Source organism: Magnolia sinica, chromosome 8 (genome assembly GCF_029962835.1).
Source record: "Magnolia sinica isolate HGM2019 chromosome 8, MsV1, whole genome shotgun sequence".
NCBI lineage: Eukaryota > Viridiplantae > Streptophyta > Magnoliopsida > Magnoliales > Magnoliaceae > Magnolia > Magnolia sinica.
Genome location: NC_080580.1, coordinates 91936227 through 92080405, shown reverse-complemented (window position 1 = coordinate 92080405; position 144179 = coordinate 91936227). Strand labels below are relative to the sequence as shown.

The window sequence follows — 144179 nt, the reverse complement described above, 5'->3', positions numbered from 1 at the left end:
AATGTGAAGAAAAGAGGAAAAGATTGAGAGAGAATGAGGAGAGTTTGAGAAAGATGTTGTGTTAGGTTTGCTTGCCCTAACACATAATATTTTATTATAATAGAGCATATTGTACACCGCAGGAGAAGAGGGAGGTGTTCAGATGCACTTACACTAAAAGGGCCACCAACCACATACACAATACACTAGCATTCTCTATAGTTCCCACTCCTATTGTTAGTAAAATTGCACTGCATAAGCTTTGTTTTAGCTCAACTAATTTTAAATATTTTAGATTCCAAAGCACCTCATAAATCTAGCTTTGAGTTTACACTCTCCCTCATCTGTCAATCAAAACTATGTCATCTGCAAACAACATCATCATGGGATCTCTTGCTACAAATGCCTCGTTAACTCGCCCATGACCAATGTGAAAAGGTACGGGCTCAATGTAGACTCTCGTGCAAGCCTACAATAATTGGGAACTCACCTTTCTCTCCACTAGTGGTCCTCTCTCATTTTATAGGTAATCTAAGATGTTAGGAGGAAACCTGCATGATGCCACCTGGCAACATGGGCAGCCACTAGAGGGGAACAAATATAGGTTAGAGTGTAACAATTGTGTGCATGTATTGAGGAGTGGAATGTCTTGATTGAAAGAACATTTGACAAGGCATAATGGAATGTTAACTATTGTCTTAATGATTTGATTGAGACATAGATGAAGGAAGTGTGGTGTTTTGGGGTTGGGAGTAGAGAGGAGTGGGCTAAATTTGAAAAGGAGATTAGGGAGGAATTGTTGCGTCTTATATAGAGACTTGGTCCAAGTTGAATAAGGAGGATGATGATGCTGAGTACGATGATGTTGCATGCCTCGAGGATTGTGTGGTGGAATAAGACAAATTAGCATTCAGAAGTGTTGTTGGCAACTATAGGCAGGCAACATGCCACAAGTAGCAAATGCATTGGGTTGAGGAGTTTGCATAGCTTTGTGGGTCTGGACGAGAGCTTGGTGGCATGAGTAGGGGGTGGGAATAGTAGTAGGTGTTGTGCTAGGACAACTAGGGGTGAGATTTGGAAATTTCTTTGGAAATTTTCAATCTTCCCTATAACACTAGATAGAAATTGAAAAAGAGACAGTTAAAAGTCATATTGGAGAGCATCGCCCGCTTTGATCAATGTTGTGTAACCTCCCAAAGGTAAGGCCTTCCTTTTCCACCTCCAGAGTATGTTGAATTCTTTTTGAAACTGCATTCCATAAGTGCTTTGCTGGTTTCTGAATACACTATGGAAGGCCGAGGTATTGTTTGGAAGTTTCCTTTCTTGCACCCAAAAGAATTGGGATACCCCTTTGCATCCTCTTCATTGAGATTAAAACCAAGATTTCACTTTTATGAAAATAGACTTTTTTACCAGATATTGCCTCGAATCAATGGACTATCTTTTGTAAATTATCCACTTAAGCTTGATTTGCCCCACAAAAAAGGAGTGTCATCGGCAAATTGAAGGTTAGAGATTCGAAAGTTAGTGTTTTCCACGATAACACCTTCAATGAGACCCATCTCCTTGGACTTTTCAAGTATCCTATTAAGAGCCTTTACCACCACAATGACTAGGAACGGGGATAGGGGTTTGTCCTGCCTATGTTTGTGAGAATTTTTGAAGAACCCTTTTTGTGAACCATTTTGGTGCAGCTGGCTAGTGAGGAGGATCTGCCCAAGTGCAAGCACCTTCAATCTAAGCACAAGAACTCAAACAAAAAGAAGAGAACAATTCCAGAAATTTAATTCAATTCAAAGGTGCCTTCATACTACTCATCATAGGCCCTTATATAAGCTTTTGAAAAGTATATAAGGAAACACAATGTCATTGTTGATAACAATGACTCGTTACAAATATGAAAAAGAGATAAAAAGAGATAGAATGCATTAAAAATATTTGACTAATGGATTATACACAACTAGCTAATATTTTTGTCGACTAATTACCTAAATAGGAAGCTCGGGCCTCCTTACTGATAGGCCGACTGTTGGGCTTGGGCTTAATGGGCATGTGCCTGGCCCATGGGTCGTGGGCCTAGATCAGCCTGCATAAATCCTTCCTTGCTTGAAAGAACTTGACTCTGGTGAGTTAATTGCCTGATATTGCTCATAGAGGTTAGCATTCAGACGCTGGAAGGCTGTGGTTGTGATCCATGTAGCAGCAGAGAGAGGTCCTTGTCAACAAACGAGAAACTTCTGGTAACCACCTTGGCGCATGGAAATGATTAGGTCATCAAGAACGTCAACGATCATGTCTGTAAGTGGCAAAACGGTCGGAAGTGTGATAACTTGTTCTTCGATACCATCGTCAGCATGGTGCCCGTGATAGATTAAAAGATCTTCCACATTGAAACTAGGACTGATGGGTAAATTTGGTGGAAGATTTGAAACGTAAGCATTGACACTAATCTTCTTTATGATTTTGAACGGTCCCACATTCTGAGGATGGAGCTTCTTCGAGGTGTCAGAAGGCAACCATTCAGGATGAATACGAGCCAAAAGTATGTTGGCCTATATATCCCATGATATATTTTGTTTCCCACCTGTGCGATACGAAATGCACAGGTAGTGACAATATATCCCACATGCTCGATCCGGTGAGCATTTTCAATTTTTGATCTTTTTTTTTTTGGAAATTATGTTAAATCAGTGTCAAATGGTTATAAATCCATTGGTTCTTCATGTTTTGCATGAAAAATCATGGAGTTAGAGCTTTGATTTCGATATCCATTGGTTATTCATGTTCTTCATGTTTTTTTTTCAAAATATTCCTTCAGCTAGCTGTCAATTGAGACTAATTTCAAAGTATTTAGGAGTATTTGATGAACTGATCATCACATCAACTCTAATTTCGAAATTTGAGTGTTGTTGGTCCGAATTGAGGAAAATTCAAAATTTCCCCAATTTCTCCCAAATTGTTTGCAATGTCGCACTCCAAACATGAAATTAAGTATGTATGAGGACTGATCTACTGATTTGTTAAGTCCTTGTCAATTTTCAGAAAATAAAAATCATTTTTAATTAAAAATTAATAAAACATATTAAATTTTTTTTTTCCAAAATTTCCATTCAACCAGCTATCAATTAAGACTAATTTCGAAGTATTTAGGAGTTGTTTGATGAAATGATCATCACATACACTCTAAATGTTATGCATTCAATTTGAATAAAGTTGCATTAGTTCAATCAAATAGCTCATAACTTAGAACCCTATACAAAGGAAACCTATTATGTGCACTTCTTTTTTGAGATGTTATGATTTAAAAGTGTATTAAGGTCTTTTTTCACAATCCCTGAAGTTGCGATAAATTACCCGATACAAATGATATATCCTGTGCGATAATCGATACATATCTATATCCAAAGGATGCAACACGTAACGCGATACTGATATTTTGAACACTGGCCATAACAATGTCACCTTCTGCAAATTCAACAAAGCAATGTCTTGTTTTTGCATGTTGCTTACAACTTTCATTAATTGCGGCAATATCGCGTCAAACTTCGTCATGCACTTGCTGCGTATGGCAATGAAGTCAGCACTTTTGCACTTGATCTCGACTCTACGGGTAGGGGAACCAAATCGACTGGAAGAGGTAGTCATATACTAGTTACTGCTTGAAAAGGTGACATCCCTGTGGACCCGTTGACTGAGTTATTATAAGCAAATTCAGCTATGGGTATTACTTGGTCCCGTGTAGCTATATGATCGCAAACAAGTCACCATAGTAACTTGCCCAAGCAACAATTGACCACTTTCGTTTAACCATCATTCTGAGGGTGGTAGGCACTATAGAACTGAAGCTTGGTTTTCATTGCTGCCCAAATAGTTTTTTTAGAAATAAATCATGAACTTGGTATCACGATTAGACACAATTGTCTTTGGAAGCCCATGAAGATGAACAATCTTTCGAAAGAATGACTGAACAATCTCAAGAGCGCTCGCTGTATTTGAGCATGGTGTGAAATAAGCTATCTTTGAAAATCAGTCAACCACCACAAATACTGAATTAATTTTTCAAGCGGTCTTTGGCAAATCTAGGATGAAGTCCATGCTGAGATCTTCCTGCAGAGCATGTGGGATCGGCAATGGTTGATACAATCTAATGTTTTTCTTTTGATCCTTAATAAGCTTGCAAACCCTGCATAACTAGTAAATCTTTGTGACATTTGATTGTAGACGAGGCCAGAAGTATCTATCTTCAACGAGGTCTAGGGTCGTATCACGGCCCAAGTGGCCACTTCACCCAACAGGGTGTGACTCCCTCAGAACATACTCGCCAATGGATGTATTGGGTAGCTCCACCAAGTGCTTGGCCCCTTCTTCTGTCTTATCTACTGCCTTGCTCCTTGGCTCCCTACTGCTCCAACCACTCGCTGTAATAGCTTGCTTCTCGGGTGGCTCAAACCTCGGGTGGTGCAGCTGACAAAGTTGTGTTCTCCGAAACAAGTGGCCATCATGAATGCTGAAATGTGGATGTCTCACAAGCTCTCCACTAAGAACGCCCGTATAAATACATCTAAAATCCTTGTCATTAGCCGACTCTGATATCAAACTGGCGCAACCAACTGATGGGAGGGATCTCCGGAACAAGTGGCCATCATGGATGCTGAAATGCTGGTGTCTTAAAAGCTCTCCACTAAGAACGCCTATATAAATACGACCAAAATCCTTGTCATCAGCCGGTTCTAATACCAAACTAGCACAACCGACTAATGGGAAGGATCTGCCCAAGCGTAGGCACCTTCAATCTATGCACAAGAATACAAACAAATAGAAGAAAACAATTCCAAAAATTTGACTCAATTTAAATGTGCCTTTATACTACTCCTCACAGGTCCTTATATAAGCTTTTGAAACGTACATATAAGGAAATCATTTAATGCCATTGACAATCAATGACTAATTACAAATATGGAAAAGAGATTAAAAGAGAAAAGGATGCATTAAAAATGTTTGACTAATGGATTATTCAATATTCATAGTTAGCTAATTGACTTTTCTTTTCCAGCTAATTACCTAAATAAGCTAGCTACCTAAATAGGAGGCTTAGGCCTCCTTATTGATGGGTCGGTTGTTAGGCTTGGGCTCAATAGGCCTGGCCCATTGGTCGTGGACCTAGATCAACCTACATCACATTAACTATCACTAAGAAGCATTGTTCAAAGTATCCCTGATATTATTGAAATATCCCCGATATTATCCCTATCTCTACCTTGGCGATATCGATAACACTGGTAGTCTTAGAAATTCCATATATTGGCGATGTATCGTTAAGTATCACGAATGTATTGATATCACTAATGTATCACCGATATTTTTGATTGTGTAAATTCCAGGTATCGCTTGTATCACCATTGTATCGATGATATGTCGACAATATTGCCAATGTATCGATATCGCTAAAATCTGTTTATTAAAAAACTTTTTTTTTTAATGAGCACATGGTTATATGCAGTGTTCAAATTGTTGACGATAATATTGATCATATCACAATATTATTGTAATCGCAACATGGGCAATATCGAGACCACAATCTTTCGCTTCCTTTCCAATTATCAGTGATTTCTCAGCAAAATATCGTTTGTTGTTGATATTGTGAAATATCAATAGATATTTGGACGGATGGATGGTTGGATGGATGGATGGGATGGAAGGGATGGTTGTACTGGTTTCTTACGACAACACATGCTTTTAGGCCTCCATTAAATGAAAAGTTATTATGTATGCCTTCCTTTTGCAAGTTTTTGTTCCTAAATATGCAAATATGTGTATTTTTAGCATCTCTTAAAGTTTCACTAAAAAAATCCATTGTTTTCCCCATGTTACCCCAAATTTCCAGTTATTGATGATATTATTGGTGATATCGATGTTGTTTCTGTATACCCTACCAATGAAACTTGTAGCGGTACTGATACTTCGAATACTACTGAGAAGTGGGTTGATCCCATGCATTTCAACATCCACCTTTGCTATTTAGTACCAAACCCCATTTTGTCTAGCACATAACAAATAAATTTCCAATCCAAAATCAAATGCCTTCTCCATATCTGGCTTGTAAAGTATATTTGGACCATCTTCCATAGGTTAGTCCAAGTAGTCTCGGGGATGAAGATTTATGTTGATAAAAGCGAGATGTTGGGGGTATAGCTAAGCAGTGAGGAGGTGTCGAGGTTGGCCTCTGTGTTTGGATGTAGATCCGGTTCATTCCCTTCGAGATATTTGGGTCTACAATTGTGTATTGGGAAATCGGCTAAACACTTATGGGAAAAGTTGTTGAGAGAGTTGAGAGAGCTTTCGAGCTACAAGTGACAACATTTGTCTTTGGATGGTTGTCTTACCCTTATCTAAGCAGCCTTCTCTAATACGCAGTTGTACTGTTCCTTTTCAAATGTCCGAAGTCGGTCCTGGGCAAGCTGTATAAGTTAAGAAGAGATTTTTTGTAGAGGGGAGCTGAGAATAAGAACAAAGTCCATCTCCTCAAGTGGGATGAGGTGTGCAAGCCAATAGCAAAAGGTAGAGTGGGCATCAAGGATTTGGAAACTATGAGTTTGGCGTTATTGGGTAAGTAGTTAGGGAGGTTTGGAACCAAAGAGGGAAGGTTGTGGAGAGCTAGTCATGTGTAAGTATGGCACCCATCTTGGTGGTTGGAAGGTTAAGAGTTCCTCATGGAAATTGAGGAATTGGTGTATTTGTTGGACCATATAAGACTTCTCACTCTTTGTCGGGGAAAAGTTTCCATGGTGTGCCATGTGCAAAGCTCGGGTTGCTTCTCTATTCGATCCTTCTACAGGATAATTTGAGATCCACCTTGAGAGTTGCGTCCTTTATGTGATTGGTGGGAGGAAAATGGTGCTAACAATTGATAGCCTTCAAAAGAGACCTATGATCCTCCCTAATATTTGTATCTTGTGTATGGGTAATGCGAAATCGATAGATCATCTCTTTATTCACTGCTCCTTCACTTGTAAGGTATGGGATTGCTTTCTAGGTATCTTCAACATTGCATAGGTGATGCCGAAGTCGATGAATGATCTTTTGTGGGCCTGATGTAGGGGAGGGCTTGGAAAAGATGTAAGGCGATATAACGGCTAGTCATAATGGCAGTGATGTGGGTAATCTAGGGGGAGAGGAATGGTTGCCGTTTCGGGAAATGGAGCCTCTCCGTGGAAAGGTTACTAGGAAGCTTAAATTTGATGTTGAGGGTTGGGCCTCTAATGTAGTGGTGGTGAATTCCGCTTATCTGTTTTGCCTTTTTTCTTTTTAGCTTTGGATTGTATTCTTTCCTCACATTGCTTTTTTAGCTTTGGAGAGTTGTATTCTTTCCTCACATTCTGATATCAGTTCTTGACAGACTTGAGAAGCCTCGATGTGATTTCCTTTGGAGCGGTAAAGAGAAGAGAAAGAAATTCACCTCTTGAAATGGGAATTCACCTCTTGAAATGGGTCGGTCCTCAGGTCTTAAGATCATATGAACCAAGTGTTTTCGGGTAAATGGTTGTGACAGTTTGCAATGAAGGAACAGTCTTTCGAGGCTGGCGACCGCTTCTAAGTATGACACTAGGGGGGGGTTGATGATGAAAGCCTCGTCTAGCTACAAAGCTTTGGCTTTTTGGAAAGTTGTTCTTTCAATTGCCCCGAAGTGTAACCATGGCATCTCTTTAGTTGTGGGGGATGGATCTCAAGTTCAGTTTTGGGAAGACTTGTAGTTGAATGATTGCATTCTTAACGAAGCATTCCCTAAAGCTAATCTAGCCCCAAATAGGAATGTATCAGTTGCTTCTTGTTTCTCTAGATTGGGTGATGAGATAATATAGGCGCCAGATTGCAGAAGAGGCCTCAATGACGACAAGGTAAAGGCACTCTTGAGACTCCTTGATATATTGAAATCCACTTCAATTGGAGAATCTGAGGAGGATGCAATAAGATGGACCGAGCACAACTCAGGGAGGTTCTCTGTCAAGTCCTTTTACAAGCTCCTCACTTCTTCCACCCATACGTGATGCAAGACCGATGCATGAACTAAGTAACATGTGAGATCAAATAACCGAATTAAGATATTTAATAAAAAAAAAATACACAAACATTGCTATAATCATCACAAATATCATGAAAATCAAAAGAAAACTATGCATAATCCTAGCCTAAGCTACCAACATCGTAACTCAAGATCATTAAATAAAAAGAAACTAGGATCTAATGGATGTAGGGACATCCAATTAGCATAGGGTATAGTCTATTTTGAAATAAGAAACCTAATACAACCTAGGGTGAAAATTAAGGTTTGAGTAATTTGAGAAAGTAGGAAAATTGGGAATTTTAGGTTTAGGGTTAGGGTTTAGATTGCAGATGGGTATGGGTATGGGAAAGTTGGGTTTGGGAGAAGACGAAGATTTGGAATGATAGAATTAAGAATCTGAAGGAAATACTTGGATGGGGAGGAAAAAAGAAGAGGGTGTGGGGATAGATGGAGACGTCACACCTCCGTTGATGAAGATTAGCCTCACACCAATCTTCCTTCCAAATTGCATGAAAGTATCTTCAAATCGCATGAAGATGGGAAAAGAAAGCAAGAGCTTTTCTCTCTCTCTTTTTTTAATCACGAAATTCAATGAGGGAGAGATCACACGCCCTCCTCTTTTTATAGATCCAAGAAGTTTTAAAAATTACAAAAATCCCCATCTTATGAACTTTAACAAAAATAGCCTTAGTCTAAATAAAATTAACTAAAATACTTATAATGTGTCCAAATATAAAATAATAAAAAACTAAATCCTAAAATATAATAAAGTCTAAAATTGATGTGGACGATCAACAATCAATGGCCCGATCATGTGATCCATGCGATCCAATGGCCCGATCGGAAGGACACGGTCTGGATCACTCCATAAAGCAGTCTATGTGCATCTTCTCAGTGTGGGGTCTTCCAGATGCTCACACATGCACATGAGGTCTTCAGCACGATCACGGGTACTCACCTAGCCACAGAGAAATCGGCACGACCTGCTTCCTCCTCTGATACGTACGTAAGGGTGTACGTGACGTGATGTCCTCATCAATACGCCACTTCAAAACTTCAACTTTTGGAAGTATGGCGTTCCCACGAAGGTTGCGGCATTCGTTTGGTTGGCTTCTGACGGTGGATAATCTCAAAAAGAGACGGTTGGTTCTCCCCAACATATGCATCATGTGCATTAGCGAAGCGGAGTCAGTTGACCACTTGTTTCTCCATTGCACCATTGTGAGAAGACTTTGGGATTATTTCCTTCTCAAACTGAATGTCTCTTGGGTAACGCTAGCTTCTCTCCCTTTCTTTTTTACCTCATGGCACGGTGGTGGGATTGGGAAAGACGGCAAAATTATTTGGCAATTGGTTGGGATGGCTACTCATTGGACCATTTGGAGGGAGAGGAATAGTCGCTGTTTCGAGAACAAGATGGCATCGGTGGATCAGATAATCTGGAAGATGGTAACCATGGTGGTAGACTAGGCATCGAGATTTAAGGATTTGGATGCTTGCGTCCTCATTGCCCTTTTGGGTTTGTAGTTTTCTTCTCTTCATTTTTGGTCTTTGTATTCTTTTCGCCTTTGGGCGCTTTTTTAATAAAAGTGGTAACCTTTCTATAAATATATATATTCATCCATGCACCCACACAGCCATGCACATGCACACGCACGCGCACACACATTGTTCACAAAACCCACCTCGCGGAACCCACGGAAACTCCAACATCTTTGATTGCCACTTTTCCACCATTTTTTCCGCCCATCCTGACGGCTTCTCGCACGGCTGTGTAGCCCTTAAGCAGCACCACTTTTCCCGTCGAATTGCAGCTGCATCCAGCTGGCTTCCAATACCGTCTGTAGCCATTGCCAACCGGATATCAAAACCCACCACTCACTCCAACATCCTGTTCTTCTCCAACAACCTCGACCGTGAACCCATATTCGCCGCCGACCGGATATCAAAACCCACCACTTGCTCCTTCAACATCGTGTTTTTCTCTGGCAACCTCGACCGCGAACCCATATTTGTGGCCGACCAGAATCACAGCCACCATCAGCCAGTAGCCAGTGGTCGCTCCTCTCCATCAGTGGGTGTCGAACCCATCTCTATCGACTCCTCTGCCAGATCCGACAGCCTGGCTTTGCTGCCCCTCCATTATTTCCAGCAATACCAATCCACCGTTTCCCCAAGCACGCTGCCCGTCATGTTGCCGCACTGCGACACCAACTTGATCTGATCTTCTTCTCAAGCAATAACCTTGGTGCCACCATCTCGATCAGCAGTTCGGCATTCCAGCCCTGACCAACCCCATCAGATCAGCAGTTAGGGTGTGAGAGATTATTCCATTCTCCACACAACCTTTCCCCATTCCATTCTATTTGGAATGTCATATTGTTTTGATTCATGTTGGAAGTCATGGCATAAGTTTGATGCCAGCAACCAACCTGATGCAACCCTCCTTTATCCGAGCTGGGGACCAGCATTGAGAGCATAAAATTCCCACAGACAGAATGAAATGGACAGTTATGTAGGTTGGTTACAATGAAGCTCTACTAATAGTTTATTACATAGGTTGATTACAGTCAACAAGTTGATCACAATCAAGGAATTTCTACACAACCCTTTCTTCTCCCAAAATCTTCTCTTCTTCTCCTTGTGAAAACTAACAATTTCTGTAAATTCGAGCTTCTTTACTCCTGTTGGATTTAGCAGTGGGCCCAATCATTAAAATAATTTGCTTCCATGACACCGTTAAGAAGGCTAATGATCTCTCTAAACCTGCAAATCAATTTTGGGTAATGATTGGTGATAAATCAAAAACTTTGAAAAGAATAGACATTATTGAATAAAGTTGGGTAAATATTCATTAACTGCCCAAATCATGCCTTTATTTTATTTTATTTTTTTAAAAGGAAAAAATCTAATTGGAAAATTGATCCCTGACCCTAATCACTGTTGAAACATTGGTAGTCAAAATTAACGGTGGTATAACTGCAATACCAATTCCCGTGGCTGAGAAATTTAGAGAAATGCCTTCTTAAATGCATAAATGAAGTAAAACAATCAAAATTCATTTTGGACATAGTTGATAAAGAAAGCCAAGAGAACAGTCAGAAAAGAAGGGCTAAGATTCGTGTAAAGTCACAAAACTGCTTGTATGTTGCAAGTATAATATCCGCAATGCACATAAAAGCTGTTCATACATTTTCAATGATCTTAATGTCCACCACTTTGTAATGGCTGACTAGGAACAAATCGTATGAAAGAAAATATACATCACCATCTTTAGTTGTATATTATATAGATACTTCGAGTTGTTTTTTTTTTTTTGAAGGATAGATAGGTTGAGTTGTTGACTGACTCCAATATTCTCCAATCTGATTTTTAACAGGTTTGATCTTTAGTGAATATCTGTTGACTGGCCAGATTCCTCTCATAAAAGAGGTCAACAGTGAGGAACCACTCTTTCCAAGCTTGCCTCTTATCAGTGTCAAGTCCATGAGTATAGTGAGTACAACGGCTTCTTTACTTTATATATGTTTTCTGTTAGAGCGATTCTTTTCAAACTGAGGGAATGAATGAATGCCATGAGAACTGTTTTTATTAATTTGTTCTGGAGTGTCTCAATATGTGTGTGTGGGTGTGTGTGCATGAGATGTAACTACACACACACATAGAAAAATATGTAACGATTAATTTATTAAAAAAACATTAAACAAGGGGAAACATGTTCCCAATAAAAAGCAATGGACAGCTGACGCTCTTCTTTGCCTGCTCATCAGCAAGGGAGTTAGCCTTTCCCAATATGGGTAAATGAAATGTTTATCCTAGAAGTAAGATAACTAATTTTGTTGAAAAAGAAGCTCACTCCAAAGTCTCCAAGGACTCTTTTCGCCTAACAAATAGATTTGTCGAGTGTCCTTCAATTATCACTTCCCCAATGAAAGAAATAATGACTGACTTTCGAAGATAGGCTAGAACTAGGGATGATTCCTCCACAACATAAAAAAGGAAAGATTTTTATTTTTATTTTCTTTCTTTTTTGCAAGAAGCATTCCATTCTAAATTTTGGTACCCTCCCCTCCCTAAACAGGATGTCTCCCCCATCCCGAAGGTTCCTCTCCTAGTGGATGCCTCTTCCACAATTATCATGGATGTCTCCCTCGTTTAGGTTGTGGACTCCACTTTGGAAGGGTCCATTTCTCCCCCTCAAATTGTCGTCTCCTCCTCCCCAACTTGCAAAATTCCATTCCTGTCGCAATCTAAGGACCCTCAATGGATCAAGGACACCTTTATCCAGTTTGGGAAGCTTGTTGGCATGTCCTTTGGAGAACGGGATGATGATTATGTAGCCCTCTTTCAATTTGTCAAAGTGATAACTGCAATGAACGTTCCTGAGCCCCAAAAAAAATCTCAGAAATCCCCCAAAGGCTGAAGAGAGATAGTTGGCCTCGAATCCTCGATCAACTATGATGCAGGTTTCAGCTCCAGGAGTTTGAAGAAAGGTTGAATGGTTGCGCAGGTTTTCCAATGAAGGACATCTCCTGGAATGTTTGAGACCATGGTTGTGGGCAAAAGAGAGCCAAGTGAAGGACATGTTGTTGGTTCAAAGCCTAGTTTATCGCCCTTCAGGCTATTAATTGGTCTCTAATGCACTCAATCTGATGAGTCCCTTTCAAAGACTAGGTGGCACTCGATGCGGTTGGATCTATTGGTGGCATTCTGGTGGCCTAGGATACCAGGGTGTGGGTTAAAGAGGGAAACTTGGATAGGGGGCTTTCTCTGTCTTTGTGTTCCTAAAAAGCCCTTCCTCTGGTTTTAGGTGGATTTTCTCGGCGGTCTATGGCCCTCGTAAAGCGTCTCTAAGGTAGCTCCTCTGGGAATACCTTGATGCCATTAGGACCAGATGGTTGCTACCTTAGTGCCTTAGAGGAGACTTCAATGTTACCCAATTTACCTTTGGGAAGCTGAACAATGGCGGTCTCTCAAAAAGCATGAAGCTCTTCTCCTTTTGGGTTAACAAGGATGAGTTCCTATCTTGGATGTGAAATATACGTGGTTGAATGGCTAAAATCCCCCTATTCTCTCTCGCCTCGACATATTCCTTGTTTACCTTGACTGGTTGGAATCCTTCTCAATTGTTTCGAAACAAGGCCTTCCTCACCTCATCTCCAATCATTGCTTAAGGTTGTTGGACTCTGTTGAGGAGAGCTAGAGTCCTAAGCCATTCAAATTCAAGCTATCATGGCTTGAAGTAAATGGTTTCTCTTCCTTGATCAATAATTGGTGGCCCTCCTTTCTTATTTCGAGTCTCCTAGTGTTCTTCCTTAACTAGAAGCTCAAGTTGCTTAAAAAAAAACTTGGTGTCATAGAGAAAGACTTTCGAGAGTAAGTATTTCGATGTTAATGGAATTCTTTCATCCATCGAATCTTTAGATGCTATGAAGGCAACCTACTTTTTGAAGAAAATGTCTCGAGATCCATTCTCTCTCCTGAATACATGAGCAAAGTCAAGCAAGAAGAGATAAAATGTAGGCAATATTTGTCGTAGTTTGGCTCAAGGAGGGAAACAAGAACACTTGTTTCTTCCATTGCATTGCTAGTGTGAGGGCTTAATGAAATATGATAAGCAATGTTTCAATCGAAGGTAACAAAGTGGAGGACAAGTGTCTGGTTTGTGATTATATTGTTTCCTTCTATAGTAATTTATATCATTTGAGGAGGAAATCAAAGTCATTATGTTCTCCCTCGTTAGAGACAAAGCCTCCGGTCTCAATGGGTTTTCCCTAGCTTTCTTCCAAGTCCTTTTGGGTCTTGATGGGTTCTCCTTGGCTTTCTTCCAAGTCTTTTTGGGATGTGATCAAATTTGACTTAATAAGTTTCTTCTCTAATTCTTCTCCAAAGGTTGGCTGCCACAGGAAATGGTGGACTCTTTTTTAGCCATCATTCCCAAAATCGATGGCGCAGTCCAACTCAAGGATTTTTGGCCCATCAGCCTCTTATGGGCTCTTAATAAAATTTTGGTTAGGCTCCTTGCTTCCAAGCTTCATCCTATTCTCTCAAGCATTGATCTTGAAGCCCAAGGAGCTTTTGTAGCTAATCGGCAAATCCTTGGCTATGCCCTCATTGCACACGAATGTATTGACTTTTGTCACTGTGAAGCGAGGCGTGTAGTTTGTAAGCTTGACATTGAGAAAGCCTTTGATTATGTTGATTGGGACTACCTCGGCTACTTACTAAATCAGTTAGGCTTTGGTTCGAAATGGCATAGATGGATCTAAGTTTGCATTTCCTTCACGAAATTTTTTATTCTAATTATGGCTCCTCCAAAGGTTTCTTTCAATATTCCAGAGGTTTGAGGTATGCTAACCCTCTATCCCCCTTCTTTTTGTCATTGCTATTAAAGGCCTCAGTAGAATGTTCTAAAAAGGAGTGTATGTTGACTTCTTCAATGGTTTCAAGGTGGCAAATGCAAGTCCCCTTATCACCCACATTTAGTTTCCCGATGATACTCTTCTCTTCTATGACATTGAAGAAGTGTCCATTGAAAATGTCTGGAAAATTGTGCGATGTTTTGTGTCGATCTCTAACCTTAAGGTTAATTTTTTCAAAACTGAGATGCTTAGTGTCAATCTCTATGCCCTTGCTCTTTTCCATTTGGCAGATGCCTTTAGATGTAGGGCTGGCTCTTTCCCTTCCTCGTATCTTGGCCTCCTGTTGTGCAGTGGCAAGCCTACTAAGCATCTGCGGGATGTGATCATTTGACAAGTTGAGCAGAAGCTATCTCGCTAGAAAAGTCACTCCTTGTCCCTTAGGAGGCATTTGACTCTGATTAAAGCTACCATTTCCAACCTTCCTCTTCTCTCTTTTGTTGCCCAAATTTTGTTTTGGACAGGTTAGAGTGGCTCATGCAAGACTTCTTGTGGAGTGGGAGTTTTGATAGCCACAAATTTCATCTCCTAAGGTGGTCAAGGGCTTGCAAGCCGACCTCAGATGGTAGCACGGTCATCAGGGACCTTGCCTTGATGAACTCAACACTTCTTGGTAAATGGATTTAGCGCTTTGGTACCGAAGGAGGCAGCTGGTGGAGAGAGATTATTGCGAGTAAATATGGGATATGCAGAGGGTGGCAATCCACATCTTCCTCTAGAGCTTCTGGTATTTGGAAGGTCATTGCCAAGATGGGCCCTCAAATGCAAGAAGGCTTCTCCTTCTCTCTTGAAAATAGGTCTCACATCTAATTCTGGGTAGATCGTTGGATTTCTGATAGGCCCCTCTAAGCTCTCTTCCCCAATCTGGCTCGTGTTGCCTTGGACAAGTTTGTTTTTGTAGCAAGCTACTTCTCTAATGGTTGGACTGGGATTTGGTCTACCCCCTGTGGGAGAAATCTTTTGGACTCAAAGGTGGAAGATTTTCTTCGACTTTTCGAGCTCTCGAGAGGCACACACCCTTGGCATTTGAAGGCTTGCTATTGTGGTCCTTTGAGCAATTCGAGTAGGTTTTCAATCAACTCCCTATCCTTGCTGCTCAATGGCTCCTCCTTAGGCAGCCTGCATTGTTTTCCTTCCTTCACTTGGTACTACAGAATTCCTTCAGAAGTCATTGCCTTCGTTCTATTGATTATCTTTTCATTCATTGCCCATTTGCCAAGGGAATTTGGGATAACTTCCTCAATCTATTTGTGGGTAAGTTCATCAAGGCAATATGCAGATTGTGATGTTGGCTGGAATTTAGTCCTTATGGGGGGGGGGGGGCGCGGGGGAGGAATTAATCATTAATTTAGGAAATTAATTTAGGAACCATTGCAAGCGGATACCAGAGGTGTTTAATACGGCTAAATTAAATGTAATGGATTGGGTTACAGCTGCAAATGTGATAGGCTAGAGTTATTTGTTTCCTATTTTATGATCTGATTTTAATTTTTTAGGCATTGACCTCTTCTTAGTAAAATTGTCAATTATCAAAAGAAAAAAACATTGACAACTCTATTTGGTTGGGGAAATATTGTGTGTTTATTATTTAATGCTCATATGAGAACTTATCCAGTAGTCCAAGAAATGATAGGGATTTTTGAGGTAACAACAAACATACTGATCTGGAGACTAGGGAGTATCTTTTGTACTCCCACACTGATCATGTTCATGAAACAAAAGGTTGTAATCCAGGAGGGAGACACTGATCATGTTCTTGAAACAAAAGGCTATAATCCAGGAGTTGAGGGACCATGATCTTGTTTGGACTTTGGAGGACTGCATGATTGCGTTGTTAAGGTGGTTCATTACGGACAGTCTTACAGAAGTTGATGCACTAGGAGATGTGTTTTCAGTTGGCTTATTTGGTGAAGTGTTGATTATGGAGTTCCCCTCTCTCTCTCTCTCATTTTTTTATTTTTTTTTTTGTTTCTTGAAAAGTGGTTCATAGAGTTTGTGGTTCCCTATAGGCATGCTAGTGTCCTTTTATTTCATATCCAGCTGGCAAGGAAAATAGTCATGTCATAAAATCTGAAAACTATTTTCATTTACGAAGTCTGAAATTTTACCTTGTCAGTGTTCCTTTATTTTTATTTTTGAAAGGTGATACTTTATTAATCAAAGACACAAAACAAAAAACAAAAAAACAAAAAAAAAAAAAAGAAAAAAGAAAAAAAAAACTAGGAAAACCTATAAAAACCCTAAGCTAAAAATATAACAACACACCGGCCCCTCACTAGGACCCCAAAACTGACAGCTCATTCATAGTGCCCAATCCCAAAACAATAGAATGACTCAATTGAAAGCCCCCGCACTCATGATTCTTTTTATTGCAAAAACATTGATCGTTTCTTTCTCCCCAAACCGACCACAATAAAGCTAAGAGAGCAATTCTCCATCTTTTCCTTCCTAGCTTCCCTCCATCCTCCGAATGCCAAGCAAGGAACATGTCTTCTATGGATCGAGGCATGGCCTAAGAGATTGACGCCATACCAAGGATCCCCGCCCAAAAGTCAATCGTGTAAGGACAAAGAAGGAAAATGTGGTCGATCGACTCTGCGTGGCGATAACATAGAAGGTGGATATTGGGAAGGATCATTCCATGTTTACAAAGGTTATCAATCGTTGACACACTCTTTTATTGCCCACCATGTTGCTCCAACTCCAAAAACGATCGCACTGAGAAGAACCTTGATGCTGACTTCTTCCAACTGATGGAATGATGATGGGAGGGCGGCTCCGTAAGACCAGACTTCGCTACTCGAGCTACGGATGATAATAGGACCATGTTGCTCCACCTCCATGTGAAAAGATCGCATTGAGAAGAACCTCGTCGCTGACTTCTTCCAGCAGGGTGGAATCATGATGGGATAGGGGAATGGGATGTTCCTGCAAAATAGACAACAACGAGGCTTAGACTTCGATTTCGTTATCTCTCAAGTTTCTTCTAAAAGGGGGCAACCAGATCGTATCTTCCCCCCGGATAGAAAAGCAATCAGCCACTGGAATATTAATATCCATACAAAGAGAAGCCAACTCCGAAAAGGAAGGAGACAAAGGTTGATCTTCAATCCAGGAATCAGCCCAGAATCTATTTCTTTTCCCATCTCTCATTGAGAATTTCATCCTATTAAAGACCGAATTAGCATTTTTGTTTATACCTTTCCATACAAATGACAAACGATAGAAATAGGATTTTTTAATCCACCAACTAATTGAAGTGTGATAGCGGACAATCGACCAGCGCACCAAAAGCTCCAGAGCTAATGGGGAAAGACTAATTTACCCTTATATGCAAGCCCTTCCAGGCAAATCCAGGTGAGACCTCCCCGTGGGCAACCCCTGTGTTGCACGAGTTCTCAAATCACACGGTCCCACAATGGGCCTCACCTCATGGCCATTTTGCATCTCACAGACCCCATCTCGTGGGCCACCCCACCCTAGTATGGAGATACAATGCATCCTTTGCGTCACACCAAGATGCCCCCACATCACAGTGCTGCCATATTTTTCTGCGACCACCATTTTCCATAAACTATTCTCCTTGGTGGCGAATCTCCAAGCCCATTTCCCAAGGAGAGCTCCATTAACTAAATCAAGGTGTTTAATACCCACCCCCACCACCCCTCCTTGAGAAAATAGAGTACAAACCTCTTTCCAGTTCAAGAGGTGAAATTTCTTCTCATTAGATCCACCCTACCAAAGGAAGTCCCTCCTAAGCTTGTCTATTCTATCCAATACCGATTTAGGACATTGAAAAAGAGACAAAGTATACCGGCATATTTGACAAGCAAGCTTGATCGAAGTTAATCTTCCTCTAAGGGACATGAGTTTGCCTCTCCAGGAAGAAAGTCTATTTTCCAACCTTTCTATAATTCTCTCCTATAGGAATAACAGGGGCTGACCAACGCATAACGGACGACCAAGATATAAGGTTTGGGAGGTAACCTACCTTGCAGCCAAAGATATCGGCCAGACATGATTTTTACACTATGCCATTTGCATACTTCATGGTAATACATGTATCCACACTACACATTTTCTAGGTATTTGTATGGGTAAGTCTTCTCAATACTCTTCGAGTTCTATATTCTCATGGCTTTGAATTACCCACACCATTGCTAAGTCCCAAGCTGTGTGGGCTTTTGTTTTATACCCTTTACGTAGGAAAAGTTCTTACATACTATGAAAATCTTCCATGCTGCGTCAGGGTTCATTCCATTATGGACTGCTGAAAATCCATACACTTATACACAAACACAAATAACATCAACCGCTTGAAGATGCTACGGCATGATTTGCCCAAAAAAACAAGGGAAAAAAAGTAGCTTTGATGGAACACCAACAGCACACAACCAAGGTAATATATTCATTAAACTATCTATTTATTAGAACAGAAGAAAAGGCACAACACCTCTCTCTACAAAAGTGATGAGGACACCACTTCACGTACACCTTTACGTACGTATCAGAGGAGGAGGCGAGCTGCACCAATTTCCCCAAGTCGAGACGACTACCCGTAATCGTGTTGAAGACCCCATGTGCATGTGCAAACATCTGGAAGACCCCACACTAGGAAGATGCACATGAGATGCTATATGGAATAATATAGACCATTGGATTGGAGGGACGTGACGATCAGACCGTTGGATCGCATGGATCACATGATTGGGCCCTTGATCGTGGATCATCCACATCATTTTTTAAAAAGATTTTATCATCTTTTAGGATTTAGTTTTGATTATTTTATGTTTGGACACATTTATGAGTGATTGAGTAGATTCTCTTTACACTAGGGCCATATTAAAATTTCATAAGACGGTGTTTTTTGTAATTAGTGAAACTTGTTGGAATTATAAAAAGAGGGTAGGCATGTGACTCTCTCCCTCATTAGGTTTTGTGAAAAAAAGAAGGAAAGAGGCTTCTGCTTTTTTTTTTTTCCTTCTTCTTCTATCTTCATGAGATTTGAAGATACTTCCATATGATTTGGAAGGGAGATTGGTGTAAGGCTAATCTTTATCAATGGAGGTGCAAGGTCTATCCCCACAACATCACCCTTTCATTATCCATCAAGGTATTTTCTTCAAGTCTTCAATTCTCCCATCCTAGATCTTCATCTTCTTCTAAACCTCACTTTCCTACACCCATGAACAATGCAAACCCCAAAAGACCTAAACCCATTCATCCCAAGCCACACTTGTGACTGTACGACCACACATGTGAACCCCTTGGGTTGGCCGTACGGCCACACCTTGTCCTCCTTGGTTTCCCATTGAACTTAAACCAAAACCCCTTTTTCTCTCTTTTCCAAAACCCTAACCCTAAACCTAAAGTCCCTAACTTTTCTTATATTTCCCCAATTCCCTTAACCCTAATTTTACCCTAGGTTGTGTTAGGTTATTTAATTTGAAATAGGCTATACCCTATGCTAATTGGATGTCCCTACATCCATTGGATCCTAGTTTCCTTTTATTTAACGATCTTGTGTTACGATGTTGGTAACTTAGGCTAGGATCATGCATGATGTTCTTTTGGTTTTCTTCATGATATTTGTGGTGTTTATGGCAATGTTTACATTTTTGTGAAATATCTTAATTTTGCTACTTGATCTCACATATTATTTGGTTCATGCATCGGTCCTGCATCAAAAAGCTCTCATACTCACCCTACGTATGCTTCTTTTTGAGATGGAGGCTTTCAGTTTTTGGTGAAACACCCTTCCTCACTAAAACCAACTAGAATTTCTATTCTAGAGATTCCAAGAAACATCCAATCTGCTTTAGAGTTTCCTGAAGTCTAAGAGAAGTTATCCAATTAGCATTGAAACTATGTAGGAGTATCATTGCTTGAAACTAACTATAAGTGTAAGTTCTCAAAATCTTTTTTTTTTTACATTCAGTTTAAAACCGTTATTCTCAACACCCATCTTTTCACTGCAATTTCTGAACACTTTGATGGACATTGTCTCAGTCAGTTGCTCATCTTCTCTACACCTCGTGTGCCATTTCATCAGGTTCAATCACAAGTACTCTCTGCAGAAGCAAAAGATGCTGCAGCTGAAGTTGGGCGCCGGCTGCTGTTGGGATCCAAGCTGAGTGATGTCGTCAACAGCAAGGAGGATGCATTAGCCTTATTTGATCTCTTCAGAAATGAAGGCTACATGTTGACAGAGCACAGAAGAAATTTCTGTGTAAGTAGTTAACAATTGAGAGCAACTAAAGATTTTTTCTGTTATCATGTTACTCCTGAGACCTTGTAATTTCATGTCTGTTTTCTCATGATTGAATTCTTACCCAGATCAGGTAATTCTCAAAGAGGGTTGTGCACCACAAGACATGCTCAAGTCATTGTTCCATGTCAACTATCTGTACTGGCTCGAGAGAAATGTGGGGATTGAACCTAGGGCTATTGTTGATGACTGCAGGCCAGGTGGAAGGTTGCAAATATCACTGGATTATGTGCAAAGGGAATTTGACCATGTCAAACACGATGGGCAGTTAGTGGGTTGGGTTACTGATGGGCTTATAGCAAGGCCATTATCTAACAGGATTCGTCTAGGCTACACAGCTCCTGCACAGTGAAGGTTGATATACAAAAGGAGAGGATTGCAAATAATTAATACGCATCTTCAAACAAGAGAAAGCAGAATCTGGCCAGACTGCCCTAACCAGAACTAAAATCTTCTGAAAGGCAGTGTCATTGTTGGTGTGCTTGTAATTTTGCAGGCTCAAAGGACGCATTACTGAAACTTCTTGATTATCTTCTTCCTTGAAGAAGAGAATGCTAGTAGATATGATTCATTACTTGATCTGAAAAACAATGTCATTTTCGAAAGCAGCAGAAGAATTTCCCCATATCATTTTACCACTGCAAGGATGGAAGGACCAGCCTAAGGAGGATTTGCATCTCCGACCCATCAGGCGAGTTTACAAATGCCACTTGCTTTATCTTTGTTATTTTGTTGTGACAGTGATGAGAGCGAGTCTTGACACATTTTGGAGAATTAGAGGGGGGGGGGGGGAGGGGGGGGGGAGAACTATCTGGGAAATGTGAATTTTATCATTTTCCCACAAATATCCTAAATAAAATCCTCATAAAATCTCAGTACTTGTGAATAATGAATGTCAATTTAGTGGGGTGGTAATTGCACTTGGTGTTCACTTGAAAACCACGACTCTCAAAATGATGTTGAGCAGCTCTGAGAAATATTGGAAACACCATTTAAAAACGAATCCAGATCATCTGCTTGCCACAAACAGAAAATTCTTGTTTGCTACAGTCTGATTGGCTACATCTTCACACTGCATTTAATGCAGCAGTGCTAACAGCATCAGTGATGAGGTGGCCCAATCAGAAGGGAGGAAAACACGAATTTCCTGTTTGTGGCAAGCAAAGGATTTGGATTCTTTAAAAATAATGGTTTAGGGTTTAGGAAAGAAACAAAACGATATCTACTGAGAACAAAAGATTCCACAACTAATAAAAGAATTGTGCACCGAATGGCTAAAGGGATTTTGTTGTTAAAGGCGAGGAATTTGGTTTGACAGCCCTCATGAGAGTGGAAAGATTGAGAAGGATGATACTCATACAATTCAAGTAGGGTGGAAAAAGTGGAGATGTGCCTCTGGAGTTTTATGTCATTGCCATGTACCAATCAAACTTGGGGGCATTTGGATCATGAGTTACTTAAGATTGCTACTTATGCCTTAAGTAGCTTATCTTGGTTTCTACTTATTAAGTTGAAGTAATTAATTAACTTGTAAAAAAATTACTTATAATTAATCTTAAGCTAAACTTATCTCAAATAAGTTACTTATCTACGGTTGTAAGTAGAAAAAGTAATATATTTGGTGATATAGGGGTATGTGAAGGAAAAAAAAAAACAACAACAACAACAAAGAAAGAAAAGAAAAGAAAAACCATGCTTTATGGGCAAAAATGTTGGGCAATTAAAAGACAACATGTTAATATAATGTGTAGATGAAATGAGGATGTTGAGATGGTTAAATAGTAAGATGAGGAAGGATAGAACTAGAAATGAATGCACTGAGGAAATTTAGTTGTAGAACCAATAGTTAATAACATGAAAGATAGTAGACTTGAATGGTTTGGCCATGTACAACACAGGCCAAGAACAGCGGTGGTCGTCACGAGTGAGTTGATTCAAACTGAAGGCTATGAAAGGGCAAGGGGAAGGCCAAGGGAGACATAGGTAGGGGTGTACATCGAGTTGAACTCAGCTCAACTCGGCTCGGCCACTAGCTGAGCTCGGCTCGGCTCGAGCCTGACTGGCCGGCTCGGTTCGGTTAGCAACTCGGGCCAATTCGTGCCGAGTTCCCCTGTGCAGCATTTCCACAAACACCTAGACTGCATCTTCAAAATCTCACTGTATGTAAAACAAAAGCAATGGTTTTATAGGTATTTTATCAAATGCCTTCTAAAGAACATAAAAACCAAGAAAAAAAGGATATTTGTTTCATGTACTTACCTTCCTTGCAACCAGCCACACTTCATTGAGTCATTTCATCAAACACTTGGTGAGAAACATCAATAGCAAAGTAATCGAGTCACTGAACTAGCTCGATCCGAGTTTGATTTGAGCTGGATTCAATCCGAGTCGAGTCGAGCTGGGGCCAGCTCGAACTCGACTCGAACTCAAAAAATCAGCTCGACTCAGCTTGAACTTAGCTTTGATCCAAGTCGAATCGAGCTTTTTCAAGTCGAGTCGAGCAAGCTAACCGAGCTAGCTCAGTTCATGTACACCTCTAGACATAGGTACAAGAAATATGACTTCTTGACCTATGGTTTAGGTGAGGATCCTTGATGGGTTAGAATAGTAGAACAATGGCTTAGATGATGATAACAATGATTATGTAAATAATTTGGTTCATTGTTCTTGCTTTGTTTCTTTTTCATCATATTGCAATGATGCTTCATTGTCAAGTGCATGATTGTTATGGTCACGCTACGTTGTGGGTTTCATTCCTGGTTTCTAAGTTGGCTTTTACCGATTATGAATATTTCCATGATATCTTTATTTAATACTGGGTATGGCAGGAGGGAGGGGCACATGAGTAAGCCAGATGACCAGCCATCCAAGTTTTCTTACCGTGTAGCCCACTGGTGAATGCATTGGCCTGACTTTAGAGGCAGCTGATCTTCATGGTGGGAGGCCCACCTTTTGGATGGCTCGAATGTCGTACTCATGCAACGTTGGTGATAGCTTGATATCCAGCCCATTAGAATTGTCAACATGTCTACGACATCCAAACCATGAAAAAGCTGGGCCACTATGAAGGTCACTGGATGTAATAATCAGGCAAGCCAAAAGTGATATATATATATATATATATATATATATATATATATATATATATATGCGGTTTGGATTGTTCATTCAATAGGTCCTGTGGTTAATGGGCCATAGACACAAATTACCATGATTTGATGATCCTGACCTTTTAATCCGTGATATACAAATGGAAGCTAGGAGACTAAAGCTAGCATGTGTTATGGACTGCCATTTGCAGGAGGCTAATAAGGGACTCGGCCAATTTTTGTTCTACGTCTGCATGAAGGCTTGAACATAGTAGAAAGTGTAGAATAAAGTCTAGAGAATGGCTGAAGCATGTAGTTTAGAGATCTTTGGAACTTTCACTAAAGAGGTATTGTAGAAAGGGTTTTTGGTTCCTGGCAGTATTAACTAGACACATGGCACGGGTGCCAAGTGTCAAAGTGAGCATGCAAAACTCCCAAAATATAGGCACGGGAGAATTCACAAATAAAAAATAATTTACTTAAATAAATAAAGTTAATAAAACAATGAAAATATTGAAGATGAAGGGTATTAGAAAGAAGATTAAACATGATTCCCAATAAAAACAAATTACTACTAGTTTAACAAATGATTGATTAAAATAACAATGCTAGTTTAAACTAGCAAGAGTATGGAAAATGAACTGGAATCTTGAGATAAACAAGTCCTTGCAGCTAGTTTCTTCAAGATCAAGGGAATGGAGGCAAGCTCGAGGGTTAAGGGTGAGAGATCTTTGACTTCAACTATGAGAAATTTACATAACAAAAAGCAGAAAAAAATGTTTAGCTAACTCACTTCCAAGTGTCCAACATGTGGCACTTTTATATGGCATCATTAGGACACTTCAAATTGTTGAAGGGACTTGTTGTGTCCAGGAATGCCCAAGCATCCCTGAGTGTCAAAAAAAATAAGAACCCTAGAAAGTAGAAATGTTGTCAAACAGAACCATCTGGAAGGTTCCTAGCCATGTATCAGGGGTCGTCATATGTAACTAACCTGGTAAACCTCAAAAGTTGTAAGCTCGTGAGTTCTGTAAGTGCGCAATAATAATAATAATAAAAGTTTTGCTTGCCTAAGAATCTCTCTTGATTACTCTCTTTTCTTCAAGTACATTGGCTTCTTGTCCACAAAAGCAATCTGTACAAGTATTGCAGAAAACACTTGGGTATGACAATTTGTATTAGAGAGTGATTAGTTAGGGTTTTGTAACACTTGTGCTTTAAGAGGAGCACAATGGTGTCGGAGGTTACAAACAACGATCATGTGTGTGGCAATGAGGGTACTGCCTCACGGCCAAGAAGGAAGACTTGTCATGACAATGATAGCCTTGAGATAGAGGTGGAGCCGATCTTTGGGGGATGGACAGGAATATTTCCAAGGGACTGACAACAAATTGAGGGCTCGTGAATTTGCTTAAGGGAGATATGTTATGTGGCCTAAACAGCTTTGACCAACACTCGATTGTTCGGGAGATGGATGCTTTCTAGGTGCTAGAGACCCAATTCAAAAAAGATGAGGAGGGGTGATCGGGCCTCATGGAAGAGGGCCATGGCTAATGGGAGTGTTACCACAAGGGAAACACCAAGGATGTGAACACCTATAAAGTCCTTTAACAAGTTGAGGGACGCTAGGGAGTTGGATAATTTGTTATGTCAATTGGAGATATTTTATATATATATATCCATCTCATTCGAAGATGAGAAAGCAAAGCTACAAGATACTGGCATGACAGCCTTATGGTAGCATGATGGGTGTCATGCAAACATCGAATGAATGATGTACATGCACCTTTTACACTTGGGAGGATTTCAAGAGGGAGATAACAAAATAGTTGTTGCTCAAGAATGCGAAACGTGCAGCAGTTGAAGCATATGATTTGATTCGTGAGCATGTCTTATGCTTAGAGATTTCCATCATGTTTGAGAAGGAACTGCTCTTCAACTTCATTGATGGAGTACAATATTGGGTCCATCATGAACTGCAATGACAGGACATGCATGACCTCACTTGGGCAATGGTAGCAACAGAATAACTGATCAAGTTTACGAGGAGTGATAAATTCAAACCAAAATCTCCCAGGGATGGTCATGGAAAAGGTGGGGGAGAAAGGAGGACATTACCGACCACAAGGGATCCAACAAGCCATAGGGAGAAGATGGCAAGAATTAATGAGTGGTAAAGATAAACGGGTTCATTTCCAAACCATGAGACATGAAGGGCTTTATTTGCAATGGCCTTCTTCTGAATAGGGTAGTGCCCAAGAAGACAGGCACTCATGGCTCTTACAGTGAAGCTTGATTGAAGAAGAGGATGGAGCTAATGGTGAGTTATACATTGGGTCAATGAAGCTTCTCAATAGTATGGATGGCAAGCCCAATAGCTAAAAAGAAATCATTTGGGATGGTGATCATAGGGTAAGGGAGTGCTCATAGAATTAGGTTGTTGAAAATTTTGTAGGACCAAGTGACAGCAGAGGGCAAACCAGTTGATGAGAGTTTTATTGACATGGATATACATAACAATGGAAAGACCACATAAGCTATGGTGGACACGAGCAACTCACAACTTAAATCTCATGTGAGAGGCGAAATGAATGGGTCTAACATCAATGAAGGTCTTTAGGTAGAATCAAGGTGATCAACTCAAAAGTCAAAACCAGTCAAGGCATGGCCAAGGATCTAGAGCTATCCATTGGCAGGCAGGTCATCAACACAGGTCTCCATGCTATTCCAATGGACAACTTAAAAGGTCGCCTTGGGCATGACCCCCTTGAGCGAAAAGAAGGCAATTCCAATGCCCTTGCTTGGGATGTAGTCTCATATATAGATGAGCAACTTCCACACATGGTGCATGTGATGCGGAAGGAGAAGACCGAGATTGGGGCAGTTGATCGAAGGTGAAAAGGAGAAGAAGACCATGCATGTCACAGCGGCAGATGATAGAAGCATGCCCCACTGTAATAGAGAGGGTTAGTGTATGACTTAAAAAAGGGAAAGATCCTGATGGGATTGGCTCATGAAGGCAGAACAAACGAAGAGAGGATTTTTATTTATTTATTTATTAATGTAATAGGTGAGGGAACTGTCATTGACTGGACATTTGCGGGACACTGAATCACAGACTTAACAATTTTGGCGCTACTCATACAATAGGAAAGCTTGTACGTAGTAGAACAGGGTAAACAATTCTAGTGAATGGTAGATGCATTTACTAGTGTAGCTATCTTTAAAAGTTTCTAGAGTTCTTTAGTCGGTTGATGCAGAAAGGGTTGTTTAGAATCATCTAGTGAGGTTCAAAAGTATTCTTGCCATTAGATGATTGCCATATGGCACCATCCTACCCATTCATGTAAACTACTTAGAAGGTTCCTAACTCTATATCAAGGAGTCTTCATTTGCAACTAACCTCATAAATTACAGAAGTTGTATGCTCTTGATCTCTCATAATTGTTATATTAGTTCTCTTGCCAGTCTCGTGTGCCATCTCCTCTTCAAGTAGCTTGACTACACGGGTGGTTGGTTGACTTGTTCACAAAGGGAGTGCATATGAGGGCCACAAAGTCTATGCTTGGAAAAGCACCTAGGCTGCTGTGCCAGATGGCTAAATTTCAACCAGAAGTTCAGTCGTTGAATGATTAGTGGTCTAATCAAAACACATGCAGTCTTAACCCTATAGTGTCGACATTATGGAAAGGTTCCCCTAGTGTCGAGCAAAGTGGGCCCCACCCTGGTGTGTCAAACATCCACTCAATCCATCGAATACACATCATCCCATCCACTCCCAATTCCCCCACCCTGCATTGTTTGTCTTTTTTCTTTTTTTGGTTGGAATTTCCAACAGATGCTGCTTTCATAATCTGGGCCTGATCTTTTATGTGATTTTAATGCAGAAGGCCACGCTGAACTGGGACCCAAAAGTTCAGAACATACCACCCTTCAGAGAAGGGATATTATAGAGAATCTGTAGCTCATTTATAAAACAAGAAAGCACAACTGTTAGCATAATAAAAATTAGTTTTGGTACAACATGCTTTAACAATGATGCAGACCCGGGCCAAGGTCAAGGCATCTACATGAAAATGGATCAAAATTACAGCTGGGGTCGTAAAGCTGCAAAATATTGAATCCAAAATGGCTATGTACAAACAATTCAAGGAACTGCTAGATGGCTAGTTTGTTGTGACGACTTCCAAGAAGATTCAAGCCGTAACAAATGCAATTTCTCAACAAACGGCTCCAAAACCTCTGCCTCCTCCACTGGGGCAAAGGCCATGCAAATGCTCAGCTCTTGGACAGCTTCTCCATACTTTCTGAACAATTCAACCAGACACCAATCAGAATCACCGGCAATAAAAGAGCAAAAGGACCAAAGACAAGTACCTGCTATAGTATAAAAGCATGCCATGGTCTCTTCTCAGAGCCCAATTATGAGGCTGCAAAATCAGAAGTCGTTCCGATGCCATGATAGCCAACCTATATTGTAAATCAAACTATTTAGGAAACACGGGAGTTATCTGATACTCTGGCATAGTATCACTCTTGATACGTAGGCACTCAAAGATTGTATAGACTGTACATTAACTCAAATTAAACTGACTAAATTGTGGAATCCACTGTCACTTCTCAGAGCCCCAAAATCAGATTGGTTGAACAATCCTAAACTCTATTAGCAGACACTTGTTCGTTGAAATAGGGCCATTGGATATTTTACATTTTTAAACATTCAACAAATGTCCACCAATCGAATAGTTAGTCACATAACCATAATTTTTTTGTTCATGATACATCAAAACTGGGACCCATAATTTGGACAGTTTAATTTGATTACTTGTACATAACTTCTAAGTAATTTCCAAGTGCCAGTAAATTATCCAACTGCCAGAATATCAAAGTTTTTCTCTTTAGAAACAAACATGGGAACATTAGTTTTACAGAATTACATATTGCCCAATTTCTGTTATTTCGTATCAAATTTAGACACAACAGCCCAAAGTAAAACAAGCCATTGTCAATTAAACCAATTCATATTATGCTTTTAAAAAAAAAAAAAAAAACTGTTTCAACCTCCAACACAGGACGCTGATAAGTTGGCTAATCATATGTCGGGAAAAGCATGTCGAAATTGCGAAGTGTATGAAAGTATGCATATTCAGCTATAAAAAAGTTGGATGCCAGTTCGAAATTATATGTAGCCATCTGATTGATAGACTATAAAATGAACTAACAACATCATTTATGGAAAAATGTATAATCACCATCTATTTGCTGGGGACATTATGGATTGCTCATTGTTCTAAATAATCAATTTTACCAGAAAATCCTATTGTAACTTGTAGTGCTCTGAGAGAACTGGATCATGTTGCTCCCCAATAGACAGCCCAGATCGATCAAATAAATTATCTGAGAACTTACAACTGCTAGTGCCTTCCCTCCCTCTCCAAGCAGGTTTGTCACTTGGCATTATCAGCATTGTAACACCTGACAGACATGGCGATATCTTCCATGATAAACATAGAACTAAAACTACATCTCAACTGGAAGCTCTATAAGATAGCTTTACCCCCAGTTGCTTCAAGACATGATAGGGACCCACGTTGCATGAATGCAACTTACTATAAGACCCATTAGGAGATCACTCAGGCTTGAGACCTATTATTACGTCGTCTGCCTCTTTAATATGTGCCAAAGACCCTTGTAATTCTCATTAGTAAGGGCAATCTCCCACCTCGTATCCTCATATACTCCCTCTAGATGCTGTGTAAAACCTTACTACATCTTGGCAGTCTGAAAGCAATAGGAGATGGTACCAAATTGACAGGCTGTCAAACAAAAGTGATCAAAGAAGGCGAAAATCCCATGATACTGTTTATCAAGCAGTTTTACCACATAGTATACTGTATATCCCATAGTGTATATACTAAGAGTGACCCACATGATCCTAACCCTTAACATACCACCCATTAGAGGAAGCAGCTTACCGTGTATGTACTGGAGCAACCCACAATCCAGGCAACCTTGATGCAACCATGGCCATGGATGTGGATCCGAACTTGTACGTTTCTGATTAGGGCATAAAAATCCTAAAGGACAGAACACGAGAAGAACGATGATATGAAGATTGTCAGATGGCTCCCAGCAGTCTACTAGCCCATACGCTAGTGATCACATGCACAATTCCCCTCTCTTCTTCTACACTAGGTAGAGAGCAATTCTCCCAATTTTGTTATTATTCATTAATCAAAGCATTCAGCTGACTACACGCATGAATCAGGTCGTTTATAGACCTTGTACAGGAGAATCCCCTTGGATCGAGAATCATGCAACTTTTAGCTCCTAAATATATCTTGAATGATAGACAGTTTGACACCAAACTCATGACCCAGAAGGGAAATAAATAACTACTAAAAAACTCAAGGAAGGTATTTCCCAATAACCTTTGCATAGGCTCATTATACAAGCAGCTCAGGCGTAGGGGTATTTTGGTCATTTTCAGTAATGCATAGGGGTATTTCTGGCCTTCATTCAGCAACATGTTGATGTATATCCAGATCTACACACGTACAGGGGAATTTTGGACATTTTCATGCAACCAGTTGGCTTTTATTTGACTCACCTCAAATATGGCCCAGTCAGAACCACTCTAGCTCTTCCTTGATACACATGCATGGGATGAAGCTTGGTATCGTGAGGCCCAAAAATCAGCACATCAGGACTTCAAGTGGGCCCATGTGTACAAGGACTGAACAATTGGAGGAAATTAACTAATTATCTACATTCAATGTAAATATGGGGCCCATTACAAAAAAAAAAAAAAAAACTACACACATTAACATATGATAATACAATCACATATGAGCAGTAATTTATAACACATTCAAAATGCAACTATACATCAGTAAACTAACATTTTATAAATGTGGACTAGTGGTGTCAGCATAAATACAGTCAGTAATCTAGAAGCATCTAAGACTCAAGTGCATGCATGCCAGGTGTTCCTTAAAAGATAATGACTACACAATCAGGAATGCATACGTGGAAGCCACATTTGTCCCCCTTGGCATGCCTACTGGCATGAACTTGCATAAAATATCATTCACTATGTTCATCTGGTGTAAACTCTTGAGGCTTTGGTCTGTTCAAGCATCATTCCACATGCTTCATGAAATGGTACTGGGCCAAAGTGGACACTTAAATAGACAGAGGAACAAAAGACAATACCTAAGATCTTGAGGCCGCAACAAAGGAACCTTCGAACCATCCAGGTTGCAAGATTTTTCATTCACATTATAAACTGGTCTTAGTGGCGAAGTCAACATCAAACCATGGCTCATCCTTGAAGCACGTTTCCAGTGAAGCCTCTGCAAATGGAAAAGGAGAAGTGAGATTAATTGCAAATAATAGAATAGCAATCAAAAGAATATCAATATCATATATACAGGAAATTTAGAACACACTGATTGTACTTATAACTTATTGAACTTACAATCAAATTAGCTAAGGCAATGCCAATGATATCCCTATTAGTTGCAATATCAAGTCCTAAAAGTGACTTGCTGTTCAAGTCAGAGGCTTTTGATCTAGGATCCTCCACGCATCTTCCATTAACTATGGAAAACAAGCTCCGGCCAGATGAAACTCTGAAAAGCTCCTGCAAAATAGACAACATAACCAATTGATAGATTTATTGGAAAAAGAAAAATCAAGGCAAGGAAAGTGATTGCCCATTACAAATATAAGTCCTAGAAATCCCTCAGGCAAGATTATCTATCAAATGGTTAACCCCACAGCATCTCTAACTAATCCCAAATAATATTGTTGCAAGTCCACATGGATAGGACAAAACTTGTCCCCCTCTATGATAAGCTATTCTTACATTGATGATCTGAAAAATGCTTAGCTTCCAATTTGTTTGAAACTTTTCTATTGCAGTCTGTTACCTAAATTGTCCTTCGACTAATCTACAAGTCCATGTCACATATTGGAATGGACCACCCTAGAACTCCTTTTAGTCAACAGCCAATTTATGATGGCCACTTCAATATCTTTTGCTATCTGGGAAAAATCTGATTCTCCTCTCTAGCATTTTTATTTTTATTTCCGGTGCAGCAGTCTAACTCAACTAAAAACCTTAAGAAAAAGCCACCAAAAATGACTACCCATCTCGCAAATGATGAAGAGATGTTGACTGTTTCCTCATCTGTTCTGAACAAAACACAACAAAGCTGGATTTTCACTCCCCACACCACATCTTCACAAACCTAATCCTATCCACACCCTTATTACAAACCTTCGCCTTCCTAAAACTCATAGGCTTCAAGGGTGACTACCATCAATCATCCCCTATCACTTAAAAGTAGATAAGGAGCTCCAGCTCACTTCATGTAGTCCTTTTGTTGGACTGCAGCGGCAAACAAGCCATTCACGGTAGCAAGTTGAGAAACCAAAACAACACCTGCACAAAACTTATTTCACATGCAAGAAATGGAAGAAACCACAGGCATATTTTCGTTTATTGCTAAAGAGTGGGCGTCTTTTTCTCAGAATTCATTTCACAAGTCTTCCGATTGGGTTATATCTAAGTCCATCACTGATATATATATATATATATATATATATATATATATATATATATATATATCGAACAGCTCTTCCTATTGTTCAAAGTATCCCCAATATTATCTGTATCTCCAGCTCGGTGATACCGATAACATTGGTAGGCTCGGAAATTCCAGATATCAGCGATGTATTGCTAAGAATAAAAACTGCATTGACATCACCAATATTTTCAACTGTATAAATTCCAAGTGTCACTTGTATCGCCAATAATTTTGGTTATGTAAATTCTAGGCGTCGCTTGTATTGCCAGTGTATCTATGATATTCACGCTTGTATTGCCAGTGTATCTATGATATTCAATAACTAATATTGCCAATAATCTATTTATTAAAAAAAATCCATTTCAATTTTTTTTTACAGGCACATGGTTGTATGCAGTGTTCAAATTGTCAACGATAATGTTGATCGTATCACGATATTATCATTATCACAACATGGGTGAAATTGAGACCACAATCTTTCGTTTCCTTTTCAATTGTCGATGATATCTCCGCGAAATATCATGTGTTGTTGATATTCTGAAATATCAATGAATTTTGGATGGAAGGTTGGATGGTTTGATGGATAGATGGAATGGTTGGACTGGTTTCTTATGACAACACATACTTTTAGGTCCTTATTAAATGGAAACTTTTTTTCTTTTTTTCTTTTTAAAAGGATAACTTCATTAAAAAGAGAAAAGAAACAAACAGAGAAAAAGAGCAGCAAAAGAGAAAGGGCAAGGGAAGGTGCTGAGATAGCAGCAAAGCCTAGCCCCTAAGAAAAGCAAATCTACATCCTTATTATGTACGCATACTTTTTGCAATTTTTAAATTCCTTAATACACAAATATGTGTGTATTTTAGCAACTCCTGAAGTTTCACAGAAAAAATCCACCATTTCCCCCATGTTTCCCCGCATTTCCAGTTATCGGCGATATTGATATTGTTTATGTATCCCCAGCCAGCGTAACTTGTAGCAATACCGATACTTCGAACATTGGTTCTTCCTACATGATGTTTATCCCGAAGGATTTTTAAAAAAATGGGAAATGCATTTCAATGATAGAAATGCATTTCATTTCTGTGGCGTGTGTTTCCATCTTTTTCATTTCCAAGTGTCCCCAAACAAGCTCCTACCATAAGGGCAAGGTAGACCAGGGCAAATGAGTCCACCTCACACACCAAGATATATGTAGATGCCCTTAATCTAATCTAACATTCTCCACCTCGTGTGATGCAACTAAATTCTAAAGAAAAGAAACTAGTTGCAATTTGAGAAGCTATATATCAGATTTTATATCAAATAATTGCCTAGAAAGGCTTCTAATGGCATCACACTGCCGCACTAAAAAAAGAAGAACTCCCATCACACAAAGCCCAAAGAAAACAATTTCTTATTTCATAATTTCATAAAATCAATCTGTACTTTATGGCCTGCATGTACTTTTATAGATCTATTACATAGGAATCCGTTTAGGGATCAAGAACTTACTAATTTGCGTAAGCATATCTAACAGAACTCTTAATCATGCATAAACTAGAATCTGTTGGAAAGTAGGAACAGAAATAAAACTAATCACGTACTTCAAATATAATTAGCATCACTTTAATACACTAGCATAAGATTAGAATTATTGTGGCACACTCCTATAGCATTATCATAGTATGTTACTGTAGCATGTTGTTAAAGAGATGCAAGGATGGGAGCTGATTGCATCAACACTCTTAAGAGAAACCCACTTTTCAAGGCATGAAAACCATTCTAAAGTAATAAAGAACACCCTTTACAATCTTAGCTTGCTCCATTGAAGATGACCCAAAGGCCTGACTAACTCAGTCATACACCTTCCCCATCTCAGTCTTACTAAACATCTGAATGTTTCTCCCTCTTCTTGGATTACATCGACTTCCCTCAATTGGCTCCCGAGGTGGCAAGCTTTCTCAAATCTCTATTTTGGAAGCTGAAGTTCAGGCGGCTTTGGAGACTACATGTGGGGACAAGGCTTCAGGAACATACAGGTTTCCTATGGTTTTCTTCAAATTCTATTGGTAGGTGGTTAAGAAAGATGTAATGGATTTTGTTAAGGAGTTCTCTGAAAGGGATCGCCACTCCAATGAGCTAGATGCAACCTTCATTGTCCTCATTCCCAAGTTCTCTGTCTGGTCCACTTAGATTCCCAACACCTTGCATTTAGGGACATTAACACTTAGCCCAAACACAGTCTCAAAACATACAATGATCTTCCGGGGATTATCAATCACCACTGTATTGGCGTTACAGAATACGATAGTATCATCCGCATATTGGAGATGGCAGATCTGAACCCCACAGTTTTTTTTTTTTTTTAACGATGTCAGGGTGTCCTCACCCCATTTTGAGGCTGGACTATTCACAGCAGATGCATGCAATCACCGCAAATCACATGCATCGGGTAATCCCGAGGATGGGAATCGAAGTGGCGTCTATGGGGAGCACACCCACAACGCATGCCGTTCGCCCAAACCCCACACTTGCAACCTTGAAACCCTTGATTAGGCCATTTATCTCTGCTTTCTGAAGCATCATACTGAGTGCTTCTCCCACCAAAGACTCAACGTTGTGAGATATATTTAGAATTGGTATCAATAGGACATCAAAGGATAAAAAGTGAGTGTAAAAAATACATTGCAACATGAAAATTCAACCAAACCAACTGAGAAGAGACATGTGGATTACCAGAAGTAAACATGTGAAGACGAGTTCATTTGTAGGCATATTGTCATGTTTTTTTTTTTTTATGTAATAGATATTCTTGAAGACCAAAGTATGAGAAAAGTAAGAAGAAGATAATTTTGAGTGAGAAAGAGATCAAGATGATCTTCAATTGTTTCTATTCACATATGTGAAAAAAATATGCACCCATCCAACTTATAAGGCATCAATTTTTTGTTCTTTTTTACCTTCTTTTTTTTTTTGGGGGGGGGGGGTATGACAATGGAATAATTTTATGAGCAACAAAAGATAAACAAAAGTACAAATGAGAGGGATGAGAAATGATGAGAAGTCATCCCAATTCTTCTTTTACATCAAATTCATGCTCCCAAATATACCCAAGATATCTTCTCGGTTGCAACCATTGAAGGGCATTAATTCCTTTCACAGTAATATATAGAATTAGAACCAGAAGATCCTTGTACGTGATAAATTTAAGTAAAGACCCTCGTACATAAGAAACATGACAGAATACACCAAGAGATGAATGTGTCTTAACTAGGGGTGTACAGGAACCGAGCTAGTTCAGTTAGCTCGCTCGACTCGACTCGAAAAGCTCGATTCGACTCGGTTCGAAGTTGAGTTTGAGCCGAGTCGAGCTGATTTTTTGAGCTCGAAAATGAGTTTGAGCCGAGTTCGAGCTGGCCCCAACTCGACTTGACTCAGATCGAATCCAGCTCGAATCGAACCAGTTCAGTGACTCGGTTACTTTGTTGTTGATGTTGCTCCCCAGGTGTTTGATGAAATGACTCAACCAAGTGTAGTTGATACCTGAAAGTGTGTAGGTTCTCAGTTCTCTTTCCTATCTATTTATATGCTAATATTGTGTATGAATGAGCCTATGCATTTGAGTTCTTTAGTAATCATTGACATGGTTGCATGCATTCTGGTAGCTCATGATCCATCTTCCAGAACTGATTCAAATGGTAAGTGTGCAAACTCTTCTTGGGTCGTCATAATGAATGGTGCTAGTCTCTACAGGCACAGCATTTCAAGGATTTTGAAATTTATTTATTTTGTTCTCATTTTGTGCACAAAATTCCGTTCCTTTTTTTTTTTAAACACACGCACACACCCCCACACACTCACACCGTAGTGGGCTTTCACCACCTATGGATACTCGAACCCTTGACCGGGTGTTAAAACTCCTGAGAGTCTACCACCCAAGCAAGAGCAAGGATCCACAAAAATTTGTTCCTTGATAGTAAAGTTTGCAGTGTTTCTTGTCTCAATTTCCAAGGAAGGTATGTACATGAAACAAATACCCTTTTTTATTTTCTTGGTTTTTATGTTGCTTAGAAGGTGTTTGATAAAATACCTGTAAAACCATTACTTCTGTTTCACAAACAATGGGATTTTGAAAGTGCAGTCCAAGTGTTGGTGGAAATGCTGCAATGGCGAACTTGGCTCGAACTGGCCCGAGCTGCTGACCGAACCGAGCCAAGCTGGCCAGCTAGGCTCGAGGACCGAACCGAGCCGAGTTCGAGCTGAGGTCAGCTAGTGGACGAGCCGAGTCGAGCTGAGGCCAGCTCGACTCGGTTCAACTCAATGTACACCCCTAGTCTTAACAATACCATTATGCAAAAGTTAAGACTCCTAAAATAGTGAGGCCTGAATAAGCTATAATGAGGTCCAACTTGGCCCAATCAAATTAAGACTTGGAACTTAAAAGGTGTTATAGGTTAAAGCCTAGAATATTTTCTTCATCATCATCATCATCAAAACCTTATCCAAACTAATTGGGGTCAGCTACACGAATCATGCTCCACCAGTCCACTCTACCAAGGACCATATCCTTGGTCAACAACTTCTAACTCGGCCTAATCAATCTAAGACATGGAACTCAAAAGGTGTTATAGGATAAAGCCTAGAACTTTTTCTTCTTCATCATCATCTAAACCTTATCCCAACTAATTGGGGTCAACTACACGAATTGTGTCCCGCCACTCCACTCTATCAAGGACCATATCCTCAATTAAACCATAGTCATCAAGTCTTTTCTTACTACCTCCACCCACGTACTTTTAGGCCTTCCCCTTGCCCTTTCATAGCATTCAACTTGAACCAACTCACACTTCTAACTTGTGCAATTCTTGTTCTCCATTGCACATGGTCAAACCATATGTCTACTTTCCCTCATCTTATTACCTATCGGTCCTACTCCTAAGTTTCATTAATGCGTTCATTTCCAATTCTACCCTTCCTTGACTTGCCACTCATCCGCCCAACATCCTCATTTAAGCTATGCTCATCCCATGAACATGTTGTTCCTTGATTGCCCAACATTCTATCTATAAGGCATGGCTCGTCTTATAGTTATCTTATAAAATTCCCCTTTAGTTTCATTCACATGCAACATCACATAGAACTCCAGAGGCATATCTCCATTTCATCCACCCAACTCAAATTCTATGAACAACGTCCTTCTCAATCTCTTTGCATCCTGAATTATCGACCCAAGATACTAAAAATGTTCATTTTGGGGTACTTGGTTAGCAATCTTAACCACTGTTGTCATGTGCAGTCGCATATGCGAATATGCGATCGCATATGCGCATATATTTGGCCCGATCGCATATGCGGCAGTGGCATATGCGATCCCTGCACATATGCGATCGCATATGCCACATGTGCCAGCATATGCGATGTATGCGATCGCATACTGGCCAACGGTCAGATTTCTGACCGTTTTTTTACCCTTTTTTTTTAATCCGGATTTTTACTCTATATATATGTGCATTCTAAGCATTCCTACTTACAAAAAAAGCTCAAACTCTCTCTCTATTCTCTATTTCTCTTACTACATCCTCTCTTACTAAGCACTTTACATTTTACAATCTACATTCTACATTCCATCCACTCCTCTCCATCCATATTCCATTTCCATATTTCTTTTCTTTTCTTTCAACTTTCAAGAATCAAGAAGGTACAACAAGAATCAAGATTCAAGATTCAAGAATCCAAGATACATGATACATGATACATCATTCATACCATATTACCATCCAAATTCAAGATTCAAGATTCAAGATCAAGACTCAAGACAAGAGTCGAGAGACTCCTCACTCCTCTAGTCCTCTCCAATCTCCATCCACTAAGTTTTCTAAGTTCTAACTTCTAATTTCTAAGCTTCTAATTCTAAGTTTCTAACAACTTCTTTCTATCATTTATATATATATATATATATATATGATTTGTTAGTTGTTATTTACTTTGTTAATTGTTAGTTGTTACAACTACAAGTTTGAAGTTACAACTTACAACTTACAAGTGACAAGTTACAACTTACATTACAAGACTACAAGTTACATCTTACAAGTTACAACTTACAACTTACAACTTACAAGTACAAGTTACAACTTACAACAAGTTACAACAAGATTTCAAGATTACAAGTATAAGACTACAAGTTACAACAAGATTTGAAGTTGGGAACCTCTTTTAGATTTGTTAGTCGTTACATTTGTAATTTTACTTTTATTTGTGTAATCTCTCTCTCTCTCTCTCTCTCTCTCTCTCTCTCTCTCTCTACAAGTGTAAGTGTGTAACTCAACTCTCTCTCTTTTTCTCATTTTCTTTTCCCTCTTTTTCTCCCTTTCTACAAGTGTAAGTGTGTAAGTGTAACTCAACTCTCTCTCTCTCCCTCTTCTTCTCCCTTTCTAGTTTCTACAAGTGTAAGTGTGTGTGTGTGTGTAAGTGTGTAACTCTCTCTCTCTCTCTCTCTCTCTCTCTCTCTCCCCCAAGTCTCAACTCTTTAGGCTCTTTAGTCTTTACTCTTACTTACTCTCTTAGTCTCTTAGATCTACTTCTTTCTTACTTCTTAGTTCTTCTTCTTATACTTCTTAGTCTCTTACTTTACTTTTCTTTTTATTTGTAGTTTACTTTCTAGTTTCTAGTTAATAGCTAGCTAGTTACTTTTTAGTGCTAATAATACACACACACTACCACTATCCACCATTATAATGTCTTCTTTCCAATCTTCCTCCTTGAAGCTCAGGTCGAATGACCCAGGTTGGAAGTATGGGCACTACCATAGTGCTACCGAAAAGACTCACATAGTATGTGAGTTATGTGGGTTTGTGAGTTTCGGTGGCATTGCAAGGCACAAGCAACACCTTGCACATTTACCGGGGTCAAATGCAAAAGCATGCGACAAAATTACTCCAGAAATCCGAAGGGAGATCGTTGAGTATATGGAAAAACAATCAAGAAATAAATGCGATAGTGCCCTACTTCAGGAGGAATATATGGAACAAGATGCATATGAAGATATAAATGTAGTTAATGTAGATGAAGCTAGTCTCACTCCCCCTACTTCAACAGGCCGGTCTAGACCACAAGTACAACCATCGAAAAGAACCCGAGGGCATGGACCCATAGATAGATGGTGTAGACCACGCCCAAAGGATGTGGTCGACAAAATTATCATGTACATGTAGTGTTGAATGTTGAATATGGATATTTCATATTTCATATTTGTTATTGTCATTTGTTAAATGTAAGTATGTAACTACTAGTACTAACTAAAATGTTAATTGTTAATGTTAAGATCATTTAAGAAGTTACCTATATTGTAATTTGTAAATTACTAAATTGTAAATGTATGATGCATGTATCATGTATGGAGTATGGTTTTATTTTTTTTGTACTTAAATTAAATGTATATCATGTCCCAATGACATATAATAATTTATTTTGATTTTTCTGATTTTTTTTTGAATTTTTTCTGATTTTTCTGATTTTTTTTTAATTTTTTGAAAAAATGCATATATATATATATATATATATATATATATATATGCGACCGCATATGCGATTGTGCGATCGCATATGCGCACACGCATATGCAATCGCACAGGATCGCATATGTTATTTGACAACATTGATCTTAATTAATTCCTCGTTTCCAACCCTATTGTTACTAAAATTCAATGCATACACTTTATTATTATTGTTGTTGTTGTTGTTGTTATTATTATTATTATTATTATTTTGAGAGATAATGAATTTAGTAAGAAACCGCAACAAAAGGCGACGAAGAACAAAAAGAAAAAGAAACAAAATTACAAACCCAAAAGGCTTAATAGGACACAACGATCCAATTCCTTAAACCTTGAAGCCCATTGAATAACCCAAGACATAACTTTGCAAAAAATCCAGTCATTCGGTTTCAACTTGTTCTCAAAACAATGCATATTTCTCTCCCCACATAGCCCACAAAGAAGGCATAGCCGCCAGGCACCAACCACCTTACCGTCTTTGCCAACTCCACCTTCATGCCATGGCCCATGAAGCCAAAAAGGAGGGTATGGAGCGCGGCATGACCTAATTGAAATTTAGAGTCGAAAGGAAAGGTTCCCAAATTTTCCTTGCGAATGATCAATGAAGAAATAAATGATGAATTTTTTTCCTAGGCTCTTTGCCACTTCACAAAAAATTGTGCCTTCTTTTCGAGCTTGTCCAGAACCGACTTGAGGCATTTGAACAAAGACATAATAAATAGGCGTATTGGAGAAAGCTACTTTAATCAGGGTTAAATAACCTCCCAAGGATAAATGCCAACTCTTCCAAGAAGAACGCTTCCTTTCAATCACAAGGTCCCATAAATGCCCAGCCGGCTTTCCTATGCACAAGGGTAGCTCGAGATACAAAGATGGAAAAGATCCCACTCCACACTCGAACAAGTCCACAAACTGACCCACCTCCTCCCCTGACATACGCACTCCAAGCATTTTGCATTTAAAATCATTCACCTTAAAGCCCAACACTACTTCAAAGCATGAGATGATTTTTCACAAATCGTCAACCATAACATCCTCTGCTTCGCGAAAAAGGATGTATCATCCGCAAACTAGAGATGAGTAACACATGGGCCTCAGTCCGCCAGTTTGAACCCCCAGATTAAGCGCACTTCCCAACCTTTCAGCAATATCTTACCAAAAGCTTCAATAACCACCACGAACAAAAAAGGAGATATATGTACCCTGTTGTAATCCTCTGAAAGCCTTGAAAAAGCCTTTGGGAGATCCATTAACCAGAACAAAAAAGAAGGCGGAGCCTTTATTTTTGTCCAACTAATTTTAAAACCTTCAGATTCTAAAGCATCCCTTTAATATTTCTAGCTTTCAATTCACCCCCTCCCTCATGTCTTCAATCAAAACTATATCATTTACAAACAAGATACACCATAGGACCTCTTCTTCTAAAGCTTGGAAATATTTCATTGCAAAAAAAAAAAAAAAAAAAATCATCATCATCATGTAAGCCTTATATCCCAACTAATTGGGGTCAGCTACATGAATCCTTTTCCACCATTTCACTATATGACGGCATTCTCCTGAACTGGCTTCTTTACCTGCATGTATCCAAAATGGCAAGAGAACCTTGCCTACTTCTCACAGCAATCAGGCATTGTTGAAGCGCATCGCTTCCATGGAACACCCTAGCCAACCCTTGTCCATTTCTCATTGCACCCGGGTTCCGATGCAACACATCGCTTACAAGGAACACCCCGGCATAAGTTTGGAATGCCATATTGTTCAGATTCATGTTGGAAGCTATGGCATAAGTTTGACCCCGACTACCAACCTAACCCAACCCTCCTTTATCTGGGCTAGGGACCAACAAGATAGCATAAAACTCCAATAGGCGCAATGTAATAGGCTATTGGATAGGTTGATTTCAACCAACGAGTTACTTCATTGCAGATGATGATGATGACAACGTTAAGGTCAACACCACCATTTCCTGCGGATGATAAGAGGACCTAAAATCCTTCTAGAATGCGTATTGTGGGTAGATGAAGATAGGAAGTCAAAACCAGCATTCAAAGTATCGTTATCATTACATTATTGATGACCAGAATACGAAACATGTATTAGTAATGCCAATACTCAGAAAAATATTGGTCTGAGGGAAACATTGGGAAAAAGGTGGAATTTCACATAATATTACCGATATCAATGATATTGCCAATATTATCGAAAATGTCGGCAATATTTGAAATTTTTTTACTCCCAGCAGTTTCGATATCATTGACCTGGCAATACTGATAATACTTGTGGATACTAACACTGATATTTAGAACACTGGTCAAAACTAATTCCATGATAAGCTTTATAATTAATATGTGAAACCTTAAGCATCTACACCCAAATGAAAGTAGTAGAAAAGAAGCATAACAATGAAAACACCTCCCAGTATTTGCCATCAATGTATACACATGAATGGATGAAAGTATGCAATCAAAACATAGAATTAGCATACCTCTGGGTTCCCAGTTTGGGGCCAAATCAAGAAATCCTCCCCGACTCGAGATCCCACAATGGTAATACCAAGTCTTCGACAAACTTCAATATAAACAATATTGAGCATAATAGCTGGCAACAAGATAGTTTAATCTGTTAGACAACTCCAGCATCATCAAAGATATAACAAAATACAAAAGATCCAAACTCCCAACCATTGGTTCAACACGGTATAGATAAGTAACTGAGCAGCCAGATGCATATAAAAGGGATGCCGCATTACCACTAGCACATCCAGAGCTGAGTACAGTGTGCAAGTATGAATACTTTGAATCTACAAGTACAGGATATCTTTTGAAGCTTCTAGAATCAAAGAGAACTACATTCACTGCCTCTAAAACTTCCACCAAATGGCAACCAATATCTCTTGAAACTAACTCTGCTTCCACTTCTTTCGCTATCATATCCAACACATTCAACCACCCAGAAATGCTCTTGCCAGCCAAAGGAATAGCTTCCAAACAATCCCATTCGGAATGAGACTGAAAAGAAAATGGAGCGTCTCCGGTTTCAATTAGAAGTGACTGAGCATCCTTATGTCTGTTGAAAGCCATAAAAGCTTCATCTTCAGCTGCAACAAATAGCAAAGCCTGCCACATGTTTGCCAATGATATAAAAATTTGGTATTGTGCCTCACCATTCATAACATATTGTTGCACAAGGATAAAAAGAAAATCCATAAAACACATCTCAAATGCATGCAAAGTCGAAACGGCACTGCACTGGAATTACTAAATCAGGCAGCAGCATCTTTGATGCTACACCAGAAAAATATTGACAGCATACATCTAGAGGTTATAAACCACATTTCACTTCGTCATACCAAACAAGGAAACAGGAAACTAGAATCTGAGTAAGTTCCTTAGAATAAGCAGATCCAAAAGACATCAACTGCAAGCATTTAGAAGCATCTGAGTCAAATAACAATCACCGGAAGGGGGATTCCATGAGTCCCAGTTGATTATTAACTACGAGGAAAACAGCCACATAAATGACTTGGTAATAGAGAAGAGTACCAGAAACTTCTGGCCAGGCACTTTATTTAGCAATACACATGATAAATAGTAACTAAGCTCCAAGTCAAACTAATCACCAGATATGGAAGAGCAAGGTTATTCCATAATTCAAAGGCAAACACTCCAATGAGACCAATAATAGAAGCTGGTGCACGTGAACAGGAAACATCCATCTCTTTAATTTATTTTGTCATGTTTGCCTGCATGTGGAGAATGCAGCAGTTTTCCTCTCACCAAGAGTGCATCATGGCCAGCATGTGCACTTCAGCCTCACAACAAACAGCAAAAATCCAAAAAATAAAAATAAAAAACAAAGCAGATAATCAATATGAAAAGACAATTAATCCACCTTGAGTGCCTACAAAGTGGACTACATAATTTCCTCCCCATCTCTCTAGAATTTCTACCATCATAATGAATGAATTTGTTAATTCCTGTTCTTTTACATTGCAAATTTGTTATTCCTTTAGTACATGGCAATTTATAGTTTTGTTTCTTTTGTTTTGTTGTGTTTTGTTTTGGGTCTTTTCAGCCTCTTTGACTGTTGTTGGGTGTGTTGTATAGTTTTTTCTTTTTTGGTTTTGCCTTTAGGCTGCTTCGGCTCCCTCAATAATATTTTCAATCTTCATAATAATAATAATAAATTATCATTATTATTACTATTTTTTGTATGGTTGGTATAAGACATTCTATGACTGCATGTAACAGTTCTGACCTACTATCACTGACGTGGAAATAAGTTGGTCCATTACTCCTACACTCCATCTTGGCAAGAAGCATGATAGCAGTATCAAAGGATGTTCCTTCTTTTGACACAAACCATTGCCAACTTGTGACATTTTGCATACCACTGCAGGTGCAACAACTGCACAAGAACTGAGAGAGAGAGAGAGAGAGAGAGAGAGAGAGATCAAACTGCGTATGCCTGTTCCACCACTATGAAAACATATATCACATAGATTGTTCCTAACTTCCTATTAAACATATACAGTCACTAAGCCCTTGATGCAAGAATCGTGCTGTTGGAAATTGTATCTGAGCAACAATGATTTTATTACAGAGCTTCTTCCACCTTTAAAATGCAGTGATAAAAGAAATTAACAATCATAGGAAATATTGTCCGTACAATAGTTACTGAAATGTGGTGCCAAACTAGGTCCGTCCAGCATTGGTAGGGTGTTGAAGAATCAAAGAGGTGAAGTATGGACGGTTTCTTTGGTCCCTGTGAAGTAGTGGATCTAATAACCAGAAATCGTGGCCCTTTGGGAGGGTTTGCACATCTACATGAATTTTTTAGGGATAATAAATTTTATTACAAAGCCTGCCAGACACAGGAACAGGAAAAGAATACACATATATATGAATTCCTTCTAGCTTAATCATCAAAGGGGATTCTCATAATGCTATTAAGTGGCCAAAGCCTCAATCCAGGCCCCTAGATATTAAATTTTTCTATTTCAGAAATTAAGCTCTGAAATGAGGTAATCGATTCCCCGGCTAAGAAAGGAGTGACAAGAGGGTCAGTCATGATCAGCTTACTGTAGCTTGTTTTGCAGTTTTCCAAATTTAGTAACTTTTGAAGAGGGTCATGAGAAACCAAAAAGTGAAAAAACATATGATGAATCAATAAACAGATTAAGAAACAAATCAAGACGCATAAGGGAAACACTCGAGAAACAAATTGTAAATAAAAACAGATAAGAGATGTGTGAGATTCATTAGAAGCATGTTAAACTAATACTGAATGTCTTTAATTGTATTCAAACACTCTATAGAAAATTCCATAAAAAATCATAGGAAACTATGAAAAGCTGAAAATCTCCTACTTTAAAGCTCTTCACTAACTTTTCACAGGAATTTCAAACATTCTGCAATTGTTTCACCCATGTTTATGTTTTAGAAACATCTCAAAAGTGTCTCACTTCAGTTCCACAGACATTTCTTCTTCTTCTTCTTCTTTTGAGAGAGAACAAAATTTATTAAGAGACCTGCCGGAAGACATGAAAAGAATACAACGCCAAAAGCAAAAGAACACAAGGAAAAGCAGCCGAAGCTGCTACATTGAAAGAGCCATCACCTAACAAGATCTAGAATTACAGAAACCACCCCACAGACAGAGGAGCTGTCATTACGGAAGCACTGCGTATTCCTCTCTTTCCAAATTGCCCAAAAAACTGCCATAGTAATGAGCCTCCACATGGCTTTGCCCGCCTTACCACTTCCTCCTCCATGCCAAGCCCATAGACATTTCTTAATGGAGCGTCAGGCACTTTACTTCTATTTAGGCAATGCTTCCAGAGAATAGTTGTCAAAATCGTATGATTTACAATTTGAGTTGAATCTTAAGCAAAATGATTTGAATCCCTTTTTATATGAATCCTACAATTCTATGATTTGAATCCTACAATTTACAATTCAAAACCCAATTGATAATTCAAATTATACTTGTTCTCTTCTCTTTTAAGTTTTAGTTGGCTTTTGTTTTATGTTTTTAAATTGATGGGGGCTATTCAATTTCATAGCGCACAGAAATGCAACCTAATATGGGCAAAAAGGATCAGTGACCCAATTCAGAAAATCACCAAGGCACTCTCCAGTAGGCTTACATAGGAGTTCGCACATGCACACGCATGAACGCACACGCACAGTGAGAGAGAGAGAGAGAGAGAGAGAGAGAGAGAGAGAGAGAGAATAGGCTGTCAATTAAGCGGATAGGCATTAGTAAAGATGTTGTGAACTGCAATAACAGTGTAACAATTCAAATGGTGAGTACCTTCGCAAGAGAAATGTCTTTATCCTTGGAGCGGAAGGAGATCTCATGGGTAAATTTTTCCCTGGCAATCTTAAGAACCTGCAGAATGCATAAAATGTTTGTCCAGAGACAAAAAGGAGTATCAACACCGATGAGCTGAAGAGGAATACGTCTGGAGATGGACGGATTGAATGGATAAAGGAAGAAGGAAAAGAGGAAAGGGAAGGGTCCACAAAGGGCATATCCGGAAGAGAATCAAAATCACTGAAAGGTGTATATGCATGATAAGTGAGAAACAGACCTCGAGATCATCAAGATTGTTCCGGCATTCCATCGTCTGACTGCTAAGTGTAGTGGCAGAGAGCGGGGGAAAGCTCCTGTGCATCTTCTTCCCATTCCAATGACGATCAGACCTGATGATAAGAAGAAAGGAAGGTAGCAGAACCACTCTGAGATATATATATATATATATATATATATATATATATATATATATATATATATATATATATATATATATATATATATATATATAAGGCAACAAATGATGGAGAGAGAGAGAGAGAGAGGTGTGATTTTATTTTATTTTTTCTTACCTGAAGGAGGGGTAGCAGCAAATGCTGCTTTGGGCGGTGAGGGTCATCATGGGACGATGACGATGATGATGATTAATTTAAAAAGAAAAAAGAAAGAAGACAGAGGAGTGAAAGCAGGGAGAGTTGGAGGAGGAACAAAGAATGGAAGAGAAGGGTGGAAAAGGATCATGCGTCTTTTTCTCTCAAAAAAGAAGAGGAGAAAGTAATTGCATCGGCTTTCAGAGCCATGAAATTGGGTGACGGACACAAAAAGAAGAAGGACTCTAAGGAGGGACGATCGAGGATAGAGTCATCAATGCCATCATCCGTGCCCAACAATAGACACCGACTCCACACCATTAGACCTCTGCCCTTCCTCATTTCCGCTCGAAAGAGCCAGCAGCCCACTGTCATACCAGATGATAAGAGGACGTTAGGAAGATTTTTTTTATCTATTGATTGGATTCCTCCTCTGCTCTTCTCTCCTCTCCTCTTCGCTACTCTCCCCTCCCGTCTCTTTCAAAAGTTCCGATAATGGATGCTGACAATGGGAGGGAGAGAGTGAATGACAGACGGAAAGACAAGAAGATAGCCTTTAATATCTTTTTTATTATTTTTTAATTAAAGTGTGGGTTAGGCCCTACGTGATGCGTGCATCGAACCAGTCCCTAGTTATGAACGGACAGGAGCTCTGATGGGCCATCGCAATGTATGGATTTTATCCACACGGTCCATCCATTTTTCCATATCATTTTAAAGTACAAGACAGAAAAATAATTCAGTTTCAAAGATTAAGTGAACCACAGTGGGGATTAAAATACTTACCGTTGAAAACATTTTACAAGCCACGGAAGTTTTGGATCCTATTGCATCCTGCTGTATCTGAATGTTGTGTGGAATATGGTTGGTACCCAGTAAAGTACTACTGGAATGCCTATCCTTATCTTATGTATATGCCAAAAGAATGCATTAGGGTCCACTCCTCATTATCCTCCCATTGCACTTTTCTTTCTCTTCATTTATCAATTATTTTCTAATTTGGATACCTTCTTATCTTTTGACATGGCAATAATTATCTTTGTCCCTGCCTTATATATATATTGTTCATTAACAAGAGCAATATGTAGAACCTCCACATTAAACTTAATTAAGCACTTCGACGTTTTGCCGAATCTTTTTGCAGTATATTCCACCAAAATAGTGACTTAGCACACCAATGATTTGGAATACCAACGCATATGCATAAGCTGTTGGAGTTTTTAAAATCTAGTAAAATTTGAACTTTAAAAAAAAAAAATTTAATTAATTTAAAATTCTCATGTAAAATACAGTCAAAACCTTAAGAAAAACACACAAATCTTGTGTCTTCAAGAGTCCATCACAATGTGTAAAGTATTCTTCCCCTTCTATTTCATATAGACCAGAAGAATGAGAAACAACACACTTTGATCCATAGCACTTGTGAATGTTTTTATGTGAGATAATTTCTCTCATTTATTTGGATGCCTATAAAATTTTAAGTTGTAAATGCCTTACACTTAAAAAAAGTTATACTTGTAAACTATTTACATACTATCATATTTGGCTTTAAAGTAATAATCTACTTGCAAGTAAATAAATTTTAATGGCTTGATTTTATTTTATTTTTTGGCCTTAAAAGAGCATCAAATCATGTACGCGCTTAGACTGACTGGATGTTGTCCACCCATCACAATGCGCTCCGAATACAATTTCAAAGCTTTTAATGGTGGACATCCCATCATTTCCTCTCATGTGGTCAATTTGATGACCAATTAAGCTAGGTTTTTTTTTTTTTTTTCTCCAAAAGAGCATAAGAGGAAGCACATGATAGATAAATTAATTTTTTTTACAAGAGAGCATCAAGTGAACCACATGATGGACTAATTGGATAAATTGTACACATTATGGTGGGCCCCACACATTATAAGTGTGTATCAACCTTTATGTTGCATTATGTATAATGCATTCTTAACTATAAAGACTTTAATCAATAATCTAAAACATAACTTTTTGCCTAGTTTCATATTACAACTAAGAGTTGCATATAAAGCCTTTTCAGGCAAATCAAATATAGGTATCCAAATAACCCCTGCAATCCCATTAATTGTAATACCATTACAACTTAAGGATTTTACTGGCTCCAAACCACTCCTTATGGTGAAGTCTAATGAGGTTTGGACATCCAAGGGCACAATCTCTTTTTCCTCTTTAGTATAAACTCTATTTATAGAGGAAGACTTAAATTTTCAAGGAAAACACAATTGCTATAATACTTCACCCCCCTATAAGCCTTGGAATGCCCTATTATATTTAAAAGTTTAGGATCACGCCTATTCATGTATCGATATTGATCAAATTTATCCAATAACCATGGTCATCAACTGTTGATCCAACAACTATACAAATCAAGATGTGGACTACAAGATCTCAAACATTGAATTATCTATAAGTGTGATGAAAATCTTTTTAACAATTAAAACTAAATATCAATAATTGAAAACATATTTAGAATCATTTGAGTGGTCCAACTAAAGTGGAACATGAAATGGGATTGATGTAGCCAACCCAACTTAATTGAGATGGGGCTTAAATGCCAACAATGATGATGATGATGATGATGATTTAAAACCATTTACTTGACAGACCTAGCTAGAAAACAACTTGATAGATGGTCTGACCAACAAGATCTCAACCATATGAGTGTTCCTATGTAGCAAGTGGATTCCTTGTTGGATCTTATAGGCTTCAACCACATCCCAATGCAAGGGCCAAAACATATTATACTAGGAACTAATAAACTTCCCATATGTCTAATAAACTTCTCATATGTCATCAGGTCTAAGGATTAGTCCAACCCGTACATACATAAATTGATCCAGGCCTAACATGATTGGTCTCCTATTCCAAAATCTTGAAGTCATCCCCTAACAAAGACTTTCCATCTATACTCTTCATTGGTTCCCTCACACAAGATGACCACGTGCAAAAAATAGCCATGAGTTTCATTGAATTTTTTAATGGAAACACGGCAAAACTGAAGGTATTTTTCAAAAAATAAATAAATATTTAATTTAAACCCAAGGATCCCTTTTTTATGCAACCAATGTTCCGGGAAAAGAAATAAAAAATGCAACACACACAATTATACTTCTGCAGAAACTTTTTGTTTTGCCATTATTGATCTCACAAGGTAGGGAGCCTCTTCTTAATCCTGTGTGAAGGAGAGCAGACAATTACCATCAGATCCTGCAGACAACTATCATCGGACCCTCTAGTAGGGACCAAGGGCCAACCTGAACTGTCCACACGGTGGACCAACGCACAGGAGCATGCACACGTGTGGAGATGTTGGTGCATCCCACTCTCACACTTGGCTTACTATTCATCTTCTTGGGCACTGATCTCATCATGGGATGAGCGGCGGCACTGAGAGTTACCATCACTCAAAATTAGGGTACCCAATTAATGGACGGTCTATAACACTTTCTCGTAATAATTTATTTGATCATCTATCTTCCTAGCCACTTATCAGATAGTTAGATCCATTGAATGTAAAAAAATTAGAATCAACCAGATGTGGGGCCTATGAGATGGATTTCTTATATCAATGATTAGCCAACCATTTGACCCTTTTATTTATTTATTTTTTTTTAACTTTTTTGTTTTGGCACCGCTACTATACTAGGCATTGTTAGGTCAAACTGATTTTTAACAGTTAAAATTATTAAAAGTGAGGCCCATATGATGGATGATCCAGATCTATGTTCAGACCTTTTCTGGAAAGCCGAATTTGATCATCTATTATCTTGGGAAATGGGATGTTACGGATCATATGGTCATTGTTGAGAGCCACTTTCAGTCCAAGGTGTGGCCTACTGATAGACAACAATCTTCTAATATAACATGAACAAACGACTAAGAGCATCCAATCAAAGTTATTCTTGAAAGTTATTGTCATCAAGCAAGTGTGATATCCCAAATGAATGATAAGAATGTTTTTTAGTATAATTGATTTGGACTATTATCAATTTTCTTGGCCATTGATCAGGTTTTTAAGATCAGTAGCTCAAATTGAACCAGCAGACTCTTACATTGTGCGCCCAAGGTTGGTTTGAATACATCCCCAGGTATTGTAAGCCTTTTCAATGACTAACATCATCAAATCATAGCTTCAACTCACAACCAGCATGAAATCCTTATTTGGAGACACATTCCATTTGATTATTTTAACTGAATTCGAGAATAAATTGGAATGTCAAAATTTTTGCTACTGTCTTACAAAAGCATGTGAAGGGGTTTCCACCCCAAGTATGCAATGCATTCGTCCCTATGTCTAGCTTTTTCGGCCTATAGAAGAAAGAAATGCCTCAGGGGTTGCATGACATTGATTCTCTCAGGCATCATCTTCTCCATGCAATTTTAACAAATAGCCAGGGATCATGCATCTACCATGGTGGATGGTCATCCTCTTGTGTTGCTGGTGGAACTGGTTTCCAACCAGGTTTCTCATCCCAGTACATATCATAATATATGTGACCACGAGCACGGTTCTCCACACAACACCATATCCCGACATACCGCTTCAAACGATTCTTGAACTTGGCCTCTCTCACCTATTTACAATTGCATCATCCCACAAAGGTAATAGAATCATTTCAGTTCAGCTACTGAGATATACAAAAGAACAAACAGAGAGAACCTGAACAACTTGCCTTGTCAGTAAAACCTTGAAAGGTGTCCTCCATGGATGAGAACTGTATGACTTTGATATCCTTGTAAGCGGAGAATACTGTTGTGAACTGCGAGGTAAAATGCAAAGGTCAGCTAGGCCGTCAGTGAAATGAACATAACCTTAAGGGCGTGTTTGATTTTTCAGAGCCTGTGTAAATACCCTTGAAATGGGTAATTATTACCATTTCACCCATTTGAAAATCATTTGAAAATCCATCGTACTTGCTACATTGGAAACCAGTTCAAAAGAGCTCTTTTATATTTGTGGACCCCAAGGTGATGTATATAATATATTCACTCCGTCCAGCTGTTTAAACACTATTTTAAGGCATGAGTTGAAAAATGAGGCACATCGAACACTCAAATGGCCCACACCACAAGAAACAGTGGCCCTAAGAGGTTTTTAATGGTAAGTATTCAATTCCCTTTTTTCCCATGGCATGGTCCACTTGAGCTTTGGATATGCCTCATTTTCTGGCTCATGCCATAAATGCATTAGGCATAATAGATGAACGGTGTGGATAAGCGATATACATCGCGGTGGAACCCACAAATATGTTGTAGTGTTCTCGATTTTTGAGTCAAAAAAGCATGTGGTTAAATCAAACGTTGGAAAGAGTGAAGTAAATACAGGGGAAATAATCATTAGATATTTACACGGTATTTTCCGGTGAATTGAAAAATCAAACACGCCCTAAAAGATTTAAGGTAATTCGAGTAAGACACTCATTTGTGAAGGGAAAAAAAGCACTCGATACACTTATTAAAGCGATTTTGACCGCAAGATTCTGCATCGGTTCTGATTTTGTAAACAACACCTTGAATTTTTTAAGTCCCAAAACATGGTTATTGGGGGTGAAAAGGCCTAATTTTCCTCGTCTCGTTTCTTTTCTAAAAGGTAGAGTCGAGCATTGTAGGGCCTATGTGGTAAGTGCATCACATCCAATCCATCCAACAGGTGCGCCCCATCATGATGATCAGACTAACTGAACATCAGGCTGATCCAATCATCATATGGGCCACGTGAATTCGAAGGTTTATGGGTGGTGTGCAATGATTTTTATGGTTTCGCCCACCTTATGATCAGATTGCTTGATTTTTTTAATCATCCGATAATCATGTTGGGCTGTGCCTGTTGGGAGGTTCAGATGTCATACACACACCATATAGGCCCCACAATGCTTGGCTCTGCTACTTTTTAGCAATAAATAAATAAATAAATAATAATAAGGATACTTTGGTCATTTTAACCCCTGAGGCTGAGAAGCACATTTTGCTACTATCAAAAGGTCAAGGCATTGTTTGTTAAAATCAAAGTTCTCGAGGAATTTTGAAAAACCACTTTATTAGAAAGAGCACCCACGTACAAAAATACCTCTTTAAAAAAAATCCCTGAAATACTGTAGACTAAGAGTACTGACCACCTAAAGCTGGATGTAATATGCAAAATCATCATGCAGGCTCATCTTTCGGGCCTACATGCCACTTCTGTAGAAAATCCATACCATCCAAATAACATAGGCCCTGCCATGAAGATCATCTGGCACAAAAAATCAGACCGTGTGCTCATCACTTGGCCGCACTCGTTGAACCAATGGACAACTGTGGCCCAAATCAGCATACAAGTGTGGTCCACCTAACACGTGGATCAGCCTGATTTTTGAGATGGGCGATCTTCATGATGGGGCCTATTCTTTGCATAGTAATGTTGACAAGAATGGACTGGAGCTGCATGAGAAGTTAGCATGCAGCCGGTTGTAGTTGATCGGTTCTGTTGAACTAATTGTTTCAAGATTCTGAAAAAGGCAGAACCTTTTGCCTTAGTAGGTGTTAACCAAGCATCTCTACTTAATCAGGAACTGTACCCCATTTAGTAGTTTTCTTAGCAGAATGGTCTAAAAAATGACATTTCATTTCATAAATTCAAGTTGGATATTTTTCTGTAAAACAATGTGAATATCTAAACAACAAATAAATGAGTAATAGAAAACCAGTTTAGTTTCATGAAACCCAATAATGACTATCGTCGTCGTCATCATCTAAGCCTTACGCCAATTAATTGGGGTCGGCAAACCCGATAATGACTAAAATGATAAAATCAATGCCAAAAACCAGGAAGAATCAGCCACAATCTAATGAGAAGTGAGTTTACATTGGTTTGCAATTTTTTTACCATTTCCTCACTGCTATGCTTAGGAAATCTGAGTATCTTCGATTGACTTGTTTCGTTGGCAATATGACAATCTGGGGATTGCTCTTCACAAATTTGAACCTCAAGCCATGATTCCTTTACCTGAAACCATCAAGAGGAAAAACAAATGGTCCAGGGAAAGACACAAAAATATTAAAATAATAATAATAATAAGCTACTACTGAAGACATCTATAAATCAGAATATGATTTCTACCCGTTTGGGCAGTAATGGATTCTCAAGGAAAGAGTATTCTCTAAAGTCAATTCCAGGGCCAAATTCCTCTGCTGGTAGCTCTTTCAACATAACATTCACCTGCATTTAAAGCATGGCTTCCTGTCACTTTCTTGAGTTTGGGAGAAATTTGTGGTTAGGATCAGAAACCTCAAAAGGACCATTTAAAAATGATGGGGAAAATGAGAGTTAAAAATTAGCATATATCCTTAAATGGAAGGAAATCTTGGGCAGTTGGACACCATCCTACTAGATTTTGAATAATAGATTCACTAGCAGGCCTTTTTCTAGCCTGGTTAGGCCAAAGGTAACTAGCAATGGTTCTAGGTGATCGCATTACCTTTCACTTTCTTGCACAATTTGAGTTAACCATGTATTAAATCAACAGTCATCGACCAATGCAAGAAACCAAACAGAATCACAACAATCAGCATGAAAAGGCAGATGGCATATGCAAAAACTACAACAGATATCAAACATGAGCTCCTAAAATTTTGTAGCTAGAGAAAACAAAGATATTTTGTCTTTAGATAATTGAAAACCAAGATGTTTGCCAGCCCCACATAAACCTCTACACAAAGTAAGATGTGCCGGTTGTGCAGGACATCTGAACCATGCATCAGGTATCTAGGTCATTTGGCCAAAGCCCCTGGCTGTCTAACCATTAGGTAACCATTAAACAACATGTTTTTCGAGGCCATCCACTTCTATACATGTGTGTCCTACTGCCTACCTGATGGGCCTTAATTTTTGGGCATATCATCTACACAGTGGGCCATGTGCAACAGATACCAAGAACTGCACTAGTTAGGAGTGAGGGGTTCAAGTTGAAGGCTCTAAAATGGCAAGGCAAAGACCCAAAAGGACATGGGTCAAGATAGTAAGAAGAGACCTCCAGACCCCAATTAGTTGGGATAAGGCTTAGATGATGATGATGATCCATACAGTGGGTCCTACCTGATGCATGGTTCAAACACCTAGCAGATGTGGCCGGTTGGCATGCCGCTACATGTAGAGGTGCATGAGGAGGGGTGTCTGTGGGGTTAGCAAACCCTGGAAATGGGCATTAAGAAAACAAAGAAACAAAAAACAGGCTGGTTGATCATCTGTTTGCTCCTTGGGTGATCAACTATGAGCACCTTGTCCTTTCCAACTAGCCAGCCAAAAGCAATCACCTTTGGAGCACCCTTGCATGACCCATTTTATCACCTGAAAAAGAGGAATAGAATGACTTCATGGAGAAGCATCCCAATCTCTTAGGCTTCCAATTCCATCATTCCCTTTGTCCAAGCACAGGCTTCCAGTTATGCCATTGCTCCATGAGTCTTGCAATTCTCTACATTAGTCTTCACTGAGGTCCCCTAGAGAATTTTCAGGTTCGTACTACCTAATCCACAAAAAGTTATGGCATTGAGATACCATAACTTCTTTCTCAAATGACACCTGTTACAATCGAGTATAGACAAGGTTTTAGAGGTCTATCAAGACTCACCACACATGCTTCAAAGATTGTGTACACGACCCATCCCAAATACCATAAGCAAGCTCCTTGTTGAAATTCTTTCCCACCCTATGATGCAAGACAATCAACCACTTGCTCTAAAAGCTCGAACTGTTAGAGTATGGCGAATTAATCTCTTTATCTCATAGCCCAAGCCCCATATCTCATGGGTTAAGACCTCGGCCGAACTCCCTTCATGGGCCCCAAATCGCATGGGTCACCCACCCCGAGTGTACTCCTGCATCCCACAGGCGACCCCACTCGAGCCCAATGTGAAAATGCCCCTGCATTAATCACCCCCGGTGAGGAGTCTCAAACACAAGACCTCCCGCTCTGATACCAATTTGATGTAGGACAATCAACCACTTGCTCTAAAAACTCGAACTGTTAGAGTATGGCGAATTAATCTCTTTATCTCATAGCCCAGGCCCCATATCTCATGGGTTAAGACCTCGGCCGAACCCCCTTCATGGGCCCCAAATCACATGGGCTGCCCACCCCGAGTGTATCCCCGCATCCCACAGCTACCCCACTTGAGCCCGGTGTGAAATGCGCATTACTCACCCCTGGTAAGGAGTCTCGAACACGAGACCTCCCCCGTGGGCCCCAAATCGCATTAGTCACTCACCCCGAGTGTGCCCCTGCATCCCACAAGCGACCCCACTCGAGCCCAATGTGAAAATGCCCCTGCATTACCCTATATAGCACTTTCAATAGAACAGACACATATTGAGATGAGGCTTTAATGAACCATTGACACTTGCCATTTTTTCACAAGATGACTTCCTACCAAAGGATTCCATCCTCCAAATCTCTATAGCCATTTTCCCACAAACAGGATGTTCATATTTTTCAGCACATTATCCCTAGCCTCCATGCTCTTTCAACCTTCACATTTCTCCCCTTTCCGCAGAGGAAATTTATGCCAATCTCCCACCTCTCTTAAGATCCCTTTGAATTCTCTCCAACTTGTTCCAAGCACTAGCAAGCATTGACACACGGACAAATAGGCATATTTACCAACGCCAATCTTACCATAGTAATTCAACTCCCAAGGGACAGATATGCACTCTTCCATCCTAAAAGCTTCCTTTCAACTCTTTTCACAAATATATTTATTTTACTGGTTTGCCAACGCATGGAAGAAGACCAAATAAGATGACGGAAGATTGCATAGTTGCTTGCAAAATTGTTGGCTTATTCTACCCTCAGTCTTAAACCCAATTCTTCACCCTTTTTTTTGTTATTAGGGCTCGTTTGGCATCTCTACTCTAATTTAATAAGAGCTTTTTAAATAAGAGCTACTCTAATAAGCTCTTTTTATTCTAGCTCTTGTTTTAAATAAGCTCGTTTCGTAAAATTAATTTTCAAAACCAAAAAAAACTCTTATATGAAATAAGCACATTTGGTAAAACATTTAAATAAGAGTTTTTTCTAGGGATAATTGATGTCATTTTTAAAGATTAGAACAATTCCATTACATCAATGTCCACTACCCACCATGTGGAATCCACATTTGATGTGTCCATCGTGTGGGCCCCACCTTCGAAGTGGGTTGTCCATCATGTGGGGGCCACTTTTGATGTCCACCATCCATCGTGTGGGTGCAACTTCTATGTGGATCATCCATTATGTTAGGCCTCTTTGGATATGAGTTGTCTATCACGCAAGACCTTGGATGCGGACCGTCCATTAGGTGGAACCCACTTAAAGTGGGTTGTCCATCATGATGGGCCACACTTTGATGTGGGCCATCCATCATGTGTGGCCCACTCCGTCCATTATGTGGGCCACATTGATGTGGACCATTCATGTGGGGCCCCCTTCAATACAGATCGCTCATCATGTGGCCCCACCTTTGATGTCAACCGTCCATCATGTGGGCCCACCTTTAATGTCAACCATCCATTATGTGGGTCCCACCTTAGATGTGGACCGTCCATCAAGTGAGGCCCACTTAAAGTGGATTGTCCATCATGATGGGCCACACTTTGATGTGGGCCATCCATCATGTGTGGCCCACTCCGTCCATTATGTGGGCCACATTGATGTGGACCATTCATGTGGGCCCCCCTTCAATACAGATCGCTCATCATGTGGCCCCACCTTTGATGTCAACCGTCCATCATGTGGGCCCACCTTTAATGTCAACCATCCATTATGTGGGTCCCACCTTTGATGTGGACCGTCCATCAAGTGAGGCCCACTTAATGTGGATGGTCCATCATGCTAGGCCACACATTGATGTGGGTCATCTATCATGTGGGGCCCACCTTTGATGTGAACCGTACATTATGTGGCCCCACCTTGATGTGGACCATTCATCATGTGGGGGGCACCTTCAATATTGGTTGTTCATCATGCGGGCCCACCTTTGATGTCCACCATCCATCATGTGGTTCCCACCTTTGCTATGGACCATCCATCATGTGGGGCCCACTTGATGTAGACAGTCTACATGTGAGGCCACATTTTGATGTGGGTCATCCATCGTGTGGGATCCACCTTTGATGTTCACCATCCATCATGTGGGTCCCACCCTTGTTGTGGACCGTCCATCATGTGGGACCCAACCTTCAATATGGGTCGTTCATCATGTGGGCCCACCTTTGATGTCAACCTTCTATCATGTGGTCCCACCTTCAATGTCCACCATTCACATGGGTCCCACTTTTGATGCAAGTCATCATCATGTGGGGCCACGCTTTGATGTAAGGCCTACCTTTGATGTGAGTATGCATTATGTGAGCCCACCTTGATGTGGACCATTTATCATGTGCAGCCCCACCTTCAATATGGGTTGCTCATCATGTGGGTCCACCTTAAAGAAATTGTAAAGAGAAGAGAGGAGGGTAAGATGGGAATTTCTTAAAAAGTTTAAGGACAAACTTGTCCAAAAATATCTACTTGCTCAAGCCAAATAAGCTCTAAAAGAAAAAGTTACCTCCCCATCACTTTTTTAAAAATCTTTTTGGCTAGATTCTAAAAGAATAAGTTCTAAAATTAAAGCTTTACCAAACAGTCTATTTCGAAGATCAGAGCTTATTTTTTAAGAATAAGCAAATAAGTTCTTCTTAGTAGAGATGCCAAACGGCCCTAATCTTTTTCCCTACTACCAATAAAATTTCCACATGATCATAAAAAAGAAAAGAAAAGAAAGAAAAAAAAAAAAACTCAGGCAAAGAGGTAACCTAACTTTCAACATATTCTAACTAGAGCTGGGCAAAAAGGACCCGATCCGGTGGATCCGACCCGACCAGACCCGATCCGACCCGACCAGAACCGAACCGACGGTCTGGATCGGTGCTGATCGGGTAGCCCCATTTAGATCTGAAATATTTCGGGTCGAGTTCGGATTTGGCCTGATCCGACCAGACCCGACCCGAAAACCCGACCCGAATGGACCCGGACAGATCCGATCCTACCCGATCCGGGGTAGTTCTTATTGATCTTTCTATTTTTTCCTGTGGTATGGTCCGCTTGAGCTTTGGATATGCATCAATTTTGGGTTCAACCACTAAAATGATATGCAAAAATGAATGGACGGCGTGGATAAATCATATGCATTTAAGGTGGGCCCCAATAGAATTTAGGGTGTACAATAACAAGTTGGTTTACTGGTGTACCACACACAGGCGTTAGCTGTAGCCTGTAGGTACGTGTCGTGCCAAGATGAGCACGGACGCTCCTCGAGCTCCGAGTTGTACGAACGGTTCAAAGGTTATCAAAGTTACATGGGCCCCACAGTGATGTATTTATTATATCTACACCATTCATATATTTTTAGAGACCATTACAGACCATTTTTCCAAAAAATGAATAATATCCAAAGATCATCTGGACCACACCACAAATAGCATCAGAGAATGATTTTCACCGTTAAACAATTTGTGTGGTCCACATGGTAGTTAGATCTGTCTTATTTTTAGTCTCAAGCCTTAAGACGAGCTCGCAAAATGAATGGACGGTTTGGATATAACACATACCCCACCGTCAGACTCACAGGACTTGCTAACCAGTAACCTCAATACAGTCAGTCACGTCCACAACGTGTGTGAAAAGAAAGTAAGTGCCGTGCAGTGCACATCAACATGATAACGTCCAAATGAAGCTTCATGCACTTTTCTCATAGTTATGTGGGGCCCACCTTGATGTATATGTTTGATCTAAGCCGTTCATTCATTTTGAGGTATGATTTTAAGCGTTGAACACAAAAATATGATTAAGGATTGGTTTGAAGATCCAATTTAGTTTTATCACCGAGTCGGAATCGGACTCGGATCAGCCCATTCAAATTTCGAATCTGTCCGAGTCAGGTGACCCGGACTCGATCCCGGATCGGAACGAGTTCAAGTCAAGCTATTGAGATTTCGGATCTGATCGGGTGGGACCCAATCCGTTCCGACTCGGACTGATGCCCAGCTCTAATTCTAACCATTGTTCTAATTCTAAACAATATCAAAATGACCCAAAATTGGTACAATTGGGAACGCTATCTTTCCAATAAGCCCAAGATCAGGCAACAAATCAGAGTGTTGTAGCAGTCCTAGTGGAAGCATGATGGGCCCATAACCCACAGGTCCCAAGATTGAAACCTACTCTAATAGATTCTTCAATAGAAGCTACACACTAGTCAATATGTTCTTTCATCATAGTATGCAGTTATATATCCAACAACTTTTCTATTATTAGAATTTCCAAAAGTTACAAAACGGGCTCTTTTGTATTGTGTTGGATAGAAAGAACTATCTCACATCCAAAGTTGTGAATTGTGAATTATTTTTCTCACATCCAAAGCTAGAGAGAGAGAGATTGAGGGAGAGGGAAAGAGGGAGAGAGAGAGAACCCCAGCCCTACTTAGAACTATATGCCAACTGACATTTTATACTTTATGTGGAAATTTCCATGTCATGTTCTTCTTAATCAGGTGACGAAATGACGATCTCATAAATGTGAAGTCCTATAAGAAAGGAAGTTCAGGAAACTCGGTGTTCGTGTGAAAATTTCCAAGTCATATTCATTAATCGGTTCAGCTCAATTTGCTGGAATGAGGCTTAGAAGATGATGGTGATTCTTATCAATCCATTCGCAAAATGATAATACCTCAAAAACATGATCCAAAGGGCAGAGAAAAGGTTGTCTTGTCATTGTTCCTTGCAAAACTCCAGGATGTCCAAACCATAGTCTATCCAACCTGCACCACAACGGAGGCATCACCTAAAATAAGCAAAGAAAGTCAGGTCAAGGAATTCAATCTTCAAAGCAGTCACAGTACAACAATGCCATGAATAACTTGATTAATTGAATCATGTATTTAATACTGTATCAATGATTTATAACCAATTTATTCAATCTCACTGAAAGCATTATATTTGTTGTACTTTTTATTTTGTAAATACTAAACACACCACAAGCTCACATGCCATGCAAATTTTACATCATCTCAACGCTCACACAGAAAGCTGAAGCCCAAACTTGCCTAAACTTGTATGTCCCAACTTAGCCATGCTCCTAGTCTTTTTCAACTTATTTTTAACTTCTCTAACATATTTGTCCAATTAGCTCATCCTATCCCAAGATGACTTTATTCAACCATGGGCATGTCACGTACTGAGTAGTGTTTTGCTATATCTTTATGGCAAGACATATGAATGTCATTAAGGGCAATTCAGTCTCTTCATTCCAAGTGAGAGAATGCCACACTGAGACATAGACCTAAGTTGTTAATTAATTCTGCCTAGTTCAACATTTAGATTTGCTTTCTTCCAAAGTTTTTAGCTTGTACCATATGATTGGCTTCCTGCTTAGCATTTTCAAACTCGAGGAAGATGATTGATGGTCCTTAGGACACTCAAGGTCCATTCACCAAGTTATTAACTTCTTGCCGTCGTAAAAACCAATTCCATATCATTTTAACTTATGAAGCAAACACTACAACTTAAAATTCACATTTAGTCTATAGCAAATTAAATGGCAGTCTTGCAGCAAACAGGGATTCAAGATGCCATATTATTAAAATCTTAATTGTAAGTTGCTTAGCGAAAACAATGTGCAGAATTTGTTATCTGGAGAAAGTTCTCAAACATGGTAACAAATCCCTCTCCATTGAGAGTTTGATGCCAGCTACTGCAGGTGGTTCTTACAATCCATAAGTTAATGTGTTTGTTTGGATAGGAAAGATTTGACAATTGTAAGCTTCTGTCATCGGAAATTTCTCTTCTTTATTTTTCAACGTTTTGTTTTCAGAATAATTTGTTGGTTTGGCCTGCCTACCTTAAATCCAGATCTTATATAGTTCCCATTGTGGTATCTGTTTGGTACTTGCTACAAATTGCAGTTTAGCAGTGACGAGGCATGCAAATTGCACGACTCAAATAAGTGACATGAGTATACATGAGATACTTCACATGTACGTACATGTACCATATATGGGCCTTTCATCTAGGGGACCCTATAATGAGCAGGATAAGGTAGAAATTTTAGATTGACCAAGTAATATGAACCAATCCGTTAGTAGGCTGTAGTATGGACAAACTGTGTCCAAAATTAGCAAATATTGGCCTCTCCTAGTAGCAAAACTCATATCAAGCATATCCCCACAATTAGCACCACAAGCATATATTGCCCTATATGCAGAAGGTGAGCCCTACTATCAAAAGAACCTTGTGCAAAATGATTGCTTGCTTTGACAGTTGATCATCTGTTATTGTTAGATCTGACTATTGATCATCCATCGTCACCAGATCAAATTGTTCACCATCTGTTATTGTTAGATCTGAATGTTGGTCGTCCATCATTGTTAGATCCAACCATTGAATGACCCCTTTTTTTCTTTTTTCTTTTTTCTTTTTTGTTTGAAGAGTAATGAATATAATTTATTAGCAAACTGTATGAAAACAGTCAAACAGCAAAAAAAAAAAAAATATCCCCACCTAATCACTTTGTACATCAAAGTTTGTAAAGAGAAGAAATCCCCCTTTAAAAAAAAAAAAAAAATGCAACTGAAACTTCATTAGGAAGAGGGAAGAAACAACAAAGGGAAAGAGACAAAGGGAAAACAGAAGAAGAGAAAGGAAAGGGAAGAAGGGCAACGCTGCTGAGATAGCAGACAGCCCCTAACAACCTAGAAAAGTAAAATCACAAAATCTCAAGTCTTTAACATTAGAAGCCCATTCTATCACCAGCTTCTTAGCCCTAGATCTGACTACCGAACCCGACGAGGATACGTCATTAAAACAGAGATTGTTCCTTTCCTCCCAAACAGCCCACCAGATTGCAATAATGGCCATGCGCCAAATGATAGACTTGACCTTCCCAAGATTGAGCCCATTCCAAGAAGAGAGTAATGAAGCGGCCGATCCAGGGTCACACTAGGACACCGAAAACCTCTGACAGAAGTCGGCCCGAACCTTAGACATAAAAGGGTAGTGAACCAGTAGATGGTTGACCGATTCAGCCTCCCGCATACAGCACAGACAAATGTTTAATATCTGCATGCCACGCTTGATCAGATTATCAACTGTAAGTATTCTGTTGCGACCTGTTAGCCAAGGGAAGCAGATAAACTTAGGAGGGATGGAATATTTACAGATGAACGGAGAGGCCTATTGCACGTGAGGAATCACAGGGCGCAAGACTGAATAGAGAGACTTAATAGAGAAAAGGCCTGACTTCTCTAACTGCCAAATAAGCCCATCGGGTTGATTACTGTGGGGAGCAGATCTAAGGATGCACTCCATGAGGGCTTCAAACTCCATGGCTTCGCTGTCGTCGAGATGTCTAGAGGTTCTGATGTCCCAGACAATGTGGGCAGACGAGGAGTAGCAGTCGATGATGGAAATATCTTTGTTAGGGGACAGGCGATAGATCTGCGGGAATTGAAACTTGAGGGGCCTCTCTCCAATCCACAAGTCTTCCCAAAATCGAATTGAAGCACCATTGCCCAACTCGAAGCAACTATTCTGAATGACTGGATCTTTCACTTCAAGGATCCCTTTCCATATATGGGAAGCCTTGTAGTATGACAAGACTTTAGGCCACCAATCCCCATTAGAAGAGCCATACTTTCCTCTGATGATTAAAGTCCATAGGGCCTCCTTTTCCATAGCCGGTCTCCAGACCCATTTTGCTAACAACGCAGAGTTCATCAATTTCAGGTTCTTCACATTAGCCCCTCCTTCCTTGAAAATCTTACAAACTTCGGACCAGTCTAGTAAGTGAAATTTCTTCTGGTTTTCGGTGCCGAACCATAGAAAATCTCTTCTAATTTTATCGATACCCTCGAGCACCTGGCCGGGACACCTGAAAAGGGACATTACCCTCGACTCCAAATTACAGTCCCAACATTGACCTCAGCTCTTCTTTGTTTACATTTTCCTTCCCTAATGCCCAATCCATAACATGCCTCTTGGAGAGCCATGCCGTTTCTTCCCATGGTCCTTGTTTGTTTAGGAAGTAACACCGATTTCGCTCCGTCCAAATGTTCCAAAAAACTGCTAGATGCACTAGTTGCCACATCTCTCGCTTTTCCATTGGAAGATGAATGCAATGCTAAGCCCAAAGCATATCAGCGATCGACTGAGGTATCACCCATGTCACGCCGTAGGATGCTAGAAAGGTGTTCTAGAGTCGTCACACGAAGGGGCAATGGATGAAGAGATGATCATGCACATGCTTGAGAGAATCATGGACCTTTTCTTAAGATTGTCTATTGTAGAAATACATTTGCACCCAGCCAACCAAACAAAGGACACAACCTTCGAAGGTGCCCCATAGAATCAATACGCATGGAAAAATTCTGAGCCCCTAGACCTTTCAAGGCCTCAAATCATCTTGTAAAAGGACTTGACTGAAAATTTGCCTGATGGAGAAGCATTCTAAGCCATTGAGTCTTGCAAGGCTAGTCTAGTGAGGGTTGAATTTATGAAGTCGCCCCAAGAGCTGTGCAAAGTCTTCTACCTCTTCATCTGGTAAAGCTCTTCTACACTGGGGACACCGTACTCCACTTCCTCCAGCATAGGAAAAACATGTGGATACTAGTACATTCTTGGAAGGGGTCAACCTTGCCAAAGATGGTAATTCTGATTCCAAGGGTTTATCATCACACCATGTATCTTCCCAAAAACGGATTTGATTCCCATTTCCTAGGGAGAAGGTCAATCCACGCTTAAATGAGGATCCTACTAAATTGACGGCCCTCCATATTCCAGATGCACCATAATGCAATGAACTATTCACCTCCCAACCCCCCCTCTTGGACCCCATACTTGTGTGCTATAACTTCTCTCCAAAGTCTGCCTGCTTCGAATCCAAATCGTCATTGCCATTTTCCCAATGGAGCGACATTATAGAATCTAGGACTCTTATGCCTGCACACCCCTCTGATAAGGGCTTGCAAAACTCCTCCAAGCAAGTGGAATTTTTGTCTTTCCTCCACTCCTAACCATAAGAAATCACATCTCAACTTCTCCAATTTGTCCAAAACTGACTTCGGGAACTTGTGGAGAGAGTAAATAGGAAGGTTCGATAAAGTTGCTTTGATGGAAGTGATCCTACCTGCTAGGGAGAGATGTGAACTCTTCCATCTTGATAGCTTCCTTTGAAACCTCTCTATTACCTTGTTCCGTAAGTTTTCAGTAGTTTTCTTATGCACAATGGTATGCCTAAATAGGATGAGGGGAAGGATCCGATTCCACATCGGAACATTCTTGCAAAAGTTGATAGTTCCTCATTGGAGATTTCAATACCCAACATCTTGCTTTTCTTCTCATTCACCTTTAATCCCGATACTAACTCAAAGCATCCCAAAAATTTTCTTAGATTATCCACCACTGGTATGTTTGCATCACATAATAGAATGGTATCGTTTGCAATTGAACGTCTCTTATAACAAGATCTTATTGTTGATTGTCCATTACCACTAGATCCAACCATTGAACATCGATTATCACTAGATAAGATCATTGATCTTTCACTATCACTCAGTGTTCGAAATATCGGTATCGCACAATGTATCGCACCCTTGAGATACAGATACATATCGGTTATCGCACGGGATATATCGTTTGTATCGCATAGTTTATCGCACTTTTTGGGAAACATGGGGAAACATTGGGAAAATGGTTGAATTTTTTAATGGAACTTTGGGGATTGTTAAAAAGGCCCTTAATACACACTTTTAAATCATAACATCTCAAAAAAAAGATGCACATAATAAATTTCCTTTGTATAGGGTCCTAAGTTATGCGGTGTTTAACTGAACTAATGCAACTATATTTAAATTGAATGAATGATATTTATAAATATATCATAGTCATGTATGAAAACACAACCAATTCATTGACAAGCAAAAGAAGAAGTAAAAATTGATAAATATACATATCAATGGTGGGGACTGGTTGTGGCCTAGACCCACAGAGTTGCGTGGTGGCTCATAATCTTCACCATCTTGACGGGGCTGGGAATAGTAATGCTGCTCTACAAATCGACAATACTGTGCCCAGGTCATAGTAGAGTGATACCAATTAAGATACTCCCTTACATAACGCTGGTACTCATCCTCTCCAAACTGAATCAATACGCCCATTCGTGGGTACTGTGTAATCGTCACAGTCTGTAACTGATATGGATCTGGGAAGGGCACATATGAAGCTCCTTGGTATCCATATTGTTGGCCATATCCATACTGCTGCTCATATCCTTGCCCATATGTAGAAGTGAACTCCTGACCAGGGTTGAAAAATGATGTGTCGTAACTGCTGGAGTCACTCGTCGCATATCCACTAGGTCCATATCCAAGCCCATACTGTGGCACAGAACTCGAGCTACTCTCCAGTGTTTATGATCTAGATTCATGTTGTGGCCCGTAACTCGAGCTCCCCTCCCTCGTCCGTGATCCAAATCTAGAGCCACCTCGCTTGCCACGAACGCTTGTGTCCCTCATGCATTTTGCTAGCAGTTCCTCCTCAAAATCTGAAAGTTTATGAGTCTTCTTTTTCTGCAGTAGCTTTTGACGCAGTAGCTTTTGACGCGTGTATGTTTTATTGTAAACAAGACGAGGTCGTGGTTCTCCTGGACGAGAACCGTGGTCAGGGTCCTGCGTGGAATGATCGAAATTCTCCTCCCCGGTAAAAGGGCTAAGAGGCCTCTTATCCTGACTCCCACCCTTGTCGCCACCATCCCCGTTGCCACCACCATCATCATCATCATCATCCTTACTGTCATCAGAGTCATCGTCACCCTTATTGCCGCCATCATCATCACCGGACTCATTTCCTGCATCACTCTCTGACTCAGTCTCGGTGTCAGATAATGTTTCCCCGCCACGTGTCCCGCGTGATGGTGAATGCCTCGGGCTGCCCTCCGGACTCCTCGTTAATGGGTCGAATGCTTCATCAGGAGACCTCTGCTGCTCCACATGTTTGTCAACATTAATCCCTTGTGTCTCTGCTTCTGCCGCAATATGTGGCTCTGGTCGCCCATCCGAGGTATCTAAGTCATCCGACCTAACCCACTGGTAAACTAGGTCATCCTCCGCATCCTCAACATATGCATGCTGTCCGACCGTCATCAGGTCCAGTGGGTCTTCCTGTGCTTTTCTTCTTCTTTCCGAGCGGAGCAACCTCTCTCGTAACTTCATATTGTAGTGACAATACACTAGCTTCTGAAGCCTCTCATACCCTATTCTATTACGTTTATTTGTATGTATGAGGGAGAATGTACTCCAATTCCTTTCACAGGGTGACGAGGACGCCGTCTGTGCAAGCACACGGACGGCCAGTCGTTGTAAAACCTCACAGTCAGTCCCATACATGGACCACCATTCGCCTGCATATCATAAGATTCTTTCATTATCCTAGATTTTTCAAAATAATATAAAAGTTAAGTTTACTACAGTGACTCACATGGCATCATGGCGTTCCTTGACTTCACTGCAGGGTGACATCCAAACATCCCAACTGCATCGCGGAATTTAACAATCTGTTGATGGTGTATAGCAATTAGAATAAGTGTTTAATGATTGAGATGAAGATAAGGAGAATGTAAGTGCGGAACATATTTACCTCACTACCAAATGTGCCTTTCCCTGGACAGTCGGGGAATAAGTGATCGTACACCTCATGCACAGCCCTTTTTAATGAATTATCATCGAAGAGGTTCCGGCTGTAGTGGTATTTGGGATTTAGGAAATATGCTGAAAACCAACATATACACATCAATACAACCCTCATTTATTATTGCATATGGAAAAAAAAATCCATATAGGTACTTACCGGCCTGATGTAGTGGGTGAGAAAGCGTTCTTTCCCAACGATCGTCTATTATTGCATGCACCCACTTATATGCATTGGGAGCTTTAACCATGATAGCCTCTTTCATCAGCTGTATAGACGGATACAACGACCCCATCGACGGATTTGTCTCATTATCCACCATCCTCAACACCACATAAATAGGCTCTATAATACCCACAACACCACGCACTTTATCCCAAAATGAATTTCCCAGCACCAACTCTTCAATTCTATAGGTTACTTTTGTCAACCTCTTTTTCCATTCTACATAATCATGAGAGGCGAAAAGCTCTCGTAACCCTTGTTTGTGTTTGAGAAGGCTACTTAAGGCAATATAATTTGTGGCGAACCGCGTCGCTCCGGGGCGCACTATATCCCCACCACACCTCTCGCGCATTGCGGCTAATAACCAGCTGTGGTTGTATACAAAGTTTGTGATAAGCCGTGCATCAGTAATTACAGTCTTCACCGATGGCCTATCCCCGATCGCCTCCAGCATGAGATCGATGCAATGGGCTGCGCAGGGGGTCCAATACATATGATACTTGCTCTGAATATCCTTCCCCGCCTTAACAAATGCACTCCCATTATCCGTAACAAACTGCACAATATTTCTCCTCCCAACATCTTGCATGACGTTGTGCATTAGTTTGTAAATGTAGTTAAAATCCTTGATCTTACTACTCGCATCTATACTCTTTAGGAACACCGCCCGTCCCCTGGAATATACCATAAAATTTATAATCGACATCTTCGTCGGTCCGGTCCAACCGTCACACATGACGGTGCAGCCATACATCTCCCATGACTGCCGATACGAATCAACGTATGTCTTCATTTCTGCATGTTCATCATCCAAGTATTTTCCCATGATCTGGGCGGGTGTGGGAGGCTGCACACCCTCACCCCCACGCTGCACTTCACTTATCATATTTTTAAAGTGCGGGCTTGCTGCGGCATTTGCGGGGATTTGATCATATATAAAAAATTTTGCTATAAATTTTCCAACTTTTTTCCTCACATCCCCTCCACTAAACATCTCTTTTATTTTCTTTTGTGTCCCTCCTGCCTCTTTGTACATCCTCGGATCTGAAGGTAGATCCGGTACCCGCATGCTGCTACTCCTGCCCATGCCCCATATTCCTCCCCGCCTACTACCCTCCCCTGATCCACCCTTAACACTCTCCCTTGCTCCACTCCCTCCTGCTCCACTCCCCCCACCACGCTCATGGATAGACCCCTCAAATCTAGGCCTACTTGTGTCCCATCTCCTATCCTGATCCCTCTCCCACTGATCCCGTATGGACTCTTGAATTGCACGTCTGTATTCGGGATCATCATCATTATCGAGATCCACTACATCATCCTCACCTGCATATGGTGGCCGCCCCAACTCCTCCCTAATCTCTCTCTCCCGTGCATGTCGTTCATCTTTTGTCTTCACATTTTTTTTCAATATGGTCCTCATCTGTTCTCGCACATCCTGTGGGCACTTCTGGCAATCCACAACATTGCGATACCCTCCCGCTAAATACTCCTTTAAGCGGGTTACCCCACCACTCCTCGATACATGACCACACAAATTACATATACTCCCGAATCGATTATCGGGAATGGGCCGACCGTACGTCCACCCTATATCAGGTTGCCTACCTCCTCTTCCTCCCGACATATTTTATCTGTAAAATAATATTATATTAGTACTTGTTAGGGCCCATCTTGGGGCATGTGCTGTATATCCATGACACTCATCCATTTTGTTAGATTATTTTAAGGAATAGTCCATAGAGCACCATCCACATGTACATGGCATTGGACGCTTAGATTTGCCCGATTGGTGTGATTTTTACATGGTTCTCCATGACATGTATTGTGCATCTAATGGACGGTACAGATCAATAGATTGGACTATTCAAGTATCATGGTGCAACTAGAAGTACTATAACTTACAGTACCCCGAAGGCGCTGGAGCATTTTTTTCAAAATAGATGGGAAAAACTTGTTTTCTTTTTTTATCTTGGCCATGCGTTCACGTTACCTTTTTATTACTGTGTTTAGAAATGCTGCGCTGGGCTCATAGCAACATAACCTAGTGTGCCTCTAGTTGAAGTGGGGCATTTTGACAATTCCATCAATCAATCTGAACTGTCCATCAAGTCTAGAACATATTTGCTAGACTACCCAGTGAAAATCATACCAAACCGATGATCTAATTCATTTTTTATTTGGTCTTATATCTTGTGGACGTAGATTGGGTACTACCCCACGTATCTCAAAAGCTCAGCACAAGCAGGGCCTCTGTGGGGCCACCTTGATGTATGGATTTTATCCACACTGTCCATCCATTTTTCCATATCATTTTCAGCGTATAAGCCCAAAACAAGGCAGATCCCACGATGAAGTGGACCACACCGTGGTGTTTGAACGCACACCGTTAAAAGCTTATTGGGAGCCTTAGAGCTTTTTTTTTTGCTTTTTTCTTTTTTTTAACACACGCACAGACACAACCCCACACACTCACGCTATTGGAATTTCACCACCTATGGATGCTCGAAATCTAATATGGTTTTCCTTAATCTGGTTTCCACTGCTTGCTTCATCATCACCGTTTCTTCCATTAGTGTAGTCCACTTGAGCCTTGGATCTGCCTATTTTGATACGACAAAATGGATGAACGGTGTGGATAAAACCCATACATCATGGTGGGGCCCTCAGAGCCCCTGCCTATCCCGAGCGTCAATCAGGCAAGATGGTACCCATCCCCATCACTTTTTGGTAGCCATCCTTTGACTAAGCCATACATGCAATGGTTAGGATTGCCTAACCAAAGCAATCCACAGTGGGCCCTGATAAATAAATGAATGTAACTTTGATCTCCTTTGAACCGTTCGTACAGCTGGAGCTCGAGGAGCATCAGTGCTCCCCTTTTACAGCAGGAAGCGGATTGCGTACTGCGTAACTCAGTACGCTTAGCGCACTGAGTAAAATCTGTGGGGTCCACTTTGATTTATGTATTTTATCCACTCCGTCCATCCATTTTACCTGATAATGTTAGGGCTTTAGCCAAAAAATTAAGTATATCCAAACCTCAATTGGACCACACCACCAGAAACAGTGTTGAATGAATTTTGACCATTAAAAACCTTTTGGGGCATTAAAAGTATTGGATCAAGCTGATCTTTGTTTTTTCCCTTCATCTGGGTCTTTATGACCTAATCAACAGATTGGATTTCAGATAAACAGTACATTAGGCCTTAGGAGGATTTAAATGTTGGATATCCAATCACTATTGTTTTCATGTGGTGTGGTCCACTAAGATTTATATCACTCTTATTTTTAGTATGAAGGGCTAAAATGATCTTTTAAAATGTATGAACGGAATGGATGAAACACATGCATCATGGTGGGGCCCACATACCACCGAACACCAGCCACGGGGCTGGTGTCAAGGGGAGTAGTCAATCCGTTCCCGTCCTGCGCGGAACCGGATGGACGCGAAAGCCTCTAGAAACCTGGGTGGGGCCCAACGTGATGTTTTTGAGAAATCCACCCCGGCCATCCATTTTCCGAGATATTTTTAGGATGATAGGCCAAAAATGAACCGTATCAAATACTCAAGTGGACCTAAAATGTGATTATTGAAGGTACACAGTTGAAATATTTGTGGGCCACAGAAGTTTTGAATCAGGCTAATATTTGTGTTTTAAGTTCATCCAAGTAGTATTGACGTTTTTAACGGTCTACATAATCATTTAAACATCACTTTCTACTCCAGAAAGTTTTCAACGGTAGGAATTTTCCTACCCACCTTTTACTCTAGTGCGGCCCACTTGAGTTTTGGATCCTTCTCATTTTTGGTATTAAGTACTAAAATGAGCTCAGAAAACTGATGTACGGGGTGGATTTGTTAAAAACATCACGTTGGGCCCCACGCAGTTTTCCAGCGCCCTTTCGCAGGAAATCCGCGTCCGAAGCGGATTGCGTACTGAGTAACGCAATACCCTTAGCGTACTGAGTAAACTGTGTGGGGTCTACTGTTATTTATTTAATTTATCCACTCCGTTAATTCATATTAGCAGATAATTTTAGAGCTAGAGCACAAAAATGAAGCAAATTAAAATCTCAAGTGGACCACATTACAGGAAACAGTTTGATTGAACCTCTACCATTGGAAATTTTTTGGAGGCCAAAGAAGTTTTGGATGAAGCTGATGTTTGTGTTTTCTCTTCATCCATGTCTTTGAGATCTAATGAACAGGTTGTATGACAAATGAAAATTAATTTGGACCCTAGGAAGATTTCAACGGTGGAAATCATTATTCCACACTGTTTCCCTTGTAATGGTCCCCTTGAGCTTTGGATTCACTTCAATTTTGGTATTAACCCCTAAAATTATCAGTAAAAATGGATGGACGGTGTGGATAAACCATATACATTAACAGTGGGCCCAACTGAGTTTACTCCGTACGATAAAAGCGTACTGAGTAACTCAGTACGCAATCCGATTTCAAGTGACGCCACCAAGTTACGTGGGTCCCACCATGATGTATTTTTGCTATCCACACCGTCCATCCATTTCAACAGATCATTTTAGGGCGTGAGCCAAAAAATAAGTCAGATCCAGCGCTCGAGTGGACCCCACCACAGAAAACAGTGGAGAGAGTGACGTTCACCATTAAAAATTTCTTGAGGTCCACCACGATTTATGTATATTATCGGATCCGTCCATTCATTTTACTAGATAATTTCAGGGCTTTATCCCAAAAATAAACCATATATAATGTTTGAATGGGCCACAAATTACAAAACAGTTGAATTGAACATCCACCGTTAAAACACCTCCACTGTTTCATGTGGTATGATCCACTGCACCTCTAAGTTTTGGGATAAACCCCTAAATTTAAATGGGAAAACAGATGGACGGCGTGGATAGACCACATACTTTACAGGTGGGCCCAACTGAGTTTACTGAGTACGATAAGAACGTGCTCAGTAAACCACGGGATGCACCGATCCCTGTTTCAACCCGTCCCGCACGTCTCCTTCATTTTCCCCGTCCGTCGCGAGAGCCTTCCCTCTCCTTCACGCGGCGAGGGTTCCGGAGAGGATTTCTCTTCCGTTTCCTCAAATCCGGCCTGATTTCTCGCCGAATCGCCGAGAAATCCGCACAGGCATGCTCCAATCAGCGAAGGAACCGAGAAATTGAAGAAAATATCAAGAAAAATTCGAAGAAAGAGGAAGAAGGCTACTTACCTGTCGAATGGCCCACCTCCGATCACTGCTACAACCTCCGGCTACAGGTATGTCTCCGATTTCTCTCTCCCTCTTTTTTTTTTTTTATTCTCCACCACCTACGGCATCGGCTTTTTATCGTCGGGGGTTGTTGGCTACAGTGGGACTTGTGAGTCCCCTGCAAACGCACCCGTGACTGTCCGTGACTCTATTTGTCGATTTCCGACAATAATGGAGGCGGAAATACCGCGATATCTAAATCGGGGTGGGTTGTATCGGCGATGTCGACAATGTATCGTACGATATCGACGATATATCGCACGATATCGACGATAATATCGTACGATATCTTAAGTTTTGGATTTTTTGTATCTTCCGGGTGTTATCGGGGGTGTTTCGTCTCGCCGTGGTGCGATACCGATAATATCGGCCGATATATCGGCCGATAGTATCGATATTTCGAACACTGTATACAACAACCCATTAGGGCGCCCAATCTGAAATATACAAAGAAACACAATTAAACACTCCAAGGCTAGAACCACCAAGGTTGTGAAGACATCTGGCATCTCATGCCCCAGATGGCCCCCAACACAACGAGGAGGATCACACGACCCTCGGGACTACTATGCCAAGAGGTAAAGAGATATAAAACAAAGCTTGACATAACCCAAGAGACTTCAATCGAAGACAGAATCCAAGACAACCTCCATGGAGAAGGGACAATGAATAAAGAGATGGTCCATTGATTCTTTGTTCTTCAGGCAGATGAGGCAGATATTTGTTAAGATCATTGCTCCTCTTCGAAGATTGACCACTGTAAGGATTCGGCTTCTGCCCTCGATCTAAACAATTGCCACAACTTTAGTAAGAGCTTCATACAACAGACATGGCCCGTGTGCCTACTGCAACCATAAGGGAACCCAAACTGAGCCAAGACATAATAGAATGAACGGACAAAAAAATTCTCGATTTTCTACAAGCAGAGGGAGGAATCCCCACACCATACATCATCCCTAGACCTAATCCTAGAACTATCCCCAATGGTAAAATTAATGTTGTCAAAAACCTGAGGGGCCGCCTGAGCCACCGCTTTCCAAAAAGCAAAGGCATGATAAAGAGAAGAACCATCAGTCCACTAGCCCAAAGAAGAAAAACAATACTTAGCTACAATAACCAATTTCCAAAGACTAGAATCCTCAGACCCAAACCACCACACCCACTTGCCCAATAAAACAGTATTGTCGAGATCGAGTCTCTTAATCCGAACACCCCCTTCAACATAGGGGCAGCAAACTTCTTTCTAGTTGAGCAAATGTACCTTTTTCTCAGAGGCCCCGCCTTACCAAGGGAAGTCCCTTCGGAGCTTATCGATGCGTGAAAGAATAGATCTAGGACAACGAAAAAGGGACAAAGTAGATTGGGAGGTTAGAGAAAGACACTTTGATGAGCATCAATCTGACACTTAAAGACTAACTTTCCCAAGGGGATAGCTTTCTCTCCAACCTCTCAATGACCTTATCCCAAAGGTGAAGTGTTGGCTTCCCATGCACAACGAGAGACCCAAATATGATGAAGGAAACAAGCTCGCCCGACAGCAAAAAAGATTAGCCATCCGGGAGATTTTATTTTTTTATAACATAGCCATCTGAGAGATTTCCTCCACATCAAGACGAATCCCCAGAAGCTTGCTTTTAGCCCAATTAACCTTGAGCCCCAAAACTACTTTGAAACAACACACAATCATCCAGAGATGAATCACCATAGATTCTTCAACCTTACAGAAGAGCAAAGTGTTATGAGAGAAGTGAAGGCAGTTGATGGGATTTAGAAAGTTAGAAACCTCGAATCCACTGAAAAGACCCACCAATTGATCCCTGGAAATCATGTTGCTCAGGGCTTTCAAAACCACTACAACAATAAGGGAGAGGGGATCCCCCTAACAATGCCCCTTAGTGGCTCGAAAAAGCCTGAAAGGGAACCTATTAATAAGAACGAAGAATCTAGTGGAGGACAAACTTTCATCCAGTGTCTCCACTTAACCCTGAACCCAAGTCGAGCAGCATGTAGTCCAGGAATGACCAATCAACATAGTCATACACTTTTAAGATCTAGCTTACAAAGAATACCCTTCATGCCTCCTTTATGACAAGAGTGGATGCACTCGTGTGCTACTTGAGCACTATCGAGAATTTGCCTCTCGAAAATGAAGGCAATCTGAGAAGGAGAAATAAAACTAGGAAGCACGTTCCTGAATCTCTAACTTCAAATTTTAGCCAGGAGTTTATAAGGGATGCCAATCAAACTAATGGGACGAAAATCTTTCAGACTCTCAACACCCTCCAGCTTTGGAACAAGGGCCAAAAACAAAAGCAAACAACCCATCTCAACAAGGATCTACCTCGGCTAGACAAAATCCTCAATAAAACCCAAGATGTCCAATTTAACCAAGTCCCCAAAAACCTAGAAAAAGGCCAAAGGGAATCCATCTGAACTTGGGGCTTTATCCCTCCCAAGTTCAAACACAACAACTTTAATTTCCTCCTCCATAATAGGCCTCTTGAGAGAGACAACCTCTTCCGACATCACAAAATAAAACCCTATCTGGTAATGATTGGAGAGTATTGTAATTCTTTGGTGTTGTGGCCTTCTCTTTAATAAAATATAATCTTTATCCTTCAAATAAAAAAAAAGGGGGCCTCGTGTTGATCAATCCATGAAGGACTAACATTGATTGTTAATCCATGCCATATGCTCTGCTTGGTAAACATGATTGTCTCTACACGGGTTGATGTTCTCTTAATCAATTTGGGAAGAGGATGTCACTATGAGAGTTTGGATGTTGATATGAACAATGTGGACAATTGGAACATAGTTTGAGCAGTAGGATGTTGCCTTAATGGATTTGGGCCCAAAATTTGGACAATTTAATTTGAGTACCATGCATGTCATTGTCATCATTTTTAGTGCATGAACGAAGTGTCTTTTTTTTTAAGGGAATGTCTCAAGAGAGGGGTTGGTTGGACAAGAGAGAGAATCATTATTTCATTATTTATTTTTTTGAGATGTAACATCAACTTTATTAAGAAGCATGCAAAAAGGCGAGAAAAGAATATAGCCCGATGCACATTAGCACAACCCAAAAGAATTAGCTCCCTCCAAAGTTTCCCCGCCTCGAATCCAAATCTCCAGATCCATTTATTAAGCAAAGCTAGATTCATATCCTCCAACCTTTTAATACCAGCACCCCCCGATTCAACAGACTTGCAAACCTCCTCCCATTTAAGAAAATGAAGCTTCCTGCTATCCCCGGTGCCTCTCCAAAAGAAATCTCTTCTCAGTATTTCTTGTCTATCCAAAACATATTTCAGGCATTTGAAGAAAGACATAAAATAGACCAGCATATTGCGGCAAGCCGCCTTAAGGTCAGGCAACCTCCTAAGGAAAGGTATCAACACTCCAAGCTTGTAAGCTTCCTCTCAATTCTTTCAATAACCTTATTCCAAAGATGCTTGGCTGGCTTCCCAATACGCAGAGGCAACCCTAAATAAGTTGAAGGAAACTCCTCCGTCTTACACACAAAACAGGTCGCGAAAATATGGAGATCAACCGGAGCAACATGAACCCCAAGCAATTCAGACTTTGTCATATTTATCTTCAAACCCGAAACTATCTCAAAGCACACGATCAATTTCTGAAGATTATTCACCGAAGACACATCCGCATAACAAAAGATGAGGATATTATCCGCGTAGTAGAGATGAGAGGGACACACTGCCATTTGTGACCTTGAACCCTCTACTCATACCATTTTCCTTCCCCTTACTAAGCATCTTGCTAAGCACCTCACCAATGACAACAAAAAGTTATGGAGATAAAAGGGTCCCCTTGCCTGAGACCCCTAGACGCCTTGAAGAATCATTATTTCATTATTTTTCAAAATCAGGAAATAATGAGTTTTTAATTTTTCTGTAGTTTCCAATTTTATTCAGTTGGGAATTCCAATTTTTCAAAATTCTGCGCAGGGTGTCCAAATCTCTTCCAAATCCCAAATTTGAAAATTACAATTAAAAACTGAAAATTTGCTGCTCCAAACAGACCAGAACTAATCAAATAGAGAAAGGTAAAACTGTATTATTATCTTCTCTTATTGAGTAACAGGCATTTACATTAAGAAACAAAAGGAAAGGAACAAACAGAACACATACAAGCCTAAGATGAAAGCATCAAACCAGATACATGCTCATGCCTGTTGACCAGACGAAAATAAAAAAAACAATAACATCTTCCCTATCTACTATCGGTAATACACAAGAAATCATCTTTCGAAAAAAAAAAAGGTAATACCCAGGGACACTCTGGTCATTCTTTAAGGGTGGTTAGTAGTTAGCAAAAATATCCAGCATGTCGATATGTCCTTATCTTTTATTATAGTCTAATTTAATGTCACTTTGAATTACTTTATTCTATTTAAAATTAAAAAAAAAAAAAAACCAAAAAAGCAATAAAAGCAATAAAAACAAAATCTTGTGCAGAAGATGTCAGCAAGGATTATTGCTTTTTATCCTGATGAAGAAAGGATGTCCAAATTTCTCCCCCTTATTTGCACCTATTCTCAAGAAACTGAATTATAGTTGCATGTGTGAAGCCAAGCAACAATAGATTCAGGTGAGAGATCAGGGAAGCATGGGTTTCAAATGTTAGCAACTTAGTAAGTATAAACAGCTAGGAAGTGGGAGTGGGGGCAGGAGCCCCTCCCTCCCAACCTGTTTTTTTTTTTTTTTGAATGATAAAACAATGGTTTTTTTCAAACTAAGCATAAATGAATGAGAGAAGGGAAATACTGTCAGAGTTCAGGTGCACTCACCAGTGTCCTTTTTAACAATGAAGCAATTGCAAGTGCTGCTCTTATCTGCTTCAACTGGAAAAACCAAAAAAAGTTTCAAGATGAGCTGCATCCAAGGTTCGCTAGTCACAATGCACATCTTCATGCGCAGCGCGCATGCCAAACTGGTACATGTGTTGAGTGTCTGACCCAGGTGGGTCTCATTGGAAATATAACTTGGCACAGAATGAGGCCACAAAGGATGTTGAATGTGAACTGTTGGCAAATTTGTTTCTTAACCCTCATCTGTTGGTTTCCTACAGAGACGTCCCATCTAATGAGCAGACTGAGCTGATTTCCAGTACAGATCATCTTCACGTTGGGGCCAATTATGCACTGCTCAGATGTCCCAAACATAGAGCACGTATAGTTGTATGCCTAGAGTGCATCTGTGGTATAATGATATGTGATGGATAAAATACTTGCAGAATCAGTATAATACAAGTGAGGTAAGGTTGATGGACAGCTGATGCATACTTGGTAATTTATGAGGGAGAAGTGTGATTCAATGTTATGCTCCCCATCTAACAACAGGCTCTTGGGAATCGATGGCTTAAATGACAAGAAACCACCTGGAAAATTTTCCTAAACAAGTTAGGACAGAGATGCCATTTAGGCACAAATAGATTATAGTTTCTAATAAAAGCTGAAAGCAGGATGCAATCACGGGGTAATTGCATTACTTGCATATGAAATGAGGAAGAAGAAATGAGGTTGGAAAATGAATAAGCTATTGTGTCTACTAGCAGGTACTTAGCAATGAACCACAATGTGGAAACATGGTAATTGCTTTGGTAGTGTATTAGAAATACGCAGTTGCTCATTCTAGTGGTCAAATGATTATAAAACAGAGGATTTTTACTTAATTTAGCATTTTATTATCATCTAGAAAGTAACTTGTTTAAAAAAATGGATGTAACCATTATTCTTGTTGGCGACTTTACAAGCTCAATAAAACTGACAAAAGGGATTCCCATTTCTTGAGGCTGAATCCAATCTGATGCAAGACCAACTGATCATCAGTGAGAGACATACTGGTCCAACTGGGTTCTGTTAGTGTTGGGCCTCGAAAAACCAATACCTGTATTATGGACCTCAGTTTTAAGCATAATATGATTCGTTCATTTGCCTTATTAGTGTGTGTGTGTGTGTAGAACTTTATCAAAAGCGATATCTATATGGGTTAAAGAGAGGGATTCCTCTGGTTGTCCTCGGGAAAATGATATTGGACACAACCACTATAGGCCAAGAGAGAGTTGTAGGCCATAGATCTAAGTACCATGTCTAACCATGACCACCTACCTAGCACGTTGTAGGACGAACCTATAGTTATTTATTTTGATGTGGTCATCCTGTATGTGGGGACCAATGACAAGTCAGGATGGAAGATTTCCACCATCAGGTTCAACGACGAGTCGGTGTGCCTTTGTCCTACTGTATGTAGGAGTGTGAGTGTTTCTTGCAAAATCAGTGATAAGCATTTGAATTGGCCAGTTTTGATCCCAACTTTGAAAATGGTAGACCTTTTCCAACTCAAAAGTCAAGAATTGGAACACTGGTTTGTCACAGATGCCCAACAAGTTTTATGATAAATTGACCTGGTGAAGTCGGTAGAATGAGTGCTTTAAGAAAGAAAACTAGCATTTGAATTGGCCAGTTTTGGACAGCAATAAGCATCAAGCCGAGAGAGAGAGAGAGAGAGAGAGAGAGAGAGAGAGAGATGAGAAGCTAGGAGAGAGGAAGATGAGAAGACGAGGGAGAGGGAGAGAGGGATTGCAAACAGGATAGGAGGGCATTTTTTGGAAATTTTAAAAATATTTAAAGCTCCCAACATCTACCCGCTTAAGCCAATTAAGCTCTTTTTTAAAAAGCAATTTCCCCATTTTCATTTAAGAGCTTATTTATTAGTTTCTAAAAAATTAACTGGAAAAATTCGAGCTTTACCAAAGAAATCTTTTTAAAAAAATAAGCTAATAAGCTCTTATTAGTAGAGATGCTAAATGCCCCCCAAGTCTTTAGACTCTAGACTCAATATCAGCTAGCTGCATGGGTAAGCAGGCCAACCAAGCAACTCCACGAACAGTTACATATTGTATCTCTCAATCAGAAAGATCAGAGAGATGCTAAACACCCCCAATTCTTTAGACTCTAGACTCAATATTAGCTAGCTGCATGGGTAAGCAGGCCAACCAAGCAACTCCATGACCAGTTACATATTGTATCTCTCAATCAGAAAGATCAGAGAGATGAAGTAGAGAAGATTAGGACCAGGAGGAAAAATAAGCACCGACTTGAGGGGAGATGTGATCTACATGTAACTAAGTCCATAAAAAGATCTTCATTTTGTTAGTATTTTCAAACCATTTTAAGGGTTATGTTTTATTGAATAGGTTTCTTTTATAGTCACTATGATGCTCCCAAAGTGCTTTTTAGGTGTGACCCGCAGATGCATAGGCCCATGCAGCAACTATTTTGTGAAGGTTGTTATAACAAAAGGGGAGATGTGACGCCTTTTTGGGAGCTTAATCAATAACCAGGTTTTGGTTTTCACATTTGAGTAAGAGATGTTTTAGGAGTTTTGTTATTCAAATAAAAGTATATTCTACCTTTCAAAAAAAAAAGAGTATATTCTGTACAAAATTTTGCATCATTTTCATCTTCGCCCTTCTCCCAAAAATTTTAAATCCCAGATTGGCAAAAGTTTAACGATCGGCTGGCCACCAGATATCAACCTTCCTCTTTTCCTAAGACATAAGAACCATACATGGTCAAGACGCTAGGATGGACCGACCAAGCATTGACCCCAAGCCCAGCTATTACACGTGAGCCACATAGTTGCAATGCAAACAGCTAAGCACAAGCACCCAAATACATGAAGAGTCATGCTTGTTTTCCATATCATTTAAGAATTTGAATTATTTAAAATATGTTATAAAATTTCTCTGTTCTTGTGTTTTGAGAGGTTATGACTGCCTTCAGGCTTAAACCTTGCCTCTCAGGAGACTTGGATACATTTCCTCATGCTTCGTCTTTTAAAGCACTGAAAGAGCTTGCATTAAATCTTTATGATTTTTACCATGTCAATGTGAACCTGTGCCATGGCCATTTCAAGAGCCATGATAAAAGAGGAAGGTCAATGTGCAGTAGTCAGTTAATCCTAAAATTTTTGCCAACCCACCATTTGAAAGCTGACCCCAAATTGTTGAGAGAAAGACTAAAATGATGACAACGACTTAAAAGGCAGGCGAGTGGACAAGTAGAGTAGAAAACCCAGACTCCTTTATCTAGAATACAGTTTGAATTACGAGGAATGATAAGCATATTGGTATCATTGTATGCAGTTTACTAAACGTATTGAACAGAGACAAAAGGATCAAATGCAAGAGGATTAGTAGTGAGTTCTCAAGTTGTGTAAAAGTCACATATTGAAATTAGAGAGAATGTGCTACTTAGAATTACAAGCAATGCCACACGATGCATAGAGAGATTACCTGGTGAATCATAATATTCTGGTTTGTCATAGAAAACCATGGCTTCACGTAGGCGATGTCGCTTTCCTTCAGTACCGGCATACTGAAAGGTAGTATGCACTGCATACGGTTCCAGTCTGAGTTGTTGATACATTGCCTGTCAATGCAATTTAAGTGATTAGAAAGTATTTAGTAGTGGAGTCCTTAGGCATTAAATGGTGAGCAAGGAAGGAAGAAGGAAAGGTAGACAAAGAAGATGATATTAAGTCAGGTACCCATATAACCATTATCCTTGAATAATCCATCCTTGGATAAACTACCTAAACAGCACATTAGGAGGTCTTACCTGGACAAAGTAAGTATGTCCACTGCAAAAAATACTAGCTGGCAAGATTCCCAACCTAAGCCTTCCATCAAAAGCATAAACAAGTCCACTTTCTGCATCAACAGATGGTCCCAAACTTCTGTGCAACAGCTCATTAAAACCATTCTGATCCCATATCTTATCATCAGCTAGAAGCATATCTTTCCATTCTTTTACAAGCTTTTTTGAAGAATTGGTAGGCCGCCAGTGGAAAATTCCAATATTGTAGGCACCAGTTACTGTGGAAGGTAAAGAAAGAACTGCTTTAAGTAGACAGCTTACCAAAATTTTGATGATGGGTTTGAGAACAATTAATAAATCCATTCCACTTGAAACAACTATGTGATAAAGAAATCATTTAGAGAGCAACAGAAACAATTGGCTTGGTATTTTGGTTTTAGTATCATGCAATTTGAAGTATCTTTTGGGTTATTGTAAATCCTAACCTCTTGAAGAACTGATAATTTTACAGGAATCACAACAGAAGGGTATAGAGGAAAATTGAAATGATGTTCTAATTGAAGAAATGATAGAGAGAGATAATAGTGATGCATTAATTACTCTCGAAAAGTGGCAAATAAGAACAATTAAAGTGAACATAATTAAAGTTCAATGAGAAAAATATCAAAAGTTGTGACGCAGCGTTCACCTTGTTGCCAGATTTCCAGCCTATCATCAGCAACCGTTGGTATCACTTGATCACTTGATGTTAAAATATCTGCCTCAGGAAAATGAGCAAAATATGGAAGCGGATCCTGTTCCAAGAACAAAGAGAAAAGAGAAATCATCACACAAAAAGAAAAAGGCCAAAGGATAACCAAGGTATTCAATAACGGTAACGTTGGCCGTAACAGCTAGCCTTATGGCCGTTACAATATGGGCCGTAATGGCCTTAATGGTCAAAAAAATTTCAAAGGAAGAAAATGTATTGGCCCGGTATCAGAACGTTATGGATTCATATCGGCGAATGCCATTATGGGCCCGTATCACATAATAGCTCCCACCATTACTGTTACGTAACGACCGCTGTGTAACCATGTTGAATACCATGAAGATTAAACAAGGGTAGAACTTGATTAAAAGTTTCTTTTTTCAGAAAATGACCAATTCAGTAACCACAATCCAAAGATACAAACACAAAAGCTCAATCAAGCCTAGGTCTCTCGTCACCTCAAACAGCACACAACAACACTAAAAGCTCAAAAGCAAAAAACAAAGAAAATAAAAAGGCCAAAGGCCAGGACCAAAATCAACACGCTACCCAAACACAATTGAATTCCATTGCCTGTGCAGCAACTCAAACGAAATACCAGAGAACTCTGGCAGCATCAAAGCTCTCTCGTAAACCAGCAGAGCAATTCTCCACTCAAGGAAGGGCATATGGGCCACTTTCTCTTCAAAATTCTGCCATTCCTTTCATTGCACATGCCCCGAAAATAGCAAACAGGAACATTTTCCAAATAATGTTTCCCTGAATGGCGAAAGTGCACTCAGGCCATCCAGCAATGATATCAAAAATCAATCGAGCAATCACCAACTGAACACCAAACAGTTAGAAAAGGTTATTTCAAATTTCTCTTGCTGCTTGACAATGAAGGAATAAGTTGTCCACATTGTCCTCATAGTTCCTGCACATGAAGCACATATTCGGCTATATCATCCAATAGTGAGAATTACCTTCATGGATGCCACCCAAGGACTTAGCCAAGAGCCCTCTATTCATTCCAAATCTTTATATAAGCATCTGAGCTGTCAATACTCACTCCATAAAAGTTGCACACGAGCGTAGCGACGTTCCTCACTTCATCATCATTTAGATTTCTTCGAAGGCTTACATTCTACACAACTGAGCCTCTGATAACGTCGTAACAATTCGCCATCTTCGGCTATCTATCATTAGTTAATGAGAACAAAGAGGGGAAGGAACTAGCCAAATTTGAATTTCCAGGCCAGGTGTCTTTCCAAATCCACACTCTATCCTGTAGCTTAAGTGAATCTTAATTGCTCTAAAAGACATAGATGGAGTGATAAAATCAACCATCCATAAGAAATCAGTCATAAAGTGAAAATTCATTTGAAAAACTGATGCAATGACATATGGTAGTCATTCCAATGCCTTTTGTTCAGTTAAGATGGGTTGGTGGTGATACAACACAGTAAGATGCTTCCTTCCAATCTAGTATCTGTCAGTTATAAACACCAAGTCTGCATGTAAGTTTAAGATTGTGATTAAGATAGAGGACTACCGAGCATGCAAAATGCACCAAAACCAATCACGAAAACTTTCATACTAAAAGATCTTATGAAGCTGTTAAAATTATCATAAAATCATCCGGATGTTAACTGAAACAAACCAAAGTTGCATCTTCAGAATAAGTACCATTACTACAGTACTATGTGACTCATCCAGTGAAGTGAAACAACAAGTGTTTCCCAGATTTGGTAAGTACAAGTACTACATTAATACATGATTCATCTACAATTACAACTACTACATTAATACATGATTCATCCAATCAAGGGAAAAGAAACGACAGTTTTGTATATTCAGTGAATAATATGGTAAAGGAAGAATAATATGGTAAAGCAAGAGAATCTATGTTAGAATTTGTGCAAATAATGTAGAAATGGTGAGGGCAGCTGAATAAATCATGGATAGCAGTAGAAACATACCTTTAACCAAACCATGTCTGTGTCACACATTAATAGCTCGTAGCCAAAGGGCAGGATGGCATCTATCAGAATAACCTTCTCTCTCCCCATTTTATGAAATGTTGGTGACCCCCAACCAACGTCGACTGTATTCATATTGCTGCCCATATCGAAAACCGGAACTCCTTTCCAATATAAAGCTTTCAAAAGTTTGGTGTCCATCGCACCTACAAGAAATCAAGAACAATTTTTGAACTCGTTCAAAGTAATTAAACATGATTGTAAAGTTGTGCTTGACTATATAAATGGAATAGAAATGCTCTCCTAGTATCGTATCCCAATTTGCAAGAGATCACAGAATTGAATTTAAAATAACAAATTTTTAAAAAAATAAATAAATAAATAAAAATTTACCTACAAGAAGATTAAAAACACGGAGATCAGTCAAGTGCTTAACCCAATTAAGAATGAAGTCCATGAATGCATAGTTCCCAAAGGTTACAATGATGACATTGTCTTTAGCTCGATACTCCACCATCGTTTTGGTCAGCTGAAAGTCCTTTGAAGGCGGCATCTTCGTACCAACGGGTGGGGCATCCCATATAGGCCTTGTCCATATACTATGAGTAAATTGCTGTGATGGAGGCACTAGGGACCCACTCCCAGTGTCTAAAGGACTATTCACTACATTACTGGCACTGGGTTGAGAGGGAATGGGGGCATGCTCCATTTGAGGAGAATCTACATCTGAAAAAATTCATGAGCATTGAGATAAATAGAATGTCAAGGAGCAGTAAACAAGGAGTATGGATCGTATGTAAAGAGATTTTCCATAATATGAACTTGAGCAATTCCTGCTCTAATAATTAAGAAGGTGCACCCGTGATTAACTGGAGAGGAGAAAGGCTTACTAAAAGAAAGGATAGAGGAGTAGACAGGCTTGGCCATGTATGCGGATGAGATGATGTAAACGGTGGAGAAGATGATGCCTACTAGCATGGTGACATAGACGGCCACGAAGAGAGGCCTCGACTCTTGGAAAGGATTCCAAACCATGATGGATTGATGCGCAAAAAGATGGATGGATGGATAGATCAAATCCACAGGAGAGAGGAGATTTTAATTAATTAAAACCCCCTTCCCTCCAATACTTGCGAATTCAGATAATCAAAATCCATCTGCTGCTGTTGCTGCTGCTACCATGAACTCAACCACACAAGGCCTGCGGATAAGTCGATCTCTTCTCCGTGGATGCTGCCGCCGGAAAGTGTAGTTCCGGCAATGTTCGACCGGCTTCCGGGAAGAAACGGCGTGCGGTCCCAAGTACGCGCTCTCGCTGGCTGAGCAGCTGCTCCGCTCTCTCTCTCTCTCTCTCTCTCTCTCTCTCTGATTGTGACCAACGGTACCGATCCTGCCTCTCTCTCTCTCTCCCTCTGATTGTGACCAACGGTACCGATCTTGCATCTGCTGTCCGCAATAATTTTGTTGACAAGAGAAAAACTTTAGATACTCTGACAGAGTGTGGTGTTTGATACGCAGGCAGTATAAACCTGTTTTTGGAGCTCACAATTAAATAAAGCTGAACCGTTCAAGATGTGAGCCCCAATTCAGATATATGATAAACCAAGAATTACACTAATTAGATTAAATCAATATCCGATTAATTGATACGTACTGGACAGTTCAAATGAAATTTAAACGATGGTTTAATTTCAGTCCGGTCTAAAGGGAGAGCGGATTGGATGAGAACCTTTCCTCATCCGAGTCGGCGCGGCCTTACGGTGAGGTTACCGTGGTGCCTACTTTGATGTATGTATTATGTATCCACGCCGTCCATCCGCTTTTCCATATCATTTTTTGTGCACTATTCAAAAACTGAAGCAGATCCAATTACCATGTGGACCATAAATTCAGAAACAGTGATGATTGACCACTAATGGGCCACAAAAGTTTTGGATGAATCTGATATTTGTTTTTCCCCTTCATCCAGGCTTATGCGACCTTGTCAACAGATTTGATGGTAAATAAACACTACTTAAATATTAAGTTGTACCCTAAGAAGTTTTTAATGGTAGGATCGTCAATCACCACTGTTTCTTACGGTATGGTCCACCTGATAATTGGATCTGCTTTCGTTTTTTTGCTGGTAAGCTAAAATGATCTGGAAAAACGGATAGACGGCGTGGATAAATAATACATACATCAAGGTGGGCCCGCGGTAAGGGCTGCACCGTCTTGGGTGAGGCCCCGGTCTCACCTGATCCGTTCTCGTCTAAAGGAGGTAGGTCCACCGGTTTGAAGATTTGGCGCGTCGCCGCGACGGTACCGGTCTCACCTTGCATGGGTGAAAACTGGTGAGTCGTCTCATCAGGTGGACCACACATAAGAAAAGGGGAACTGAGGCCCCACCTGATGAAGGGATGGGAACAGATGGGAGCACGTTCGCAGGAGCTTCTATAAGAGTACGGTAGTTTTTTTCTCTTTTTACGTCTTTTTAAATCTCCCAGCAGATTAGCCGGACTTGGTCAACTCCCTCCTTTTCTGGCAGCCAGCTGAACTAAATAGAATAAATAAATAAATAATAAATAGGGAGCACGTGCCAAAGATGCCTAGTACACGTATCAATACAAGATCCAAGTCGTCCAACAGGTTCTCCCCATCGACACGCAGAGTTAAGTACTTGCAGGGAAGAAAAAAAGGGTCTCGATGAAGGGAGAGGATCTTGGACCAGACTCGCATGTGGAACCCAATCTTAAAATTGGCTGATCTAAAAATTAATCGAGCCCACTCATCATGGAACCCAAGTGTATTTGGTGGAACCACTGCAATGAGCATTTGATACATTCGAAAGATGCAATCATCCCAAATCGTTTTTCTGTGCTCTCTATCTATCCGGAGTCAATCAGGCCAATGTTATTGCCAGCCTATGTCCGCGGCTACAAGAAGAACACTGCTTCTCCTGCTCCAGACCTAACACATGCCTCTATATTTGAATATCTTTTCTCAAACAGTCCATTACCAGATCACAGGAAAAAAATGATTTAAAAAATGGAACAATTATTATCAAGGCAGGCAGCTTGTTCCAACGTTATCTGACTTCTTCTGTTAAGATTCTTTAACTTAAAAATAAAAATACAAGAAATTCACCTCCTATCTCATCATCAACTAACCAATAGGAAGCAGAGGATGTGCCCCAATGCACCTGCTAGTCGCTCAATGCATCACCCAAGACTATAAATATCATTGTGAGCTAATATCAAGACTATAAATATCATTGTGAGCTAATATGAAGATAATTGGGCATTATATAGAAGAGGAGTCTTAACAGTGTAAGAAGCATTTTTTTCAGGCCCAATGTTGGAAACCACGGAAGCATACAGTGATGAATCGAGTAAAATATTCCAATCGCACAATCAAGCTCAATCAAAAAAACTCAGAATTTAACGTGAAAAAACTATTTCCGAAAAAAACTACTGCACAAGGAGACACATATACACTATGAAAACAAAAAATTACAAGAGATAAAGATTACCCACGTTCAACAAGCATCCAATCACACCCATGCTATGCTCTTGAAATCCCATGAATGAATTAGAATGTTCTGAGATACCCTCACAATCGAAATAGGAAACAAATCCCGCATTTGTAAAATTCTGCATAATTTCTACGCAATTGTTCAATGGCACATTCAATGACACTTCGATGATTGTCGATGGCATCGAACATCTTCGATGTCATCGAACAAAACACAAAAATGTTTAAGCTACTAAACATGAATTTTCTAAATTTTCTCGATGGCACTTCGATGTCATCGACAGCTCGTCATAGCATTGAACCTCTCATCGATGGCATTGAGCAGGACAACCAAAAAGTGTCCAGCGATTGATTGTGATTCTCGAATTTTTTAGATGACATCGAGCAGCTATGGATGGCATTGAATGGACTGTCAATGGTATTGACGGACCTTTGCTGAAAATATTTGAGACATCAACAACAGCCAATACAACCTTTAATGCATGGCTATCTAGTAATATAGTGGGCTACATGCAAAGGTGAGTAGATTATTCTCATGAAATAATTTATAACTCTTATAGGTAAAATCTAAGTTGTTTAAGAGGTTTAAAGGATGTTTAATTTTTCAAAATCCTCATAAATACAAGAAAAAAAATCATTAGTACCTTTTACTTATGCTTCGAAAGATCTAAAGATCAGTAGGTATTTATGTCTCGATAACCAATATAAAAAGAGCCGACTTAAATGCACAAGCCTCGCCGTGATGTAAGTGACTCATTCACAATGTCCATCTATTTTAAAAGAACTTTTTGGGACATAGGCCAAAAAAGAGGTGGATCAAATACTCGAGCGAACCACACCACATGTAAAAGTAATACAAAAGACATCCACCCTTAAAAAGATTTTTAACTTCTTAAGGCCTATATAGCTGTTTGTTTATCATCTAACTATTTATAAGGTTACATAAATATGGATAAAGGGAAAACACGAATATCAGTTTGATCCAAACTTCCAAGGTCCCCAAGAAGCTTTTAACGGTGGGCATTCAAATGTGACTATTTCCTTCAATGTAGTACACTTGAGCTCATGCCCTCAAAGAAGCTTGCAAAAGGGATGGATGGTGTGGATTAATCACATACATCATAAAGGACCCCACAGTTTTTTCAGCCTCTGGTTTGGAGACAAAAAATACTATAAGTATTAGTTGGGAATAATGCCCTTTAGTTGCGAGAATAAATAATCGTTATATATTTTCAAATATTTACGCAACAAATTGAAAAATCAAATACCACATTGTTGTAAATGAATTTTGAATTACACTTTAAATAAAAATTATATTTTTAGTTTTTAAACATACCTTGTTTTATTTGAAATATTTTTCCATGCCATTTCAATGTTTAAAGTATTAGGAAAAAAATATCTACATACAATTGATGCAAATAAAAAAATTACAAAAGAAAAATAAGAGATAAGAAGCACAAAAATCTATATGGTTCAATAATATTCCAACATCAGCTATATTGTAAGATAAAACTTACTCTCAACATAACAAGAGTAATTAAGAGTGTAAGACTTGCACCATTCCCTCGTCTTGCACTGTAGAAGAATATCAAATCAAAGAAGACATGCCTCTCTACATATAATATTCTCCCTCTTACTGTTAACATATATAGATAGAAATCAATTACTCAAGGCCAATAAAGTTAGACTCCATAGGTATTAAATAAGATAAGGGAAAAGAAATTTCTTAACATGGAAACACCTTACACATTCTCTACCGGAACACAACCACCACTCTAACAAAAAACAAAAATAAAAATCATTGCCTTTGGAATAAGAATTTGCGGGTAAAAAAAAAAAAAACTGTCTAAAAGCTAATTGCATTGTGTATAGATAACGCTTGGCTAGAGATCCCCTTCAGTATACTCTCAATTTGCATGAGTTGGTCTAATCAAAATCTTTGATGTACTAGGCCCACTATTGTTAAAAATCTTTTGCCATCTCTTACTTTTGATTTGGACTTCTACTCTTTTCCTTCTTAATTGGCTATCGTACAAGCTACAAACAGATGGCTACAACTTTTTCATATGGAAATTTTTCAAATGCAGGGCATGTAATTGGACCAAAACAGGTTAACTATTTGGGTCCTAGGTCATGGAATTATGGGCACTCATTTTACAAAATGATTATACATTGCTCCCTGTGTTGTTCCGCCGGACTCGGGCATTGGCACCAAATGTAAGGTTTGGGAATCTTGCATACATCCTACTAACATTCCCAATTGATAATGCACCTCTTTCAGAACTTGCCAAAAGAGTTGTATGTCACCTGTTCGATTAACAGCCTTTTAAAAAAGAAAAAATTGGTGCCTTTTCTATTATAATCTTTCTCTGTCTTCATATGAAAGTAGTGGGGTAGTGGGTCAAAGATCATTCCAATCCATGTGGCTTATGGATTAAATTAAAAATTAGAGCTTTTATAGAATAAGTAGCCAGATAATATAGTTTCTTTTTCAGGCTTGTTTACCACATCATATTGCACACTTATCATAGATCCATGCCAGCCATTAGGTTGTGTACACTGTAAACATGCCATCATATGAATAGAAGGTAATACAATCATTGGGTTTTTGTTTGTTTTTTTTTTCTGTAGTCGCCCTTTTTTTCACAGTAATCAGTGGGCCAACATTGTTTATTTTGTTCTTGGTGTGTTTAGAGAATACCCTACCTGATGAATAGCCTAGACTCTAACATGGGTGACATAAGATTCCTGATCCAATGGGGATTTTCGCCTCCTCACGACCTTGAAAATTACACGGATTCACTTATTTGAGCTACCTAATCCGTTGAAATTTCAAGCAACTTATTTAAATGCATGTGGGGTTTTATAATATTTTTGACTCACGGAGTAGATCAAATGACGACCTTTCAATTGCATGTCCGTTCTTTCTTAGATAGTTTTGCGGACTATTAGATGTCCTTGTCACTTAGTTTGTATCATACACACATGGGGCACTTTTATGTCAATCCAAACCCTCTTTTTATGTGAGTATTCTAAAATACCTTGAAAATGATTTTGATCCAATATTGTAGTGCCCGCAAGACATTATTTTATAAGTTCCATGAATCATTTGTGCATAAGTAGCCTACCTAATTTTTAGATCACCGTCATTTTTATAAGCTCCACAGACATCATTTATAGGGCCCATGTGATGGACAGATTGGATGTCATGAACATACCATTGTGGCCCCAAAAGCTGTGGTGTGGTATGCTATTCATTAAATGCTTGGTTCTAATTAAGACCCCAAACATTATCATGACTAGGCTTATTAATTTATTATCTAAGCATGTAGCTGAGAGTTATACATATTCACCTGTATTTGTACATGTAACACATAACTAAGTCAATCCAAACCATACAAATCATTGTCCTAACTCGTCGGTGCTTCATTAGTAAAAGAAATTCTCCATACACAACTGTTGTGGGCCAGAAAGGATAATGAATTTTATTGCTTTTAATTGTGGTCATACAATCTTCCTCACAGCCCCACCTAAATTCGTGATTGGGATGGAGTGCACATAATAATCGTAGCAGATTTCAACAACACAACAATATGAACCGTACGTAGCTCCCATTGTAGTCTAGCACTAGTTTTAAGTGCCGAATTGACCCAAAGTTAGTTTGCCACCACTTTAGGTGTTGAACTATTATTCCTAGTAATCACATTCAGCTGTGATTGTGTACAACAGTAATGACTTATGAGTGTATGCTATTTACCCCACCCCATCCATCAGTTGTTCCCTCCCATGTTCCCCTGGATCAAAACAATCATCCGAATAAAAGATTGAGGTGGGCCACACCACAGGGAACAACAAGAAGGGTAATCGCTACCAAAGAGTCCATGTAGTTTCCACATACCTTGCAACCCGTTGACGATTACTTGTTGCACACGTGGATGAAGGTAACACCCTAAAAAATGAGGCTGATCTAAAACTCAGGTAGACCACACAAGTTGAGCTTGGAAATTTCAGTGTGATTGTGCATGCATTCTTATGGTGCGTCCCACCTGAGTTATCGATTAACTGACTGTTGGTTTTAGGAATAAAAATGAGGTGTCACTTGATGGACGGAGTGAACGTGACACAAACATCATGGTAGGCCCCGTAGTAAAATTTAAATTATTTTTTATTTTTATTTTACATACTTTCTTGTGGTGTGACCCACCTTATTTTTTTGATTGGCCCTAGTTCTTGGCATTGGGGATGAAAATGAAGGGAGGCAACCGATGGACGAACCGGAGGTTACACAAACATCATAGTGGGTCCCACTTTACTTGAATTTGAGAGATTTATGTATAATTTTGCATAATTTCCTGTGGTGTGGCCCACCCTATATTTAGATCAGGCTGGTTCTTGGGGATAACACCCAGCCTAAGCTGCAGCACCTGGAGGACGGAGTGGATGTGGCACAGATGTCGTGGTGGGAGGCACACCACTTGAATTTGGAGGTTTTATCTGTGATTTTAGATAGTTTCTTGTGGTGTGGCCCACCTTATATTTTGCATGATAATGCTGAACTTGAGTAGGGGCACCTGATAGATGGAATGGATATTACACAGATATCATGGCAGGCTACCAGTTGAATTTGGAGGTTTTATGTATGATTCTAAGTAATTTTCCGTGGTGTAACCCACCTGAGTTTTTGATTGGCTTGATTCTTGGGGATATGGCCTAATATGAGAGGCACAGCATGATTAACTGATTGGATGTGACACAAACATTATGATACACCTCGTACCACTTTATTTGAAGGACAAATCAGACCATTGATGTTGAAGATCAGTTGGAGGTCAAATACACCCTGATCCATAGCTCAAGTGGCAGACTTAGTGAAAGATACCTCGTTTCAATACTGAGGTCGTTGTACCGATTCCCTAGCAGGGTGGCTAACACTGAAGTGTGAACTGACAGTGGGGTATAGTAACAAAACTAATTAAAAAAAAAAAGTTGGAGGTCAAATCAGACCATTGATCAATCTTGAAGATCGGTCTGATTGAAACGTTCATCTTCTAAGCTGGTCCAATCACTTGAAATGTTCATCTTCTAAGCTGGTCCAATCACACCGTTCATATTGAAGATCTGATCCTTGGGAAATGGCGATAAATTTTTATACTCTATAACGATATGGATGCACTTAAAAATTTACTTGTAAATTTGTACGCATAATTTCTAAGTAATTAAAAGTAGATTGTTAACATGTATTGCTTTAGAGGTTTTACGGAGCAAAAAATTTGGCTTATTTGGTCATCAAACAATCATATTGATGGACATTTAAGGTCATTTGGATACCACTAAATAAGTTACTTTTTCTACTTACATCAGTAGATAAGTATATTATTTCAAATAAGTTTGGTTTATAATTAGTTATAAATAGCCTTTTTACTTAAAAGTATTTAATTACATAAGTTAATTTTTTTACTTTTGATAAATTGCTCAAGATAGACATATGAAAGGCAAAAGAGATAAAAAATTGATAAGTATTTGTTTACCAAACATATTTATTTTCTTAATAAATAAAGTCATATATAAGCTACTTGTGGCATAAATAACTTATTTTAATAAACTTATTATCCAAATGCCCCCTTATTGGATGGGTTAAAATGAAAACAATGCAATGGTACTATTTCAATAAACAAGTATACAAAAATCAAATGTTAGAATTGGTCATGCACGCCACAAGCATAAAATAATACCCTCGGAAAGATCCACCAAACTCCACCCTGCTACTCCTCACCCAAGTACTCCTTTTTGTCTAGCCAACTTAGTTTTGGATTGGTATGGTTTTTTACAACCAAGAATAATATAAGGGAGAGCACATGTTAAATAGATTGGATGTCGCTAAGACGACGTTTGGATGGTAAGTTATTTTAAATAAGCTACTTATGTCATAAATATCTTATCTTTGTTTATATTTAATCAGCAAATAAGTATGTTTGATAAACAACATACTTATCCTCTAAAGAGTAAAAAATCACATTTTATTTCCAACATCACAAGTATTTATCCTGAAAGTCTGTTTAATCCACCTCACATCCATTGTGCATCGTATGGGGCCAACCTTTGATGTGGATTGTTCATTATGTGGGCCCCGCCTTTGATGTAGGTCATCTATCATGTGATCCCACCTCTGATGTGGGTCATCCATCATGCGAGACCCACCTTGGATATGAGGCGCCGCTGGTCATTAGGCCGACATTTTATGTGTATTGTCCATCATGTGGGCCCCACCTTGATGGGGATCATCCATCATGTGGAGCCCACCATTATTAATTGTCTATCATATGGACCTCGCCTTTGATGTGGGTTGCCCATCATGTGGGTTCCACCTTAAATGTGGGTTGCCCATCATGCAGGGCTCACCTTGGATGTCGGTCATTCACGATTAGAGATGGACCTTTGATGTGGATCGTCTATCATGTGGGACCACCTTGATGTGAGCCACTATCATGTAGGACCCACTTGATCATCTATCCATTAATTGGATGGATTTTCAATCTCATGAGCTTATAAGGGATTCGTGGCCATAAAAAGCATATTCCCTTGAATAATTTCTTAAGTTGTCATGTCATCAATGAAAATGAAAGAAATATATTACTTTACCCATGAAAAATAACGGATGAAATTAAGTTACTTTTTTTTTTAAAGTTACTTTGTCATGTGTAATAATCAAACTATCTTATTTAAGAAAAGTAACTTATTAACTTACATAAGTTACAAAAAGTTACTTATTCGGTAGGATCCGCTTGGATACTACCAAATAAGTTAACTTGTTTACTACTTATAGCAATAAATAAGTAACTTATTTTGGATAAGTTTGTTTTATGATTAGTTATAAATATATATACACACACACACACACATACACACACTTAAAAGTACTTAATCAATTTAACATTTTTTTTTTTTTTTAGCTTCTATATTTTTCATAATAGTTAAAGAAAGGCATATGAGAGATAAAAGAATGGAGAAGCTAATAAGTATGTTTTTACCAAATGAACTTATCTTCTTAATAAGTATAAAGCAAGATAAGTTACTTATTGTATAAATTTTTAGATATATAAATCCGTAATTATGGAAATTCATAATTAAAAATTTAAATAAATTAGAAATTAGAAAAAAGAGAAATTTAGAAGACTTATTTAATTCGAGGCGCAACGAAAGTAACTCGACCCAAAAATTGATTTGTCATCCTTTGGATGATGTCCGAAGCGCAACAAGAATATTGGACAATCAATCTCCAAGTTATCCTCAAATTTTGTTTCATCACACCAGTACACTTGATGTACAAAGACCCGACCCGAACCGCTATCGTATGTCTAACCTGAAGATTGAACTAAATTTGTTGCAGAGATTTGAAGTGAGAGAGAGAAAGCTGGAAGATTGAATCAAATATATAATTCGAAACAAAAAAATACTTATTTTGTAACACGGTCGAAAATACTTGCAACAGTTAAAAGTTTTTGTTACCTTTTTAACATTTTAAATATACTTGTATACCCCCCCTCGTTTTTCGACTATGTTACAAAACAAATAATCGTTGCAAATCAAAATTTCAAAGAGGCAATAAAAACTTTTAAGCTTGCAAGTATATTTACGCTTACGGATACCGACATCCACAGCTACGGCCTGGCAATTCATGGCATAATTTGGGGCCGATGACAAACCCCCTTCCCCCTCTTAACAACCAAATTCACATGCCCCTGAAAAGAGGCTTAAGTCCTATGCAAAAACTTCATCTTATAAATCAAAAAAAAAATCTTCTTGCTTATCCGATGTGGGACTAAACCCACACCACTACATGACAAAATGTCATTGTTGTTTTTTAAAAAATTTGAGGAATTTTTTCAATTTATTTATTTATTTTAAAACACAGAAAAATATAACAATCTCTCACGTGTTTCGAAATAACGATTTTTGAGTTAGACAAAAGCATTCATGCACTATATCGATGTTCGATAGACTTAAATCGACACTTAGAATAGACAATGTAGGTTCACAGGAGTTGGGTAACAAATAGTCTTGAATCAGATTCCTATTAATGTAAAATGACTATACATGTCACTCACATAATTATTATAATACAAATGATTTTGTGGTTTGATGCTTTTTGACCATGCATATTTACCTGTATTTCACAAGTGTTATAAATAATTCATCCAAGTTATCATAGGAAGTGGCCTCACCTCCACACTAGTATAAGTGAATTTCATCGGGTGTACGGAGCAATTGAATACACCACCAACAAGTATATGGTATATGAATTTATTAAGAGTTCGAGACTCAACCTTACTAATTGTTGAGTGCATTATCTACCCATAGAATGAGCTTTCTCATCGCAGTGTTATACGTCTCCTAGTGTTTTGTTGTTTACCCATTTAAAACCTATCACATGAGATCTCCAATTGTATAAGTTGGGTTACCAATACCGGTAACTCATGATATTGGACTCAACCTCATTCCTTTCGATGTATTTAAGACTAGTTGTTTACTAACTACTTTAGTCATAAGATCTGTCAAGTTCTTCTCTGATATTACAAAATCAATAACTATTACTCCATCTTGTAGTAAATATCTTATTATATTGTGTCGGAGTTAAATATGCCTACTTTTGCCATTATAGATCTTATTATTTTTCTTGTTATAGTAGCTTAACAACCACACTGCAGATATATAGCCGAAACAGGTATTGGGGACAAATGTATATCAACCAATAGATTTTTAATCCATTATGTTTATGTTATAGTAATTTTCAAAGTAATGTACTCGGATTCTATAGTAGACCTAGTAATAGAAGTTTGTTTGGTGAGTTTTCAAGAGACAACTCTTCCACTCAAAATAAAAACATATCCACTTGTAGATTTTGTTTTATATAAATTTGTTATCTAGTTAGCATAATTATATACTTACAATATAGGAGGAAAGCCGACGTAATATAAACTACATGTGATTGTACCTTTATATATCTTAGTATTCTATATAAAGTATTCCAATGATCATGATTATGATTATGAGTGTATATACTCAATCTACTTACAGCATAAGTTATATTAAGCCTTGTGCAATTCATTAAGTACATTAGGCTACCAATGATTCTGAAATATTCATGTTGTGATACACCTTCACTTGTGTTTTTCTTTAGATGTATGAAATATATAATCATAGGGAGTGCTAACATGTATGCTATCAAAATGATTAAAATCTTTTTTACACTTTCTCAATATAATAACATTGAGATGGAATAAAACCATCATTTAAAAAAAAATTTACTTTTATTTCGAGAATTACGTTAACCTTGCCTAGATATTTCATATCAAATTGCGATGACAATAAATTTTCAGTAGAGATAATTAACTTAAGATTAGTTCCGAAAATATGCATGTTATATTTTTCGTTGTGTCCACAACCGATTCCTGTCAATCCATTTGCTATCACTTAAGGCCCCAATCTATGCCATGAACCACAAACACACGCACCGGTTGGGGCCATAGACGCGGTGTGGTGTGATGTGGTGCGTGTGTACTAGTATATTTGTCAAAAATAAAAAAAAATATTGTTTTTGAAATTATGATTTTGTAATGGTTGATCAAAATAGTTATATTTTGTATTTTTTAACATAATCGAAAATCCAACAATTATCTCTTTCGAAAACTTAATAGTCATGTCTATTGGCAGGGGTGTTATACATCATTTCAAGATGACCATTGAAGTCTATAAAATGACTTCTTTAAATCTGGTCTTCATATGCATCTGACTTTCTCTGTTATCTAATTTTTATAATAAAGAATTTTATATTAATTATTTTCTATTTGGCTCGTCTTTGGTCTGTCTTCGCCTCTTTGGGTTGGGCATTCAATGGTGGTTTAAATCCTCGTACATCGAGTGTGCCGGTGTTATGAGACAACAATCAAGGGTATTCTAGAAGTTGATTGTCTATCATTATTGTTGCACTACGAACAACGTCCAAAAGAGGACAAATTAACTTCAAGCCGAGTGATCTTCATCATGCCTCAATTCTAATAAATTCTTCATCACATGCATTATATTATATATATATATATATATATATATATATATATATATATATATATATATATATAATGGTGGGCCCTATAGGATTTTATGTATTTGATGCAATTCACCTATATGAGGGTGCATGTGAGGATGTCTTTTATGAGGATTCAGATGATTTCTCTAGAGCACTAGTGAAATCTAAGTAAAAGTGCATAGTAAAAAAAGATAAAACTATAGAACCACCTGTATTGGAGCAATTGTGAAAATGGCATATGTAGCCATTTTACATTAATAAGGGTCTAGTTCAAGATTATTTGTCACCCGACTTCTATAAACACAACTTGTCTATTTTAAATATCAATTTAAGCCTACTGGACATTGATATAATATACAATCATTCCTGTTTAACTCGAAAGTTGTTATTTCAAAACATGCGGGGGATTATTATATTTTGTATTAAAAAAAAACGTTTTAAATTTTTTATTCATTTTTCTAAAGGCAACATGGCCTTTTTATTTTATAATGTTGTGGGTTTAGTCCCACGTCAGATAGGCAATGAGAAAAACTTGAGTTTATAATAAGAGAATTTTGCATAGGAATTAAGTCCCTTCAAGGTGACATGTGCTATCAGCCCCAGTTTATGGCATGGACAACACATTCGTGCGCGCCGAGCCGAGTCGAGTCGTAGACATCGCGCAGTGCGCACACGAGTATAATTATCAAAAGCCAATTTATTTGTTGTTGTTTGAAATTCTGATTTACAACGGTTGACTAGAATGATTATCTTGATTTTTTGAACATACCCGAAAACCCAACAACTATGCCTGTGTTGGCAGGTGTGCTTATACACTCTTTCAAGGCAACCATCGAAGTCTTAAAAAAAGGACTTCTGATTTCAGTTTTCAAATGCATTTAACTCTCTTTGCTTTCTAATTATTTACAATAAATAATTTATATGAATTTCTATTTCTTTGATCTGTCTTCGGGTTGGACATATAGTGGTGGTTTTGGTCTTTGTACATTGACTCATCGAGTATGTTAGTGTGATGAAAACAACAATCGAAAGTATCTTGGAGGTTGATTAATTATCACAAAAGGCAAATCAACTCTTAGCTGAATGATCTTCATCTTGCCTTGATTTCAATAAATTCTTCTAATTTCGATCACTCAAAATTTTATCTTTCTTCTACAAATTTTTATTTTCAAATTTCTAAGATTACTGATTTATAGATCCAATGTACCAACACTCTAGCCCACAAACCAATTAAATGAATTCAAATTTCCTTCTAGTGACGAGTAACTTGTTGAGAACAATGGACTTATATATCATCATCGTTCTTTCTTGGAAAAGAGTAGAGATTTCAGAGAAAGAAAAGGTGATTCCCATTTAGGAGCACTTCTAGGTTGGGCTTAATTACTTGAGCCCAACCTTAGCCTGAAATTTGATTTGGCATATATTGTAGGCCCAAGCCCAACATAAGGCCTAAGCTAATTAGTCCAAGCTTGTCCAAAATCAGACTAGGTAGGCTGCCTGGCCCCACTTGCCACCGTTATTAAAAATTACCGTTGTTGGTGATTTAGGTGAACCAGGTGGGTGGTGGAATTGCTTTGTGGGGTTGATGTGGTGGCAAATAACCGTAGCCTCTACTTCTCAACGGTATTTACACATCCAGATTGTTCATCAATCATGTCAATCCAATGTCCTAAGCAAGTGTAGGACTGTCCGGTTCGATGGGTGGTGGTCTGTGCTCGTCAATAATATCAGTAAAGACATGTGGGATGATTAGTTATTGTTCATTAGACTTATTTTCCAGGCTTGTTTCTATTAAGCTCATCAACCAGGTAACTAGGATTATCTGATCGTATCTTTAATTGTTTTCCGTCATGTTTAGGTCCATTGCATGAGAGGTCATGATGGATACATTAACAACTTTCCACGCATACTGCCTACAAATCACCCTACCATGTCCTAGTTCTTACCACTCTGTCATATCATCCATCCCTTGGAGGTTGTTTGGACGCTTGTAAATCACTTAGCTGTGAAGGGATTATAGGCAAACACTTTATAAAGTGTTTACCAGGTAAGCTAAACATGCACTCATATGGAAGGATACTTGCCTGGCCTTGTTCATCTGATACACCAAATATGTAATTTTTTCATTAATAAAACTTAACATGCATGCATACAAAAAGGGACATGCTTGGCCTTGTTCATATGATACACCAAATCTGTAATTTTTTCAGTAAACTCAACATACATGTATATAAAAGGGAACTTGCTTGGTCTTGTTCATTTGATACAACACATCTGTAATCACATGAGATTTGGAGCAACCAAACTCAACCTTAACAAATAACATATGTTTAACGAAAGGACTCAGCAGTTAGGTTTCGAGGGACCATGGGTTGCCGATTCCGTCCTTCCAAAAGTCGACGACCCAGCGGGTCGGGTATGGGTGCAAGAATCCCCGACCCCAATGAAAGTTGCCACGATGGAGGCGTGCGAAAGGGCGGAGCAGGGTCAAAATGGTTATTATCTGCTCAAAGCTTGGTCAAATAACAAAGGCTCCGATTGTGGTTCGAAAATAGTATAACCCAAATCCATCCCCCTCTCATCCTCTCCCTTGCCTTCCCTTCCCTTCCCTCTTTAAAAACTCCACGGCTGAGCTTTATTCCTTTCACTTCCCATCCTTCACAATGGAAAGTAAGTAGTCTTAGACAACTTTTCATCTGTTACGACGATGCTTTGCTCTTCTTCGATGATTACCGTAGCTCTATTTTATCTTTTTTTTTTTTTGTTTTTGGTTTTTCCCCTTTTTTTCCTTTTTCTTATTAGATCTCGATTATTTCACTTTCGATTCTTTTCAGTATCTTTGCAACGTCAATTTTCTGTTTGAACCATCTGATCGCTCGTTGAAATCATTTTATTTGGATTAGCGATTAAACAAGCTCTACCGGAGCTTTAGCTGTTGTTTCTGTGTGTGTGTGTGTGTGTGTGTAAACTTTCGTATTTTATTTTATTTTATTTTTTGGATGGTTCTCATCAAATCTCAATTATGCAATGAACTGATTGTCTGTTGCTACCATTTGTTCTGAATATTCAGAGAGAAAATTTGAGGAATTTGCTGTGTTTTTTTTAGAAAAAAAATCTCTGACGGCTTAAATTGGTGTATTTATGAGACGCTGATGCATCAATATGATTTAGAATCACACGAAGATTACGGGAAACCATTATATTTAGTTCTACAAGTGTTTCTTGGTCTGGCTGTGGTTTTAGCATTCTGTGTTGCAGGACTATCAGAAATTGCAACCCTTCTACTTCAACCATTTACTCCTCTCAACTTCTTTATCACAACCACTCATCCCATCGACCCCAGTGCTTGTGACTGAAGACTGAATAAACAACCAATCAATGTGGTTCTGCTCTTTTTAATTTTTTTTAAAAATTGTTTTAAATGATAACTAAAAATTTCATTACATGACAATGAATGTTTTATTTTTATTTTTATTTTTTAAGAAGAAGCAAAACATAAGATACACTAAGGGAGGGGGGGCACTGTGGACCCTCCATTTTCCAACCATTAGTAGGAGCCAGTGCCTAGACTAGCATGCCTGTTGGAGTCAGTGCACATGGTGCGGCTAATGTGGCTCGGAGGATGTGACCTAGCCTTCCAATAGCATTTATGAATTTCTTGCACACACCACTGTTTCTTTCACAACGTTGGATCCATGAAAATAGCCCCCAAATAGAAGATGGGGAAAAGTAAAAGCTCTCCAAGAAAAGTTTTCAAACTCTTAAATAGTTGAAAGGAATCAATGAAGTAGTAATAGTAACAGAAGATGCCACAGTAAGTGCTGTTTACATTCCACCATTTCGTTTGGAGAAAAGGAATCAATGAAATAGTAATTTCCAAGAAACTGCTTTCAAAATTCCCAACAGGCCCTTAGTTTTCTGAAATGTGCCATTTGGTGCCTTTGTCTACCTTTTGAAAATGGATAAAATAAGGAAAAAAAGAAAAAAAAGAAAAATGCGAACCATTGGGCACTTTACTTCATTCCTTTACAGGCCTAGGTACACTTCACCATGTTGTTCATTTGGTTGGATTTTGCACTGAGGGCCATTCGCAGCGGCATCTATGAGATGAATGGTTCCAATTAGTGAGGTGGGCCACTTATAGATCATTAATTATGATTTGGGGAAAATCTTGCTGGTTGCCTGCATCTTTCCCATTTGGGGAACAGATTGATGTGATCCAGACTGTTTATGAAGTGGTTTCTTCTTGGAGGTTCTGTAGCTAAATATTAGATTGCCACTTCCTTCGCTCCACTTTTCTTCTCCTTCTGGCTTCCAAATTCGAAGAAACAACTTTTCACTGTCACATTTTAACATTAAAATCTCATGGATCAATGGTATGGACAATCTAAGATGTCCAAATCACATCTAATCACCTCCCAACACTCCAGCAACAGGAGATCCAATACCACGGGTACCTGTCCTAAGCTTCGTGACAATTAGATGGTCGATCCGATGGTTCAAAAGTGCACCGAGGACAACACCACAGGAGCAAAAGCCGGATGTGAGTCTAAGCAACAAAAGTGTTTCCAAGCAATGAATCATCTTGCAGCAGGTAGCAACATTTTCCCATGGACAACAAAGCAACACCCAATTGCATCTCATTGTACTGATGGTCAACCTAGGTTCAAAAGTACACCAGGGATGTCACTATAGCAAGTGCATGAGCTAGAAGTGGGTCTGTGCAATAAAATTGCTCCCATGCAACAAAACAGTGCGTCATTTCAGGAAAAAGTGCCACGGAAATGGGACTGGGATGTCTGATGAAGCAGGCATTAGTAAAAAAATCTACTAGCAAAAAGTGCAGATTGTAGCATTTTAGGAAATACAGCTCCACGTGTTGAATGTGGTAGTTTTGCAATCTCTATAGGTCAATGGAGGATCATAATGGAATATCTGAAATCTATGAGATATCATGGCATTGCTTTGGGTTGGAAAATAGGCATCTTTAAGATGGATGTGGTAATATGGTCTATTTTGTTACCTATTCTCTAAAAGAAATTCAGGGGATTTCTCATGGTTGTTAACTGTGGTTTATGGACCATGTTAACCAAAATTTAAGGGCAGAATTCTAGGAGTCGAACAAGGTCAGAAACAGATGGAGCCAGCATTGGTGCATGTGGAGACTTCAGCATCATTCTGTTTTCACATGAAAGAAAAAGAGGTAGCACGAACACTCCTTGTATGTCAGAACTCCATGAATTGACTTTTAGTTAGGGTGATGCCAATATACCCGTACGACCAACATTCCAAGTTGCTGCATGATGTGCCTGAGGGGAGTGGAGCCGGTGGAGCATATGTTCATTCATTTCTCCATTGTCCGGAAGGTTTAGGAGTGATTCTTTGTTTCTCTTGGCAGGTCGTGGGCCATGCCGGGGATGATTGAGGGTTTCTTCTTGATTCTTTGTTTCTCTTGGCAGGTCGTGGGCCATGCCGGGGATGATTGAGGGTTTCTTCTTGATTCTTTGTTTCTCTTGGCAGGTCGTGGGCCATGCCGGGGATGATTGAGGGTTTCTTCTTGGCCTTGGGGGGTGGTGGGGGTTGGGAAAGAGAGGAAAATTGTGCAGAGATTGGTTTTTCTGGCTGTAATTTGGGCCATTTTGGGGGAAAGGAATTGTTAATGCTTTCAAAAATAAAAGCAAGATGTAGGAGGCTGTTTATTTTTTCATTTTTAGAGATAGCAAGAGGCTGTTTATTTTTTATTTTTAGAGATAGGAAGAGGCTATTTATGAGAGGGCTAAATTGGATGTAACCAGGTGGGTATCTTGTTCTAATGACATTGACCAAAGTGGGTGGTCATTCTTGTCTAGGTTGTAATTTAGCATTTTTTTTTGAGCCTAGTCATCTTTCCAAAAGAAGAAGAAGAAGAAGAAGAAGAAGAAGAAGTTTACTACATGAAATCCACACCTCTAAAATGAAATTATGTGGAGGCAACGATTGTGTGACAGTACATGAAGTGGAAATTATGTGGAGGCAACGATTGCACACAATTTGGCTCAAGGATGGAGACAAAATTACCAAGTTCTTCCATGGTATTGCTAGAAGAAGAAGAAGAAGAAGAAGTTTACTACATGAAATCCACACCTCTAAAAGAGAGTTGAAGTTTACTACATGAAATCCACACCTCTAAAAGAGAGTTGTTGGGACAGTACATGAAGTGGAAAACAGTACATGAAGTGGAAATTATGCGGAGGCAACGATTGCACACAATTTGGCTCAAGGATGGAGACAAAATTACCAAGTTCTTCCATGGTATTGCTAGTGCTAGGAAAAGAGAAAATAAAATCCTACATAGCATCTAATTGAATGGAAGAGGAGCCTCGAGGAAATGCACATAGCACTACATAGCATCTAATTGAATGGAAGAGGAGCCTCGAGGAAATGCACATAGCATCCAATTAAATGAAAGTCCTGTGGCGTTTTCATTTGATCTCTGGTTTGTGTCCCTATGGAGTGAGCGAAACAGTAGAATTTTCAACAACAAATCGTAGAGTTTAGTGGTTTTTCAGAGGGCTAAAGGAGGGTGATCTTTTGGGCATTGGACATGCACAATTCAAGGGTCGTAGATGGGAAGATATCTTGGGTACTTGGATGAACCATTGGATTTCTTCTTCTGTGTAGTGGGTGGATTCCTTATCATTCCTTTCAACTTTTTCTTGTTCTCCTTTTTCTCCAGTTCTAATAAATATTTTGGTACCATTAAAAAAACTACATGTTGAGAGGGTGCATGTGAAGCTAGCAAACGATGTTCATTCATTTAAAGTCTGTTTTTCTTCATTAACTTGGCAAAATAAATTGGGTTAGAAGTCCTTATTGAGTTCTTGGGCAAGAAGTTAAAAATTACTGTAATGCTAGGATTAGATTTGTTTGAGGAAAGAGCTAAAACATCTTTATTTGCAGTAGAAGTTTTTACACAAATTTGAAGTCTAAATTGGTTGTGTTAGGTTCTATAAAGTTCTAGCATGATATTGAGTTGGTTTGAGAATCTTTTGGAAATTTAAAAAGATTGGATATTAGATTTGTTTACGTAATTATAAAGTTTAACTTTCAGAATGTGATGCATTGTTTGGTAATTATTGAGATTTTTCAGCATGGCAATTTTGTTACTACTTGAATTTTCATAAATGCTTTCCCATTATTTTCACCATCTTGATGCAGGACATGAAAATTAAATATGATATTCAAGATTTCAGGCTTTAGATCAAACTAGTTTAGAAACATGCACACAAGATTTCCACATCCCACACGAAAGTTCAAACATTCAAACGAGGGGAATCTATGTGGGTTCAGGCATACACATGGTAGGGCTGAATCAATAAAAATTATTAACCAAACGATATTGAAAGGAAAGTGAAAATCATCCACACATGCACAACAATCAGTCCCTAATCCAAGGGTTTCACCAATTCCAATTAAGAAAACCCTATGATTAGAAAAGGGGCAAATAAACTGGAAGTACTGCAATCTAGGGTTAGGGTTAGGGGAAAGAGGTATGAGAGGGGTAAAAAGAGAGGAGAGAGAGAACCCGTAGCCAGCCCGTGCCTGTGGACAACAGGTTGGGTTTGACGCACGTGCGCTGATGGCTGGCCGCACGTGTGCGGGGCCCACGAACCAAAAAAATGCTTTCTTGGGTCTGGTCAGCCAGGGCTGGGCCACACACCCTCCAAGTTTCAGGTTGATCCAAGCTACGGGCTGTGCGTAGTGCTCCGCCGAAGTTTCACCCCTCCTGCAGAGCCAGATTCTAGAATCTTGTTGAAGAGAGGAAAATTGATGCAATAAAGGATAGATTTGTAGTGCAGATGATTGTGGGAGATGAGAATGGTGGATGGTAGAAGATGAGAGCGAATCGAGATAGATGTGGCTTCGCACCACGGTAGTTAGCCGTTCGAAAAAGGGAGGACTTCCCATCCAATTAGGTTTTCATAACTCGGAAAGGAGCAGGAAAACGCAACAATTTTTATTAATCTTCATTGAATAAAAAACTACAAGGGGTGCCTATTTATAAGAAAACCTTATACCTAAAACTTGCGCCATGTGCGCAACTTATTACTTGGCGATGAAGTAAACTAAAATAAAAATTAATTAAAGAAATCTAATCCGTCCTTGATATTCTAAATAACATTATTAAGCAAAACCTAAAATATGAGATCAATCATACTAGTGGGCCACGATCATGAGATCCTATGATGAGCTTTACTTGACTATCGGGCCCATTCCAACGAACCAAAAATACGTTTTCTAACTAGGAGGCCTTCTCTGGACGTCATCATCGATCCAGATTGACGGTTGGGCCCTCCTTCTCCTGGCGTACGTACGTAGGGGGGCGGCGTGCGTGTGCGTGTGTGCGTGATGTTTTCATCATATCTTCTTCCTACTTTTACAATGGCAAAAAAGAAAAAAAGAAGAAGAAACTACTGATTTCTAAAGATATTCTTCTTTTTTTTCTTCTTCTTCATCTAACTTTTCCAATTGATATTTTAATCATGTCGGCTATATCAATTGGTATCAGTGTGTACAGGCCATGTGTATTTTGAGTTATGATTAATCTAGGTTGAGATCAATGTATTAAAAAATGGTTACACAATGGCTGTTATGTAGAGGTAATGGTTCGAGTCATTACGCGTTATAGGGTCGTAACAATCCATTCCAAAAAATTGGACTAATGATCCTGTAACTGTCCATTACGGTCCAATGTAACGGCCAAGTGTTGTTACACGTATATAAACCCCATTTTTGAGGTTGTTTTGCAATATTTCCCCATTGCTCCTCCATTTTTGATATATATATATATATATATATAATTCTTGGGACTATTTTAAAGCCATTTTCGACTACATTTATGCAATCCTTAAACATTAAAACAAAAGATTTAAGTTGTTTTTGAGTAATTGAAGATCCGGAGTTGATTTGGTAGAAAATTGGAAAAATAGGTTTTTTTGTTTTTGTTTTTTTTTTTAAATTTTGGGTTGCAAATTTATCAATTCAACATTATATTACTAATTGTCCAAATCTTGTTTGATATTTGGCCATGTTTGAATAAATTTTATTTTTATTTTTTGGATTTTTGCTAGTTTTGATATAATTTCCAACAAATTTCAAATTTTTTTTTTTTTTATATATAAAATATTTGGAGTGTTGATTGTTCTTGTACATGTATGGAGTTTAGATCTACACATGCATGCACAAAATCAGTGTTTTCATCTTTTTTTCCCCCCCTATTTTTTTGACATTTTTTGTAATTTCGAGTCATTTTTGGAATGAATAGAGTGCCTCTACTCATGGCTCAGTGGTAGGCAATGTGTGTTTCCACTGAGGTCATGGGTTCGAGAACCCATGTGGTGTGTGTGTGGGTGTAAGAGTGTGTGTGTTCTCACCTTTCAAATTTTTTTTTTTTTTTGGGGAATGAGTAGTGCTAGGTTATTTATTTATTTATTTTTAAATTTCTTAAGGGGAATGATGTCAAATGCTTAGGGATATGCATCAGTGGGGTGAATTCTATGAATTGCATGACTTTTGGCCCGTTTTGATGGCATTCAAGTGGTCCCAAATTGGCTAAGCACTATTCATCTGGATTTAATTTTAACTTTTTCCTCAAATCTCTTGAGGGAAATGGTGTCAAATCGTTATGAATATACATTAGTGGGATGGGTTTCATAGATTGCATGAATTTTGGGCTGTTTTGGGGGCGCGTTCGAGTGGTCCTAAGTCGGCCCAACACTATCCATTCGAATTTAATTTTTAATTTTTTCTCAATTTTGTTTTTAAGAAAAATGATGTCAAATGGTTAGGGATATGTGCTAGTGGGATGGGTTCCATAGATTGCATGAATTTTGGGTTATTTTGGGAGTATTTTAGTGGATAAGTCGGCCTGACACTATTCATCCGATTTAATTTTTAATTTTCCTCTAATTCCTTGAGCGAAATGGTGTCAAATGGTTAGGGATATGCATTAGTAAGACGAGTTCCATAGATTGCCTGTTCAGACCGTTTTCTCATGGTTATGAATACAAGGGAATTAAAAAAAACTATGTAATTAATATGAAATTTACATCCTGGTCCCTTCTTCAAAAATGATTTCAAAAAGCTTATTAGTCAATATAATTATCATTCCACTACCTTCCGTTACATTTCTTTAACAGTCGGTTGGGTGGGTGTGCGAGCAAATGGGTTGGCTGCTTAAGTTCGCCCCACCGTGATGTTTATGTAAAATCTACCTTGACCACTAGGCGTGTCACCTCATGTTAGGCCAAAGGCCCAAAAATCACCCCCATCCGTGATTCAAGTGGACCGCATGATTGGAAACAGTGTACACGACAACTATTGCCCTCCAAACCGTTTCCCTTGGTATGGTCCGCCTGAGACACGTATGAGCTTGATTTTTAGGCCCTAGGCCTAAATTTTGGTGCGGCATCTAGTGGTTGGAATGGATTTTATATAGTCATCATGGTGGGCCCTGTAAAATTCAAGGGTACATTTCTCTCTCCCAAATGTTTTCTTTGGTGTGGCCCACCTGAATCACAAGTCTGCCTGATTTTTTTGGATCTGGGCATAAACTAGGATTACGCATCTAATGGTCGAAGTGGATTTTGTGTACACATCACAGTGGGCTCACAAAAAATCAAGTTACAGGGCAATGCTTGCCCTTCAAAATATTTCCATTAGTGTGGCCCATGTGAATCACGGATGAGTATGATTTTTGGGCCAAAGGCCTAAAATTGTGTGGAATCTAATGGTTGGAGTGGATTTCATATAATTATCACGGTGGGCCTTGTAAAAATCAAGGGTGGACGTTTCTCTCCCAACCTTTTCCTTTGGTGTGGTCCACCAGAAGTACAGGTCAGCCTAAGTTTTTGTCTTTGGACCTAATATGGGATTAAATATATAGTGGTCGAAGTGGATCTTACATAAACATCATCGTGGGCCCCATCAAAATCAAGAGTGGCGTCCCATACGATTATGTTTTTTTTCCCCTAAATAATCTGTCCACCTGAATCATAGATGGAGATGAATTTTCGGCCCTTGGCTTAACACGTGGTGACACACTTGGTGGTCAGGGTGGAATGGATTTTACACAAATATCATAGTGGGGCCCACCCGAGCCACTGATCCATTTGCTTGCACGGTGGCCGTGATGGAACGTAGTGGAATGATAATTATATCGATTAATGAGATATTTTCTGAAAAAGTTACTGGAATGTGAATTCCATGTTAATTATTATTATTATTATTATTATTATTTTAAATTATAAATTTCCAATATATATATATATATATATATATATATATATATATATATAAAATTGTTTCATCATTAGATTCATGCTCATGCAATCAAATTTATGTTGAATCATTGATATTAGGTATTTAGAAAATTAATTATAGAAAATTTCCAGTCCAAGACAACATTCTTACTATTAAAAATGAATCATACACCGTCATAAACATGTTTAAAATGAGAAAAGAATAGCATATTTAGAATCCTCTCATTTTTTGGAATTATCCAATATTTTTTTTTCAGATTTTTTTCTAAAAAAGTTCAACCATTATGGGGCCGCAACGGCCGTTGCGTTGTATAACGTAACGGTTGAACAACCTGCCTTACCTTATTGAATACCTTGGTTGAGAATTGAGATAGAGGCAATATGCTGAATGGTGAAGTTTTGGGTGTAGCAAGTGAGAAAATGGTGAGTTAAGTGGAGAGTTTACGATAGTCGAAGTTCAGTTGAGCAGTTGGTTGCTATGGGCGTTCGGAGATGATTGGAGTACTTGGTAATAATGCCACCCTTAGAAGCCAAGAGGATCTCTAACATGCAATGCATCATTGAACTCTGTGGGAGAGACTAGTGGCACGGAGGATTATCCTCAAGTAGATTTATGCATAATTCATGCTAGAGAGAGATGCTCCAAGGAGGAATTTGGAATCTTAAATATGTAGGCAATCATGACGTGTTGGAGGTATCAATGTAATGGTATCTTGTTTTTGCCATAAAAAAATACGACTATGGTTTGGGGGAAAAAAAAAGAAGGATTGACACGAAAATGGTCTTGTTTGACAGTTTATTTGAGTTGGTGCTCAAACAATCCCATGATCGTATGTGCTCGTGGAGGCCCAAAAATCAAAAGGGCCCAAAAGCCCTAGTGGTTAGTTTCTTTCTCTATTCCGGTAGCAACCTGTTTTTGCTTTCTAAAAGTGTGGGTTTCATCCGGGGATCAAGAGACGTTGGTTTGACACGACAATGGTCCTGTAAGAAAGTATATTGAGTTAGCTTTCAAATAATCCCAAGAACATACGATTCAACATTAATTGAGCAGCATGTGATTGAAATATGGTTGAAGTATCACATAATAAAGGGTATATGAGAGAATGGGTAATGACATCACTCAGTCTGGGCCATATGTTTGATGGGGCTCACTCAAAGTTCGAATTAGGCCATTTGTAGGTATCGTGATGGATTTCCTAGTTGGAAAAGGTCTGGATTTTGAGAACGTTCTAGAAATGCATAGAAGTTATGAAATTGCTGTAGATCTAGTCTGAGTTGATTTATTAGTTGGTCAAAGTTTTCCTAAGTTAGTTACCCAATTTATTGCTGTTAGAAGTCTTTAGTTGGATTCTTGGTGAATAAGTTAAGGTTGTTTTCTTAATAAAAGTTCATCTTTCAAAAAGATAAAAAAGAAAAAAAAAAGTTAAGGATGTTTTTAAATTAGGTGTATTGGTCATACGAAAGAGCCAGAAGATCTTTAGCTGTAATAGAAGTTCTACACAATTTGGCGTGCAATAGGTTCTAGAAAATTCTGGTAATCTTGCTTTGGAAGTCTTCAAGTAAAGGATTGGGTTTTGGAGTTGTTTAGGCAGTTACAAAATGGTATGCATAAAGTGATTAATTTTAATTTTTATGCACTCTCTGAACATAGCAATTGTGTTGTTTCTTTTTTCCTCTGAAATTTCATTCATTTATTTATTTTGTTAATTTCTTCTTCCTCATCTTCTTATGTCTACTACTGATAATGCAATCATATTGGTGTATGTCATAATCTCAAAGAAACGGTTATCTTCGAATGAATATTATTCGGTTATTAGCTTCTTGATCATGAACTAAATTTCAGGCCACACACTCTTTAACTTTGATATGCTAATGAAACAACATTTGCTTTCATGGGTGCATTCTTTGTCTTGCGATCATTTCATTGAAAATATGCAAATTGAAGAGGCTATATCTCGTGCTGTGGAGGTCCCGCATGATTTCTTCTTCTTACACTAAAATCACGTTTTTTCAGAGGAGAAGTCACCTCCTGTAGATGACAAAAGTCCCAAAAGTGAAGGTTCTTCTGTTGAGACAGGATCAGGACAAAGAAGGGCTTCTTCTGTGCCAGAAACAATGTTTCCTGCAAATCCCTTCGACTTCTCTGCTATGTCTGGACTACTCAATGTATCTTCTCTTCTTTGTACCCTTTAAATGTTTCAGAATATTGAAATACTGGCATTGTAGGTTTTCTGTTAAAAGCATATCATTTGATTTTGAATTAGTATTTGGACTCTTGCATGTAAAACCAGGTTTATCCGTATCAAATGCTTTTTAGTAACCAGTGGCATGATTGTGTTAGTATTGTTCAATATTTCATGCCAAATCTTTGTTAGAAATGAGCAAAATTGGGAACTTTGCCTATGATCATACAATGTGGTGTCCTAGATGAATTTGATGTGCTGTTTATAAATACTTTTGTGAAGAACATCATGTTGATTAGATGATGTAGCATGTGAATCAGATGATGGAGCTTGCCTTCATGGAGGAAATAACACTGCTCCATGTTGTATAAGGGCCTGAAGCTGCAAAAAACGTTGGAAAAGGAGGTCAAATTGTTATAGATGTGCCAGACATTTTGTCACAATCTTCAAGGCTGAATACATATAGATGTGTCTAGCATTTTGTCACAATCTGCAAGGCTGAGTAGATACTATACCTTATCTTCAATTGGTTAATGCATGTCAAGAGTTAGCAAAATACCCATATGTCTTTTTAAGAAACTCTTGAATGGATGAGTTTCCTTTCTTTCAGTTCTGAAGTCCACGACAAATGCATAACTTCAGCATCACATTTTTATCAAATGATTCTTGGAGAGTCATCTAGAAAGACTGGTTATTTACATGTTGAGAACATTGGGCAGGGCTGGCAAAACTGTGCGGAGATTAACTATCATGGCCGTTTTGTGGGCTGTTTGGGGGGCTAGAAATGGATGTTGCTTCCTCAATGAGAGACCTGAGGTGGAAGAGGTTATTAGGAAGATTAAGGATATCATCTCAAGTTGGGCAATTTATGTTAAAGATATTCCGGCTGAGAGTCGTCTTCTTTAGGCTTCTTTTTTCGGCTGTATTCTTTTCTTGCTTTTGCGAGGCTCTGAATAAAGCTTTGTTATCTTTCCAAAAAAAAAACAAAAACAAAAAAGAGAACATTGGGCAGGGATATTGGGGAAAGAGTGGGCTTATCCGCACAATGAGTTGATCCTTTGCAAACCATGCACCAAAATCAAGTTTTGTTTGCAAGAGTCTAGCTGACACACACACACACACACACTCTCTCTCTCTCTCTCAGTCAATGTCAATGGGTGCATAGCTGGTCAAATTGATGAGCCATAATGATGGCCCATGATGCATGAGCCACTAGCGATTGTATTGGTCTAAACTTTCATATTATGAAGCTGTTATTGTAGATTATAACCAAATGAGTTGGGGTAGTCAAGGAAGCCAGTCAATGAGAGAGAGAGAGAGAGAGAGAGAGAGAGAGAGAGAGAGAGAGAGAAGAAAGGATGACACTAACCTCGCTTCTCATTCTAATTAACTGCACAAATGTGGGCAGAGGGTGGTTGTTCTAAAGTTGGGGGTCTTTGTTAATTATGCGTTTCTTGTTGGCTATCTTTAACTTTTAGCAAACTAATCTCTGGTCAAATAGCTATTTCAAATAAAGGAACACACATGGTTTTTCTTCAAAGATCCATGTTGTTTAGGAGAAGAGTTAAGAGGGAAATTACATGGGAACTAGAGATAATTTTAGGAAGTGGAGTAATTTGTCTAGGAGGTGAAGGAATCACAGATGGCCTTTCTCAAGAAGATGGAGTAGTTTGTAGAAGAGTTCGAACAGGGTACTTTAGAAAAGGGGACCGGGTGAAGGAGAATGGATCGGGGTGAAATTAGGGGCGGCAATGGGCCTGCTGCCTGGTCCAGCCTTGTAGGTTAGGGCTTTGACCCCTAAACTTGGCTCGAGACCAAGCCCAAGCCTGAAGTCTAGGCTCGATGCTGGGTTGGGCTAATGATGAACTGCCCGGTCCTGGTCTGTTGGCCCGATCCAATCATAAAGTAGGCCACCATTATGATGATTTAAAGAATACTAGTTAATGGTTCCCCATCAACATACTCGTGTAGTTTAAATATATCATTGGATCACGAGCCATGTTTCAATGATCCAAACCGTCACAAAGAAGAAGAAGAAGAAGAAGAAATGGAGCTATTAAAAACCTTTGATCACTTGAACTCTTTTCTTTATAGGGCTGGCCTTGGACCAACATAGTAGTGGTGCACACGGGTCAGTTCAGTCCAGTTCTGGGGTGAAACCGGAACCGAACCGTTCCTAACGGTTTTAGGATTTTCGGAACCGGAACCGGACCGTTAGCACCCTAGAACTGAATCGGAACCGGACCGTTAAAACTGGTCCGGTTCCGGATCGGTTCCACGGTTCTGAGAGGACCAATGGGGGAGAGAGAGAGAGAGAGAGAGAGAGAGAGAGGACCGGCGGCGGCAAGAGAGAGAGAGGATTGGCGACAATGAGAGAGAGAGAGATGACTGACGACAGAGAGGGTAGCCGCAGCAGGGTCGGGTCAGTGTGAATAGGGGTCAGGGACTTAGGGTTTAGTTTTTTTTTTTATTTTTTTTAAAAATAATTTGAAAATATAGTTTCGGTTCCTAGTTCGGTTTCGTGGTTCGGATCCACAATTCGGTTCTACGGATCGGTTCACGGTTCACGGTTTGGTTCTACATACCTCCAAATCGAGAACCGAACGGATCTAAACAATTCTTTGATTTTTGGAACCAGAACCGGTGCACTCTAGAACTGGACCAAACTGGACCATTTGGTCGGTTCCGGTCTGGTTCTACCGGTTCGATGTACACCCCTACAACCTAGGATAAGGCAATTTTAGCCTGTTAAGGTCTGGGCTAGGCTAGGGCCAAGGCTTAAGGGATTTAGGGCTAGGCTCGGACCAACCTTGGCTTGACCCTAGCCTTGGCCACCGCCACCTCCAGATGAAATTGAGGGCCTCAACTATGAGCAAGACAGGTCCATTTACTATTTTTGTTGTGGTATTTGATCCTTAATGAAGAACCAATGATGTAGCTATGATGTTTGATGAATACCGGATTGTGGAAACAATCATCTTAAGAAATCAAGATACACGCCCGCTTCAAAGATTTCCTTTTGTTTGAGTTTTGTATCTCAACAATGCCTAAAAGCCATTGAAATTTTAGTAGGAAGGGAAGAGGATCTTTTTTTTTTCTTGAAAGATTGAAAGATGAAGGGCGGAGGATCGTTTTTCACGATAAACTTCGCAAAATACCGAAAGAAAGAGCTAAATGCCTATATGGATAGGAGAAATTAAAGCAAGGACAGGGAAAACCACAATGGAATCCTGTGGATAGGGAAATCCATGGAAATCAGTCCAGTTTACGTTCCTTTTTTTTTTTGGTTAGCAACCATGGAAATGTTAAAAGATCAATGGTCAAATGGTGAGAGTTGTCTCTCCTATCCGTGGAAATCCACATAGATTAGCTTTTCTGGGCGAAATCAATCAATCAATTTTTGAGGAAATTCGTAATAATTACTATAATTTTCACACCTTTCACAATGCAAATAGCAAAAAATTCCATTTCCATGGAAATCAATTTGATGTCCAACCATTTTCAGGTTCGCAAACAACCACGTTTCTACCTAGGTAAGGAGGTTGTGTTTTGGAGATTTAAAAGTAGGAAGAACCATGAAAAAAAGAATTGGCAACCAAAGAGGAGATGTCGATCAACGCATTGATGGGAGGAAATCATTCAGGGATGCTTACAAAGGAGGGAATAATAGTAGGAACTCATGCTTAGGGGAAAAAAAACAACAATAGTAGGTTCAGGGAGCTTTTAAAGAAATTGTTGATGGGAAAATGGAAGTGGTAGTGAAGGATTTCATGGCATCTTGGCATCAAATAGAGGTATCTGCTCAGAGCATGTCTGGTTGGAAAGGTAGATTTCGATAGATGAAAGTAGAGGAGTTGAGAAGTTAGATTGGTGTTTGGCGCTCTTCATGTTGCCATCAAAGGGTAAATAACAAGAATTCTTAATGAAGGTTGGGTGTTTCTTGATTGTCTATTGAAATGCCTCTCTCAGTGGAGTGAGGAGGCTGAACTAAACTGTAGGTCGGCTTGGTTTGGAATATGGGGAGTTCCTCTCCACTTGGGATGTGGAAGCATTCACATCCTTGGCCATCGAAACTATTTTACAGACAGATGCCAGAATCTAGATCAGTTGAAGACCTGGAAGTGGAGAGGGTTAGGTTGCTTTTGAGGGCATAATCCAATCCAAGTTGGTCATTCATCAGATTGGTCTGATTGTTAAAGCCAGAGTGTATGCAATGGAAATTGAGGGGAAAGAGTTGCAATGATTGAGTTTGGTTTGAAAAAATGGATTCTGCAAGGTCACTTTTTTCCGTGCTTTTTTGGTGTTGGGGGAGGGGGGGGAGGGGGAGTCTTTAGGGGGTGGCGGGTGAAAAAGAGCATACGAGAGAAGGTTGTCTGTTAATCTTGAGGAATCATTGATGTGTCTCATGTGCCAATTCATACTCTTATTGTTGGAGAGACGTTGCAGCAGCCTATCATTACTAGTAAATGATGGACATAACTTGAGATTGGAGATACCATAACAGATTTTGTTCCACTTAAGATGAGTTGGGAGTGTGTGGTCTCTGAATTTTCTCTTTGTTTTTTGTATGTTCTTCCTTATTTATTGCGATGGCTAATGGTGGAGGACGAGAGGGTCACTTGATGTATTGGAGAGGATCATGATTCATTATTATCTCCGTTGTTTTCCCTTTTTTTTTTTTTTTTTTTCCTTAATAAATTTCGTCATCTCTCAAAAGAGAAATATAAAACGGAAAAAAGAAATGGGGATTCTGATGGTTTTGCATGGTTTGGGTTTTACCTCTAACCATCTTGCATTGGAGATGATTTTCTTTTGTAATTTACTTTTTCTTTTGTAAAATTTCTTTGCCCCTCAAAAAAGAGAAGGAGAAAAAAAAAAAGGAAAGATAGAGAGAGAACTTGAGTCTTGATTTGCTTTGCCAGGGGTTGGACAATAATAAAAAGTTTCACTTATTGGAGCAAGGTTTGCAAACCCTTGGGAAAATGGGTTGTGGCATTTTGGGGAGGAAGAAGGCTCATGGTGGAAGATATCATTGTAGGAAAGTAATGTTGCTAGGATGGGGGATGATGGGTTAAGGGCTTCTCCATATATAGAGCCTTTGGAATATGGAAGGGGATTTCTGTGCTTGAGGAGGTTGGAGAAGAGGTTAGTTTTTCTTTGGGAAATAGTGAGAGAATATGTTTTTGGAAAGATGTGTGCAGGTGAGTATCCTCTCCAGGTTATGTTCCTAAAAGTTGCACGACTCTCGTTGGCCAAGGACACTAAAGTATCCAAATGCTATTCCGCTTTGGGTAATAATATCGTTTGGTGTCCTTGTCATCGGGATATGGATGATGAAGAAGCTGAAGAGCTCATAAGGCCTTTGGACAAGCTTATCCTACCCCCCCTTCCCCCCACCCCCCGGCGGGTAGTAATGAGCGGGACAAGGTGCTTTGGCTAAGGATTGGTCGGGTTGCTTCTCGGTTTGGTCTTTTTATGGATGTTTGCGATGCTCATCTTTGGTGGAGCGATGTGGTTACACATCCCATGCATGGTTCTATGGAGCCCCGTCGAAAGTAGTGGCATTCAGTTTGTTGGTGGGGAGGTAGAGAGTTCTCATCATTGATAACCTTCAAAGAAGATCTATGGTTCTTCCAAACGTTTGTGTGATGTGTATGTTGGATGCGGAGTCGGTCGACCATCTCTTTATCCACTGTAGGGCCATGATAGAATATGGAACCGTTTCATTTTTTACTTCAGCATGTCTTTGGTAATGCTAGAGTCAGTCAAGATGTTACATTTGAGTTGGCACGGCATGAGGATCGGGAAGCAAACGACTGCCATATGGAGGATGACTATTCTAGCTATTTGGTGGGTGCTTCGGGGGAAAGAAATTTTAGATGCTTCCGTAATGTCTTTAGCAAGGATGCAGATATTCTTCTAAGGGCTAAATCATTTGTTTTGGAATGTTCATCAAATGTAAATTTCTTAAAGGATTGTAAATTTGTTTTTTCTGCTTTCTTTGTAGTTTGCGATGCTAGCTCAGTGCTTTTGAATAAGATCTCTTGTTACCCTTCAAAAGAAAAAAATAATCTTAATGCATTAATTGTTCAAAATTTTCCGTTAAATAGTAAAGATGTATCTTGGTAAGACTCTTATGTGATATTGCTGTAATAAATATAGGATCCTAGCATAAAGGATTTAGCAGAACAGATAGCAAAAGATCCTGCATTTAACCAGATGGCCGAGCAGCTCCAAAAGAGTGTTCAGGGTGCAGGCCAGGATGGTATCCCTCAGTTGGATACGCAGCAATATTTCTCTACCATGCAACAGGTCATGCAAAATCCACAGTTCATGACCATGGCTGAGCGCCTTGGTAATGTTCTCATGCAGGTATGTTCCGCTTCCTAGCAAGCCTTAATTCTTACTGAAAGGATGATGTTGATTAAGATGTGAGAATTTATTCATATGTTGCTGCAGGATCCTTCCATGTCCAGCATGCTGGAGAATTTGGCTAATCCATCTCACAAAGAACAACTTGAAGAACGAATGGCACGCATCAAGGAAGATCCGTCTCTGAAGCCTATTCTAGATGATATTGAGACTGGAGGCCCAGCTGCAATGATGAGGTTACACCATACATTTTCATGTCCTCTATAATATTTCTTAAATTTATCTGCTTTTTTGCTGAATCATATTTTCTTCTCCTTTTATTTTTCTTTTATTTGTTTAGGTACTGGAATGATCCTGACGTTCTACAAAAGTTGGGTCAAGCTATGGGTCTTGGAGCTTCAGGAGAGGCAGCAACCTCAACTGAACTTTCTGGACCTGATGAAGCAGAAGAAGAAGCTGCATACGAGGATGAATCTGTAGTTCATCACACTGCTAGTGTTGGTGATGTGGAGGTATTTTTCTTTTGGATCTCTCTATTAAACTCCAGAGCAGTTTCTCATTGTCTCAGTTTTCTCTGTAATGCGTTATGCAGGATTGAGCTATGTAATTAGGTCTCACTTTAGAAAAATGTTGTCAGACAAATGTGTAATGCATGCACATTGACTAACTCATCAACATTACTATTTGGGCATAAAGCTTAGGGCTGTCAATGGGCCGGGCCTGACTTCATGCTGCCAATCCCCGCCCAAAATCATCTAGGCTAGCCTAAGCCCAGCCCAATGTTGTAAAAAACGTGCAATTTGTGATATGAATTGCACGATTCATAACACATCACACACTGCACTATATGAATCATAGGTTTAAATCACAAATCCCAAAAATATCGTAATTGAATCATATGAATCATACGAATCATAAGGTAAATGTGGACTGCATAAATGGGCCCAAATTTACATAAAAAAATAAAAAATTTATGTTTTAATACAATTCTCTTCTTGATTTTTTTTACGCTTTTGCTTTTAAAACATGCGAGGGAGGGAGTCAATTGCCAACATCATGACATGTATTACTTCCCTTGGTGCCCGATGCACATTTATGGGAAATAGATGATTGATTCAAGCCCCATTACTACTTGTGATACGATAACAATTTTGACAATATTGGCCCGGCCTCTATCCAAAAGAAAATCCTTCAAAGTAAATCACGAAATCATGGATCTCATATCACCCATGTTTTTTTTTTCTTTTTCTTTTTGAAAGATGTCATATCACCTATGCTCATGACGTACATGACCCAAAATGCAAAAATCTCATTTCAAAAGGCTCAGGGGAGCGCTTTCAACGCGCTTTGTGTCTCTATCTCACACGTTCATTTTCATCGAATGGTTGGTAGGAGCTCACATTTAAGCCCTATCATTTACACACACACACATAAAATATATTAGCAATATATGGGCATGGGTCGGATCGGGCTGGGCCGGGGAGCCCAAGCTCAGCCCAAAATTTTTCGGGCTTTTATATCCTAGCCCAAGCTCGTCCCATGTGCCTAAAAGGCATGTTCAGGCAACTACTAGATCTGCATGCTTTTGATCAAGACCAGCAATCGCTGCATTTCCATCCCCCCACTTCTTAAAGGTGGTGACTCATTCACCTTACACATGGCATCCTGCATTTCAATCAAGAGCATCCTAATCATGGGTCTGTTGTGCATAGAGCTATGTTATCGAATAATGAAAAGATCTGGAATGACAGGTCCTAATCCCAAATTCTTAGGATATGGGCATGGCAGGTATTGCTAGCAGCTCCTTAGTATGACTGTTAAAAGTACTTACCCTGCAATATTCATAGCTGTACTTGTAGCGGGATTGTCGCCATTCACTTAAAGTAATCCCCGTCTGACATTAAATGGGGTATGGTCAAGGGGGGTTTTGTTCGTTAGATCTGTTGAAAGGCCACAAGTCGAGGCAACTATTTCTGGTTGGATGGCAATTAATTAGCCGACCCCAATTACTCGGAATAAGCCTTAGGTGGTGATGATCACTATGATGATGGATTAGTTGCAGGTCGAAAGATGAATGTACCAAATACAAACTGGACAGCCTTAGTGGGAGGATTGATGCTTGTATTCCCTAATCCAGAATTAGTAAGATGGTGAAAGATAGGGTGTCGTATGTCTTCTATCCAATGAACAACCTTTTCAACGATAGGCAGCCGTTAATGTCTCATTCAAAGATACTCTTAATGGTGAATCAAGTCATAGGGCTACATAGAGAGCGGTCATGTCTGTGTTATCTTGGAAGCAGATGTGATGATTCATCAAATGATTTTGTGTCATGGTATTAGAAAAAATGGTTACATTACGGCCATAACGGTGGTGCTCAGCACATGATATAGGGTTGTAATGTCTGATTTGAAAAAAAAAAGAGGCTTGTAACCAGTGTTCGAGTTATCAGTGAAATGTTGATAATATCGACGATAATATCGGTGTCGCTAGCGCTGCGACATCGAAACCCCCTATATTCGTTTCTCTGCCAGTTGTCGGCGAAATATCGGCGATTTTTTTAAGATGGGTGATATTATCGGAATATTCTATTTCATGCTCTATTATCGACGAAATATCGGGAGATATTATTGGCGTACGGGTGATATTTTCGGAATATCGACTATAGCCACCGACCCCACGAGAAAACCGTAGCTACCTACCTCTTTTCTCTGATAAATATCGGGAATATTGGGGCTGAAATTGCCGTAAAAATTGGGGAAAACAAATTTCAGAGTGATTTTCGTACCTGGTTAATCGGAGGTCGGAACCGGAGCTGGAACAGGAGCTTCTCGATTGACAGAGCCGGTATGTGTACGCAAAACCTCTCTTATCTCGCCATCTCCCCTTTTTATGGTTTTTTTAATTTCTTCTTTCGAGTGAAAATCCCTCTCGCACTGGGAAATCGGATTTCGCACCGAGCGAAAATTGCTCTTGCACTGGGAAATCGGATTTCGCCGCGCGAAAATCCCTCTCGCGAAAACCCTGCGAATGCGAAAGCTCCTCTCGCCCTGGGAGGAAAAGCGGATGGATGCACTGGTGCGGACTGAGGAGTACGCTCCTATCGTACTGACTAAACTTAGTTGGGCCCACTTTGAATGTATGTGGTCTATCTAAGTCGTCCATCCGTTTTTCCATCTAATTCAAGGGGATGAACCCAAAATTGAAGCATATCCAAAACTTCTGTGGCCCCCAACAATTTTTCAACGGTAGACGTGCAATTCAACTGTTTCCTGCGGTGTGGTCTAGCCATGATGTATGTGGGCCCCACCATGATGTATGTATATTATCCACTCCGTTCATCCATTTTTACAGATCATTGTAGGGCTTTATCCCAAAATAGAGATGGATAAAAATCTCAGGTGGACCACACCACAGGAAAATAATAGTAATTGGATATCCATCATTTAAATCCTCCTATGGCCCACCGTACAGTTTATTTGACATCCAATTTGTTAATTAGGTCATACAGACGCAGATTAAGGGAAAAAACAAAGATCAGGTTGTTCCAAAACCTTTATGGCCCCCAAAAACTTTTTAATGGTCAAAGTTCATTCAACACCGTTTCTTGTAATGTGGTCCAATTGAGATTGGGATATACCTCGTTTTTTTTTTCCCATATCATAAAATTATCTATAAAAATAGATGGATGGCATGGATGAAACACATACCTCGTGGTGGGGCCCACAGAGCACGGTAGGGGGAGTAGCCAATCTGTTTCCAAAGCTCAAGTGAGTCATACTAAAGGAAAATGTGGTTAGGGAAATTCCTACCGTTGAAACCTTCCTGGGTTCAGCAGTGATGTTTAGATGCCATCCGTACCGTTAATAACTTCATTACTATTGGGATGAACTGAAAACAAAAATATTGGCATGAATCAAAACTTTTGTGGCCCCACGAATATTTCAACTGTGGACGTTTAATTATCACGTTTTAGGCTCACTTGAGCTTTAGATACGGTTCGTTTTTCGCATCATGTCCTAAAATGAACTCACAAAACGGAGTGATGGGGAGGATTTTTCACAAACATCACAGTGGGCCGCACCTGAGCTTGCAGCGCAGGAAGGAAATCCGAGTCCGACGCTACTGTTGAAAGGGGCGTGGATGGAAGCGGATTGCGTACTGAGTACAGGTAGCACGCTAAGCGTACTGTGTAAACGCTGTGGGGTCCACCGTGATTTATGTATTTTATCCAGTCTGTCCATCCAATTTTACAGGATAATTTTAGGGCCTTAGATCAAAACCGAAGGATATACAAGGCTAAAATGGACCACACCACAGGAAACAGTGTGAATTGAAGTTATACCGTTGAAAAATTCTTGGGGGCCACAGAAGTTTTGGATCAAGATTATATTTGTTTTTTCCTTTCATCTATGTTTGTTTGATCTTATGAACAGTTTGGATGAAAAATAAACATCATTGTGGGGCATAAAAAGGTTTCAACGGTGGAAATCATTATTTCCACTGTTTCCTGTGGTATGGTCCACTTGAGATTTGTATAAGCTTCAATTTTGGGCTCAACACTTAAAATGAGATGGAAAAACGTATGAAAGGTGTGGATAAACCACATAAATTCACAGTGGGCCTAACTGAGTTTACTCAGTACAATAAGAGTGTACTCAGTTCGTAATCTGATTTCGGGTGGATTGGCTACTGACAAGAGCCGTAGCCAAAGGAAACTGACTGGCTATGACCCCTGCACTGGCCAATGGCTGGTGGTCAGTCCTCTGTGGGCCCCACCGTGATGAATATGTTTCATCCATGCCATCCATCTATTTTCCTACATCATTTTATAGAACGAGACCAGAACTGAGGTATATAATAGTCTCAAGTGGACCACATTATGGGAAACAGTGTTGAATAAACTTCAACCAATAAAAACTTTTTGAGGGCCATAAAAGTTTTGGATCAAGCTTATCTTTGGTTTTTTCCCTTCATCTGGATCTGTATGACGTAATCAACAGATTGGATGTCAAATAAACAATATTTGAGGATTTTAATGGTAGATATCCAATCACTATTATTTTCCTGTGGTGTGGTCCACCTGAGATTTATATTCCTATCATTTTTGGTATAAAGCCCTAAAATGGTCAGTAAAAATGGATTCTTAATTGTTGTAAGCTTGCATTTCTAATTGTTGTAAGCTTGCATTTTTATTATATAAACTCATTTTGGTTACTATTTGAGTGATTTTTTACGACAACGCATGCCTTTTTGCCCCCATTGAATGGAAACTTCTAATTGAATGCATTCTTTTTGTAATTTTTCATTTCTAAATATGTAAATATGTGTATGTAGGCATGTCCTGAAGTTTCACTGAAAAATTACACCATTTTCTCCATGTTTCCCCCATTTTTTCCCTGCATTTCCGGTTATTGGCGATATTATCGGCGATAACGATATTATATCTTTATCTCTGGCTAGCGAAACTTGTAGTGATACCGACAACTCGAACACTGCCTGTAGCAGGATGATACATTTTTTCCTCTTAAATTTTTTTGGACTGTTATGGGGGCCATAATGGCCATTATAGACCTTATTGTAATGGCCACCATTATTGTTATTGAATATGTTCTTCACTAGTGAAGGATGGGCAAGAGTGGCTCCATCATGTTAGTGACACCAGGGACTTGTCCACCATATCTTTGAATGTGCTTGACCAATCATGTGGACGAGAATCCGGTGGTCTTAGAATTGGATCCAATGAAGTTGTTAAGTGACAAAGCAGGAAAATTTTCAGTGAAATCCTTCTGTAAGTTGTTAAGTGAGGAGGGCAATAATGAAGAGGTCAGTCTGACTTCGTTCGTTTGGCTTTATGGAGATCCTCCAAAGGTGTCGGTGTTTGCTTGGCTGGTGGGAAGAAAGTTGTTAACAGTTGATAACCTTATCAAGCATAAGTTGATTCTCCCGAACATTTGTTTGTTGTGCTATCAAGATGCGGAATTGGTGGATCATTTCTTCATTCATTGTTTGTTTGCACAAAGGTTTTTTTTTTTTTTTTTTTTAAATACAATTGATTTGGTATAGTATGGTGATGCCATGTTCTATTGAGCAATTTTTCTTGGTGTGGCATGGTGGGGGGATGAGGAAAGGTTGGGAAGAAAGTGTGGCGTCTTTGTTTACTTGCGGGTTTATGGTTTCTTTGGCTAGAGAGGAATGATCGATGCTTTAGGAATTGAAAGGGGACAGTTGTGAAGGTGTTTCAAAGCGCTAAATCCAACATCATGGAATGGGTGTTAGCATAAAGGATTCTCGCATGGTTTCCTGTTAACTGGGTCGAGTTGTAATTTGGTTTTTAGTTTTTAAGCTTTGTTTTTTTTTTTTTTTTTTTTTTTTGTTTTTGTTTTTGGAAGGGCAACAACTTTATTAAAAAGCCGCAAAAAGTAGAAAAGAATGCAAAAGACAACAAAAGAAAACTACAACCCCACTAAAGAAATGATGACGCAAGCATCCATTTCCTTCAACTTGGAGGACCACTCCACAACCCAAGACACGACCCTTCTACTAATCATGGCATCTGATTCCAATTTGCTGAATAGAACACGTGATGCATGACACATGATTTAATGCTAGCATGCAATGTGGAGATTATGAAAAAGTCCATAAAGTAATTCAATTAACAAAAGATGCTAATCCACCAAGTAATTAAGAGTAAACAATAGGAAATAAAATCTGATTTAACCTAAATCACATGCTTGCATGCTAAGAAATCGCATAAATCAATTAAAACTAGGCTTGATGGAAGCCTTGGAAGGATAAACTTCCAATTTATCATTGGCACATTCCATACTCAAAGGGACAAATTTGTAGGTTTTATAATTAGGGTTAGGAAGGGAAAAATATGGAATTTGGAAAAATTAGGGTTCATGGGAATTGGAGATTTTGGAATTAGGGTTTTTAGAAATTGGAAAAAATAAGAAATTGAAAATATAGGGTTTAAAAAATTGTAATGGAAAGGAAAAGAGGAAGACAAGAGGAGAAGAAGAATACTTTGGGGAATCCACCACCAAACAAGCTTCTATCCTTCTACAATTCAATTGGAAGGGAGGGTTTCTCACAAATCCTAAAACACAAGGAGGAAAATTCCTTCATACAAGAGAGCTTTTCTTCTTTTCCTTTCTTCTCAATAACACCACTAGGGTTGGAACTCCCCCCCGGTGGTTTTATAATTAAAAATTCAGCATAATTACAACCATGCCACTCCCTTAAGTGAAGTGAACCATAATCCAAAATAAGAAAATTAAAACATTTATTATCAATCTCAACCATCAAATAAATTCTAAAAATAACAAAAAACATAAAGAAAACAAGATCAGAGTCCAAGGGGCCCAGATTAGGAAGATCTGGTGGCCCGATGGCCTGATCAACAAGATCCAACAGTCAAATTGGCACGAAATAGAAATCCTATGATTAAAATGGTCTCCTAAGCAGTCCCCATGCATCATCCCAAAGTGGGGTCTTCCTGATGCACATCCAATGCATGTGGGGTCTTTAAAATGGCTCGATGGGCCCGATCTGGAACTCGTTTCCCATCCACAAAGAAAGCTGCGCTGATGTGGGTGGTTATCTCCATCTCTGGTACACTCGAGTAGGTCCTCTGATATCCCCATCAACACGTCCATCTCGAGTTGTATTCTTTGGCTTCAGATCTAATCAATAAATCTCTCATTGTTCAAAAAATAAAATTAAAATAAAATCATGTGGACCAGAACTTTCTCTTTTAATCCCTTTAGCTAGTGGGTTTTGGGAAAAGATGTATTAGGTGGATAAGGGCCTTGTTTCCACGACATCCTTCTTAGTTTTAGTGAATGGATCTCTATTCAATTAGTTCCCTAGCTCTAGAGGCATCCATGAGGGTGATGCTTTATCCCCACTCTGTTTCTCCATGTCGTGGAGAATATAGGCATGCTTATGGAGAAAGAGGTGGGCATTGACCTTCTTAGGGGTGTTAACATTGTGTTTTATGATTTGTCGATATCTCATCTTCAATTTGCTGATGATACTATAAAATTATGTGTGACACCTCCCATGAACAAGTGAAAAATCTCAAATGGATTCTTCAGTGGTTCCAAGTAGTCTTGGGTCTCTGGTGAACATGAAGAAAAGTATCATGGCTAATTTGAATGTGAAATGTATTCTTCAGTGTTTCAAAGTAGTTAGGTGAATGTGAATAGAAGTGTCAAGGCTAGAGTTTTAGCTAATGAAGATGATGTCCTGTCCTTGTAGAGTGAATGGGTTGTTTTACCATTGCTCTTTTGGTTCTGTACTTTGGTCTTCCTCTTTGAGGTAATCCTTTGGCTCCCCATTTTAGGACCGTATCATTGAAAGAGTTGGAAAAAGGGTGCTAGGGTGGAAAACATCCTACTTTTCTTTTGGAGGTAGAATCACTATCATTAAGGCTGTCCTTTCTAATCTTCTAGTGTATTTCTTGTCACTCTTCAAGATGGTGGTAAAGGTTGCTAGAAAATAGCAACTTGTTAAGATATTTATTGTGGACGGGAAACAACGAATCCCTTGGGTCCTATTTGGAATGAAGGCAAACTCGCGGTATGCAAGGGAAAACAAAAATGTGACATAAGAATTGTGATGTAAACTAACATCAGCATTCGAAAATTCTCTAATTGCAATCTCATAAATTGTGATTTAAAATGTCACATCAGAGGCAAATTTTTTCCCTCTATTTTACATTTTGGGAAAAAAGGAGGTTGTACTCTCTTGCCGAGGAGGGGAAAGCAAATGCAAGCACTTTACTGCTGCATTCGTTGCTCTTCTAAACAGTTGCTGACCGTTGTTCTATTGAAAATTTCATTTTATGGGCCGGCCTGTACCTCATCCTTGGATGTAGCCATGTTGCTAGCCATTAAAACAGGGGTGGAAATCTTTACCAATCAAATAGGTGGATCACTAATGATGGAAGCTGATTCTAGCAATGCGAAAGCTTGGTTCTCTGGGAGATTTCATTTGAACTTGGCAATTATTTTTAATGGTTGCCACATTGGATCGGTTATCTTCAGCTTCCTAAAGAGGCTAAATGCGTAGCTGACTCTCAAGCTAGGGTAGGCGTCCATCGTTCTTCTCTTTGTATTGGGAGTTCTTATTCATAGATGTATTTTTGTATCTTTTCCCCGTGCGGGCATCTTTTTGTTATCGATTGTAAAGAAGAAAAGAGATGGTGTTTCCTTATAAGTAGGGACCTAAGTGCGTGGTACTAATAAATATTTTTGTTTCCATGTGGATTTGAAAATTTCTTGTTATTTCGTTTTGAGTAAACATATTGTTTTCCATTTATGTTTGCTCTCCATCTTCCCATCTCTATTTTGAAAATGAGTTGTTATTTATCTTTTTTTTTTTGAAAGGTAACTTTTTTATTAAGAAGCCACCATTGGCAGAAAAGAATACAAACAAAAAAAGAGAAAACAGGGCACTCAAAAGTAGATTACAGCCCCAAAATGGCTAGGATGATACAAATATCTAACTCCTTGAAGCTCGCTGCCCATTCCAGCACCCAACAGATTGCCTTGCGAAAGATTGCCTCCACTGTGGTCGTTTTGTTTTCAAAGCACCTGTTGTTTCTTTCTCCCCAAATGGCCCATAGGCACGCCAATGCCCCTAACTGCCTAAGCATTTTTCCTTCTTTCCCAATTCCACCTTCACGCCATGGCGCTAGAAAATAATACAAAAATAATACGTCGATTCCGGCATAACCCAAGAGACGTTAAGAGTTTTGAGGAAGAGCTCCCATACCTTACTAGCGTATGGGTAGTGGATGAAGTGATGAAACAGTGATACATAATGGTAACGGCTGACTCCGTTATGCGAAATGGGGTCGAAACGGTGACCCCCCTGTTTTTGGCTCAGATCGGCCGTCACAGGGGCATAACGAGCCGTAACAGTCGTTACGCCCCATAACAGCCGTTACTGCCCTGTAACAGTCATAAACGACTATTTAATAATCCTTTTAAGTCGCGATTTTTCTCATTTTTGGTGTTTTTCTCTTCAAAATTCTTTCGTCAACTATTTTACTGCAAATTCCAACCACCCTTATCTTGAATTTGAGGATCAAAACAGTTTATTTCAAGGATTTCGTTGAATCGAAGTTCCATGGGCCATTTTCTAAAAAATCTTTAAAAATAGGTATTTATACCTTCTTTAAAAAAATAAAAATAAATCTCTATTGTTATGGTTAAATATGATGCGTTATTCAAATTAGAATATATGAATGTGCTGTTACAGATTATGCAACTTATTTTTGTATTTTATATATATATATATAAATTTTCAGGCTATTTTCGGTTAATTTTTAAAAATTAGCAAACACCTACACGTGAGATATATATATATATATATATATATAAATTTTCAGGCTATTTTCGGTTAATTTTTAAAAATTAGCAAACACCTACACGTGAGATATTTTGATATTAAAGTGATTCTAATATATCTATCATTGGTATTAGATAGTTACAAAATTAAATATATGAGTTTTGCAGTCAATTCTTGGCTGTCAGGTTTATAAATTCATTAAACCACCCGATACAACTTTCTCAACAAAGAGTGGACTTTTGCACCACCATAAACACGTTCAAAATTATAAATGAATGCATATTTGGAATATTTAGAAATTTCTGGATTTAATGGATATTTTTTTTGTTTTTTTGTTTTTTTTTTTTAAAAAAGAACCAAAAAAATTCCGATCATTATAGGTGGCGTATCGGCTGCTACGAGGCTGTAATGGCTGATACGGCCCGTAACTGTATCGGTAACTGTTGGCACTGTTACGCCTACCATTACCGCAATGTTACACCTTGCTTTGCATTCCGCATGCAAAGTAAACACATATTTGGCAAGACCATTCCTTTTTTGTAGAGATTGTCTACTATTAATATTCTATTTCTTCCCAACAACAAGTGAATGAGGCAACCTTTAAAGGAGCTCCATATTTCCAGAAATGAAAATTGTGGGATGAAGGGGTTTGGCATTGAGCTAAGAGCTTGTAGAAGGATCCCACCGAAAATCTACCCAAGGAGTGCTCCTTCCACATCATGGAGCCTTTCGAGTTTGAGTCGATTGTGCTTCTGTTCAGCCTGTCAAGAAGGTTTAACAACGCATCTAATTCCGCATCCGATAAGTCTATTTGACAAGGAGGCATCCGCACTACGCGACCACTTTCCTTGGAATAGCACCCTGCCACTGAAATGTTTCTGTCCAGGGCTAGTGCTTCTAGCTTAGGGAAAGCATCCTTCAACAAGCAATTGCCTATCCAAATATCCTCCTAGAATTGAATCTGCTTCCCAAAATGAGTTGTTATTTATCAATGAGTGTATTTAGATTTGCACTGCTCTAATTGATCAAGAAAAGGAAATTACATTTTTTTAGCTCTATGATCCTAACTGATGGTTCTAATGTATGAATAAAATCACTTTCTTTCCAAACTTTGCTTAGTAATTGTAAATTCATTGGACCTCTTCTTATTTTGTGATGGGACATATTGAAACGGTGTATGTAATTTCCTTTTCCCCATTTCATCGTCCACAATTGTTATTCTTGCTTTCTATGCAAGACATTTAACCTTTGAAGTTCACTTGCCTGTGGCTCAATTAGGGTTTAAAAAGTGCCTTGGCTGCTGGGGCAGACAAAGATGAAGCAGATTCAGAAGGAAGGACGGCTCTGCATTTTGCTTGTGGCTATGGGGAGGTATGGATGCCTCTATGATTTATTTATTTATTATTATTATTTATTTTGGTTCTCAGAAACTAACAGCACATTTGGAGTTTTAAGGATGGTGGTTTGGGGTGTAAAAACCACTTTTTTTTTTTCTTTCTTTGATGCAAATCTGAACAGTACACATGCCCTTTGCAAAATGGGTGTTTATCTGGAATCTGGATTACTAGGCATCCAACTAATGGTGATTTGGGATACATCCACATGTTATCTAACTGCTCTTATTCAATTTATGGTTTTACTCACTAATTACAGTGTGTGTATGTGAAAAGTTTTATAGTTTGAACCTGAAAGAATTACAATCAGATTAAACCTTAGTCGCATGTACCTTCCACCTAGGTCTCACTCCATCGTTGAATCACGCCTTGGACTTGCTTCTACTCTCACTTCCTAGTTGTTTAGACTTGCTAACATTTCGAAACATATGCTTCGCTTCCCTGCCTTCATAACTGAATTTGCTGCTGCCTCCCTTTACGCTTCATGCAACTAAAGATGAAACAAATCCATTCCACCTTTCAAAAACATAAAAAAAAATAAAAAAATAAAATCCGTTCCACCTGAATTTTGCCCTTTCGCTAGAGGTTTGCGAGTTTCTTTCCTTGGAAGCTTCAAGATGGAGTGGGTCATGCCGGGATCCATCAAAGGCCTTTCTAGTGTGGCAGGGGGGAGGGCTAGGAAAAGAAGTTAAGATGCTATGGAGGATTGCCCTCCTTGCGGGTATTTGGGCTTTGTGGGGTGAGAGGAATAATTAATAGCTTTCACAATTGGAGTGGTTTGGTTTCGGAAGTGTTCAAGAAAGCTTGGTTGGATGTGATGGGGTGGGCTTCTTGTATGGAGTCCTTAGCTGATTGTAATTTGTGTCTTTATCTGGTATTTTGCCTCTTTTTAATAAATTATAGTTACCTTTAGAATGGCCAAAAAAAGAAGAAGAAGACTATTGTATGCAACTTGCCCGTAGTACACATTTCTATTCAAATATATGTTATTACTGTCAAAATCAACCTAGATTTTTGCCTAATCTGGAGGCCAAGGCCTGGAGACATTAGCAATAGCCACTTCTCAATGTGGAATCGTTTTAGATTGTACATACTAGGTGGATAAGAAAACGTAGATCAAATGTTACAAATAATGTAGTAGAGACCTCTCCAACAACAAGTAGAACTCGCAAAATTTAAAAGTAGTTAAGAATATGTTGCAACCTGGTTATTGACTCAATAAGATCTCAATACCTGAATCTCAAATAAATGAACAAGAGTATACCCACAAGAATATTTGATTAGAGGGAGGAATACTTTGTTGATATCGAACTTCTTCTTACAATACTTGAGAAAAGCTCAGAAAATTTTGAAATGCTTACCTCCTATACCACCTCCCCTTTTATAGACCCGAACTAAAATTTTAATGAGAATCCCCCCAACTAAGAGAGTGATTTCAAATCAATCTAATCTGCTATCAAGCCTAATAATAGGAAAAGCAAATCTAGGAAACAATCTTTGGAATTTTCAATCACATCTTTAAATCAACCCCTATATCATCAATCACATCCCCCAATATTTTCAAAAATAGTAAATTGTATGATATTTAAGCCCCAAATCTATAATAAAGAGTCCAAAATCAGCATACCTAGGACCTGCATCAGAATACCTCGAGAAATGTGCTGAGGCTGGAATTTATATTACCAAGGTATGGATATGAGTTTACGATACAAAACATTTTGTAGAGACCTTTTATGAAGAAATTTACGAACTTAAGCAGTTGGTAAGATACCTAGAGAAAGCCTAGCTGATAGCTATGTTACTGAGGTATGGGCATGAGTGTCGGTTATGGTTTAAAATATCTTCCAATATGACGTAGATATTCTCCTATAAGACTTGATCCTGACCAACTTGTATTAGTTTTGGTCGGGACTTGGGACTAGTCCATGTCACACTACCTGTATACATGATACCCCAACTTTTTGTGACTCAGTCGGACTCATTCATATTGGATGAGTTGGGTGAGTCATAACCGAAACAAGTGACAAGTTGTGTGTTTTGTTTTTTGAAAGATAAGAATTTTATTAAAAGAGGGAGGCAAAAACCACCAGACAAACTATACAAACTCACAAAAAAAATAAAATAAAATGAGCCCCGAACAACTTTACGACGCCCAATCTTGAAACAGGACAAGAACTTCAAAGAAAACAACCGAAGAAACACTAAGATTTTTAAACACTCAATTATTCCTCACCACCTGGAGGACAGCCAAAAGAATAGAGCGCCACTTTCTCTTTCCAAGCATCCCACCCTGACTTGGAGAGAGTTGCTTGGGAGAACCCGACCTCTTACAGTGCCTCACTGTAAGACATGTCCATGCTGCTAGAGGGAGCTCTCGAGTCCACCCCCATCCGAGGGGAGGGGGGAGGAGGAAGGGCAGGATCTGGAATTGTGAATTTGACTTTAGATGTGGGCTGGGATGTAGGAACCGGGTTCGCCCTCTCCTGGGCTACCTTATCCGGGCCGAAGGGAGCAACATTTACCCTAATTTCCTTGCCATAAAATCTCTTCCCAACCATACCTTCCACAACTTTTTTGAGTTGTTTGTCTGTTGAGAACCAGACAAAAGCGAAGCCTCTAATGGAGGTCGATCCACGTTCCTTCGGGACAACGACCTCCCGAACTTATCCAAATCTCCCAAAGACACAGAAAGTGGATTTCCATACATTCTTCAGGGAATCTATCCATGAAGAGGGTTGGGAGCTGCCGCAGAGGGTTAAGCACAGGGTGACGACGGACGACAGATCTACCTTGATTATTGTAGGATACCTTTACCCAATACTCAGATCTCCCCCCTCTCTCACCCTGGGGATCAAAAGGATTGTTCGTAGGATGTCTCCCAGAGCCCGAATGCCTTCCAGAATCCCTCTTTCTGATTGCAGCATGGTCCTGATAAAATCTCCATCGTAGCTGTAGTTGGTGTCTGAATCCCGGAATCAACTCCTATCATTCGGAGAGAAGCTTCAATAGTTTCCTGCCTTAGATTTGGAGGTTGAGGAATGGCCGCGACCTGAGGAGGAGGATCGGAAGTTCTTTTGACCCCTCCTCGCTATGCTCTGTCTTGTGCGCGGCGTTGGAGGGACACGTTTCCCTATTACTCTCCCATGAACTCCTCCTATTTCCCTGATATTCTACTATTCTTCACTGGTTGTTTTTCTCCGGAGGTTGAATGGACTCCGGTTCAGATTGGTATTGGTCCCCTGCAACTTGCTTTCCTTTATGAGGATCTATATCGATTGGCTCTGATCGATCCTACGTGACGTTGCTTTCGTGCACCTTTTCCTTCTTCCTTTCGCGATCTTTTCTTCTTGCTTTTTTCGTCTGGCCTCACTCTTTATATTGCAGAAATCTTTTCAATGTCCATCTGTGCTTGCATGCAATGCGAGCTATGCATGCAAATGCCTTTCTGAGGTGGGAGAGAGGGTGTGTGAGAGTTTCAACTACATCTGAAAGAATCCACTGCCCTGTGTGTGTCTGCATATGCCCATAATATTTTCTTTGATTATTCTATCATTTAAAATTCTCAACTACAAAATTGGTTTGCCACAAGTCACAGTTAAGGTTGTCAATGAGCCATGTGACAAGTTGTGTGTTGTCTGCACGTCCGATGGAAACCATTACAACAACACCCAAAGAATTGAAATATCCATCCCAAACCCCAAAGCCCTACCCTATTAGAGAAATCAATCCACGATGATTTATGACGATGATCAGAACTTTCGGCTGATTCTATTATTGGCATTTCAAGGCTTCCCTTGGCAAGGATCGACCAACACCTCACCAAGTGTGAAATACAATCATGGCAAATATTCTTCCATGTGCTTGCTCTTGTCAGGAAACCATCACGAGCTCTTGGATAGAGTTAAGCATTCTTCTCTTTTCTATGAACAATGAAAATTTCATGGAAACTCAAAGAAGCAATATCAAGGCAAAGGGGAAAAATCCATAGAAAAACTCAGTTGTGGTGGAAACGATGTTTTAAGCATTGACATGATATCACATATTTGAGAATGGGAAATGTTGTGGGATATATTAAACAAATTGCATAACGTATCAGTCTGAGGGAGGGAACCTTAAGGAAAATGGTGGAATTTTTGAGTGAAATTTCAGGAGATGCTAAAAGGCACATTATCTCATTAAAAAAAAAAAAAAACTGTGAGTTTCTCATTGTTTAGGGTACAAAACTGTGTTGTTAGCCATAAATGATGCAATTTATCCAAAATAAGTTCATGAGTTCATATCATTCAAATCTCATACAATAGAAGCAATAAAACACAAACAATACAACTAAGGGTGGCAATGGGCTGGGCTAGGGCCAGGCCAGGGTTAGTCTCCTAAGCCCTGGCCTTAATTGGCCTAAAAAGGTCATGGCCCTGGCCCTAGCCCTACAAGGCTGGGCTGGCTCACAAGGAAAAGAGTGAAATTATAAAAGGTTTGAAAATAACCAAAATCAAAGAAAATTTTCGAGGTATCCCCTCCATCTATGATGAGGCTCATCATGTAAATGGTTTTGATCATAGAAACATGACCCTGGATTTAAAAGATCTTTTAAATTATACATGCATGATGTATGGGGACCTTACAAGTGTCTTTAAATTGTCCATTTCTTGTGCATAGTGGTGATCCACTTAACTATTGGATTGGGGGAACGGGCCAGGCTGGACCATTCATCATTTGCCCCGTGCAGACACCGGTCCCAGATTTCAAGCCTGGCCTATTGCTATCCCTAAATATAACAAGAAACTAAAAAGAACAAAAATATAACTTCAGACTTAAAACCATGTTGAGTTGTGAGGCCCATCAAAGTTGTAGCCTGTCTCTAGTGGGGTGGCCATAATACTGATACGCCACATAATTGCAATATTGCACACAGTTCATGAGGTTATGCTACCAGGCCATGTACTCTCAAATGTATTGATGATACTCATCCTCAGCCCCGTTCACCACCAGTATAGCCATCGGTGGATGCTAAGCCGTCACCATAATTGTCACAGGTGCTACCATTGGCACTGGTTATGGCTGGGTTGGACACCTCCATACTTGTAATATTTGGTCATCTAATACAAATATGCAAGGGATCACCTACTGCATATCTCCATTAAGTGTTAGAAAAGTATTTCTTATTTATTTTTTCCAAAAAAAAAGGAGGAGAAAAAGGAGGAGAAAGAAAGAAAGAAAGATGCTAAAATATGTAGATTGGCCTCTGATTATGATTTCTTGATCAAATTCGTTTTTTTGATGTGAACAACTCAGGTGGAGTTTTTAAGGCACATCAAAAAACAAAATCCCAGGAAAATTTGGGCAAATAAGCTTTTTTATTTTTCTAGATTTTTTATTTTTTTTTTTAAATTTTTATACTGAATTTCCGGTGAAATGCACTGTTTCAATTGAAACTCGTGATGTTTCTATCGGAACATCCTGGAAATATCTCAAGTTTCAATTGTTACTGTGTATTTATATAACTGGATGCACTGATATATTGTGCTAAATTCAATATCGCAATACATCAACCGATATCAGTGATATCCGACAAAATGTCGCAATCCTGTCAATAGCATAATATTAGCCAATACCATTGATATTTAGATCGCTGGTTGAAAGTGGGAAAGGGTGACTCAGGCATTGCTTGGAAAGTGACGCATTGCAAAGTTGCTAGGTTGCAGTGAAAAGTGGGCAACGATTCTCTTACTATACATGACAAGTGTCTGTAAAGAAGCAAGTTCATGTGAAAAAAACGAAGGTTAATATAGCATGCCTATAAGAAACAGTGGAAATGAGCAATATCCAAAGATATTGTTGAGGTTGGCACATATGGGTGGCATTTTGCATCTGTTTTCTGATGCTTGCTTCACTCTTAAGGGGCAGAGTGACATGACTATCTGTGATGAGAGCTGAGCAGGTTTTGTACAGTTCTTTAGAGCAACAAACTTCTGTTTGATTCGACGTTTCAGTATTGTAGGATACTGCTTTGCTTGAGATCTGTTTTGTAATTTTGGCCATGTTTGCACATAATTTATTCACAGTGACCATTTCCAGAGACTCCATCATCCTATAGACTGCATACTACATCTATTACCAGCACAGGAGTGGGAATGATGGCATCTCCATTTTGATCCAAGTATAAAATCATGACTGTGATGTACTGTGCCTTTAGTATGTCTCTAAAGTGGGAAGGCGTGAAATGGTGTAACAGCTTCCCCATGTAGGCCAAAAATGAAGTGGGGAAGCATAAGATACAGTATTCTGCTTGTCAATTCATCAGATGCAGAGTTCTTAACCACGTAGTGAAGACTATGATTCTTGGATTCTTCAAAAATCTGGAGTACTCGGTGGTATAGATACTTGGACAAGGGTAATGATAAGGGATTCCTCTCTCCATCATGATTCTTGAAATCCAAATTTAGAGGGATTTTGAACTCCAAAGTTATTCATTGTTTAGAATTTGTAGTGAGTTGTGCTACATTTGCACCAAGTTCAACTTGTGATTTTATAAGGGAGGTATTTTTAGCATGATTTAATACTTGTGAGTAGTGACCAATCCACACTGCACCCATATCCTCAGAAGTTGGCCTTTTTCTTAGATAGAATTTGCATTTTGAGAATCCTTTGTACCTAATCCTTGCTGTACTGAATACCCATACCTGTGCTTGAGTAACCTAGGTGGAGTGACTTATCGTTTCATGACAAGATTTCATGGGAAACCGTCCGTCGTTGAAATTCAGAAGTATAACAGTAGTGCTACATGCAGCTCTCATCATGTGCATGTTGATAATACGAGATTATAATGTTACTCCTTGATCAACTGGTGGTGGTCCATCATTGCATCTCGTTTTGTGCATATGCTTGTTTATCAGGTCATTCAAACATGTTGCAAGTGTTAAGATGTGGTTTTGTTAGTCGTAGGAATGTATTGACTAGCATAATGTGTGTTTATGCTCTTTTTTAATGGAAGAAACAAAATGCGAATTGAGGTAGAAACAATCATTGCTTTTTTTGGGGTTGCCTGAAATGGAAGTAACCTGGTTTATTGGTGTTATTTAGGTGAAGTGTGCTCAAATGCTCCTTGAGGCTGGAGCAGCAGTGGATGCATTGGACAAGAACAAAAACACGGCTCTTCATTATGCTTCTGGTTACGGCAGGAAGGAGTGTGTGGCTCTTTTGTTGAAGAATGGTGCTGCAGTGTAAGTTACTGAATACCGACCAGTCAGCTCTTATCATTGCCCTCAGTATCATTTCCAAAACATCTTAGTTTTACTTACTTCTGCAGTACACTTCAAAATATGGATGGAAAGACGCCCATTGATGTTGCAAAGCTGAATAACCAGCAAGATGTATTGAAGCTGCTCGAGAAGGATGCATTCCTATAACTTGTGCAGGTTTGATGGGTCTGTGGGCCTAAGCTGAATGGATGGAATTCTCTTAGACGGCACCTTGTTGTCACATTATGTGTTGTTTCTGGTGTTCATTTCTTTTTATTTGTGCTACATTTGGTAGACATTGGGGTTTTATTAGCTCCGCTTGCATAAAGTGTCCTGTTTCAAGGTAGAATGATCATCTATTGTGTGTGACCCTTTGATGTGTGGCTTATGAGCCCATCATTGTGTATGTGACTAAAAACAAATTGCTGCAAAAAAAAAAAAAAAAAAACCTCACAAAATCACCTCAATGCTCTGTCAGATTAGTTTGGATGAACCATGTGTGATCACATTCCTAAACATTCCGTCTTAGATTGTGCATTCTTTTTATTAATTTTCTCTTTGGCTAGTTAGGTTTGCCTATACTATTCAACAACCCAATATTGGTGAGTGAAGGCATTCTTTCTATTTGTTGCATTTGTTTGGTTCCACCTGTTGATACCGAGCTTGACCTAACCCTTATTGTTCCTTGAGTGGCCCATGTTAGAATTGGTTAGTGGTTGGTCTCAGAGTCGTGTTCCCAAGCATTTGATAAGTGAAACTTATGATGAGCCCATGGAGTTGCTTTGTCATGAAGGTTGTTTTGAGATGTTTTCTTGGTCTTGTGCTATCAAACTCGGGAACTAGAATTTATAAATCCAAGTAAGTGTGTTGACCTCATAGAATGGTAGAACGGTTTTATCATTATATGTACACCATTCTTAATACCCAGTCCACTCTTCGGCTCCTCCATTGTGGTGGAGATACTGGCCATATTTTTATTTCAGAGCATGAAAACAATTTACCCACCGGATGGATGGTTTGGATCTCGTGTGAATGTGGTAGTCTATAGGAGAGAAGTTTTTTACGCTCGCGGGCTTATCAAAACTGTTTTTTGTCGTCAACTCTCTCATGGGAACCATGCAGACCCTTCACCCACTGGGAGTGGATTCAGTGAGACGCTGATGTCGCTAGATTTGATTGGTCCAACCCCACTTTCAAATATGCTTTGCTTGACTCTAATGGTCCAATCAAATCTCGCCATGTTAGAGCCTTATTGAATCCACTCCGTCACCCATGGGCCCACCGATGTGTTTTATGCATATGCTGTCCATTCATTTTGACATATCATTTTAGGCATGAGCACAAGGAGGCAGATCCAAGGATCAAGTGGGCCATGCAGGAGGCAGTGGTGATAATGACTCCCACCATTGAAACCGTCCTAGGGCAGACTGATGTTTCTGCAGTTCCCATGAAGTTTTTAATAGTGGGTGGTTCAATCCTCAGTGTGGTCCACCTGAGCTTTGGATCTGCCTCAATTTTGGGCTCATAACCTAAAGTGATCTGGCAATATAGAAGGACACAAATACATCACGGTGGGCCCACAAAGCCTCTGTTGGCAAAGCTTCCTCCACCGTCTGCCTGTTTCTAATAATGTGGATTACCTGATGAGTCAACCAACCTGATTTTTGGTCCGGGCATTGCACGGTAATACCCACCTAAAGTCCTATCGCAAATGCGCACGTTTGCTTCTCACAGTCATCATGATGATGATGGAAAATGGACGCGGATACGATGGGAAACAAGGTGGGCCCACCATAATGCTTATGAGAAATCCACTTTCCACCTGTTTTGCCAGATCCTGTTAGGACATGGGCCCAAAAATGAAGCAGATCCAAAGCTCAAAACAGGAGTAGGTAGGGAAATGCCTACTGTTGAAACCTCACTGGGTTCATAAGGTAATTCCTACTAGGATGCGCTGAAAGCAAAAAAAACTATTAGCCTGGTCCAAAACTTTTATGGCTTCAAGAATGTTTCAATGGTGGACGGTCAATCCTCACTATTTCCTGCCGTGCGGCTCACATGAGTTTTGGATCTGCCTCATTTTTGAGCCCATGTCCTAACATGCTCTGGCAAAATGGATGAACAGGGTGGATTTCTCACAAGCATCACGGTGGGCCTCACCTTGCTTCCCCTCGCACAAAGTTCCTTTCAAAGGCAATCCGCGTCCTAAATCCTCATGCGCTCATAATCTAGGTGGGGTTGACCATCATATTTGTGACTAATCCATCTCATCCATCTGTTTTGATAGATTATGTTATGACATGAGCTATATAAAAAAAATAGGCGGATCTAAAACTCAAGTGAGCCAGGTGATAGAAAAAAAAGTAAGGATTGAGCATCTGCCGCTGAAACATTCAAAGGGCTGCAAAAGTTTTGGATCAAGCTAATTTTTTTACATTTTCAATTCATCTAGTGGGAATGACCTTATGAACAGTTTCGATGGCATATAAACATCATGGTGGACCATTTTGTTCTATCTCATTGTCACTTAGTTTTGGATATACCTCATTTTTTTTTTATTTTTTTTTATTTGGCTCATGTATTGTTTCAATTTAATCAAGCACAATGCCACATGCATGATCGAGGGCCCGTATTCAATTTCTATTCAATGTTTGATTGAACCGTTGGTGTTTCCCCCGTTGACTCAAACTGATTAGAGATTGGATGCAATATCTAGCCATACTCTCAACCATCAATTGTGATAAGTGATCAGACGACTTGTAAAACGGTAGGGGTTGCCCATTTCAAATGGATTCTTTTCGCCTTTTGTCTAAGGAATGACTTGTTCTTTTAGCATGATAACTATCGAGTTCAACAATAAAAATAGTAGAGGGAAGAAAAAAAATCCAAAAATATTATTCTATTACTGATATTTACAATATTGGCATTCGTGATCGGCTTGAGGGACGTTGATCCGTTCATCATTCAATCGCAGACTGAACTTCGTAGCAGGATTATCGTGATGTGCGGGATGGTCATTCATTCGTTGCTCGATTGGAAACCAATCCTCATGATGAGATGATTGATAGAGGGTGAATCTTTGACAATCTGTTCTTTGCACAGTCGGAACCGGACTTCGTAGTGAGATGGCCGGTGATGTGATAGCATGTTTATGATCTCTGTGGGAATCGAACATGTGGTGAGACGGTCGTAAGTTGACTATCCGTTTGTCATCTGGTGCAGATCAAACTTCGTGGTGGGATGGCCAGCGGAATAACCTTCCACTTAGCAGGAAAGCCTTACAGTCTTTTGTTCGAAACTAAGCGATATAGCAGGTTGCCGTGGGTAAAGGGTGGAGAGATAAGTTAAAGATTACATAGTAAGGACCCTATGCTATAAGTAGCGATTGAGGCTAAGTTAAAATAAAATAAAAAGATAAATATCCATGGTAGATGGATAAATAAAATAAAGTTTGGTTGTGATGTTGTGAGGCCTGAAACTATTTTTGTAGTATTGTTTATATAATCTTTCGGGAGGTAATGGCCATGCATAGTCTTCAGTATCATGAAGGATTTGGACGACCAACTTTAAAAATATCTTTAATTCTTCCACATTAGTGTAGCCTAGCGCGTATGGTCACGTGTATAAGAGAGACTCTTTCTTCAGATCGTGCATTGGCTAGAGCCCTCTGTCACTGGACTCCCGTATAGGAAAGTTGTTATGGTCCTTACGTCACTTGAGTTTGGCATTTGTAAAGCTTGCTTTTGGTATGACTAGAGCATTTAATGCTAGATAGAGATATACTTTGACTGGATTTTGGTATTTAATGCTAAGATAGAAAAACTTGATTTAATGAGATTCTTGCTTTTGTTGAGAGCACTTTTGATATAATTCTAGTATTTAATGCTCTCTCATGTGCACGGGGCATTTCTAACTCCTCTTGAAGTTGGTTTAGGCCACACATTGCATGGCTACTACGTGACATTTTCTAAACCGTTTGATTTGGGCACATCAAATTAGGTATAGACAATATTTTCAGCATGCAAGTAGAATTTCATCCATTATATACCCGGTTGCGCTAATGCGTAGCCATTTCATTTATCCACATAAATATGGGTGTAAACAAGTTAGTACTTGATTTGACCAAACAGATGGTGTAATACCCTGGAAATCGGGGGTCGTGCATACGCTCGACTCCCGAGTTCCCGGGGTCACTTATAACCGATTTTCATTAATATGCGATTAATCCAGTCTAAATGCGCATTCTGGAATTTCCTGGAACATGAAGCACAACCACACAAGTCTACTGAAATGGAAGAAAATCAACTATACTTATATATACATGTCCAAAAGAATACAAACGGGTGCACAAGGTGACGCCCAACAAAATCACAAAAAGAATGGCATGTCCAAAAGAATAAAGCTGAGCTGCTGCTCGGTGATCTAACGACCCATCTACTGATCCGACGAGGTCCCGCTCATCAACTGGAAGTAAGGGAACCCGTCTTCCTCCTCGAGACTCGCATCACCAGGCTCCACGTAATCTGTATCTCTTGCATCTACGAGCGGGTCTGGTTGGTGTTTTAAAACACCATCCCAGAGTGGGAGTGAGTGATCAACTCAGTGGGTGCTATTAGTCTTAAGTTGCAACAAGCATCAGTTATAATAGGAATTTAATGAAAAATAATTATTCACAAATACCTAACTAATCTTATTAATGTACATGCATGGTGGATGATATGATATATGCCCTCACCACAACTCTCCCTCGAGCGACTCCGTCTAACGATCGCATATGTTAACACTCCCTCAGAGTGACCTCGACTGCCGAGTCGCCAACCTAGCTAATGCCGTGCAATGATGATGTTAACCGGGTTCTTAGTTAAGTCCATTCATCCAGCAGATTTGGAAATCTGATACACCCCACATATCAAATGCCCTGAACTAGTTGCGAGGCCAAGGCCCCCCAATGTGTGAGGCAGAGACCCCACGATCCTTGACCCCGTCGAGTTTTCCCCATCCTCGACTTCAAGCACATGGGGGTGCTGAATGTGGGATCGCTCGCGGTCACTATGGGGAGGCGCGTCACCCCAGCGTAGGCCGACAGCTCGGACACAGTGTCCCATTCCACCATGCCCAGCTCATGAGACTGTGGATCAATATTCCATCCGGTATCGATGGGCTATAACGGTGGTAGGGTGTTCCAGTTTCCATACATATGTGAGCAAACAAGGTTAACAAACTAGGTGGGTCAGCCAGTGGACTAAACTGCACGAGCCCAGGCAAGTACGTGGTGGAACGACATCGGGTACAAGCGACCCATGTAGTCTAACTACTGCCGCCCACACGCACTCGCCCAAACCCATGGATTTAGCCTCAAGGTGGTCCTACTAACGGAACCACCTTCGCTCTCCTCATGTTCCTGACCAACCCAAGGGTAGGAATAGTGATTCATACCATGCCAACTATCAATGTAACATCAAGCATATTCAACACCATATTCTCATGTTGTCCAACATACAATTCAAATTTCTCTAGCAAGCAAACTATTAATATCATGAATAAGGTGTATGTGTGTGGTGTGGGTTGGTGAGGAAGTTAAGCACTTCCTATACCTTAAGGGATCAAATACATAAGAGCAAAAGAATCATACATAAGATGAAACAACACATATAAGAAAAAGAAATCAACTAAACATGAGCATGTAATCATCCATACACTAGATCATGAGAGAGGCAAGATTAACATCAAAGAGAAATAGACATCCAATTCATACAAGTCTAACAATATGTCATCCCTAGGTTCCTCTAGATTCTTCCATATAGCATACCAAGCAAACAAAATTATTAAACTCCAACTATAATTGGTGCTAGGCCACCTAAGGATAATAGTCCGCACCTATGGATCGTTGAAGATGTTAGGAATTGATCTAGGGTTGCCAAACTCACGGGTCGATTCGTAGAGATCCTGAGCCAAATGAACTTACATGTTAGGATTACATGCATTTTCTAGCTCAAACCCAAAGATTACCAAAAATGATGGGTGCTTACCTCCCTATTTGGATAGAAGTGGCTTGTAGTTGTGGATATGGGAAAGGAAAGGTATTTCTCTAAGGCCCCAAGCTTCCTTGGGCCTTACCTCCTACCACACACTCCTTTCCTTTCTTCTTCCTCTCTCTTTCTCCTTCTTTCTCCTCTTCCTCTTCTCCCTTTCTCTCTTTTCTCTCTTCTCTATTTCCTTTTTCTAGGGCAAATTCGTATGGGGAGAGGGGTGCCCCAAAGAAGCCCCTTTTATAATGCCAGATTTAGTGCAAATGGCCCTAAGTGCTAGGTTTTTACTATACTAGACCTATAAGAGGGTCTTTCTAAGCTCTAGGGCCCACTATAGGGCGTAGGAGTCGACACCCACCGTTGGATAATTGGCCCTAATGATGATCTACGTATGTATATGATCGGCCCATCATTTTGACGCACCGATCGATAGATATAATTAAAAGTCTGTTCAACGGTCACTGATAGTCGATCAGGGCCGCGACTATATGGATATGAGCAGGAAAATATCCTTATTCCACGGGTAAAGTTTGGTTGCAAATCGACGGTCCGAAATCCTCAACTTTGCATAAGAGTGGACGACTTAATTCACTTAAGTTCCAACTCATTCCTTTAGGGTATTTGCACTTCTCATGCACTCGTTCTTCGGCTCAAGTTAAGCAGTTCTGGACAGTACCCAGGTCCGACTCCCGTGATGGACGTCAAGCCCAATGAGACGGACATTATTCTATAGTTTTGGAACTAGTGGTCCACCAACGAGCAATTTAAAGCTTGTTTAGAGAATCGGGACAGTTTTGGTGGCCCTTTGGCCATGAAACTTATAGGATAGGTGCTCCATGGCCCGATGAAGGGCCATGCAAAATTTGGGGACGATCGGATATGGGGTTTGATCGCACGGTTCTGATTTGTGATCAATGGTCACCGTGCCACGATCAGGACCCAGATTTTGTGGGCGGGTGTAGAAAAATACATTAGACCTTTACCGTAAATTTGGAAGAAATCCGACGGCTGAAATGCCTGAAATCTCGATTTTATTTATCCGTGTTAGATTCCAATTCTAGCATTGATGGGGCGCATCTGACAAGTGCCAGATTCCACTTCTGGGTGTCCACTGGGTCTGTGGTCCGCGATGGTCCCCAAGTCCAGTGAGATCTATGCTCCCCTAAATTTTTATAATTTTCTGACCTTCCTGTGTCGCGGTATAGCCCGCACGGGCCGTCGCTAGGTGTTAACGGCCATCTGGCTTGGAGGCCAGCACCAGGTTCTATCAGGACCCATCTGATCTATTCAATTGGGC

The 144179-nt window shown here is 39.5% G+C and overlaps 4 protein-coding genes across 7 annotated transcripts in view; 2 read left to right on the top strand and 2 right to left on the bottom strand.

Moving 5' to 3' along the window:
• The window catches only part of LOC131253725 (protein root UVB sensitive 1, chloroplastic), a 44652-nt gene extending 23299 nt beyond the window's left edge, over positions 1–21353 (top strand). For 2 of the 3 annotated variants that reach the window (XM_058254863.1, XM_058254860.1), the window contains 3 exons: positions 11421–11536; positions 20513–20689; positions 20802–21353. In XM_058254863.1, coding sequence (XP_058110846.1) covers positions 11421–11536; positions 20513–20689; positions 20802–21080 — 572 coding nt within the window. In that variant the 3' untranslated portion in view covers positions 21081–21353. Of the gene's footprint in view, positions 1–11420; positions 11537–20512; positions 20690–20796 lie in introns of all 3 variants that reach the window. The other variant, XM_058254862.1, reaches the window with a different exon arrangement.
• A 6411-nt stretch (positions 21354–27764) lies between these two features.
• On the bottom strand, positions 27765–47385 carry LOC131253724 (uncharacterized). Of its 2 annotated transcripts, XM_058254858.1 has the most exons (9): positions 46835–47384; positions 46540–46651; positions 46260–46337; positions 42694–43060; positions 42430–42542; positions 31298–31462; positions 31033–31172; positions 28195–28287; positions 27765–28124 (listed from the first exon to the last, which is right to left on the bottom strand). In XM_058254858.1, exons 1-9 carry the CDS (start codon positions 46882–46884, stop codon positions 27965–27967), a joined length of 1278 nt encoding a protein of 425 aa, XP_058110841.1. In that variant the 5' UTR covers positions 46885–47384; the 3' UTR covers positions 27765–27964. The 2 variants fall into 2 exon arrangements, with proteins under 2 accessions (XP_058110841.1, XP_058110842.1); XM_058254859.1 differs by lacking the exon at positions 28195–28287 and having other exon boundaries at positions 46835–47385.
• Positions 47386–51004: 3619 nt separating this feature from the next.
• LOC131253723 (arabinosyltransferase XEG113) lies at positions 51005–85793 on the bottom strand. The gene is made up of 13 exons (XM_058254857.1): positions 85298–85793; positions 84801–85133; positions 84408–84613; positions 82384–82489; positions 81717–81973; positions 81392–81527; positions 78378–78472; positions 77883–77936; positions 60595–60708; positions 53973–54071; positions 53739–53858; positions 51547–51633; positions 51005–51447 (listed from the first exon to the last, which is right to left on the bottom strand). Exons 1-13 carry the CDS (start codon positions 85440–85442, stop codon positions 51280–51282), a joined length of 1920 nt encoding a protein of 639 aa, XP_058110840.1. The 5' UTR covers positions 85443–85793; the 3' UTR covers positions 51005–51279.
• Positions 85794–100512: 14719 nt separating this feature from the next.
• Positions 100513–137202, top strand: LOC131253721 (ankyrin repeat domain-containing protein 2A-like). Its single transcript, XM_058254856.1, has 8 exons — positions 100513–100674; positions 111319–111470; positions 117650–117859; positions 117947–118095; positions 118200–118371; positions 129500–129592; positions 136696–136835; positions 136922–137202. The coding sequence occupies exons 1-8, from the start codon at positions 100668–100670 to the stop codon at positions 137019–137021; spliced, it is 1023 nt and encodes a 340-aa protein (XP_058110839.1). The 5' UTR covers positions 100513–100667; the 3' UTR covers positions 137022–137202.
• Positions 137203–144179: the final 6977 nt, after the last annotated feature.

What these genes read in the sequence shown, in the direction of transcription:
- LOC131253723 (XM_058254857.1), bottom strand. Translation starts at nt 85,442, where the DNA reads ATGGTTTGGAATCCTTTCCAAGAGTCGAGGCCTCTCTTCGTGGCCGTC. An exon ending in AGAATATTATGATTCACCAG is followed by an intron (nt 78,473 to 81,391) that starts GTAATCTCTCTA and finishes AAAATTTTCCAG; the next exon opens with GTGGTTTCTTGTCATTTAAG. An exon ending in ATCCATTACTGCCCAAACGG is followed by an intron (nt 53,859 to 53,972) that starts GTAGAAATCATA and finishes TGATGGTTTCAG; the next exon opens with GTAAAGGAATCATGGCTTGA.
- LOC131253721 (XM_058254856.1), top strand. An exon ending in TTGCTTGTGGCTATGGGGAG is followed by an intron (nt 129,593 to 136,695) that starts GTATGGATGCCT and finishes GGTGTTATTTAG; the next exon opens with GTGAAGTGTGCTCAAATGCT. An exon ending in TTGAAGAATGGTGCTGCAGT is followed by an intron (nt 136,836 to 136,921) that starts GTAAGTTACTGA and finishes TTACTTCTGCAG; the next exon opens with TACACTTCAAAATATGGATG.
- LOC131253724 (XM_058254858.1), bottom strand. Translation starts at nt 46,884, where the DNA reads ATGATGACCCTCACCGCCCAAAGCAGCATTTGCTGCTACCCCTCCTTC. An exon ending in TGCTGCTACCCCTCCTTCAG is followed by an intron (nt 46,652 to 46,834) that starts GTAAGAAAAAAT and finishes TCTTATCATCAG; the next exon opens with GTCTGATCGTCATTGGAATG. An exon ending in CAGCTCTGGATGTGCTAGTG is followed by an intron (nt 42,543 to 42,693) that starts GTAATGCGGCAT and finishes TCTTGTTGCCAG; the next exon opens with CTATTATGCTCAATATTGTT.